The sequence below is a fragment of the Pongo pygmaeus genome, chromosome 22 (assembly GCF_028885625.2).
Source record: "Pongo pygmaeus isolate AG05252 chromosome 22, NHGRI_mPonPyg2-v2.0_pri, whole genome shotgun sequence".
Lineage (NCBI taxonomy): Eukaryota > Metazoa > Chordata > Mammalia > Primates > Hominidae > Pongo > Pongo pygmaeus.
Window position 1 is genome coordinate 55,920,152 of NC_072395.2, and position 141,467 is coordinate 56,061,618.

The 141,467-nt window shown below is 50.2% G+C and overlaps 2 protein-coding genes across 24 annotated transcripts; one reads left to right on the plus strand and one right to left on the minus strand.

The window, feature by feature from the left end:
- The first annotated feature begins 17,885 nt into the window (after positions 1-17,885).
- Positions 17,886-87,157, plus strand: PKNOX1 (PBX/knotted 1 homeobox 1). 11 transcript variants are annotated; one of them, XM_063659722.1, is made up of 12 exons: positions 31,506-37,404; positions 38,916-39,279; positions 53,840-53,946; positions 57,001-57,128; positions 59,586-59,757; positions 62,583-62,753; positions 67,706-67,805; positions 68,931-69,028; positions 72,073-72,201; positions 75,634-75,710; positions 79,520-79,692; positions 83,413-87,157. In XM_063659722.1, exons 3-12 carry the CDS (start codon positions 53,896-53,898, stop codon positions 83,622-83,624), a joined length of 1,311 nt encoding a protein of 436 aa, XP_063515792.1. In that variant the 5' UTR covers positions 31,506-37,404; positions 38,916-39,279; positions 53,840-53,895; the 3' UTR covers positions 83,625-87,157. The 11 variants fall into 11 exon arrangements, with proteins under 11 accessions (XP_054324509.1, XP_054324511.1, XP_063515795.1 ...); XM_054468534.2 differs by lacking the exons at positions 31,506-37,404; positions 38,916-39,279 and adding an exon at positions 17,886-18,245; XM_054468536.2 differs by lacking the exons at positions 31,506-37,404; positions 38,916-39,279 and adding an exon at positions 17,892-18,245 and having other exon boundaries at positions 67,709-67,805.
- Positions 87,158-106,546: 19,389 nt separating this feature from the next.
- Positions 106,547-130,202, minus strand: CBS (cystathionine beta-synthase). 13 transcript variants are annotated; one of them, XM_063659800.1, is made up of 18 exons: positions 129,120-129,295; positions 126,622-126,698; positions 125,330-125,546; positions 121,863-121,969; positions 119,600-119,734; positions 118,975-119,054; positions 118,746-118,880; positions 118,562-118,631; positions 117,264-117,355; positions 116,310-116,435; positions 115,663-115,747; positions 113,780-113,885; positions 112,540-112,617; positions 112,247-112,381; positions 111,561-111,669; positions 110,652-110,736; positions 109,857-109,898; positions 106,547-107,338 (listed from the first exon to the last, which is right to left on the minus strand). In XM_063659800.1, exons 3-18 carry the CDS (start codon positions 125,536-125,538, stop codon positions 107,235-107,237), a joined length of 1,698 nt encoding a protein of 565 aa, XP_063515870.1. In that variant the 5' UTR covers positions 125,539-125,546; positions 126,622-126,698; positions 129,120-129,295; the 3' UTR covers positions 106,547-107,234. The 13 variants fall into 13 exon arrangements, with proteins under 13 accessions (XP_063515870.1, XP_054324868.1, XP_054324867.1 ...); XM_054468893.2 differs by lacking the exons at positions 109,857-109,898; positions 129,120-129,295 and adding an exon at positions 129,595-130,202; XM_054468892.2 differs by lacking the exon at positions 109,857-109,898.
- Positions 130,203-141,467: the final 11,265 nt, after the last annotated feature.

The following is a 141,467-nucleotide window of genomic DNA, read 5'->3' on the forward strand; positions in this document are numbered from 1 at the left end:
CAGGAGAATGGCTTGAACCGGGGAGGCAGAGGTTGCAGTGAGATGAGGTTGTGCCACTGCACTCCAGCCTGGGTGACAGAGCGAGACTCCATCTCAAAAAAGAAAAAGAAAATTTAAAAATCCTTAAGTGTGACAAGCTTCAAAAACAGAAAAAGGGTAGAAAATTTAAAAAAGGAATCTTTGTATAAATAGAAAAAATGATTTTCGGAGGGCTTTGAAAATTTTTTTTCTAAATCTTATATTGCTTTTAGGATTATCTTTCCTCATTGAAAATCTTTTTTTTAAAAAATATATAACTAGCGAAACTGTCCCCCAGGGTTAACAAGAATTCATACCTGGTTCTGGACAGAAATATAGTTCTAACTGTGAAAGGAAAGTCAATCACAGGACCCCACACTGCCTCAGGCAAACCTGCCTCTCACTTTATTCCTAAGCAAGATTGCTACGAAGATAACAGGAAGCTACCTACCTTCCTCACCATTTCCCCCACAGGGAAATTCCTTGAGGGCCTCAAGATCTTTACCATAAAACAGTTCTTTTGAATTTCACCTGGCAAGGTAAATTGGTAGCTCATCTTCACAGGTATGGGACAAAGGACAGAATTCAGTCAGCCCTCTGCTGACCTGCGACAAATGTATATCTGATTGCTTCCTCTGCCTTATTGTTTATTTATTTATTTATTTTTGGCTTATTTCTGCAAGACAAATGCCCTATTTTTTATGCAAAAATGTAGATTCACTGAGCCAGACTAAGGCATAAGTGACTATTCCTCTACCCGCCTCTCACATGTAAATTGTGTATTCACTGAAAGGCTGTTCAAGGACTCAAAAGAATGCAACCTTTTGACCAGGCACAGTGGCTCCTGTCTGCAATCCCAGCAATTTGGGAAGCCCAGGTGGGTGGATCCCTTCAGGCCAGAAATTCAAGACCAGCCTGGCCAACATGGCGAAACCCTGTCTCTACTAAAAATACAAAATTAGCCGGGTGTGGTGGCGCATGCCTGTAATCCCAGCTACTGGGGAGGCTGAGGCAGGAGAATCCCTTGGACCCAGGAGGCCGAGGTTGCAGTGAGCAAAGATGGCACCATTGCACTCCAGCCCAGGCAACAGAGAGAGACTCCGTCTTAAAAAAAAAAAAAAAAAAAAGAATACAACGTTGTGCCTCGTTTCCTATGACCTGGAAGCCCCCACTTTGAGTTCTGCCTTTCTAGACCAAACCAATGTACATCTTACAGATATTGATTGACGTTTCACATCTGTCTTTTTCTTTTTTGTTTCTTTTCTATTGTTTCTAACCCTCAGTATTCATATCATGTCTCTCTAAAATGTAAACACCAAGCTATGCCCTGATCACGTGGGGCACATATCCTCAGGACCTCGTGAGGCTGTGTCTCAGGCACGTCCTTAAGTCTTGGCAAAATATCCAGCCTGGCCAACATGGTGAAACCCTGTCTCTACTACAAATACAAAAATTAGCCGGGCGTGGTGGTGCACGCCTGTAATCCTACCTAATCAGGAGGCTGAGGCAGGAGAATCGCTTGAGCTCGGGAGAAGGAGGTTGCAGTGAGCTGAGACAGTGCCTCTGCACTCCAGCCTGGGCGACAGAGAGAGATCTGTCTTAAAAAAAACAGAAAAGAAAACCTTGGCAAAATAAACTTTCTAAATTAGTTGAGACCTGCCTCAGATACTTTTGGGTTCTTGTAACTAAGCATTCATCAGGCTGCACTTTAGCCCGCTTCCTAGTAACTGAAAGTCCCGTAGCCGTAGATACTGACCATTTGCACCCCTATTGTTCCCACAGATAGGATCTCTGACGTTAGAATCATAAGGCTTTCGTTTAAGACTTGCTTAAGATGTAGGCCGTGTGTGGTGGCTCATGCCTGTACTCCCAGCACTTTGGGAGAATGAAGCGGGTGGGTCACTTGAGGCCAGGAGTTTGAGACCAGCCTGGCCAATATGGTGAAACCCTGTCTCTCCTAAAAATGCAAGGCCGGGCGTGGTTGCTCACGCCTGTGATCCCAGCACTTTGAGAGGCCGAGGTGGGCAGATCACCTGAGGTCAGGAGTTTGAGACCAGCCTGACCAACATGGAGAAACCCCGTCTCTACTGAAAATAGAAAATGAGCTGGGTGTGGTGGCACGTGCGTGTAATCCTAGCTACTCAGGAGGCTGAGGCAGGAGAATCGATTGAACCTGGGAGGAGGAGGTTGTAGTGAGCCAAGATTGCACCATTGCACTCCAGCCTGGGCAACAAGAGCAAAACTCTGTCTCAAAAAAAAAAGGGGGGGGTTGAGGCTGGGCGCGGTGGCTCACGCCTGTAATCCCAGCACTTTGGGGGGCCAAGGCGGGCGGATCACGAGGTCAGGAGATCGAGACCATCCTGGCTAACACGGTGAAACCCCATCTCTACTAAAATACAAAAAAAAATTAGCCAGGTGTGGTGGCGGGCGCCTGTAGTCCCAGCTACTCGGGAGGCTGAGGCAGGAGAATGGCATGAACCCGGGAGGCGGAGCTTGGAGTGAGCCACTGCACTTCAGCCTGGGAGACAGAGCAACACTCCGTCTCAAAAAAAAAAAAGAATTGCTTAAGATGTTTTCCAGATTCTGAATTCCGGCAGAATGGCTGACACTAGACAGTTTAAAGCCCCTTTGCAGAGTAACCAAGTCAACATGAGAATCCAGGTGTCTGTCTCCAACCTGCGTTTTTCGACCAATCATTGATGCCCACACCTTGGTCCACTTCAAACCTCTTAATATCCCCAGCCCCAGACTCCTGAGGGAAGCAGCTTTGAGGTGTCCTCTCCTCTCCGCATTCCGCAGCATTAGGACGACGCCTCTCTCTCTCTGCTGGAACCCTCCATCAGTGTTTGGACTTGTGCATCAGGCAACTGACCTGTTAAGGTCACACCAGCAAAAGCTGAGCTAATGGTGTTATTTCCATCAAGCTGTTAAGCCTCTAACGATCTTTATCAGGCAAGACTTTGTGGTCCTGTCATACCGAAAGTAGTGCAAGGGTACACCCCTCTGTAGCCGACCAGAATATGCCACTCCAAATGCGCCTCTTGGCATAGGATTATTATTATTATTATTTTTATGAGATGGAGTCTTACTCTGTATGCCCAGGCTGGAGTGCAGTGGCGTGATCTCGGCTCACCGCAATCTCCACCTCCTGGGTTCAAGCGATTCTCCTGTCTCAGCCTCCCGAGTAGCTGGGATTACAGGCATGCACCACCACGCCCAGCTATTTTATATTTTTAGTAGAGACAGGGTTTCTGCATGTTGATCAGGCTGGTCTCGAACTCCTGATCTCAGGTGATCCACCTGCCTCGGCCTCCCAAAGTGCTGGGATTACAGGCGTGAGCCACCATGCCTGGCCTGGCATAGGATTATTTTGAGCTGATTATTTTGACAGCCAGCAGACACAGGAGTCCTGGATACAGTGTATAAATTACCCTTTTGTAAGGGAAATCTACATTTATAAAGGAATCTCCATTGGTCCCAGCATCTTCCTCTTCGTATCAGGAGGAGGAGGATTCTAAATCACAAGAGACATCATCTGCATAACAAACCCTGCCCTTGTTGACTCCACTGTTCTCCTGAGGGTCACTTTCCCATACCCTGCCTCCTCCTTATCTTCTTCTTTTGTTTTAGCAGAAGATGGTATTTAAGCCCAAATTCTTTTTTTTTTCTTTTGAGACATTGTCTTGTCTCTGTCACCAGGCTGGAGTGCAGTGGTGTGATCTTGGCTCATCGCAACCACCACCTCCCAGGTTCAAGCGATTCTCCTGCCTCAGCCTCTCGAGTAGCTGGGATTACAGGCATGTGCCACCACACCCGGTTAATTTTTGTATTTTTAGTAGAAACGGGGTTTCACCATGTTGGCCAGGCTGGTCTCGAACTCCTGACCTCAGGTGATCCGTCCACCTCGGCCTCCTGAAGTGCTGGGATTATAGGCATGAGCCACCGCGCCCAGCCTCAAAATTCTTTTTTTGAGACAGGGTCTCACTTTGTCGCCCAGGCTGGAGTGCAGTGACCCGAACACAGCTCACTGCAGCCTCCCAGGCTCAAGCAGTCCTCCTACCTCAGCCTCCCTAGTAGCTGAGACTACAGGTGTGCACCACCACGCCCCACTAACTTTCTTTTTGTATTTTTTATAGAGACGGAGTTTTGCCATGTTGCCCAGGCTGGTCTGGAACTCCTCAACTCAAGCGATCCACTTGCCTCAGCCTCCCAAAGTATAACCACCCAATGAGTTCACCTTGCCTGCTATCTAGACAGCTGATTTATCAACACGGGGGAACTGAAATAGAGAAAGAGTAATTTACCAGGGCCAGCTATGCGGGAGACCAGAGTTTTATTATTACTCAGATTACTCAAAATTACCCAAGAATTTCGGGATCAGAGATTTTTTTGTTTGTTTGTTTGGGACAGAGTTTCACTCTGTCACCCAGGCTGGAGTGCAATGGTTCGATCTCGGCAACCTCTGCCTCCTGGGTTCAAGCAATTCTCCCGCCTCAGCCTCCTAAGTAGCTGGGATTACAGGCACACCACTACCATGCCTGGCTAATTTTTGTATTTTTGTAGAGACGGAGTTTCGCCATGTTGGCCAGGCTGGTCTTGAATTCCTGATTTCAGGTGATCCACCCACCTCGGCCTCCCAAAGTGCTGGGATTACAGGCATGAGCCACTGTGCCTGGCCTTTTTTTTTTTTTTTTTTTTTGAGACAGAGTGTTGCTCTGTCCCCCAGGCTGGAGTGCAATGGTGTGATCTTGGCTCACTGGAACCTCCACCTCCCAGCTTCAAGTGATTCTCCTGCCTCAGCCTCCCGAGTAGTTGGGATTACAGGCACCCACCAGCATGCCCAGCTAATTTTTGTATTTTTGGTAGAGACAGGGTTTCGCCATATTGGGCAGGCTGATAATTTTTGTATTTTTAGTTGAGACGGGGTTTCACCATGTTGGCCAGGCTAGTCTTGAACTCCTGACCTCAAGTGATCTACATGCCTCGGCCTCCCAAAGTGTTGGGATTACAGGCATGAGCCACCGCACCTGGCTGGAGATCAGAGTTTTTGTTTTGTTTTTTCTTTTTTTGAGACAGAGTCTCGCTCTGTCCCCCAGGCTGGAGTGCAGTGGCACGATCTCAGCTCACTGCAAACTCTGCCTCCTGGGTTCACACCATTCTCCTGCCTCAGTCTCCAGAGTGGCTGGGACTACAGACGCCCACCACCACGCCCGGCTAATTTTTTGTATTTTTAGTAGAGACGGGGTTTCACCATGTTAGCCAGGATGGTCTCGATCTCCTGACCTCGTGATCTGCCCGCCTCAGCCTCCCGAAGTGCTGGGATTACAGGCGTGAGCCACCGTGCCTGGCCCAGAGTTTTTAAGGATAATTTGGTGGGTAGGGAGCCATTGGGTCAGCAATGCTGATTTCTCAGGTCGGAGATGAAATTACAGGAAGTTGAGGCTGTCCTCTTGGGCTGAGTTGGTTCCTGGGAGGGGGTCAGAAGACCCCATGAGCCAGTTTACTGATATGAGTGGTGTCAGCTGATCCATTGAGTGCAGGCTCTGCAAAATATCTCGAGCTCTGATCTGACGTTTGACAGTAGTGATGTTATCCCCAGGAGCGATTTTTGCAGCCTCCAGCTGCAAGACTCCTAAACAATAATTTCTAATCTTGTGGCTAATTTGTTAGTCCTGCAAAGGCAATCTAGTCCACAGGTGGGAAGGGGATGTGTTTAGGGAAAGGGCTCTATTGTCTTGGTTTCAAAGCTAAACCATAAACTAAGTTCCTCCCAGAGTTAGTTCGGCCTCCACCCAGGAACAAACAAGGACAGCTTGGAGGTTAGAAGCAAGATGGACTTAGTTAGGCCAGATGTCTTTCACTGTAACGATTGCCTCACTTATAATTTTTGCAAAGGTGGTTTCAAAAGGGCTGGGATTACGGGTGTGAGCCAACACCCCCAGCAGAAGCCCAAATTCTATGTCACCTCTTTAAATTTACTCATCCCTGAGTTTCTCCATTATCCCTGAGAGATACATGCTAATAAACATCCATCTTTCTCCTGTTAATTTGTCTTTTGTAGCAGGGTCCCCAGTGAGAACCTGGAAGGGGAGAAGAAAATGAGCAATTTTCCTTCCCCGACACAGTTAAAAGAGAAGAGCTCTGGCGGGATGAAGACCTGGGCCTGGAGCGTGTCTTGAACATGCCCAGCGGTTTTCTCCCATGTGAAAGGAGCTGGAGAGATTTCTCCCATCTCTAGAATTCCATGAACACATTCTGTTCCTTAATCTTTCCACTGATCCTGACTGATAATTGCACATACACAAAAGTGCACTTACTTGTAGATGCTAGGATATGTGGAGGTAGGGACAGTATTCCTAGTATATGTAAGAAGGGTATATATATCCAGTATCCTAGTATATATATCCAGTCACACATGCAGGAAGCAAGAGAGGCAGCTGACGCGGCCACCAAGGGAGGGGCCCCGTCCAGACCAAGCCCACAAGCTTCTCTTTCTTTTCTTTTCTTTTCTTTTCTCCTTCCTTCCTTCCTTTCCTTCCCTTCCCTTTCCTTCCTTCCTTCTTTCTTTCTTTTTCTTTCCCTCTTCTCTTCTCTTTGACGGAGTCTTGCTCTGTCGCCCAGGCTGGAGTGCAGTGGTGCCATCTTGGCTCACTGCAAAATCCGCCTCCCAGTTTCAAGCAATTTTCTGCCTCAGCCTCCAGAGTAGCTCGTGCTTGTCACCATGCCCGGCTAATTTTTGTGTAAAAATTGGCCCCACGAGCTTCTTTCTATCCTCAATGAAAATACGTTGTGGCCGGGAGTGGTGGCTCACGCCTGTAATCCCAGCATTTTGGGAGGCTGAGGTGGGCGGATCACCTGAGGTCAGGAGTTCAAGACCAGCCTAGCCAACATGGTGAAACCCCATCTCTACTAAAAATACAAAAATTAGCCGGCTGTGATGGTGCATGCCTGTAATCCTAGCTCTTCAGGATGCTGAGGCAGGAGAATAGCTTGAACCTGGGAGGTGGAGGTTGCAGTGAGCAGAGATGACGACATTGCACTCCACCCTGGGTGACAAGATCAAAACTCCGTCTTAAAAAAAAAAAAAGAAAGAAAGAAAGAAAAGAAAATATGTAGTAGAAACAGCAACTGTGTTGGCTGGACACAGTGGCACATACCTGTAATCCTAGCACTCTGGGAGGCTGAGGCAGGCAGATTGCCTGAGCTCAGGAGTTGGAGACCAGCCTGGGCAACATGGCAAAACCCATCTCTTTTAAAAATAGAAAGGAAAGGGCCGGGCGTGGTGCATCACTCCTGTAGTCCTAGCACTTTGGTAGGCCAAGGCTGGTGGATCACCTGAGGTCAGGAGTTTGAGACCAGCCTAAGCAACATGGTAAAACCCCATCTCTACTAAAAATACCAAAATTATCTGGGTGTGGTGGCATGTGCCTGTAATCCCAGCTACTTAGGAGGCTGAGACAGAAGAATCGCTTGAACCTGGGAGGCAGAGGTTGCAGTGAGCTGAGATCATGCCTCTGCACGCCAACCTGGGTGACAGAGGGATACTCCGTCTCAAAAAAAAAAAAAAAAAGAAAGAAAGAAAGAAAAAAAAAGGAATAGTAACTGTGTTCTCAGATATCTCACGAGATGGTAAACGTTCATTTCAGCACAATTAGGAAAACAGCCAAGAATGAGGTGGCAAGAAGAGAAAGGAATTTTTTCAGCTTGATGCTCCTTTTCGTGCTAACTGTGCACTGCCCGGGCACAGGAGGCAGGGCGCCAGCTCGCCTCCCTTCCCTCCGAGCATTCCTCTGTAGCCTAGAGAGGGGCCCATCCCTCCTGTCCCTCCCTCTAGTCTCCCCTACCCCACTCCTCATCCAAGCTGAGAGGGGGCACATTCCCTCCAGTGAGGGTCCAGGCCCGGGGGGCCTGTGCAGGCAGGAAGGCAACCTGCCCACATAGCACTGCTGTGAGCAGGTAGGAAGCAGGACCGCAGGGATTAGGAGGCACCTTCTCTGTGCCTGATTTAAGCTGCACAGTCCCTCCAGGAAGCGCCAAGGGTGAGAGGTCATTGGGACCATGGGCCTTCCAGGATTGTCCTACTGTGGCCTTGGTGTCCACAGTGGGAAAGCAGGCAACGGTGCCATGTGTGGGTAAATGTCACTAAAGCATATGCCATGGTGAGGGTCCAGAGACAGGAATGCATCCTGCATTAGTCAGGGTTCTCCAGAGAAACAGAACCGATAGGATGGAGATAGATGTACATAGACAGACAGTGAGAGAGGGAGAGATTTATTTTAAGAATTGAGACTGGCAAGTCTGAAATTTGCAGGGCAGTCTGGAAATTCTAGCAAGAGATGATGATGCGGTGCAGCGTGAGTCCCAATTCAAAGGCAGTGTGGGGGCAGAATTCCTTCCTTCTTAGGGAACCTCAGTCTTTTCTCTGAAGGCCTTAAATGGATGCATGAGGCCCACGCACATTATGGAGGGTAACCTGCTTCACTCAAATCTACTTAGTAAAATGTTAATCCCATCTAAAAACATCTTCACAGACACATCTAGGGTGCTCTGTGACCACTGAGCCAGGCACCATAGCCTAGCCACATTGACACATAAAGTTAACCAGCCCAGGTCCCAAAGCTCAGGAAGTATCATCTTGTCCCAGGGCAGATAACCCCACGTCCAGTGCCACCCGCACACCCCATGGTATTGGAGTTCCTGCTCATCGAGCTTCCTCACCTGTCTGAGCACACCTGGCTCAGGTGCAGCCGTTGTCCATCAGAGACCCGGAGCCTTCTCTTGCTCTCTCCATCTGGGCTCCCCAAGGCTTTGGTCTCTTCCATTGCTGACTTGCCCTGTTGAGCTGCGGCTCATCATATTTCTCTATTGTTGCCGTAGTTTTTGTGTGTGGAATTTTTTTGTTTTTATTTTTGTAGAGACGGGTCTTACTATGTTGTCCAGGCTGGTCCCAAACTCCTGGCCTCAAGCAGTCTTCCTGCCTTGGCCTCCCGAAGTGCTAGGACTACAAGTGTGAGCCATGGAGCCCAGCCAGTTAATCATGTTTCAACTGTTCATTGACTTCATTGAGAAATTACATATTTGGGCTGGGCACAGTGGCTCATGCCTGTAATCCCTACATTTTGGGAGGCCAAGATAGGAGGATCCCCTGAACCCAGGAGTTGAAGACCAACCTGGGCAACATGGTGATATCCTGTCTCTACAAAAAAATACAAAAATTAGCTGGGCATGGTGGCACACATCTGTAGTCCCAGCTACTCTTGAGGCTAAGGTGGGAGGATCACGTGAGTGCGGGGAGGATGAGGCTGCAGTGAGCAGAGATCCTGCTACTGCACTGCAGTCTGGGCAACAAAGTGAGACCCTGTCTCAAAAAAGAAAAAAAAAATCTAATTTCAATTAAAATACAATTAAAAAGAAGGCCAGGCTCGATGGCTCATGCCTGTAATCCCAGCACTTTGGGAAGCTGAGGCAGGTGGATCATTTGAGGTCAGGAGTTCAAGACCAGCCTGGCCAACATGGTGAAACCCCATCTCTACAAAAAATGCAAAAATTAGTCCATTGGTAGTGGCATATGCCTGTAATCCCAGGTACTCGGGAGGCTGAGGCAGGAGAATCATTTGAGCCTGGGAGGCAGAGGTTGCAGTGAGCTGAGATCATGCCACTGCACTCCATTCTGGGTGACAGAGTGAGACCCTGTTTCAAAAAAAAAGAAAATTATAGCTTTGAAGAATTGGCTTTTTTTTTTTTTTTCCTGAGACAGAGTCTCGCTCTGTCGCCCAGGCTGGAGTGCAGTGGCGTGATCTCGGCTCACTGCAAGCTCTGCCTCCCGGGTTCACGCCATTCTTCTGCCTCAGCCTCCCGAGTAGCTGGGACTACAGGCGCCCGCCACCACGCCCGGCTAATTTTTTTTCTTTTTTTTGTATTTTTAGTAGAGACGGGTTTCACCGTGTTAGCCAGGATGGTTTTGATCTCCTGACCTTGTGATCCGCCTGTCTCGGCCTCCCAAAGTGCTGGGATTACAGGCGTGAGCCACCGCACCCCGCTCGGCTTTTTTTTTTTTTTTGAGACAGGGTCTCAGCTTTTTAGTCTGTCACCCAGGCAGGAGTGCAGTGGTGTGATCTGCGCTCACTACAACCTGTGCCCCCCAGGGCTCAAGCAATCCTCCCATCTCAGCCTCCCAAGTGGCTGGGACCACAGGTATACACCACCACACCCAGCTTTTTTTTTAATTTTGTTTTGTTTTGTTTTGAGACAGAGTGTCTCTCTGTCACCCAGGCTGGAGTGCAGTGGTGAGATCTCGGCTCACTGCAACCTCCGCCTCCTGGGTTCAAGTAATTTTCCTGCCTTGGCCTCCCCAGTAGCTGGAGCTGGGAATACAGGTATGTGCTACCATACCTGGCTAATTTTTTTTTTTTTTTTTTTTTTCTGAGACGGAGTCTTGCTTTGTTGCCCAGGCTGGAATGCAATGGCATGATCTCAGCTCACTGCAACCTCCACCTCCCAGGTTCAAGTGATTCTCCTGCCTCAGTCTCCCGAGTAGCTGGGACTACAGGTGTGTGCCAACACTCCTGGCTAATTTTTGTTTTTGTTTTTGTTTTTCTTGAGACAGAGTCTCACTCTGTTGCCCAGGCTAGAGTGCAGTGGCGTGATCTCGGCTCACTGCAACCTCCGTCTCCCAGGTTCAAGCAATTCTCCTGCCTCAGCCTCCTGAGTAGCTGGGATTATAGGCATATGCCACCACACCCAGCTAATTTTTGTATTTTTATAAACATGGGGCTTCACTCCTGACCTCATGATCTGTCTGCCTCAGCCTCCCAAAGTGTGGGAATTACAGGCGTGAGCCACCGTGCCTGGCCAATTTTTGTATTTTTAGTAGAGATGGGGTTTCACCATGTTGGCCAGGCTGGTCTCGAACTTCTGACCTCAGGTGATCCACCCGCCTCAGCCTCCCAAAGTGCTGGGATTACAGGAGTGAGCCACTGTGCCCGGCCCTAGAATTGGCTTTTATCAGTTAATAAACTTGAATGATTTGGAGACTAATTAGAGTGCACACTAATACAATATTTGAACAGTTCCAGCTGGGTGCAATGGCTTATGCCTATAATCCCAGCACTTTGGGAGGCCGAGGTGGGCGGATCACCTAAGGTCAGGAGTTCGAGATCAGCCTGACCAACATGGAGAAATTCCGTCTCTACTAAAAATACAAAATTACCCGAGTGTGGTGGCACATGCTTGTAATCCCAGCTACTCGGGAGGCTGAGGCAGGAGAATCGCTTGAACCCAGGAGGCGGAGGTTGTGGTGAGCTAAGATCGCGCCATTGCACTCCAGCCTGGACAACAAGAGGGAAACTCTGTTTCAAAAAAGAAAAAAAAATTGAACAGTTCCTGGCATGAGATGTATGAGATATTGGAGCAGTGTGTGAGAATGAACTCCATGCAAAATCAAAAGCAGGTGAGGGCCAGGCACGGTGGCCCAGGCCTGTAATCCCCGCACTTTGGGAGGCCGAGGCGAGTGGATCACCTGAGGTCAGTCAGGAGTTCAAGACCAGCCTGGCTAACATGGCAAAACCCTGTCTCTACTAAAAATGCAAAAATTAGCTGGGTGTGGTGGTGGGCACCTGTAATCCCAGCTACTCGGGAGGCTGAGTCAGGAGAATTGCTTGAACCCAGGAGGCGGAGGCTACAGCGAGCCGAAATCAGTGCCTTAGTTTTCAGTGCTTCTCGTTCATTTTTCTCAGTGAAGCCTCTCAGATCCTAACCATCCTTTAAGAACAACTCAAGTTCCTCCAATGTCATTTTCAAATACTCCCCCATGTACCATAGCTCTGGTGTGTGCTGTGCCCCATCTGGTTTACTGCTATCTTTATTTCCTGTGCCCCACAAGTGAGTGCTGGGATTACAGGCGTGTGCCACCACGCCTGGCTAATTTTTTGTATTTTTAGTAGAGATGGGGTTTCACCATCTTGGCCAGGCTGGTCTTGAACTCCTGACCTCATGATCCACCTGCCTCCGCCTCCCAAAGTGCTGGGATTACAGGCGTGAGCCACCGCGCCCGGCCTACTGCAACCTGTTTTATTAGCAAGGTCTTTATGACCTCTATTGTATCTTGTCCTGACCTCTTATATCATCCTATGACTTTGAATGCCTTAACTGTCTGGGAATGCAGCCCAGTAGGTTTCAGCCTCATTTCACCCAGCTCCTATTCAAGATGGAGTTGCTCTTCTTCATACGCCTCACATATTTTTCCTTTTTTTTTTTTTTTTTTGAGACAGGGTCTTACTCTGTTGCCCAGGCTTCAGTGCAGTGGCATGCTCTCAGCCTACTGCAGCCTCGAACTCCTGGGTTCAAGCGATCCTCCCACTTCAGCCTTCCAAGTAGCTGGGACTACTGGTGTGCACTATCACACATGCTAGTTAAAAATTTTTTTTCTTCTTTTGTAGAGACCGGGGTGGGGGTGTGTAGAGGGTAGTGGGGGATCTCACTATATTGCCCACACCGGTCTCAAACTCCTGGCCTCAAGCCTCCCGAAGTGCTGGGATTGCAGGAATGAGCCACCGCACCCAGTCTGGTCATGTCTTTCTTTTTCTTTTTTTGAGACAGAGTCTCGCTCTATACCCCAGGCTGGAGTGCAGTGGCATGATCTCGGCTGACGGCAATCTCCGTCTCCTGGATTCAAGCAATTCTCATGCCTCTGTGATACCCTACCTTGTTTTAACCTGAGTGACCCTCTCCTAGGAGACAGAGAGCTGGACAGACTCCACTTCAGTTTCTTCACTGGCAGCCCCATTTCACCTCCCTCCCTTAAGGCATAGCTAGTGTAAACGGACTCAAAGCACGTCCGGGAATGCACCTACTGATAAGATATTGAGGCAAGCCGCACTAGCAGCTCCTGGGGACAAGCGCGGTGGATGGCACCCAAAACCCCTGCATTTATCTCTTTGTGATAGTTTAAGCCCCCGCACCTGGAACTGTTTATTTTTTTAACTGCATTTGTAACCAATTAATTTTTTAACTTTTTGCCAGTTCTGCTTCTGTAAAAATTATTTCAGCTAGTTCTGAACTAGCTCCTTCCTCGGGGCCGAGAGAATTTTGAGCATTAGCTGCGTCTTGGTTGCTGGCTAATAAAGGACGCTTTAATTTGTCTCAAAGTGTGGCATTTCTCTATAACTCGCTTGGTCACAACACCTCAGCCTCCCAAGTAGCTGGGATTATAGGCGCCTGCCACCATACCCAGCTAATTTTTGTATTTTTTTTTTTTGAGACAGAGTTTTGCTCTTGTTGCCCAGAATAGAATGCAGTGGCCCAATCTCTGCTCACTGCAACCTCCGCCTTCCGATTTCAAGTGATTCTCCTGCCTCAGCCTACCAAGTAGCTGGGATTACAGGCACCTGCCACCACGCCCAGCTAATTTTTTTGTATTTTTAGTAGAGACGAGGTTTTACCATGTTGGTCAGGCTGGTCTCGAACTGCTGACCTCGTGATCCACCCGCCTCGGCCTTCCAAAGTGCTGGGATTACAGGCGTGAGCAATTTTTGTATTTTTAGTAGAGTCGGGGTTTCACCATGTTGCCGGGGCTGGTCTTGAACTCCTGATCTCAGATGATTTGCCTGCCTTGGCCTCCCAACATGCTGGGATTACAGGTGTGAGCCACTGCGCCCAGCCTAGTCATGTATTTCTATAAACAATTATATGTGCCTTTTTACTTCATGTATCTATTTTCCCAAGAAAAATATTAATAAATCTGGCCGGGTGTGGTGGCTCATGCCTGTAATCCCAGCACTTTGGGAGGTCAAGGCGGGCGGGTCACCTGAGGTCAGGAGTTTGAGACCAGCCTGGCAAGCAAGGTGAAATCCCGCCTCTACTAAAAATACAAAAATTAGCTGGGCATGGTGGCAGGCACCTGTAATCTGAGCTACTTGGGAGGCTGAGGTAGAAGAACCGCTTGAACCCAGGAGGCAGAGGCTGCAGTGAGCCAAGATCATGCCAGTGCACTTCAGCCTGGGTGATAGAGCAAGACTCCATCTCAAAAAAAAAAATTAACAAATATTATAGGAAACATGTTGTAAAGAAAATAGACAGAATGGCTGCTTATTTGAATTAAAATGTACCTGTTTTTTTTTTTTTCTTTTTTTTTGAGACGGAGTCTTGCTCTTTCGCCCAGGCTGGAGTGCAGTGGCGCAATCTCTGCTTACTGCAAGCTCTGCCTCCTGGGTTCATGCCATTCTCCTGCCTCAGCCTCCCGAGTAGCTGGGACTACAGGCGTCTGCCACCACGTCCGGCTAATTTTTTATATTTTTAGTAGAGAGGGGGTTTCACCCTCTTAGCCAGGATGGTCTCGATCTCCTGACCTCGTGATCCGCCCGCCTCGGCCTCCCAAAGTGCTGGAATTGCAGGCGTCAGCCACCGAGCCCAGTTTGTTTTTTTTTCTTTAGAAACCACTTTGGTGCTCAACACCGGGAGAAGGCCCCCTGTGGCCACACAGGTGTGGTTGGAGGCAAAGGTGGATTCACAGGGAAGCAAATGAGTCTTCGCCCCCTGTAAAGCCCCATACCTACCTCACTTTGAATTATTTTCCTAAGGACTCCTCACAGTATGCAAGTTTCAGGGCCCAGCAAACTTGGCCCATCCCTCTAGGAGAAGACCACTGATGGTGCATCTGTCAGGGGCACTTGAACCAAAGCGACTCCATCTTGAATAGGGACTGGTTAAAGTAAGACTGAGACCTACTGGGCTGCACTTCCAGGAGGTGAAGGCATTCTTAGTCACAGGGAGAGATAGGAGGTCGGCACAAGACACAGGTCACAAAGACCTTGCTGATAAAACAGGTAAAGAGGCCGGCCAAATCCCACCAAAACCAAGATGAGGATGAAAGTGACTGCTGGTCGTCCTCACTGCTCATTATATGCTAATTATAACACATTAGCATGCTAAAAGACACTCCCACCAGTGCCAGGACAGTTTACAAATGCCACGGCAATGGCAGGAAGTTACCCTATATGGTCTAAAAAGGGGAGGAACCCTCAGTTCCCACCCCTGTTCAGGAAACCTCATGAATAACCCACCCTGTGTTTAGCATATAATCAAGCGCTAACAATATATGTATAAGCTGCTGGGGGAGGAAGGCAGGGCAGGAAAGAAAAACAAGCAAACAAACAAACAAGTATAAGCAACTGAGCAGCCACACCGCTGGTGGGCCTATGGAGTAGCCGTTCTTTTATTCCTTTGCTTTCTTAGTAAACTTGCTTTCACTTTATGGACTTGCCCTGAGTTCTTTCTTGCTCAAGATCCAAGAACCCCCTCTTGGGGTCTGGATCAGGACCCCCTTTCTGGCAGCACATCCCAGCCTTTCCCCTTTTTCTGAAGACAGACTTCAGAAATGAAGAAAAAGAAGGGTGGCTGCTCACGGTGGGTGAAAGGGCAAAGCAGCTGGCAGAGAAGGAACCTAGCTGATGACCCCAGAGCCTTCTGGGCCCAGAGTGGGATGGCAGGGCCTGGGCTTCTGTCTGCCCTGGACTTGCTGCAGCTGCTTCCTGGGCTCTGGGTGACCATGCACTCAGGTCCTCCTGTGGAACTCCTGCTGTCTTACAGGCCAGATGCAAATAAATGAAAGCTTCAGACCGGGGGCAGGTCTAGGTGTGGCCAGTGAGCCCCGGGCTGCTTCCTGGGGCCTGAACAGCATGTCACAGGGCCCCTGCCCTGCTGAGAAGGGCCCAGGCTGGGGGTAAGGTTCTGCTGTCGCTGCCTTGAAATTCTTCACTGTAATTTCTGAGCCAGGGACTTTGTCTTACTGGAATGGGGTCTCAATCCAGATCCCAAGAGAGGGTTCTTGGAGTTTACACAAGAAAGAATTCAGGGAGAATCCACAGAGTAAAGTGAAAGTGAGTTTATTAGAGAAGTAAATAAACCAAAGAATGGCTACTCCATAGGCAGAGCAGCCCCAAGAGCTGCTGGTTGGCTATTTTTATGGTCCTTTTTTTTTTTTCCCCCTAGAATCCGTTCCTGAATTATTTTGGTTATTTCTTGATCATGTGCTAAACAAGGGGTGGATTATTCATGAGTTTTCTGGGAAAGTGGTGGGGAATTCCCAGAACTTAGGATTCCTCTTCCATTTATTTATTTATCTATTGGAGATGGAGTCTTGCTCTGTCACCCAGGCTGGAGTGCAATGGGGTGATTTCGGCTCACTGCAACCTCTGCTTCCCAGGTTCAAGAGGTTCTCCTGCCTCAGCCTCCCAAGTAGCTGGGACTACAGGCGTATGCCACCACACCTGCCTAATTTTTTGGTATTTTTAGCAGAGATGGTGTTTCACTATATCGGCCATGCTGGTCTCCACTCCTGACCTCAAGTGATCCGCCCACCTTGGCCTCCCCAAAGTGCTGGGATTACTGGCGTGAGCCACTGCGCCCGACCCCTTTTAGACAATGTAGGGTATCTTCCAAACGTTGCCATGGCATTTGAAAACTGCCATGGCGCTGGCGGGAGTGTGTTTTACCAAGCTAATATATTATAATTAGTGTATAATCAGCAGTGAGGAAGCCCACAGGTCACTTTCCCCGCCATCTTGGTTTTGGTGGGATTTGGCCGGCTTCTTTACTGCATCATGTTTTATCAGCAGGATCCTTGTGACCTGTGTCTTGTTCCGACCTCCTATCTCATCCTATTACTAAGAATGCCTTAACCTCCTGGGGGTGCCGCCCAGCAGGTCTCAGCTTCAGTTTACCCAGCCCCTATGGAGTCTCTCTGTTCCAACACCTCTTGACACTTGCGTCTGCATCTTGCAGTAGGCTCTGCAGATATGCTCAGTCTTGAATACTGAGCTTTTTTTGTCCCCTTGAACTTCCCTCCTTCGGCAAGTATCTCAGGGCCTCCCTCTTGTCCACCCTGCGACTCACCATCTTTCTGAAAGAGGCAGCTCTGCAGCTGCACAGCACTTGGCCAAGACCTCCTGGCGGTGTGGACCTCTGAAGACACAGGAGGGATGTCCTCCGAGCTGTTCATGCCTAGACTTACCCCAGGCTCCCTCCAGCAATCAGCTCCAGTCCCGGGCCTGCCTGCCTTCCGGGAGGAGTGGGGGCCCACAGAGCTGCCCTTCCCCCGCTGTGTATGGACTCAAGGCACTGATGGCACTCGGTGGGCCACTGCGTAAACGGATGTTTCTGCAGTATTGAAGTCCAGTCAGGCAAACCGTGTGCTTTCCTACGCACTGGGGAATGTGTCGCCCTTTCCTTACATCTTGGAGACCAAAGCCACCATCTGCACTTGTGGGTACATTGTGGCAGTGGTCGGTTAGGGTGGTCTTTCAAAGCACAGTCTGAAATGCAGACACTTGTGGGCGTCCCCTAAGGCAGGTGCCCTTTACCTGGAGGCCGCATTGGTCGCCTAGACCCGCAAGGCTCACCTGGGCCGAAGGTGTGGTCAAGCGAGGCCAAGTAGCCCAGAGGCCACCCCGAAGCACCTGTGGACATCATGAGTCCTTGCTGGGGTCCTCACACCGAGGGAAGACAGCGCCCAGGGTAAAGCCTCAGGTGCTAAGCACTCGCGCTGCAGCAGGGGGGGGAGGCACGTGAGCATCCACTGTGCCGCCCAGGCCCGTGCCCACCCGGGCTCCGGAACCTGGGGAGGAAGGCTGCGAGGCTCCCGCGGGCTTACATTCAAACCGGGCACACACAGAATGGGGGCCTTCGGCTACGGGACGCCCGGCGGTGGGGTTACGGATGGTACAGCTCTCCCTCCCTGCGTGCTCGAGGCAGATGGTTTCGCCCGGCTCCACACACCTCTTCTGGGCGGCAACCGAGGGCGCGCAGGGGGCGAGACATGCGCTGAGGCCACGCCCCTACTGCATAGTCATAAGGCGGGAGGCTCTGCCTTCGGGGCGGGGCAGACAGCTCCTCGCGCTCGGGCGCGGCCGTTTGGGGGCACGGCCTAGCTCCTAGAGCGGGCGGGGCTGGAGGCGGGGCCGGCCACCGCCCGGTTCCCGCCCTCGCTCTCCTCCCACAGCGATTAGGCCCCGCCCCGCGCCCGCCGCCGCGCAGGGAGGGGCGGGGCCCGTCTCCGGCAGGCCCCGCCCCCTCTCTGAATATTGATGCGGCGCGCGTCGGCGTCGCCCTCCTCCCATTGAGCGAGGCTGTGTCGCGTGGCCCAGCGTCGGCGTGACGGTTGGACGCGGGCGCGGCACTGCGGGTCCCGATTGCTGCAGCCGCTTGTCAGTGTGATGAAGATTGGCACCCAGGTAAGCTGTCACTCAACCGCTCCGCCGCCGCCGCCGCCGCTCTCGCCGCCGCCGTCCCTATCAATCACACCGACCCGCGGCCGCCGCCCGCCGCCGCCGCTGCCGCCCGGGTCTGGAGGGCCGGCGCTGCCCCGGAGGGCCCGCATTTGACCCGCCGCCCGGGGCAGGGGGCGGGGAGGGGGCGCGGGTGGGGGAGGGGAGCGGGCACCCTCGGGGGAGGGGGCGCCTTCCGCCCAACCGGCGCGGGGGCGCGCCCAGTTGGTTTCTCAGTGTGGGTTGAGGGACGCGGAAATTTCTGGAAGGCGCCGCCGCCGCCGCGCTGGGCCCGATCGAAGCGCGCGCTCCTAACCGTCCCTTTCGGAGTGCGGCGCGCGCCCCGGCGCGGGGCGGGGGCGGGGGCGCGCGGAGCCTGGCGCGGGCGGGGCGGCGGGCGTGAGGGCCGGGGGCGCGCGGCGGGGCGGGGTCGGGGCGGGCGGCGCGCGTGGGGCCGGTCGGGTCCGCGGCCTCGCGGGGTTCTCAGGGCCGGCGGGGCTGCTCGGAAGGTGCGGGGCGCGCGGCGGCGCAGGCGGGAAGATGGCGGCCGCGACCCCGGCCCCGGCCTCGGCCGTGGCGAGCGCGTGGGTCGGGGTCCTGGGGGCGGTGGGCGCGATGGGGCTCGTGGCCCTCAGCCGGGCGCCGGCGCGGGAGCAGCCCGGGGCTGCTCACTGACTGCAGTGTTTGGGGCCGGGTGCTGGGGAAGCGGTTCCGGCGTCCCGGGAATTGGTGGGAAGAGCCGCTTGTGTCACACGGGTCGTGGAAATGGATGACAGGAAGTGCCGGGCAGGGTCTGGGCGCCCTGTGGGTTTGCACCTTCCTTGTGAGGGAAATCGTGTCACTTAACGAAGAATGAAGAAACGCAGAGTCTGCTTTATGTCATCCTCGTGGCTCTCGAAATGCCTTATTTGGACAGTGGCTCTGCGACCGGACCAGTTAGGGCCTCCGTTCCGATGGCCGATTCCTGACGGGAGGCCCGAGGGTCCGGGAATGGCGGCCTCCTGAGGTCGGGCCCGGGGCAGGCCAGGCTGAGCGCGACGGCGGGGCTGCAGCCCTGGGGGGTGTTCCACCTGTGTGAGGGGTTCTCTTCCAACTCTACAAGAGTTTGCTTTTCAAAACAGTAGATGGTTTTTCCTTAGGAAGTGGTTCCTCTTCAGGATGAAAGAAACCCCCAGCTTTAGTTAGGTCTACTTTCATGATTTTTCCTGGCATACTGAAAAATAGGCTTTCTCTAAACATAAAGAAGAATCGAGGTGAAATGTGAACCTCTTTGCCAGTATAGTTATTGGTGATGCTCTTGCATTTAGTCATAATTTGGAAGATGGCAGGCTGACTGAAATGAGCCTTTCATCACTCTGCTTAATTTAGAGTGATTTGTGAATCCTTTCCTTGTACACAGGCGTACCTCAGATAATTCGAGTTCTAATCCAGACCACCGCAGTAAAATAAGTATTGCAGTAAAGCAAGTGACACAACAGTTTTAGGTTTTTCAGTGCATATAAAAGTTGTAATTACAGTATACTACTTAAAGTGTGCAGTAGCAAGCGTATCTATAAAAATGTGCTTACCTTAATTTAAAAATATTTTAGTGCTAAAAATACTAATGATCATTTGAGCGTTTAGTGAGTCCTGTTCGTTTTGTACTTGGACAATCTTGCCTCAGTGTGGATGGCTGCTGACTGATCAGGGTGGTGGTGGCTGTGTCAGTTACTTAAAATAAGGCAACAGTGAAATTTGCTGATTGATGGACTCCTTTAATGAAAGACTTCTTTGTAGCATGTGATGCTGTTTTCATAGCATTTTAACCACAGTGGAAATTCTTTCAAAGTTGGAGGCTATTCTCAAACTCTATCACTGCTATCCACTAAGTTGATGTGATATTCCAAATGTTTTGTTGTCATTTCCACAATGCACAGCGTCTTCACTAGGAATAGATTCCATTTCAAGAAACCACTTTCTTTGCTCATCCGTAAGAAGCAACTCTTCATTGTTTCCACCACATCTGCAGTTCCTTCCTCCACTGAAGTCTTGAACTCCTCCAAGTCATCACCAGGGTTAGAATCAACTTCTTCCAAACTCCTGTTAGTGTTGGTATTTGACTTCCTTCCATGAATCATGAATGGCATCTAGAATGGCAGATTCTTTCCAGAAGGTTTTCAGTTTACTTTGCCCAGATTCATCCGAGGAATCACTACCACAGCTATAGCCTTACAAAATGTATTTCTTAAATAATTAAGACTTGAAAGTCAAGATTACTCCTTGGATCCATAGCTGCAGAATGGATGTGGTGTTAGCAGACATGAAGACAGCATTCATCTCCTTGTGTACATCTCCATCAGAGCCCTTGGGTGACTAGGTGCATTGTCAGTGAGCAGTAATATTTTGAAAGAAATCTTTTTCTGAGCAGTAGATCTCAACAATGGGCTTAAAATATTCAGTAATGTGTTATTCCATTTCCAGAGCACAGGCAAGAGTAGATGTAACATAATTCTTCAGGACCCTAGGATTTTCAGAATGGTCAAAGACCATTGGCTTCAGCTTAAAGTCACCAGTGACATTTGCCCCTAACAAGAGAGCCAGGTTGCCCTTTGAAGCTAAGCACTGAGTTCTCTCTAGGTATGAAAGTCCTAGATGTCATCTCCTTCCAAAGGAAGTCTGTTTTGTCTATATTGAAAATCTGCTTTTTCGTCTCGCTGCCTTCATCAATGGTCTTAGCTAGACCTGGATAACCTGTTGTTGCATTTGTGTTAGTTAGCACTTGCTACTTTACCTTGTACTTCCGTGTTATGGGGACAGCTTCTTTCCTTAAACCTCATGAACCAGCCTCTGCTGCTTCCAACTTTTTTTTTTTTTTTTTGAGATGGATTTTCACTCTTGTTGCCCAAGCTGGAGTGCAATGGCGTGATCTTGGCTCACTGCAACCTCCACCTCCCGGGTTCAGCAATTCTCCTGCCTCAGCCTCCGTAGTAGCTGGGAGTACAGGCAGCTGCCACCACATCCAGCTAATTTTTTGTATTTTTAGTAGAGACGGGCTCTACTAAATGTTAGCTAGGCTGGGACTTCTGACCTCAGGTGATCCACCTGCCTCAGTCTCCCAAAGTGCTGGGATTACAGGGGTGAGCCGCCATGCCTGGCCCCCAACTTTTCTTCTGCATCTTCCTCATCTCTCTCAGCCTTCATAGGATTGAAGAAAACTTGGGCCTGGTTCTCGATTAGGCTTCAGTTTAAGGGAATGTTGTGGCTGGTTTGATCTAATCAGACCACTCATACTTTCCCCATATCACCAATAAGGCTGTTTAACCTTCTTTCCCTCCCTCTCTTTCTTTTTTTGAGACTATTGCCCAGGTTGTAGTACAGTGATATGATCATGGCTCACTGCAACCTCTGCCTCCTGGGTGCAAGCAATTCTTCTGCCTCAGCCTCTCAAGTAGCTGGGATAACAGGTGTGCAGCATGTGTGCAGCTAATTTTTGTATTATTAGTAGAGGTAGGGTTTCACCATGTTGGCCAGGCTGGTCTCGAACTCCTGACCTCAAGTGATCCGCCCGCCTTGGCCTCCCAAAGTGTTGGGATTACAGGTGTGAGCCAACGGACCTGGCCATTTTCTTATTCATGTGTTCACTGGAGTAGCACTTTTAATTGCCTTTAAGTTTTCCTTTGTTCTGAGAGGCGATTTAAAATTTCAAAAATTTGTATATATATTTTTTTAATTTCAAAAATTGAAAAGAAACTTACTTTGCATTTACAACTTGGCTAAATTTTTTTCTTTTCTTTTTTTTTTTTTTTCTTTTTGAGATGGAGTCGCTCTGTTGCCCAGGCTAGAGTGCAGTGGCGCGATCTTGGCTCACTGCAACCTCTGCCTCCCGGGTTCAAGTGATTCTCCTGCCTCAGCCTACCAAGTAGTTGGGACTATAGACGTGAGTCACCATGCCTGGCTAATTTTTGTATTTTTAGTAGAGACAGGGTTTCGCTGTATTGGCCAGGCTGGTCTTGAACTCCTGACATCAAATGATCCACTCGCCTTGGCCTCACAGAGTACTGGGATTACAGGCATGAGCCACCGCACCCAGCCCTTTTTTGTTTTTTTTAAAGAGATGAAGTCTCCCTATGTTGTCCAGGCAGGTCTCGAACTCCTGGCCTCAAGTGGTCCTCCTGCCTCAGGCATGATCCACTGTTCCTGGCCTTGGCTGTGTTTTTGAGAGATAGGGTCTCATTCTGTTGCTCAGGTTGGGATGCAGCGGTGAGATCATAGCTCACTGCACTCTTGACCACTTGGGCTAAAGTGGTTCTCCCACCTCAGCCCCCTGAGTAACTGGGACTACAGGGATGTGCCACCATGCCCAGCTAATTTTGAAAAATTTTTGTAGAAGTGAGGTCTCATTATGTTGCCTAGGCTATCTCTTAAGTTCCTTTCCAGAATGGTGAATCCTTTCAAGCAGCCTTCCTGCCTTGTCTTTCCAAAGTGTTGGGATTACCCGTATGAATCACTGTTCCTGACCTGGCTAACTTTTTGATTCAAGAGTCCTAGCTTTTGGCCCGTCTTGTTTTTGGCATTTTTTTTTTTTTTTTTAGTTGGAGTTTTGCTCTTGTTGCCCAGGTTGGAGTGCAATGGCATGATCTTAACTCACCGTAACCTCCGCCTCCCGGGTTCAAGCAATTCTCCTGCCTCAGCCTCCTGAGTAGCTGGGATTACAGGCATGTGCCACCATGCCAGGCTAATTTTTTTGTATTTTTAATAGAGATGGGATTTCTCCATGTTGGTCAGGCTGGTCTCGAACTCTGGACCTCAGGTGATCCACCCGCCTCGGCCTCCCAAAGTGCTGGGATTACAGGTGTGAGCCCCTGCGTCCAGTGACATGACTTTCTAACCAAGCTGGGTTTTGATTTTAAGTGGGAGGTGGTGTTTCTGTTCCTTTCACCTGAACACTTAGAGGCCATTGAAAGCTTATTAATTGGCCTAATTTCAATATTGTGGTGTCTCACAGAATATGGGGGCCCACGGAGAGGGAGAGAGATGGGCAGAACAGCTGGTCAGTAGAGCAGTCAGAACACATAGCATTTATCCATTAAGTTCTCTGTCTAATGTGGGTTTGTGACACGCCAATAAAATTACAGTGTGAACGTCAAAGATCACTGATCACAGATCCCCGTAACAGACATAATAATGACAAAGTTTGAAATAGTGAAGAATTACCAAAATGTAACACAGAGACAAAGTGAGCTCCTGTTTTTGGAAAATTGGCACCAATAGGCTTGCTTTCTCCATACAGGGTTGCCACAAATCTTCAACTTGTGAAAAACATAATATCTGCTGAGTGCGATAAAGCAAAACACAATAAAATGTAAAATGAGGTGCTTATAGCCGGGCGCGGTGGCTCACGCCTGTAATCCCAGCACTTTGTGAGGCCGAGGCGGGTGGATCACGAGGTCAGGAGATCGAGAACATCTTGGCTAACCTGTGAAACCCCGTCTTTACTAAATATACAAAAAATTAGCCGGGCATAGTGGCGGACGCCTGTGTTCCTAGCCACTTGGGAGGCTGAGGCAGGAGAATGGCATGAACCCAGGGGGTGGAGCTTGCAGTGAGCCGAGATCGCGCCACCGCACTCCAGCCTGGGCGACACAGCGAGACTCCGTCTCAGAAAAAAAGAAAAAAGAAAAATGAGGTGCTTATAGTCTATTGAATCTAAAATGCAGCAGTGTGTTATACCACTACAGATGCTCCCAGGGCCTCCTGGCACGCTGCTTTCTTACCCCATCAGTGAAGGATGCTTTTCACTTCAGACATTTAAAAGTGTGCCTTAGAACTGATGAAACATGGTCAGTGAAGTATGACTTGTTTCAAAGATTAACCTTCTGCGCTTATGATCTAAGTGTCAGCAGGTTCTGTGGTAATGATACTGGGTACAATGCATTTTGTTGGGATTCCTGTATTCTAGTTTATATGTAGTTAACGTTTCTCTGGCAGTAACTTTAGAAAAGTACTACTTGTGAGGCCAGGTGTGGTGGCTCACACCTGTAATCCTAGCACTTTGGGAGGCCGAGGTGGGTGGATTGCCTGAGGTCAGGAGTTTGAGACCAGCCTGGCCAAGATGGGGCAACCCCTGTCTCTACTAAAAATACAAAATTAGCTGGGTGTGGTGGCAGGAGCCTGTATTCCGAGCTACTCGGGAGGCTGAAGCAGGAGGTGGAGGTTGCAGTGAGCTGAGATTGCGCCAGTGCACTTCAGGCTGGGCGACAGAGCAAGACTCCATGTCCGAAAATAGAGAAAAAAAAATGCTACTTGTAAATAGCAGAAATAGAAAGGTGCTACTTATGAGAAGTAACATCCTATTTGCGGCTTACACTTTTGTTGCAAATTGTTAAAACTGTCTGAAACTGTTTAGAAGGACAGCCTGAAACTGCTAAAGTGATGCAAAGCATAGACTCTGGTGGGGGAGGGGGCGTCTTAAATTTTCATGTCTGCTTGGCCTCTGGGGGCCTCTTAACAACATTTTAAAGGAAATAAATAGATTAAGAAGAGAACAAATTATTTTGAAATACAGTTATCAAAATACTATATTGAACCAAATTGGTGATAGTCCCATTTATTAGCTTAGTAACCGGATTGAGCTGTGGTTCTGGTAATTCATTTGGGAGTAGTGATGAGATTTCTGTGACACTCTAATGCTTTGGAAAATACCTGTCGCTGTTCCTGCTAAAACTCCAGGGCTTATTGTCTGCCTTTATAATTGAAGGAGTGCTACATTTCAGCTAGAAGTTTTTGCCTTTTATCATTCGTGTTCACAAATACCAAGTTGATTTGCTCTCAGCCTATCCATTTGTAGGAATATATGTGTGTCCTTTCTTTACTTCCTCAAGTGATTATATTGATAACAAAAGAGACAAGGAAATAAAAACAGCACAGATAGGGGAATGCAAAGCCTAACTGTGCGCCCTTGGAGGTGAGGGTGAAGAAAGTGGCTGCAGGCCCTGGGAAGTGCCAGCTTGCATCCGTGTGCAGCACTGAGTGGATAGCTGATGGTTCTGTCTTGTGTACACTGTTCAGGAGGACATGTAGAGTGGACATATCACATAGAAAAAGGTCAGTCTGGAAACTGTTAGGAGAAGCACTCAAGGGCTGAGAGGCATGGTCCTTGGTGGAAAGAGGCAGCAGGCCTGGTGCTGGTGATGCCCTGCTCATGAGAGTGTGCAAAGTCTGGAGCCTGGCCTGTTCCTGCCCTTGGCAGATGGTAGCTCCTTGTTTTGGATTGTTAGCCCCTGCAAGTTTAGTTACTGTTTCTGAAGATTCACATAGAAGGCAGTGTGGTAATTCAGTCAATGTGTTGTCTGGCATGTGGTATAAAACTCCTGTTTAAAGCTCTGGTTCTAAGGCCATGCCTCAGGGACTTCAGAAGGGGACAGAGCAGCTTATTTTATTTTCTTACTTATTTTATTTAATTTTAATTTTATTTTATTTTGAGATAGGGTTTCACTTTTTCACTGCTGGAGTGCAGTGGCGCGATCTCGGCCCACTGTAGCCGGGAGCTTCTGGGCTCAAGTAATCTTCCTGCCACAGCCCCCAAAGTAGCTAGGATTACAGGCACGTGCCATCACGCCCAGCTAATTGTACTGTTTACTGTCTGTGATTGACGCTGGAATGATTGGCTGTTTTAGTCGGGTTCTCAGGGTGGCAGGGAGCAGGCTGACTTCAATTTGGGTGGGTGGTGGGATAGGTGGTTCAGGATCATGCAGGGATAAAGAAAACAGGAGTCTATGGGATCCTTGGGACCACTGTATTGTTGCTGGGCCTCTGGGCAAATGGAACCATGGTTTGCGCTCTGGCAGGATCCAGTTCTGCACCAGGGCTCTTGGCCTTCGGCTTCAATTAGGTGGTTGCCCTCCACTGTCTGTTCCGTCTGCACACTCCTCTCACAGCGGGGGCTCACCCAGCCTTACCTGCCCTGTACTCTCCCTTTCTCAGCACCCACCTCAGAGAGAGTGCCTGAGCTCTTTCCCCTCACACTACCTCCCAGGCGCTGACCTTTGGGCTGGGGGCTGGCCTTGGGTGTTGCGGGGCTGCCTGGCCCAGGGAGTGGTGCTTGGGGAGGAATGAGCTTCTGACACCTGCACAAGGAAGGCCCCGTTTGAGCAGGGCCTGCCAGTGGGGTTGGGTCACTCAAAGGGGCTGTGGATTGGTAGGTACTATGATTGCAGTTTCCAGAACATAATGCCTGAGTGAGAGCATGTGTTTACATGTTCTCTCAGACATTTTATGAAGGTTTGTACATTTTTTTGCATTAAAAATGTTAGGAATTTAACTTGACAAGAAAAAGGAGCATAAGGCCGGGTGCAGTGGCTCACGCCTATAATCCCAACACTTTGGGAGGCCACGGTGGGTTGATCACCTGAGGTCGGGAGTTCGAGTCCAGCCTGAACAACATGGAGAAACCCTGTCTCTACTAAAAATACAAAAAATTAGCCGGGTGTGGTGGTGCATGCCTGTAATCCCAGCTACTCGGGAGGCTGAGGCAGGAGAATCACTTGAACTCAGGAGGTGGAGGTTACGGTGAGCTGAGATCGTGCCATTGAACTCCAGCCTGGGCAACAAGAGTGAAACTCCATCTCAAAAAAAAAAAAAAAAAAAAAAAGAAGTTTAATAAACATTAAATTGCTAAACTTTACATTTTTCTAAATTTAGTTACGTATTTGAGCATACTTTTTTTTCCCCCTACAAAACAGGGGCTTGCTCTGTTGCCCAGGCTGGAGTGCAGTGGTGCAGTCTTGGCTCCCTGCAACCTCTGCCTCCCGGGTTCAAGCAATTCTCCTGCCTCAGCCTACCAAGTAGCTGGGATTACAGGTGCCCACCACCATGCCTGGCTAATTTTTGTATTTTTAGTAGAGATGGAGTTTTACCATGTTGGCCAGGCTGGTCTCGAACTCCTGACCTCAGATGATCTGCCCGCCATTGCCTTTCAAAGTTCCAGGATTACAGGCGAGAACCACTGTGGCTGGCCTTTTTTTCCAGTTTTTTGTTATGGTAAAATACACGTAACAAAATTTACCATCTTAACCATTTTCAGTGTGCAGTTCAGTGGTGGTAAGTTCATTCATACTGTTGTACAGCCATCACCACCATCTGTCTCCAGAACACTTCATCTTGTAAAACTGAAACTCTATACCCTTTAAACACTGCCTCCCCATTTCCCCTCCCTGAAGCCCCTGGCAACCACCATCCTACTTCCTGTCTCTGAATTTCACTACTATAGGGACTTCATATAAGTGGAATTATGTAGTATTTGTCTTTTTGTGACCAGCTTAGCTCATTTACCATAATGTCCTTAAGGTTCATCCATGTTGTAGCGTGTGCCAGAATTTCCTTCCTTTTTAAGGCTGAATAATACTCCATTGTATGGATATACTGAATTTGGTTTATCTATCCATCCCTCAACAGACACTTGAGTTCCTTCTACCTTTTGACTATTTTGAATAATAAAACTGTGAACCTGAGTGTGTAAATACTTCTCTGAGATCCTACTTTCAATTTTTTTGGATATAGATCTAGAAGTGGGATTGCTGGATCATACTGGAATTCTGTTTTTAATTTTTTAGGGAACCTCCATCCGATTTTTCACGACAGCTGTACTGTTTTATATTCCTTTTAATTTAACTTATTTTTTATTTTTCCGAGGACCCAATAAGGAGGGAGTATCAGTTTACATTCCTACCAACAGTACAAAGGTTCCAGTTTCTCCGTATCTTCGCCAACACTTAATTTTCTTATGTGTTGTTGCTTTTTTTAATAGCAGCCATCCTAATGGATATGAGGTGGTATCTTACTGTCATTTTGATTTGCATTTCCGTAATAATTAGTGATGTTGAGCATCTTTTCACATGTTCATCGGCCATTTACATGTCTTTGGAGAAATATCTCTTCAAGTCCTTTGCCCATTTTTGAATTGGGTTTCTTACATGCATGCATGCGTGTGTGTGTGTGTGTGTGTGTGTGTGTGTGTATGTTTTAAAGAGACAGGGTCTCACGATGTTGTCCAGGCTGGTCTCCAACTCCTGGGCTCAAGTAATCCAGTAATACTCCTGCCTCAGCCTCCCAAGGAGCTGGGACTTAAATACATGTGCCCCTGTGCGTGGCTATGTTCATACATTTTTACATATTTATTAAGCTATATTGTGTTATGCTTTTAGTTGGCATTTTAGTGATTTTTAAAACATTTATATAATCCACACATTTCTCGTTTTAAAAATTTAAGGTCTCATACACTTTTGTGAGTCCAGTTTTTTTTTTGAGACAGAGTTTCGCTCTTGTTGCTCAGGCTGGGGTATGATGGCACGATCTTGGCTCACCACAACCTCCACCTCCCGGGTTCAAGCAATTCTCCTGCCTCAGCCTCCCGAGTAGCTGGGATTACAGGCATGTGCCACCCCGCCTGGCTAATTTTGTATTTTTAGTAGAGACAGGGTCTCTCCATGTTGGTCAGGCTGGTCTCGAACTCCCGACCTTAGGTGATCTGTCTGCCTTGGCCTCCCAAAGTGCTGGGATTATAGGCGTGAGCCACCATGCCCGGCCAGTTCCAGTTTTTTGTATTATTTTACGGCCATGTTCTATGTTGTGGAGCCTTTTGAGTATTTAGGTTTTGATGCTTTCTGTGTTTTGCCATCCGAAAGCTGGAGTCCCTCTGACCCCCACCAAGCTTAGTGCTGACAGGGAGAGTAGAGGGGGTGGCTGCTGTGCAGGGAGGGAGTGCAGGTGCCATTTCCACAGTGCCGTGTGCCCAGTGCAGGCAGTGCCTGAGAGAGAGGCTGTCCGTGGGAAAGGGGTCCTTGCCTCCAAGGGTTAGGGTTCCTCATTTTCTTTCTTTCTTTTTTTTTTTTTTTGGAGATGGAGTCTCACTTGCTCTGTCGCCCAGGCTGGAGTGCAATGGCACAATCTCGGCTCACTGCAACCTCTGTCTCCCGGGTTTGAGCAATTCTCCTGCCTCAGCCTCCCGAGTAGCTGGGACTACAGGCGTTCACCACCATGCCTGGCTAATTTTTGTACTTGTAGTAGAGACAGGTTTCACCATGTTGGTCAGGCTGATCTCGAACTCCTCACCTCAGGTGATCCACCCGCCTCGGCCTCTCAAAAAGTGCTGAGATTACAGGTGTGAGCCACTGTGCCTGGCCCCTTATTTTCTTTTCTTTTCTTTTTTTTTTTTTTTTTTTTTGGGTTTTTTTGTTTGTTTGTTTTGAGACGGAGTCTCACTCTGTCATCCAGGTTGGAGTACAGGGGAGTGACCTTGGCTCACTGCAGTCTCCACCTCCTGGGTTCAAGTGATTCTCTGACCTCAGCCTCCTGAGTAGCTGGGATTACAGGTGCAAGGCACCACACCTGGCTCATTTTTGTATTTTTAGTAGAAATGGGGTTTTGCCATGTTGGCCAGGCTGGTCTTGAACTCCTGACCTCAAATAAGTTGCCTGCCTTGACCTCCCACAATGCTGGGGATTACAGGAGTGAGCCACCACGTCTGGCCAGGATCTTAAAACTTTGATGCGAATTTAAATTTACCAGCTGTAACAGACCATCCAGCTCAGAGTCTGTTAAAACAAATTGCAGGTCGGGCGTGGTGGCTCACGCCTGTAATCCTAGCACTTTGGGAGGCTGAGGTGGGTGGATGACTTGAGACCAGGAGTTTGGGATCAGCGTGGTCAACATGGCAAAACCCCATCTCTCCTAAAAATACAAAAAAATTAGCTGGTCATGGTGGCGGGTGCCTATAATTCCAGCTACTCAGGAGACTTAGGCAGGAGAATTGCTTGAACCTGGGAGGTAGAGATTGCAGTGAGCTGAAATCGTGCCATTGCAGTCCAGCCTGGGCAACAGAGCGAGGCTCTGTCTCAGGAAAACAAAACAAAAAAAAAATTAAAAAAAAAAATTGCAAAACCATTAAAATGTAAAATACCTTTGATACTAGAATTTTGTTTTGTCTTTAGGGGACATATGTGGGCCTTTGGGTTAGAAATACTTTCTGATACAGATTTTAACAGGATTTACGATCTATGATTTTATTTGAATATTACACTTCAAATGATACCTCGCCAAACCTTGTTTGAAAAATAAAGTGATGGCTGGGCGCAGTGGCTCATGCCTATAATTCCAGCACTTTGGGAGGCCAAGGCGGGTGGATCATGAAGTCAGGAGTTAAAGACCGTCTTGGCTAAGATGGTGAAACTCCATCTCTACTAGAAATACAAAAATTAGCCAGGCATGGTGGCAGGTGCCCATAATCGCAGCTACTGGGGAGGCTGAGATAGGAGAATCCCTTGAACCTGGGGGATGAAGAGTGCAGTGAGCCGAGATCATTCCATTGCACTCCAGCCTGGGTGACAGAGTGAGACTCAGTCTCAAAAAAAAAGAGTGATTTCTTGACAAATGTTTTCCTCAGAATGAGTCATTTATTGACTGACATCTCTTTGGAATAGGAGCTGTGGAAGCCAGGGTAGAAGACAGATGGACAACTGGCTTGTGGTTTCTGAACCACAGGTGCCCTAAAACTTCTCACACACAAAATGAAAGCTCACTCAACTGTCATGATGTATAGTTAGTGTCCTAAAAGGTGTCCTGGAGAAGGTATTTGGGGAGAACTGGTAACAAACACAACACCTAGAGATGCGGTCTCTGGATCTGACTGTTGTGTTGTCTTCAGTTGTTTTCTGGCTTTATAAATGCCTCAGTGTTACTGTTTGCTAGAACTGGAATTACCCTAGAATTTCCAGTGGAATTGTGGCTGCTCCTTCGTCAACACTGCTCTGGGTAGCAGCTAGGAGGTGGCACTGTGGGAGATGGTCCTCTGCTAGGTGTGGCACCTGGTGAGGGGGATGGGGCTGTGTGGACTCCTCCAGCAAGGCAGCGTCTAGTATATTACATTACAGTACACAGGATAGTGTCACCAAACTGAGTTAGAGAGCACATTTTAGGTGGATTTAAAGAAGTATACTCAGGCCAGGTGCGGTGGCTCACACCTGCAATCCCAGCACTTTGGGAGGCCAAAGTGGGCAGATCACCTGAGGCCAGGAGTTCAAGACCAGCCTGACCAACATGGAGAAACTCTGTCTGTACTAAAAATACAAAACTAGCTGGGCGTGGTGGCGTATGCCTGTAATCCCAGCTACTCGGGAGGCTGAGGCAGGAGAATCGCTTGAACCTGGGAGGCGGAGGTTGCAGTGAGCTGAGATCGTGCCATTACACTCCAGCCTGGGCAACAAGAGCTAAACTCTCTCTCAAAAAAGAAAAGTATACTCTGATTTTCTGACTCCTCTGGGTACTAGAAAGAGGAAAAGAAAGTCTAGTAAGTTTTTTAAAAAGTATCACATCTCTTTGAACAGCTATAATTTTGGTCAGGGATTGGCTAACCACAGGCCTATGGGCCAGATCCCACTGACCTTTTTTTGTATGGCCCTAGGGCTGAGAATGACTACTTTTTTTTTTTTTTTTTTTTTTGAGATGGAGTCCCGCTCTTTCACCTGGGCTGGAGTGCAGTGGCACGATCTCAGCTCACTGCAAGCTCTGCCTCCCGGGTTCACGCCATTCTCCTGCCTCAGCCTACAGAGTAGCTGGGACTACAGGTGCCCACCACCACGCCTGGCTAATTTTTTGTATTTTTAGTAGAGACAGGGTTTCACCGTGTTAGCCAGGATGGTCTCAATCTGACCTCGTGATCCACCCGCCTCGGCCTCCCAAAGTGCTGGGATTACAGGCGTGAGCCACCACACCCAGCCTCTACATTTGTAAAGAGCTGTAAAGAAAGCATATGTAATACAGACAGTATGTGACCCACAAACCTGAAATATTTACCCTCTGGCCCTTTACAGAAAATGTTTGCTGGTCACACCTCCCACATCTTCAGTTTTTCTTTGTTTGTTTGTTTTTTGTTTTTTTTTTTTTTTGAGATGGAGTCTCACTCTGACACCCAGGCTGGAGTGCAATGGCCTAGTCTCAGCTCACTGCAACCTCTGCCTCCTGGGTTCAAGCAATTCTCCCTCCTCAGCCTCTTGAGTAGCTGAAACTACAGGCGCATGCCACCACACCCAGCTAATTTTTGTATTTTTAGTAGAGATGGGGGTTCACTATGTTGGCCAGGCTGGTCTCAAACTCCTGACCTCGTGATCCGCCTGCCTCGGCCTCCCAAAGTGCTGGGATTACAGGAGTGAGCCACCATGCCTGGCCAGCCCTCAGTTCTTACTTGGACCAAATCAAAGTTGGTCTGGATCTAAATGGAATCAAATAGCAGAACTGTTGAGAGATATGAAAAACACATGGGGATTTGGTGAGCTGCTCTCCTTCAGCTGACTCATGCTTTGCTGTGATTGCTATACGGTGTTGTCTATGTAAAAGTCGACCCTAAAGAAATAGCTCTTAAATCACATTAGAATTATAAAGGAATATATGTGAGTAGTTCTAACAGCTGAAGTCTAGAACTCTGCTTCAGTGACTAGTTCTCATTGAGCGCTGGGACACGCTTTGCTGAGAGTCACTGTGGAGGGTCAGATTCTTTCCGGTGGCTCCCATGCTTCACCGAGAGCAGTTGTGCTGCTGACCCCTGAGGCCACTGGGACAGCAGGGCAGGCTCCTTGGTCAGGGCTGGCCCAGGAGCAGAGTGGGTTGATGAGAGGGAGCCTGGTACCTGGGACACTGGTCAGGGTCTACAGGCTGGGGACCCTGCGGGCTGGGTGAGAACCCCTCACTGGTCTTTGGCTTCTCTGGCTGGGGACCCTGCGGGCTGGATGAGGACCCCCCTCATTGGTCTTGGGCTTCTCAGGACTTCTTTCTTTGTAGAATCTTCCTCATCCCTTCCTTTTTCTGTTTGATGTCTCTTTCCTCATTTCTTCTGTAAAATAAATTTTAAAAGGGACTGAATAATTTCCAACTCTTTTTTTTTTTTTTTTTTTTTGATAAAGGGTCTCACTATGTTGCTGGTTTTGAACTCCTGGACTCAAGGAATATTCCCACCTTGAGCTTCCAAAGTGCTGGGCTTACAGATGTAAGCCACTGGGCCCGGTCTACCCCGACCTGTTTTTTTCAGTTTTTTTCAGCTTTTGTGACAGTTTTCTTATGGACCTTTTGACTGGTCAGGATAACATTGCCTGGGGATGTATTTTACTTGATTGCTTAAATTATGTTTCTGTTTCAATTTTTTTTTTTTTTTTTTTTGAGTCAGTCTCGCTCTGTCAACCTGGCTGGAGTGCAGTGATGTGATCTCGATTCACTGCAACCTCCACCTCCAGGGTTCAAGCGATTCTCTCAAGTCTCAGCCTCCTGAGTAGCTGGGATTACAGGCGCGTGCCACCACGCCTGGCTAATTTTTGCATTTTTAGTAGAGATAGGGTTTCACCACGTTGGCCAGGCTGGTCTCGAACTCCTGACCTCAAGTAATTTGCCTGCCTCAGCCTCCCAAAATGCTAGGATTACAGTCGTGAGCCACCGCCCCCAGCCAAAAAGCAGATTTAAAATGTTAGACAAGCTGAACTCAAGGTGGAAGCATCAGATAGAGGAATATTAACATATCATTTACAGGTATAGTTAATAATCATGGGCAGGCATGGTGGCTAACACCTGTAATCCTAGCACTTTGGAAGGCTGAGGAGGGCAGATTGCTTGAGCTCAGGAGTTTGAGGCTAACCTGGGCAACATAGCAAAAAACGCTGTCTCTACAAAAAATACAAAAATAAGCCGGGTGTGGTGGTGCATGCCTGTGGTTCCAGCTACTCTGGGGCTGAGGTGGGAGGATTGCTTGAGTGAGGGAGGTCGAGGCTGCAGTGAGCCACATGGTGCCACTGCACTCCAGCCTGGGCGACAGAGCCAGACCCTGTCTCAAAAAAAAAAAGAAAAAAAATAAGCGGACACAGTGTGCCTGTAATCCCAGCTACTCGGGAGGCTGAGGCAGGAGAATTGCTTGAAATCGGAAGGTGGTGGTTGCAGTGAACCGAGATCACGCCACTGCACTCCAGCCCCGGTGACAGAGCAAGACTCCGTCATAAATAAATAAATAAAAGTAATAAATAAATGATTAAGTAAGTAAGTAACGATCCATTGTGGTTTTGTGGAAACATCCATGTTCACAGCTGGGGTCTGGTCAGTCTGCATAGTGGAGCACACTGCTAGGACGCATCCTTAGCAAGTGAAAAAAGTGAGGCTCAGAACTGTAGAGTATAGCCTTTTATCTAAGGAAGGCAGATGAAGACTGGCTTATGATAAAGGTGCTAACCCCCAGACTAGTAAAAATGGGGTTCCCTGTGGAGTAGGGAAGGGGCAGTGTTATAAGTTGGATTTCTGGCCGTATCTGCTATAGTATTGATCGTGGAACTCTAGGGGAGGAAAGATGTTTTCCTTCTACCCATCTTAGGTTCATTGGCTGGGGCTCCTGGAACAGAAGACAGATTTACAAAAGAGAAAGGCACACAAATTTATGTAATATAAGTTTTACATGACATGGGAGCCTTTATGAGGAAATGACCCAAGGAAATGGTTAAACCTGAGTGGTTTTGTGTTAGGTTTGATGAGCAATGAAAAGCTATGGAGAACTATGATAGGAGGAGTGTGAGCTAAACGCAGTGAACTGGGGGAAACTTAGCAAGGTCTGTTCAGATTTCTCTCTGTATCCTTCTTTGGAGGTCAGCATGTTTCCTTCCCCCATAGATAGGGAGGGCACTTCTCACATGAGGGTCTTACCACCTGCTTCGGGGGAGGGTCAGAAAGTCCTTCCTAGGTTTCGTGACCTGCCTTAGGAGAGAAGGGTCAGGGAAGGTCAGAGAGACGTTCCTGCACAAGCTGCTTCTCAAATTCTTTCAGCTTCAAATATTCAGTGTGCCCAGGTGCCACGTTTTGGGGTAGCATGTCCTGAACCTTGTCAAAACTATATGAATGTTTTAATATAGTTTTAAAATAAAATGAAGTCAAAAGTTGGGGGGAAGTAGTCTTTAAAAATTGAAAGCAGCCAGGCACTGTGACTCACACCTGTAATCCCAGCATTTCGGGAGGCCACTGTGACTCACACCTGTAATCCCAGCATTTCGGGAGGCCACTGTGACTCACACCTGTAATCCCAGCATTTCGGGAGGCCAAGGTGGGAGGATCGCTTGAAGCCAAGAGTTCGATACCAGCCTGTGAAACAGCCAGACCCCGTCTCTACAAAAAAAGAAAAAAAAAAAAACCTGAAAGCAAAATGAATAAAAATAACCAAACCAGAAATTGAGTTGGTGGCTTAACTATACAGAGAGGAATTATTTCAAGTGACTTCAAAACAAATTGTATTGGCCAGGCGTGGTGGCTCACGCCTGTAGTCCCAGCACTTTGGGAGATCGAGGCAGTCGGATCACGAGGTCAGGAGATTGAGACCATCCTGGCTAACACGGTGAAATCCCATCTCTACTAAAAATACAAAAAAAATTAGCCGGGCATGGTGGCGGGTGCCTGTAGTTCCAAATACTCGGGAGGCTGCGGCAGGAGAATGGCGTGAACCCCAGAGGTGGAGGCGGAGCTTGCAGTGAGCCGAGATCATGCCACTGCACTCCAGCATGGGTGACAGAGCGAGACTCCATCTCAAAAAAAAAAAAAAAAAAACCAAAGAAACAAATTGTATTGTACATCCTAGCAGGGTAAATCCTAAAGACAAAATAACTAAAAAGACACCCTGGGCAGTTTTTAGTACGTGAATTGTTGGTAATAACATTTTAACTTATTTATTTATTTATGTACTTACTGACTTACACTTACTTTTTGAGGTGGGATCTCGCTCTATCAGCCAAGCTGGATTGTGCCACTGCACTCAGCTTCCAAACCTTCGCTATTGCTGGGAGATGCACTACTACAAATAAGCCACAGGACATCGCTTTCTTCAGACCCTGCAGAGCATGTTACACTCGTGTGGCTTTGGAAGCTGCATTCTGGTCACAGCTGAGCGTCTTTCGTGGTGCTTGCCTCATGAGCCACCTGCTTCATCAGCTCACTCTGTGTTTCCCATTTTGAATAATGCTGTAATTCATAGGTTGAATTGATGTAATTCACTGTTGCAGGCACCAGAGTTGTACAGATTGTTGACAGGTGTCCTGTCCTTGTGAGTTCGACCTTATCTTAGAAGCACAATTATTTTATCGTCAGAGGTCAGGTTGCGTAGAAGAAATAGCAGGGCTTTGGAGCTGGACAGATTGAAGTTACCCAACCTCTGGTACATCTGTCCCCTCAACAGCGAAAGAAGGACAATTAACCTATCTGCGTTTTCTAGAGTAGTCTGGTCACGACTAGTGTGAACCCCCCAGTCACACTGTTAGTGGCAAAAAACCATTTTATTATGTGGACAAATTCTGTGGACCCGGAATATGGAGAGGAAGTGGCCGTCTCTCCTCCAGGATGTCTGAGTCATCAGCTGGGACGACTCAGCGGCTGGGGGTGACGTAATGACTGAGGAATGGCATCTTCTGGAGGCGCTTTCTGAAATTTGTCAGCTGGAACATGAGCTGGGGATACCGACCAGAGCACACATGTGCAGACTCCATAGGACCTGGGCTTCCTCACAGATTAGAGGAGGTCTTCACAGCACTGGGGGCTTCCTCACCGCATTGGGGGGTTTCCTCACAGCACTGGGGGGTTCCCTCACAGCACTGGGGGGTTCCCTCATAGCACTGGGGGGTTCCTCACAGCACTGGGGTGCTCCCTTACAGCACTGGGGGGGTTCTCTTCACAGCACTGGGGGGTTCCTTTATATCGTTGGGGAGGGCTCTCAAGCATTGAGGGGTTTCCTTTGTATCACTGGGGGGCTCCCTCACAGCAATGGGGGCTTCCTTACAGTATCGGGGGCTCCCTAATAGCATTGGGGGGCTTCCTCACAGCACTGGGGGGCTTCCTCACAGCACTGGGGGGCTTCCTCAGCATTGGGGGTCTCCTTTATATCATTAGGGGGCTTTCTCATAGCAGTGTTGGAGGGGGCATTCCTCACAGCAGGGGGCTTCCTGGTAGTCGGACTTCTCACATGGGTGCTCAGGGCTCCAGAAGGGAGTGTCGCTATGAGCAAGATGGAAGCCTCCTCGCCTTTTCTGACCCCGCTCTGGAGTCACCATCATTTCCGCTGCATTCTCTTGTTCTCAAGTGAGTCACTCAGGTCAGTCTAGATCGCAGAGGAAGGGACAAAGACCTTGTGTCTGGATGGGAGAAATGCCAGAGAGTTGGGGGAAGCACTGGCCTTGGCATGTGGTAGACATGGCTCTGTCTGTCCTCACTGCCCCTTTCTTCCCCTCACGAAGCCCCATTCTTCTCCTGACACTCAAAACGCTGACTGAACGAATGTCCGTCTCGCCTCCGCGGGGCCTACATCAACAGGACTCGCAGGCCGAGCTTCCAGGCGCCTTGAGTGGCTGGGCCGGGCCTCCACGCGGCCCTGCTGCGGGGTTAGGTGGGAGCGAGACTGGCCCCACTCCTGTTGACTGTTCCACCAGCACCTTCAGTTTGTGGAAGTGGTTGTGTTCAAAGAGATTTTTGTAAAAACATCACAATTCTAAAACTTTATGCATTTTTGGCATTTAAAAAGCCCTAGCAAGTCTACTGCCTTATTTCTCCTGCTCCCTTGGCCTGTGGGTCTGTTCCTGTATGTTTACCCACTTTTTTTTTTTTTTTTTTTTTTTTTTTTTGCTGTTACTGTGGCTTTGTAGTATATTTTAAAATTTGGTATTCCCTAACTCTTTTTTTTTTTTTTTTTGAGACAGAGTCTCATTCTGTTGCCCAGGCTGGAGTGCAGTGGTGCAATCTGGGCTCACTGCAGCCTCCGCTTCTGGGGTTCAAGTGATTCTCCTGGCTCAGCCTCCAGAGTAGCTGGGATTACAGGCATGCGCCACCATGCCCGGCTAATTTTTGTATTTTTAGTAGACACGAGGTTTCACCATGTTGGCCAGGCTGGTCTCAGACTCCCAACCTCAGGTGATCCACCGGACTCAGCCTCTCAAAGTGCTGGGATTACAGGCGTGAGCCACTGCACTCAGCCTTTTTTTTTTTTTTTTTTAAGGCAAGGCAGGGTCTCCCTTTGTCACCCAGGCTGTAGTACAGTGGTATAATCATGGCCCACTGCAGCCTCGACCTCCCAGACTCAAGTGATCCCCCTGCCTCAGCCTCTCAAGCAGCTGGGACTACAGATATGTGCCACCACACCCAGCTAAATTTTTTGATTTTTAGTAGAGATAGGGTCTCACTGTGTTGCCCAGGCTAGTCTTGAACTCCTGAGCTCAAACGATCCTCCCACCTCAGCCTCCCAAAGTGCTGGGATTACAGGCAGGAGCCACTGCACCCGTCCTCTTAGCTCTTTTAAGGGTAACCTAGCTACTCACAGACCCTTTATTTCTGCATTTACATTTGAGAGCAGTTTTATTTTATTTTATTTTATTTATTTTATTTACTTTTGAGGAAGTTTGACTGAGATTATATCTGCATGATTTATTATTTATTTATTTGAGACAGAGTCTTGCTCTGCTGCCCAGGCTGGAGGGCAGTGGCATGATCTTGGCTCACTGCAACCTCCACCTCCCGGATTCACGCAATTCTCCTGTCTCAGCCTCCTGAGTAGCTGGGATTTACAGGCATGCACCTCCACGCCTGGCTAATTTTTTTTGTATTTTTAAGTAGAAATGGGATTTCACCATGTTGGCCAGGCTGGTTTCGAACTCCAGACCACGCCCGCCTCAGCCTTCCAAAGTGTTAGGATTACAGGTGTGAACCACTGAGCCCGACCATATCTGCATGATTTATAGATAATAACATTTACTGAGAAAACCAGTGAAATCTCTGTAAACTGTTAGAACCACAGGAGGATCCAGAACAGTTGCCAGATAGAAGTTCAGTCTACACAAACCAGTGATACTTCTACTGGCAACCCACCATAAAGTGTAACTGCTTTTGAGACAGTGATCAGAAAACCCATAAAGTGTTTAGGAATTAATCTAAGAAGACCGTCCAGAAAGAAGACCATCAGACTTAATCATGGATGAAGGTACGGGTCTGATAAATGAAGAAGATCTCGTGCTCATGGAGGGGGATGATCTGTTGTTATAATGATATCTCTTTTCCCCAGATGAGTCCATAAATACATTTAAAAAGTGTTATAAAGTTGATCAAGCATGGCGGCTCATGCCTGTAATCCCAGCACTTTAGGAAGCTGAGGCAGGAGGAGCGCTTGAGCCCAGGAGTTTGAGGCCAGCCTGGGCAGCATAGTGAGACACCGTCTCTGTAAAAAATACAAAAATTAGCTGGGCTTGGTGACACACGCCTGTAGTCCTAGCTACTAAGGAGGCTGAGGTGGGAGGATCGCCTGAGCCTGGGAAGTTGTGGCTACAGTGAGCCATGAATGTACCACTGCATTCCAGCATGGGTGACAGAGTGAGACCCTGTCTCAGAATAAAATAAATAGTTTCTTGACAGCAGAGACATTGTTTTGTTTGCTGCTCTATCCTCAGCACTTAGAACAGCCAGGCATAAGGAAGACATTCAGTAAATATGTGTGGAATGAGTGAGGGGCTCGGTGAAGTGTGTGTAGAGTTGTATGCCCTGCCTTCTCACTGGACAGTGACCTCAAACTCTTTCCCACTCTGCCTCGTGTGTTGTGATCGCACGATGGATGAGTGCAGCTGACTTCCCTGTTCCTTGTCGATGGATGGGTAGATTTGTTTCCAATTTTTGTTATTGTGAATAAAAACAAACCTTTAGCATCTAGATTTTCTTGCTAAAAGTTTTTAATGCCCTTTAAAATGAGGCTTTGACACAGAAAAGATTATTTAAGATTATTTTAAAATCAACATTTATTAATGTAGAGAGTTACAGGCTTGGTTTTCCTCTATTTTATATAGAAGTTGCTAATTTTATTCTCTTTATAAAGTTTAGAAAATTTATTTTGAGGCAGAGTCTTGCTCCGTCACCCATGCTGGCGTGCAGTGGCCTGATCTCAGCTTACTGCAACTTCCGCCTCTCTGGCTCAAGCCTTCCTCCCTCCTCAGCCCCCCAAGTAGCTGGGACTATAGGCACAACACCACACCCGGCTAATTTTTGTATTTTAATAGCAATGGGGTCTCACCATGTTGGCCAGGCTGGTCTCAAACTCCTGGCCTCAAGTGATCTGCCTGCCTCAGCCTCCCAAAGTGCTGGGATTACATGTGTGAGCCACCATACCCAGCCAAATTTAGTAAGTTTTAACTTTCACCTTTAAGACAGCCTTTGAACAACTTAAATTATCAGGCCGTATATATATATATGGTCTGATTTTATATATATATATATATATTTTTTTTTTTTTTTTTTGAGACGGAGTCTTGCTCTGTCACCCAGGCTGGAGTGCAGTGACACAGTCTCAGCTCACTGCAGCCTCCGCCTCGCCTCCCAGGTTGAAGCAGTTCTCCTGCCTCAGCCTCCTGAGTAGCTGGGATTACAGACACCCACCACCATGCCCTGCTAATTTTTGTTTTTTTTTTTTAGTAGAGATGGATGGGGTTTCACCATGTTGGCCAGGCTGGTCTCTAACTCCTGACCTTGTGATCTGCCCACCTCGGCCTCCCAAAGTGCCGGGATTACAGGCGTGAGCCACTGCACCCAGCCAATTTTTGTATTTTTAGTAGAGACGGGGTTTCACCATGTTGGCCAGGCTGGTCTCTAACTCCTGACCTCAAGTGATCCACCTGCTTCGGCCTCCCAAAGTGCTGGGATTACAGGCATGAGCCACCATGCCCAGCCCAAATATAAAATTTTTAATGATACTTCCATTTACAAGTTAAATACCCTTATACATTATAAGCACTGTATATATCCGACCGTACAAGTAAAACCTTCTTAAGTAAATCTGATGATTTAAAATTATTGGCCAGGAGCAGTGGCTTACGCCTGTAATCCCAGCACTTTGGGAGGCCAAGGCGGGCGGATCACTTTAGGTTAGGAGTTCGAGATCAGCCTGGCCAATATGGCGAAACCCCGGCTCTACTAAAAACATAAAAATTAGGCCAGGCCTGGTGGCTTACACCTGTAATCCCAGCACTTTGGGAGGCCAAGGCAGGCAGATCACGAGGTCAGGAGTTCAAGACCATCCTGGCCAGCATGGTGAAACCCCATCTCTACTAAAAATACAAAAATTAGCTGGGCGTGGTGGCAGACGCCTATAATCCCAGCTACTCGGGAAGCTGAGGCAGGAGAATTGCTTGAACCCAGGAGGTAGAGGTTGCGGTGAGTTGAGATCATGCCATTGCACTCCAGCGTGGGGAACAGAGTGAGACTCTGTCTCAAAAAAACAAACAAAAAACACCCACAAAAATTAGCCGGGCGAGGTGGTGGGTGCCAGTAATCCCAGCTACTCGGGAGATTGAGGCAGGAGAATCACTTGAACCCGGGAAGCGGAGGTTGCAGTGAGCTGAGATCATGCTACTGTACTCCAGTCTGGGCGACAGAGTGAGATTCTGTCTCAAAACAAAAAAAACAAAACAAATTATTTACATAGTGCATCTCAAGTTCTCAGACTTTGCTCTCAGACCTGGGGTCACTACCTGGTTCTTGTCACTGCTGTGTTCCCAGTGCTAAGAAGTTTGCAATCTGCAAACTCGAATACATGAGGGAGTATTCACCATCTTAGTAAATTTCTCTCTGGTACTTTTTAACTAAAAAAGAAATGTCTATAATCAGTAACTTAATTACACATAAATTGGAATCAAGGTCAGAATCTAAGATTAATTGGCCATTTTCTTAAATACTACCAACACCTTTAAATGCCAAAGGCATAGATTATTTTGAAGCTAAAGACGAAAATATTAAAACCTAAGCCATTCATAGGGGCTAAAGACACTAAGGCAATAATGAAATTGTCTCCGATGAGTAGGGCTTCCCTTCCAGGGCCTCCCCCAGCCCCTCTACTGTACCTGCTTTCTCATTCTCCCTGGACTGCATGGCCGCTGGCTTCCCTTCCCACTCATTCCTCTGATCTGAGCAAAGGAAAACACCACCACCTGGTGGGATTCAGCCAGTCTGTTAATATCAGCTTCCTTTCTGAAAAACTTTCCCTATTCCTACAGAATGCTTAAAAATATTAAGATGCCAGCCTGTTAAGTTCTGTCTATTTTTCATGTTTTTGTCGGCCTTTAAAGTCACAACACTAAAGCTTATATTCTTAGAGTGGTTTTGAGACGAGCGTAAGTTTTTTTTATGGCTGAGGTACATATGGTCAGACTGCTCTCCAAACCTGTTACGCCACGTGGTCAGACTGCTCTCCAAACCTGTTACACCACCTTGTGACCCATAGCGCTGACTCCTGCGGAGTTCCAGATTTGACTTCATCTTTGCTAGCAAAGAGCATTACTTTTGTTTTAAATTTAATAATTGCTACATGGAAAAGGATATATTATTTTAATTTTTTAATTTCTTCAATTACTAGCAAGTTCTATTTCTGTAAGTGAAGGTTGGACAGTTGTGTCTTCCTCATTTTAGTCTGGACAGAGCTCTTAAGGTGACAAGGAACTTTAATAAATGGTGTGTCTTCTTTTATTGGGTGAAACTGTAGAAATGAAGTAAACAAACTATAGAAATAAAGTCAACAAACTGTAGAAATAAAATAACTGTGTCTGATGCTTAAACACTGTGGTATTATAGTACATTGGATTGGTAATTCTTTGGGAATTTAGAACCTCGTGTTATGTTAAGAAGTTAAGACACTGTTGTTTGAGTTTGAAGATCAAAGAAACTTATTTTTTTGTGTGGAAGCGGGGAAAGAAATAGAGATCAATTGATTGTCTCTAAATCTCAGGTCAGCCTTTGGTTTTTATATAATGCCGAGAAAAGCAGTTTTTGATCAAGATGAACCTGCTGAGCCCTCATCCTTCAGTTAGATGCTTTTAGTTCTTTCCCCATTAATGATAGATTTCACTTAGTCAGATGCTGTCCTGGGCCTGCCTGTATCTGAGTTGGTTGACAGAGGTCCTGCCCTCAGCACAAGATTGTCACCCGAAGCCTCAGAAGTTGTGCTGGGATGAACCTTGTAAATTCTACTGGAAACCATTTGCCTGATTGCAGGAACCAGTTGGTTTTACTACCAAAATGTGGTTTATCCTTTTGCTGGAGAGTGGAATTTAGCAAGGAGCTCCACAAATTATAGTAATGAATTTACAAATGGCTCTTCCACATGAATAGCGCCTTCTTGAGCGGGCAGAGCCATCTACGGCAGCTCCTCTCCGGCCTCTTTGGTGTCTGGTAGGAGGGCCGGCCACCTGTTTTTACCAACATATGTTAGTCCTAAAGAGTTGCCTTTTTCTCTTTTAATTCCTTGCATAGAATTTCCCTGATCTGTTGTAGGGAAAACACATTTTCAAAGCTTTTGAAGCAAATGTGAAGGTTTTTCTTTAGAGTGATTATACCAATATATATCAGATAAAGAAGTTTTAATTTTTTAATTTTATTTATTTTTTTGAGACAGAGTCTTGCTCTGTTGCCTAGGCTGTGCAGTGGTGTCATCTCGGCTCACTGCAGCCCCCGCCTCCTGGGTTCAAGCTACCCTCCTGCCTTAGCCTTCTGAGTAGCTGGGATTACAGGTGCCTGCCACCACACCCAGCTACTTTTTTTTGTATTTTTAGTAGATACGGGGTTTCACCATGTTGGCCAGACTGGTCTTGACCTCCTGGCCTCAAGTGATCCACCCATATTGGCTTCCCAAAATGCTAGGATTACAGGCAAGTGCCATTGTACCTGACTGTTTTAACCAGTTTTGTTAGAGAGAAGGACTACCAATCTATACATTTTGAAATTCTGACTTTTCCCTCATATTATGAACATTTTGAAAGACAATCTGAGAGTAGAATCTTGATTATCTGCCATCTAGATTCAACAGTTGTTATTTATGTTTATATTTTTGTTGACCCATTTGAAAGTAACTTTTGGATATCATGGTCATACAACTAACTATTGTAGCACGTACTTCTCAAAATAATGATATTTATGCTGTGAGCTTATAGCTTTATCACACCATCAAAATAACACTCAGTCTCTAATAGTATATAATACTATATATTCACATCTTAAATTTCCTTAAGTTGTCTTTTACAGTGTTTGTTTTTGAAACCAAGATCACATACCACATTTGGTTGTTGTTTCTTTTCTTTTCTTTTTCTTTTTTCTTTTTTTTTTTTTTTTTTTTTTGAGATGGAGTCTTGCTGTGTCGCCCAGGCTGGAGTGCAGTGGCGCGATCTTGACTCACTGCAGCCTCCACCTCCCGGGTTCAAGCGATTCTTCTGCCTCAGCCTCCCCAGTAGCTGGGATTACAGGTTCCTGCCACCACACCCGGCTGATTTTTATATTTTTAGTAGAGACAGGGTTTTACTATGTTGGCCAGGCTGGTCTCGAACTCCTGACCTCAGGTAATCCACCTGCCTCAGCCTCCCAAAGTGCTGAGATTACAGGTGTGAACCACCACACCTGGCCGTTTACTTTTATTTTTGCCAGTTTCTTTATAGAGTGTCTCTCAGTTTGGGTTCCTGGATGTGTCCTGAGGATTGGACTCACAGCTTGCATTTTAGGAAGGACCGCACAGAAGCCAGTACAGTGTATCCTTTTTATTGCATCATTGTTTTCCCTTTGTAATTAATAAGTGTCTTGAGCCTGGTGCTGTGGCACATGCCTATAATTCCAGCACTTTGGGAGGCGGAGGTAGGAGGATGACTTGAGCCCAAGAGTTCAAGACCAGCCTGGGCAACAGAGTGAGATCCCTGTCTACAAAAAAATGCAAAAATTAGCCAGGTATGGTGGCATGTGCCTGTAGTTCTAGCTACTCAAGAGACTGAAGTGTGAGGATTGCTTTAACCTGGGAGGTTGAGGCTGCAGTGAGCCAGAGTCTTGCCACTGCATTCCAGCCTGGGAATAGAGCAAGAACCCATCTCAAAAAAATAAAAAATGAAATGTATCTTGTGGCAGGTACTTTGAGATTATGTACATTTCCTGTCTGAAACGGCTTACTGTGGTGGTTGCCGAATGGTGATGTTTGAAAGCTGTCGTCATCCTCTACACATTAGATAACTTTTGTATTTTAGAGCTTTTCCTTCTCCCCATCTATTCATTTATGTATTTATATTTTTAAAGAAAAACTTATTCTGACCCTTATTAAAGATGGCAAGGCACTTAGTGCTTTGGGAGGCAAGGCAGGACGATAGCTTGAGGCCAGGAGCTTGAGACCAGCCTGGGCAACATAGTGAAACCTCATGTCTACAGAAAATTTTAAAAATTAGCCAAGTGCGGTGGTGGTGTGAGCCTGTAGTCCTAGCTCCGTGGGAGGCTGAGGCAGGAGGATCACTTGAGTCCAGGGGTTCGAGGCTGCAGTCAGTGCACCATGATTGCACCACTGTACTCCAGCCTAGGTGACAGAGCAAGACCTTGTCTCAGAAAAGCAAGACAAAGGGCAGGCTGTTCAGGATGATCATGGTAGGTATAGGGACTGCTGCAATGGGATTGTGCAGTGGGGGAAACCTAGGAGCAGGAATGGGGGCCGTGGATGGAAAATTACTAAGAGGAAACATCAGGGTGAAGGGGGTTCTGGCTGAACTGACCTAACAGGATTCTTGTGGAAGGCAGGCCAGGGAAGGCCGCTAGCATCACTCCTCTGGACCATAAACACTCGGGGAGTCGCGATCTCTCCTGAGCAGTGCACTGGTGCCAGCTTTCCAGATGTGTGTGTAAGTCCATCATCCTTTAACCAAGTTTGCTTAGAAAGCCTAGATGGTGAGACTTAAAAATGGAGTCTCACCATGGACAATTCTCATAAAGAATTGTCTCCCAAAAAAGTGGCTGACTGTGTTGTGGCTGTATTGTTATAGACCTTCTCAGATGTGTTTGCTGCAAGTTTTGTTTAGTTGGAACTCTTTGGAAGCTAGCACAACTACATAGAAACCCATATTTCTATGGTTTCTATGGGTCATAGCCACCATGCTCAGCTAATTTTTTAAAAAATTTTTTGTAGAGATGGGGTCTCGTTCTGTTGCCCAGGCTGGTCTTGAACTCCTGGGCTCAAGTGATCCTCCCACCTCGGCCTCCCAAAGTACTGGGATTACAGGTGTGAGCCTCTGTACTCAGCTAATTTAGCTAGTTTTTGTATTTGATTTTTTTTTTTTTTTTTTTTTTTGATATAGAGTCTCTGTCATCCCAGCTGGAGTGTAGTGGCACGATCTTGGCTCACTGCAACCTTTGCCTCCCAGGTTCAAGCGATTTTCTTGCCTCAGCCTCCCAAGTAGCTGGGACTACAGGCATGTGCCACCATGCCCAGCTAATTTTTGTATTTTTAGTAGAGATGGGGTTTCGCCCTTTTGGTCAGGCTGGTCTCGAATTCCTGACCTCAGGTGATCCTCCCACCTCAGCCTCCCAAAGAGCTGGAATTACAGGCATGAGCCATAACGCCTGGCCCCATATGCTGTTTATTTCATTTTTCCCAAGCAAACTAGGACTTAGAGATGGTTTCACAAAGCCCTGCTGACTCATTTTCAACACCTCTCCACAGGACTAGTGCTATGCGTCAGCAGACGCTGCCTCTGTGGGGATGGAGGTTGACTCAGACACAGAGCATGGCCTTGGGAGCCTTACGTTCCAGCAACCACTTGACTAACATCATAAAAATAAAAATTGTAAAATATTTTGTCAACTGTGCATCAGCCAAACAAAAAAAAATTAAAATTGCCTAAAGTGGAACAAGGAAATATGGGACGAAGTCAAGCAAATTATGTGTCCAAAAATGTTTAATGTCAGTGATTAGCTTCAGGAAGCATTTGTATTTAGTGCCTGTTGACATCAGAGACAGCGCTAGTAGTTGGGGATGCAGCAAGACGGGCCCCTGGCCCTTAAGGAACTTGTAGTCCAAATAAACAACTGAAATACTGTGGGGCTGAGCAGAGGGTGCTGTGTGAGGGCCCAGCAGGGACAAACTTAACCCCAGTGTGGGTGAGATTCATCAGGAAGGCTCTCTGGAGAAGGTGATGTGGGCGATGCATGTTCCCCACCTAGCCATGCCGAGAGGGAAGTGTGTCTGGGCAGAACTATCAGGCTGGGGAGGACCCAGGGGCGGGAGAGAACCTGGCATGTTGGGGAAGCTAAATGTGGTGATTGGTTTGTTTATACAACTTGGAGTGTGGAAGGGGGTCAGTGAGGGGATGCTGATGCCTGAGGGTGAGGGTTGGGCAGAGGCAATTTTAAGCATGTGAGTCACATGATCAGATTTCCACTTTAGAAAGCTTGGAGAATGGGTCTACTCAGGTAGCTCACACCTTGTGTTGTCCATTTTCACATTGCTGATAAAGATGTACCCAAGACTGGGCATTTTACAAAAGAAAGAGGTTTAATTGGACTTACAGTTCCACATAGCTGGGGAAGCCTCACAATCATGGTGAAAGGCAAGGAAGAGCAAGTCATGTCTTACATGGATTGCAGCAGGCAAAGAGAGGAGCATGTGTGTAGGGGAACTCCTCTTTTTAAAACCATCAGATCTTGTGGGACTTATTCACTATCATGAGAACAGCACAGAAAAGACTTGCCCCCGTGATTCAACTACCTCCCACCAGCTCCCTTCCATAGTGTGGGAATTCAAGATGAGATTTGGGTGGGGACACAGCCAACCATATCATTGTGCCCCTGCCCCCTCCCAAATCTCACAATCACATTTCAAAACCAATCATGCCTTCCCAACAGTCCCCCAAAGTCTTAACTCATTTCAGCATTAACTCAAAAGTCCACAGTCTAAAGTCTTATCTGAGACAAGGCAAGTCCCTTTTATGTATGAGCCTGTAAAATCAAAAGCAGGTTAGTTACTTCCTAAATACAGTGGGGGTACAGGCATTGGATAAATACAGCCATTTCAAATAGGAGAAATTGGCCAAAACAAAGAGGCTACAGGCTCCCATGCAAGTCTGAAATCCAGCAGGGCAGTCAAATCTTAAAGCTCCAAAATGATTTCCTTTGACTGCATGTCTCACATCTAGGTCATGCTGATGGAAGAGGTGGGTTCCCATGGTCCTGGGCATCTCCACCCCTGTGGCTTTGCAGGATACAGCCTCCCTCCCAGCTGCTTTCATGGGCTGGCATTTAGTGTCTGCAGCTTTTCCAGGTGCATGGTGCAAGCTGTCAGTAGATCTACCATTCTGGGGTCTGGAGGACAGTGGCCCTCTTCTCACAGTTCCACTAGGCAATGCCCCAATAGGGACTCTGTGTGAGGCCTCTAGTGCCACATTTCCCTTCCATACTGTCCTAGCAGGGGTTGTCCATGAGAGCCCCGCCCTTGCAGCCAGCATCTGCCTGGACATCCAGGCATTTCTGTGTATTTTCTGAAATCTAAACGCAGGTTCCCAAACCTCAATTCTTGACTTCTGTGCACTCGCAGGCCCAATGCCACGTGGAAGCTGCCAAGGCTTGAGGTACCCTCTGAAGCCAAGGCCCGAGTCTACATTGGCCCCCCTTTCAGCCATGGCTGGAGCAGCTGGGATAAAGGGCACCAAGTCCCTAGGCTGCACACAGCACAAGGACCCTGAGCCTGGCCCATAAAACCAGTTTTTCCTTCTAGGCCTCTGGGCCTGTGATGGGAGGGGCTGCCATGAGGACTTCTGACATGCCCTGGAGACATTTTCCCCATTGTCTTGGGGATTAACATTAGGCTCCTCATTACTTATGCAAATTTCTGCAGCCCCCTTGAATTCTCCTCAGAAATGGGATTTTCTTTTCTTTTTCTTTTTCTTTTTTTTTTTTTTCTTTTGAAACAGAGTCTCACTCTGTTGCCCAGGCTGGAGTGTAGTGGCGCAATCTTGGTTCACTGCAACCTCTGCCTCCCGGGTTCAAACAATTCTCCTGCCTCAGCCTCCTGAGTAGCTGGGATTACAGGCGTGCACCACCACGCCCGGCTAATTTTTGTAATTTTAGTAGAGATGGGGTTTCTCCATGTTGGTCAGGCTGGTCTCAAACTCCTGACCTCATGATCCTCCTGCCTCAGACTCCCAAAGTGCTGGGATTACAGGCATGAGCCGCTGCTCCCAGCTGGGATTTTCTTTTCTATCACATTGTCAGGCTGCAAGTTTTCCAAACTTTCATTCTCTGCTTACTTTATAAAACCAAATGCTTTCAACAGCACCCAAGTCACCTCTTGAATGCTTTGCTACTTAGAAATTTCTTCCACCAGATACCCTAAATCATCTCTCAAGCTCAGAGTCCCACAGGTCTCTAGGGCAGGGGCAAAATGCTGCCAGTCTCTTTGCTAAAACATAACAAGTCACCTTTGCTCCAGTTCCCAACAAGTTCCTCATCTCCGAGACCTCCTCAGCCTGGACTTTACTGTTCATATAATTATCACCATTTTTGTCAAAGCCATTCAACAAGTCTCTAGGAAGTTCCAAACTTTCCCACATTTTCCTGTCTTCTTGTGAGCCCTCCAAACTGTTGCACCCTCTGCCTCTTACCCAGTTCCAAAGTCACTTCTACATTTTTGGGTATCTTTTCAGCAACACCTCACTCGTGGTACCAATTTACAGTGTTAGTCCATTTTCATGCTGCTGATAAAGACATACCCAAGACTGGGCAGTTTTCAAAAGAAGGAGGTTTAATGGAGTTACAGTTCCACATGGCTGGGGAAGCCTCACAATCATGGCGGAAGGCAAGGAAAAGCAAATTATGTCTTACATGGATGGCAGCAGGCAAAGAGAGGAGCGCATGTACAGGAGAATTCCTCTTTTTAAAACCATCAGATCTCATGTGAGACTTATTCACTATCACGAGAACAACATGGGAAAGACTTGCCCCCATGATTCAATTACCTCCCACTGGGTCCCTCCCACAATATGTGGGAATTCAAGATGAGATTTGGGTGGGGACACAGCTAAACCATATCATGACTGTAATCCAGCACTTTGGGAGGCTGAGGCAGGAGAATTGCTTGAGCCCAGGAATTCAAGACCAGCCTGAGCAACATTGTGAGACTTCATCTCTCACAAAATAGAAAAAGTTAGCCAGCATGGTGGTGTGGGCCTGTAGTTCTGCTATTTAGGGGGCTGTGGTGGGAGCATCTCTTGAGTTCAGGAAGTCAGGGCCACAGTGAGCTATGATTGCACCACTGCAGTCCAGCCTAGGTGACAGAACAAGAACCTGTCTCTAAAAAAGGGAGAAAAAAAGAAAGCTTGGAGAATGGACTGGAAGAAGGAAGACTAGCGGCTCATACAACCAGGTAGGAGCCTACCACCATCACGGTGTGAGGTGATGGCACTAAACTGGAGCCACTGCACTGGGGTGCAGGGGAGCAGATGGAAGGGAAATTGGAGAGAAAGCGGAGATTTGGAGGAGAGCCAGGTTATGGTCAAGGCAGAGACCTGTTAGGAGAGATTCAGTGACAAGTTTGCAGATGTGTAGGGTCTCTGTAGAACAGTGGTCTTGGGGAAGAGTTCGTGAAGTGTTTTCCTCATATTTTAATTGCATGTATTCCATTTCATGGGTCGCCGTTATCTGTTATACCAGGCTTCTGTTGAAAGTGGTTTCCAGCCTTTTCTGTTACCAGTGGCTCCCATGCCATGTTGCAAGGGTGTACCTGTGTTGATAGGATTGTCCCGGGCTGTGAGATTGCTCAGTCACAGCCTTCTCCTTGCAGGCTCTCCCGCTCATCGGCAGCACCCTCAGCCCCGCTCTTCCTTGGCAGTCAGCCTCCTCTTCCTTGGCACTCAGCTGTCCTTGCTGTGGCTGGCGCTCCCACATCCTTGGTCCTCCTTCTCCACGTGGCTTTGGGGGCACCACCTGGTTCTTTTGTTGTCCCATGGCAGTTCTTCATCCTGTGCTGTGTCCTCCTGTCTCCCTGAGCTCCAGACTGTCTTCTGGCACAGGCTGTTCTCTCTCTTCCTGGATGGTCTCATAAAGTCTTAAGGCTTTAAACACATTAAATATCTAAAAATAAAGTTGGCCAGGCTCAGTGGCTCATGCCTGTAATCCCAGCACTTTGGGAGGCTGAGGCAGGTGGATCACGATGTCAGGAGATCGAGACCATCCTGGCTAACACGGTGAAACCCCATCTCTACTAAAAATACAAAAAATTAGCCGGACGTAGTGGCGGGCGCTTGTAGTCCCAGCTACTCGGGAGGCTGAGGCAGGAGAATGGCGTGAACTTGGGAGGCAGAGCTTGCAGTGATCTGAGATCACGCCACTGCACTCCAGCCTGGGTGACAGAGCAAGACTCCGTCTCTAAATAAATAAATAAATAAATAAATAAATAAATAAATAAAAATAAAGTTTTAGCCACCCACCCTGGCAGATTTATTTTTAGTATTGTAGGGACAGGGTCTTGCTGTGTTGCCCAGGCTGGTCTTGAACTCCTGAACTCAAGTGGTCCTTCCACATCAGCTCTCAAAGTGCTGGGATTACAGGCGTGAACCGCCATGTCCAGTTAGACATAACTTTTTGGAGGACACAGTTACCCTCTACATGTACTAACTATACTTTGATGGTGGCCAAATCTGTGTTTCTAGGCCAGACTCTCTTGCTCAGAGTTTTAATGTGGGTGTCTGAGAAGCATCTCAAACTTAAAATGTCCCCAACATGCCCTCCCCTCCCAGGCCACAGAAGCTGCTCCCATTGACTGTGGCCCCACTCTTGTACCCATTGACTGTGCCCCTCCCTTGTAGCCATAACTTTGCCCCCTCCCTTTTACCGCATTGACTGTGCCTCCTGTGCCCTTTGATTGCACCCCCTTAATGGCTCCAGGATGATGCTGTTGAGGGTGAGTCCCAGCTCAGCCTCTGGCCATCGTGGTGGGTGAGGCCACGTTGCTCAGGCTTCTCAGGTGTAACTGACATCACAGCAGTGCCTCCCCCGGATGTTGTGAGGGTAGATTGCACTAAGATGGCTCAATGTGCTCAGGAGGCGACCTGGCTGCTGTCACGGCTGCTGCTGTTCGCACTGGAGTCCTTGTTCCTTTTTCTTTCATTTGTTTGTTTTTGGAGATGGAGGCTCACTCTGTCACCCAGGCTGGAGTGCAGTGGCACGATCTTAGCTCACTGCAACCTCTGCTTCCTGGGTTCAAGCGATTCTACTGCCTCAGCCTCCCGAGTAGCTGGGACTATAGGCGCATGCCACCATGCCCGGCTAATTTTTGTATTTTTAGTAGAGACAGGGTTTCACTGTGTTGGCCAGGCTGGTCTCAAACTCCTGACCTTGTGATCCACCCGCCTCAGCCTCCCAAAGTGTTGGGATTACAGGCGTGAGCCACTGCCCGGCTCCTTGTTCCTTTGAACTGTCTCGCTCGGGACAGGATGGTAGTCCTTCCACATCCTGCAAGGCTTGGACAGGATTTCTTCCCATTTAACACTGTCTCCTAAAGTGCTGCTTTCCTTGGGGAACTTTGCTGTTCTTGCTAGCGCAGAACAAGTGGCACAACCGCCCTTGACCTCCACATGACCTTCTCAGGGCAGCCCAGACTCTAAATGTCTGTGACCTGCACCAGCAGTGGCGAGGCCGTGCCGGCCGTGGTCCAGCCCAGCTGCTCTCCCCTACTCCGCAGTGCTTTTCCATACCCACGCTGCAGGTGCTGGTCACGTTCCTGCTCCATCCTTCCAGCGCAGAAGTGGCATTTTGTGGCTTTCTGTTGTCATGAAGCAAGTGCGCCACCACTTATGTGTGTGTGTTTATGAGCATGCCCATCTCAGTCTCCCTGAGCGCCTCTTTTCCACCCCTGTCTCAGGCCTCTGTGTTAGCTGTTCCCTCTCTTTGAAACACCAAACTCCCTGATCTCAGCGTGTCTCTCCAGTCTCGGCGTAACAGCATCTTCCCAGCGAGGCCTGCTCCGACCACACAGCCCAGGAAAGCAGCCCAGGCCCCCTCTCACTTCACCCTGTGCCCATTCTTGACCCTGTGTATTGTGTCTCCCCCTTGCCTGGTTTGTGTCAGGAAGGCAGAGGCCCTGCCTGTCCTGCTCATTGCCGCACCCCAGGCCCAGCATGCTGCCTGGCATGGGCAGGCATTGACTTGATATTAGCTGGGCAATGAATGACAGTGACTGAAAATGTAATAGCAAGTCAGGGCCTAGCACAGGAAAATAAGTGATTGCTATGTAAGTGAAGAGTTGCTAAGTAGGATTTGGGTCATAACATACTGTTAAGGATAATTTTTTTGTTCTCTACATGTGAAAATATGTATTTTAAAAAATTAGATGTTATGGGCCGGGCACGGTGGCTCATGCCTGTAATCCCAGCACTTTGGGAGGCCGAGGCGGGCGGATCTCCTGAGGTCGGGAGTTCGAGACCAGCCTGACCAACATGGAGAAACCCCGTCTCCACTAAAAATACAAAATTATCCGGGCATGGTGGCACATGACTGTAATCCCAGCTACTAGGGAGGCTGAGGCAGGAGAATCGCTTGAACCTGGGAGGCGGAGGTTGATGTGAGCCGAGATTGCGCCATTGCACTCCAGCCTGGGCAATAAGAGTGAAACTCGGTCTCAAAAAAAAAAAAAAAAAAAAAAAAAATGGATGTTATGGAATGAGGGAGACAAAAAATGCTCTACGACTATTAACTGATGCTTTTCTGGTTTTCTTCTCCAGACACCATTTGCTTTTCACTCAAGATGATTTGATGTCTTATAAAACTCTGGTGAACCATGATGGCTACACAGACATTAAGTATAGACAGCTATCAAGATGGGCAACAGGTGAGCTTGAACTTGATTCTGCATTCTAATTACAAATCAACCTGGTACTCAAGCATGGACATTGCTTTGTATACTTGCAATTCAATTGCCATGAGGTTGCATGCTAAATGTTAGTGTATTATGCATTTATTGTACATTCGTGTTCAGAAAAAAAAGTCATAGAATAATACTATTTCCTTAACTGATACCAAGATTGCCAGGAATCTTGACTTCCCTAAGTCATATGCCAGTTTCTTGGGAATTTACCTTTTTAATGTCAGTGTTAATTAGCACTGTTACTTTGAAAGAAAACCCGGTTGATTTTCATGATGACAGATTCCCATGTTGACTGGTGGCTCTTCTGAGTGTCTAACTGGATCAGCTTTTGAATGGGAATCTTGTAGCCTCGTCTCCCCAGTTGAAGGCATGAGAGGGGCTGTCCCAGTAATGAATTTGCAGGGCCCCAGTGCTTCATCTTTGTACCTTGCTCATGCTTGGATGGTTGTGCCATACACGGGCAGCTCTCCATTGCCCTCCCACCATAGATGAGACTTTGTTCTCCTGGAAGCTGTGGTGTTTTGTGCTTTTGAGTATCTGAGTGTTTTGTGTTCTGTGACCTGAATGAATTGAGGAGCAGGTGGATCGAGGCTTGGCTGAGGCCCTTGCGGTCTTTCTTGGCCTGCGATCTTGTTAAACACTGTGTTCTGAACTCCCTGGCATTTGGCTCATCATCCCACTGACTCTGGAGCCAGTGAAGGGATTTGGCCCTGCCCTTTACTTTGCCCAGCAGGCAGGGGCAGTGCAGTGCCCCCCCTCGGCTCTCCTCCCCACCTCGAGGACTTCGGTGGCAAGGATCAGGCTCCGGATAACTCACTGGAGCCATACTAGTGAGGTCTGAGGAGGGGTTAGGAGCTGAGGCGCTGGGTCCCTCTTTCCCTGGTGGTTAGTTTTACCAACCAGTCCTTGTTCAGTTCCTGTGGCAGAGATTTTTGTTGTTGGTGGTGGTGGTGGTAGTGTTTTTTTTTTGCTTTGTATAGCAATTAAAGGAGGGAAATTCTGTGATGTAGTCAGCCTGCTTCCTTAGCCTAGAAGTCCTTAGTCCTTTGGTATTTCCAATTGACTTTTTTTTTTTCTAAAATGCAAATCTAATAATGTCCCGCCTGAGCTCTCCAGTGGCTCCCTGTGGATTCCTGTGGGTTTCATGCAAAGACTGAGCTGCCCTGTGGCCCGAATCGCCTGGCCCCTCTGGACCCCAGGCTGCCCCCAGCATCTCTGCCTGGTATATCTTGGGCACCTCTCTGCCTGCCCTGGAGCACCGGTCCTCACTGCTCCCATCACTCTTCTCCCTCCTGCCTGCCAGGTCTTTGCTCCGACCCCACTGCTGCCTGCTGTGCACCAAGGCACGGTGACCACCTCCAACACAGCCTGGTTGCTACCAGCCACCTCCTCCCAGGCAGCTGTGCCAGGTGCAGATGACACCTGGAGCACTGCCCTTTTCATACCCGAGTGTTTCCCAGGGCCTGGGAAGTGTTTAATCAGCATTATTTTAAATAAACATTGAAATATATCTACAGCGTAGACCTATCATAATTATTTTGCCGTTTTTCCAAGGTTGAACATTTAGGTTTCTCTCTTTTCGCAGTCATTTTTTTTTTTTTTTCAAATACTGAAATGACTCTTTTAAGGCTTCTTATTTATTATTATTTATTTATTTACGTATTTATTTATTTTGAGATGGAGTCTTGCTCTGTTGCCCCGGCTGGAGTGCAGTGGTGTGATCTCAGCTCACTGCAACCTCCGTCTCCCAGGTTCAAGCAATTCTCCTGTCTCAGCCTCCTGAGTACCTGGGATTACAGGTGTGTGCCACCACGCCCAGCTAATTTTTTTGTATTTTTTGTAGAGACAGGGTTTCACCATGTTGGCCAGGCTGATCTTGAACCCCTGACCTCAGGTGATCCGCCCACCTTGGCCTCCCAAAGTGCTGGGATCACAGGCTTGAGCCACTGTGCCTGACCTTTTTAAGGCTTTTTATACATGCTGACAGATCGCCTTACACAAATACTGTGTGCACTTAGGCTATTGCTTTTATTTTTTTTTTAAGAGAAACAAAAACAGTTTTCCTAATATGTGGTACCATTTAAAGGCAGCAGAATAGAAGTCGTCTTATTCCAAAAACAAGACGTTGGAGGGAAGAGAGCACAGGGCTGCAGGATGTGAGAGGCGTCCTGTGGGGGTGGGCGTTCATGGCTGGCCCCCAGCCTGTCTGGACAGTGGGGATGGCCCCACTCCCATGAGGTCTCCCTGCTCCCGCTGCCCCAAGCTGCTTCCTCAAGGGGCAGAAGCATGGCCAAATCCACTGCAGGAGAAATGGCCCGTCCTGGTCCTGAGGAAGCTGAGGTCAGGACAGTCTAATCTGCTGCTCATAGATAACTAGAAGTTTACTTTCACGAAATTTTGTTTTTGTAAACTGATTTTTTTAAACTATTTAAATATTTTTTACCTAAATGACAAAGGCATTGCTTGTTTAAAGCAGTTTAAATGATAGTATCTTTTAAGGCTTTAAGTAAACACAGCTGGCCTTTTCCTTTCTGAATGCAGTGACATTTTTATGGCTATGTATTGCTGAGGTTTGAGGGTAGATATGGGAGAAGTTCAGCCCTGTCCCAAATATGTAGCGTATGGGGTTAGGTTGTGTCTGTGACATGGTAAGAAGACCTTGGACTATTTGTCTGCTTCTCTGACTATAATATTACTACGCGTGAGGAGATATACCAATAGATGAAGCAGTAGATTGCATGTGTGCTGTTCTCTTCATTAGGCCATCGCCAGTGTTATTTTAAAATCATGCGCATTTCACAGACATTGGTTATCTCAGTTCTTAAGCAGTTTGGAAATTTTACCTTTATTTTAAGGCGCATTAAATTCAAAGCTGTTTTGTTGGTAGTATTCTTTACATATGATTGCAGTCATACTGCTATCTGGCAATCCCCCACTCCGACTGCATTCCTGTTGGAGCATGGAATACCTCGTAGTAGTTTGTGTTTGCTAATAAGAATTATCTTCCTCCTTTTACAGATGCAAGTAGTAACAGAGTTAAAGACAGAACAAGATCCAAACTGCTCTGAACCCGATGCAGAAGGAGTGAGCCCTCCCCCTGTGGAGTCTCAGACCCCGATGGATGTGGACAAGCAGGCCATTTATAGGTAGTGCCTGGGGTGCCGGCTGTGGGGGCCTCAGAGGAGTGAGGAGCGTCCACAAGTTTGTTAAAAGGAACGCTAGAACTAGTAGCGAGGCAGAGTTGTGAGGTGCCATTATGATGTGATAACTGCTCGGCTGAAAATTTTCTCAGATTAAGATGTTATTTCTGGCCAGGTGTGGTGGCTCACGCTTGTAATCCCAGCACTTTGGGAGGCTGACGTGGGCGGATCACTTGAGGTTAAGAGTTCGAGACCAGCCTGGCCAACATGGGGAAACTCCATCTCTACTAAAAATACAAAAATTAGCCAGACATGGTGGCACATGTCTGTAATCCCAGCTACTTGGGAGGCTGAGGCAGGAGAATCACTTGAACCGGGGAGGCGGAGGTTGCATTGAGCTGAGATCGCACTATTGCACTCCAGCCTGGGCAACAAGAGCGAAACTCTGTCTCTCTCTCTCACACACACACACACACACACACGCACACACACACACAAAGATGTTATTTCTAATACCTATAAAAGTTTTAGAATATAAATCTATAAATTTTGTGTAACCTTGCGAAAAGAAATATTCAGGCACAGATGATTTTATGGAGAATTCTACCAAACATATAAAGAAGAAAAGAGCAGCAAGTCTGCATAGTCTCTTTCAGGAAGTAGAGGAGGAGGGAAGGCTTCCCAACTCACTTTATAATTTACATCACTCTGACACTAAGACCAAAGACAATACCAAATAAGGAAAATACAGGCCAATATCCTTCATGAACTTAGATGTAAAAATCATCAATAAAATATTAACAAATCAATTCTAGCAATATGTAAAAAGAATAATACGTAGCGACCAAGTCAAGTTTTTCCTGGGAATGTCAGACTGGTTTAGTATTTAAAAGTCAATCAGGCCGGGTGCAGTGGCTCACACCTGTAATCCCAGAACTTTGGAAGGCCGAGGCAGGTGGATCACCTGAGGTCAGGAGTTCAAGACCAAACTGGCCAACATGGCAAAACCCTGTCTCTACCAAAAAATACAAATATTAGCCGGGTGTGGTGGCGCATGCCTGTAGTCCCAGCTACTCTGGAGGCTGAGGTGGGAGAATCACTTGAACCCAGTAGGCGGAGGTTGCAGTGAGCTGAGATCATGCCACTGTATTCCAGTCTGGGTGACAGAGAGTGAGACCCTATCTTAAAAAAAAAAAAAATTTTTTTTAAGTTCAGCATAGAATTATATATAACTCAGCAATTCTACTCCTATGCATATATATATACCTAAGACAAATGACAAAAGTCCACACAAAAACGTGTACTTGAATCTTCATAGCAGCACAGCCTATCATGGCCAAAAGCTGGAAACAGTGCCCATGCCTATCAACTGATGAATGAACAGACACATTATGGCATCTCCATGCAATGCAAGAATATTTAGCAGTAAAAGGAATGAAGTGGCAGGCGCGGTGGCTCATGCCTGTAATCCCAGGACTTTGAGAGGCCAAGTCAGGCAGATCACTTTAGGTCAGGAGTTCGAGACCAGCCTGGCCAAAATGGCGAAATCTTCTCTCTACTAAAACAAAAACTAGGCCAGGTGTGGTGGCTCACGCCTGTAATCCCAGCACTTTGGGAGGCTGAGGCAGGTGGATCATCTGAGGTCAGGAGTTTGAGACCAGCCTGACCAACATGGAGAAACCCCATCTCTACTAAAAATACAAAATTAGCCGAGTCATGGTGGTGCATGCCTGTAGTCCCAGCTACTTGGGAGGCTGAGGCAGGAGAATCGCTTGAACCCGAGAGGCGGAGGTTGTGGTGAACCGAGTTCATGCCATTGCACTCCAGCCTGGGCAACAAGAGCGAAACTCCATCTCAAAAAATAAAAAAAATTAGCTGGGCATCATGGCGGGTGCCTGTAGTCCCAGCTACTTGGGGAGGCTGAGTAGGAGAATCGCTTAAACTCCGGGGGACAGAGGTTGCAGTGACCCGAAATCGTGCCACTGCACTCCAGCCTGGGCGACAGAGTGAGACTCCGTCTCAAAAAAAAAAAAAAAAAAAAAAAAAAGGAATAAAGTACTGATACCTGTTAAAACACTGGTAAGCCTTGGACACATTATGTTGAGGGAAACAATCCAGACACCACGGTCACATGTTAGACGATTCCCATTTAGACAAAATGTCTAGAAGAGGCAAATATATAGAGATAGCAAGTAGGTTCTAATAGGCTGGGGTCTGGGAAAAAATGGAGAATGACTGCTACTGGATACAGGGTTTCTTTGCGGGGATCATGGAAATGTTCCAAAGTTGACGATGGCAATGGCTGTAAAAACCGTTGAATTGCATACTTTAAATGGATGAACTGTGTGGTATGTGAATTTTCACCCAACAGAGGTGTTACGTGAAGTAGTGCAGACGTACATGCGAAGACATTCTCATGGAGATGTGGAATGTAAATGGATTCTTTTTTTCTTTTCTCCTCAGGCATCCACTATTTCCATTATTAGCTTTGTTGTTTGAAAAATGTGAACAATCTACACAGGGCTCTGAAGGCACAACTTCTGCCAGTTTTGATGTAGACATCGAAAATTTTGTAAGAAAGCAAGAGAAGGAAGGGAAACCTTTCTTTTGTGAAGATCCAGAAACTGACAATTTAGTAAGTAAAATAAATTTTATTTTTAGTTTTCAAAATGTGAAATCTGTTCATGAAATTTTAGGCTTCTAAGTAGAACTTTAGACTGCTTGTAGTTCTGCTAAAGGGAGAGACCCATACAACTCTAAAAGAATTAATTTTTATGGTGTGTGTAATGTGGATATCCCCAAGTCTTCCAGCCTTCTCTAGGTATCTTTTATTTATTTAGTTTCTATTTTTAAATTTATTTTATTTTTGTAGACACATCTTACTGTGTTCCCCCAGATGGTCTCAAACTCCTGGCCTCAAGCAGTCTTCCATCCTCAGTCTCTCAAGGCCCAACCTACCCTTTCCTTTAAAAATCAAATAAAATAGGCCAGGCATGGTGGCTCACACCTGTAATCCCGGCACTTGGGGAGGCCGAGGTGGGCGGATCACAAGGTCAGGAGTTTGAGACCAGCCTGGCTAACATGGCAAAATCCCATCTCTACTAAAAATACAAAAAATTAGCCGTGCATGTTGGCACATGCCTGTAGTCCCAGCTACTTAGGAGGCTGAGGCAGGAGAATCACCTGAACCCAGGAGGCAGAGGTTGCAGTGAGCCGAGATTGTGCCACTGCACTCCAGCCTGGGTGACAGAGCGAGACTCTGTCTCAAAAAATAAAAAAATAAAATAAAATAATTTGAGCCTCCATGCCAAATGGACACGGGGATTCAGTTCTCTGCACAGTGTTTGTAAAGGTCCATGGGACTGGGGTGTTCGGGCGGCATGTCTGTGACCTGCGTCTGTCCTTGGTTTATCATGGACATGGACATGGACACAGACTTGAGCTGTATTCTCCAAGACAGCTCTGTCTTTTTTTTTTTTTTTTTGAGACGGAGTCTTGCTCTGTTGCCCAGGCTGGAATGCAGTGGCGTGATCTCAGCTCACCGCAAGCTCCGTCTCCCAGGTTCAAGCCGTTCTCCTGCCTCAGCCTCCTGAGTAGCTGGGACTACAGGCGCCCGCCACCACGCCCGGCTAATTTTTTTTGTATTTTTAGTAGAGACGGGGTTTCACCGTGTTAGCCAGGATAGTCTCGATTTCCTGACCTCATGATCTGCCTGCCTCAGCCTCCCAAAGTGCTGGGATTACAGGCGTGAGCCATCACGCCCGGCGACAGCTCTGTCTTGAGGCTGACAGTGATTTGTGATGCTCTCCTCCCAGGGCCAGGGCTCCAAAATCCAGCATTTTCTGTGCTCTCCAGAGGCAATGGAGAACATCTTGGTTCCGTCATCACTGGATTGCTCTGAACGAGCTGCACCTGAGGCACCTGTACAGCGCTGTCAGCTTGGTCTGGGCAGGCCACACTCTCTGGGTCTGCTCTCCTGCCAGAGTGTAACCACGTGTTTACTTCTCGAGCTGGGTACACAAAGATCCGGCATCAGGGAACCTTCACTGGATTCCCTTCGAGCCATCTTGGTCCCATATCAAAACCCTGGTTAGGGCCTTCAACAGAAAAGGTTTTTGGAAAACTCATTTTTCCTGAATAAATTGCTGAGGTCTTAGTTTTTAAGAAAATTCTCATTATATACTCGATGCTTCCCACCAAATAGATTTTGTGGGTGAGTTATCTGAGTTGGATCTGTCTCCTCCTCTCTGAGATGAGACTAACAGTGCATGCTCTTTGGGTGAGGATCCGACTCTCTCTCCACCCCTGAGTCTGTGGTCCGCATCCATCTTCCCATTGGCCCACACCTGGCTTGGCCCAGTGAGTAGAGCACAGGTGTCCTCTGCACCCCACCAGGCTGGCAGGGACCAAGGTTCTCCTGACTGGTGAGGGTTTAGCACAGGGCCTAGCTGAGTTTGACACTCCATCGTTTTTGTTATTAATTGATTCATTTATTCACTGCACAGATACCTACGAATTATTACCACCAGATTTACAGGCGAAGGAGATGGGCTTCGGAGCTACTGATTCATAGGCAGCTGGTGCTTATGATAATGGCTGCGTTATTGATATTAGTTATCTATTGCTGTGGGACAAATTACCTCAAAATGTAGTTACTTAATATAAAACTATACAACTTTGGCCAGGCGTGGTGGCTCACACCTGTAATCCCAGCACTTTGGGAGGCTGAGGCAGGTGGATCACCTGAGGTCAGGAGTTCGTGAACAGCCTGACCAACATGGTGAAACCCCATCTCTACTAAAAATACAAAAATTAGCTGGGCATGGTGGTGCATGCCTGTAATCCCAGCTACTCAGGAGGCTGAGGCAGGAGAATCACTTGAACCCGGGAGGCAGAGGTTGTAGTGAGCTGAGATCGCACCACTGCACTTCAGCCTCCAGCTTGGGCAACAAGAGTGAAACTCTGTCTCAAAAAAACAAAACAAAACAAAACAAAAATGATGTAACTTTTAGAAAAATCGCAAGAGAAAATCTTGAGGATCTAGGACTAGGCAAAGACACCAAAATGGAACTTCATGAAAATGTAGCACTAGCCTAGGGTGAGTGTGGATGTAGAAACAGGAGTAGATGAGGGTGAGTCACTTGTCCTGCCTGCCACAGAGCGAGTCAGTGGAAGGGCTAGGTTTCGGCTCACAGCCCACACACCTAGCACTGGAATGTGCCGAGGTCACCACCATGCGCCTTTGTCTTCCCTGCACACCAGATGCAGCCAAATACCAAAGCCCAGGTCAGTGGCACTGGAACAACACATCAGTTTAGAGGATTTCTGATGTTATTCCACTTTGGTTATTGGCAATAGAGATGGTTCCATCTAATGACTAAGACCTGGTATGTAGGATCATGATAACTTAACAATAATGCTACCTTTTTTCTCTGAAAGTCTTCATTTTCTCTGCTCTAGATGGTAAAAGCAATCCAGGTTTTGCGCATTCATCTTCTTGAGCTGGAAAAGGTTAACGAACTCTGCAAAGATTTCTGCAGTCGATACATTGCTTGTCTAAAAACAAAAATGAACAGTGAAACTCTGCTGAGTGGAGAGCCTGGAAGCCCGTACTCACCGGTGCAGTCCCAGGTACTTACGTTTGGGGGTCTCGCTTTCCCTCTCTGCCACTGTGAACATCTGCATTGAGTCATGAGACCACCAGCTCTTTCAGAGTTCACTGGGTCATCTTAATGACTTGCTACAAGAAGGACCCTCTAGGTCTCTGACCCCAGCCTGGTTTGGGAATGAACTCCCACAGATTATGAAGTGAGTCCTCAATCTGCATACTGGGCCCCTGGTCCCATGTTTATGGAAGGCACAATTCCATTCATTTCTTTCTTTTATTTCTTCTTAAAATATTTTACTTATTCTTTTGAAAAATTGTGTAAAATATACATAATAGAAAATTTACCATCTTAGCTATTTTAAAATGTACAGTTCAATGGTGTTAAGTTTATTCACATTGTTGGGCAACCATCAACACCATCCATCTCCAGAACTTTCTCATCTTCTCAAACTCAAACTCTGACCCCATTAAACACTCATTCCGGATTCCCCCTCCCCTAGCCCCTGGAACCCACCATTCTACTGTCTGTCTCTGTGAATTCGATGACTCCAGGTCTCTCATGTTAAGCGGAATCGTACAGTGTTTATCCTTCTGGGTCCTTTGCTTGTTTCATTGCGCAGAATGCCTGTAAGGTTCATCCATGAGGAAGCACTATTGTGTTTTAGCCATTCTGATGATGTGTAGTGATATTAATATTTCTTTGTGGTTTTAATTTTCATTTCCCTGATGGCTAATAATGTTGAACATTATTATACCCTCTGTGTATTTTCTTTGATAAAATGTCTGCTGCTTATGTCTTTTGCCTTTTTTTTTTTTTGAGACGGAGTCTCGCTCCGTCACCCAGGCTGGAGTGCAGTGGCACGATCTCGGCTCACTGCAAACTCCGTCTTCTGAGTTCACGCCATTCTCCTGCCTCACCCTCCCGAGTAGCTGGGACTACAGGTGCCCGCCACCACGCCCGGCTAATTTTTTGTATTTTTAGTAGAGATGGGGTTTTACCGTGTTAGCCAGGATGGTCTCGATCTCCTGACCTCGTGATCCGCCTGCCTCAGCCTCCCAAAGTGCTGGGATTACAGGCATGAGCTACCGCGCCTGGCCATCTTTTGCCCATTTTTTAATTGGATTTTTTTTTAACTTCTGAGTGTTGAGAGTTCTTTGCTTATTGTAGATACTAGTTCTCTGTGGGATATATGGTTTGCAAGTGTTTTCTCCAAGTCTATAGTAGCTAAGTATTTTTTTCATCCTCTTAACAGGCCTTTTTCAGAGCCAACCTTTTTAATTTTAATAAAGTTAAATTTATTAGGTTTTCCTTTTATGGATCATTCTTTTGGTGTCAAGTCTAATAACTCTTTGCCTAGCCCTAGATCCCAAAGACTTTGTCTTAAGTTTTTTCCTAAAAGTTTTTAAATAGAGACAAGGTCTCACTATGTTGCCCAGGCTGGTCCCAAACTCCTGGGCTCAAGTGTGAACCAGCATGCCTGGCCTCAAAAGTTTTATAGTTTTACATTTTGCATTTAAATCCGTGATCCATTTTGAGTTGATTTTTCTATAGAATAACTTTCAAAACTGAGCACATTGTTTCCTCCCACCCTGTGATTCCTTTTCAGAATTGTTTTCGCTGCTCTGGTTCCTTTGCCTGTCCACATAGATTTTAGACTGCCCTTGTCTAGAGCTACGAAAACATCTGTCCACATAGATTTTAGACTGCCCTTGTCTAGAGCTACGAAAACATCTGTCCACATAGATTTCAGACTGCCCTTGTCTAGAGCTACAAAAACACCTGTCCACATAGATTTCAGACTGCCCTTGTCTAGAGCTACAAAAACACCTGTCCACATAGATTTCAGACTGCCCTTGTCTAGAGCTACAAAAACACCTGTCCACATAGATTTCAGACTGCCCTTGTCTAGAGCTACAAAAACACCTGTCCACATAGATTTCAGACTGCCCTTGTCTAGAGCTACAAAAACACCTGTCCACATAGATTTCAGACTGCCCTTGTCTAGAGCTACGAAAACACCTGTCCACATAGATTTCAGACTGCCCTTGTCTAGAGCTACGAAAACACCTGTCCACATAGATTTCAGACTGCCCTTGTCTAGAGCTACGAAAACACCTGTCCACATAGATTTCAGACTGCCCTTGTCTAGAGCTACGAAAACACCTGTCCACATAGATTTCAGACTGCCCTTGTCTAGAGCTACGAAAACACCTGTCCACATAGATTTCAGACTGCCCTTGTCTAGAGCTACGAAAACACCTGTCCACATAGATTTCAGACTGCCCTTGTCTAGAGCTACGAAAACACCTGTCCACATAGATTTCAGACTGCCCTTGTCTAGAGCTACGAAAACACCTGTCCACATACATTTTAGACTGCCCTTGTCTAGAGCTACGAAAACACCTGTCCACATACATTTTAGACTGCCCTTGTCTAGAGCTACGAAAACACCTGTCCACATACATTTTAGACTGCCCTTGTCTAGAGCTACGAAAACACCTGTCCACATACATTTTAGACTGCCCTTGTCTAGAGCTACGAAAACACCTGTCCACATACATTTTAGACTGCCCTTGTCTAGAGCTACGAAAACACCTGTCCACATAGATTTTAGACTGCCCTTGTCTAGAGCTACGAAAACACCTGTCCACATACATTTTAGGCTGCCCTTGTCTAGAGCTACGAAAACACCTGTCCACATAGATTTTAGACTGCCCTTGTCTAGAGCTACGAAAACACCTGTCCACATAGATTTTAGACTGCCCTTGTCTAGAGCTACGAAAACACCTGTCCACATACATTTTAGACTGCCCTTGTCTAGAGCTACGAAAACATCTGTCCACATAGATTTTAGACTGCCCTTGTCTAGAGCTACGAAAACATCTGTCCACATAGATTTTAGACTGCCCTTGTCTAGAGCTACGAAAACATCTGTCCACATAGATTTTAGACTGCTCTTGTCTAGAGCTACGAAAACATCTCACTTAGCATTTGATAGGAACTGCATTATACCTGTATATCAATCTGGGGAGAATTGACATCTTTACTGTGTTGAGTCTTCCAGTCCACAGGTACGGCATGTCTCTCCATTGATTGACAACTCTGATTTCTTTCATCAGTCCTTTGTAGTTTTTGACACATAAGTTGTGTACATGCGTTTTTAGAATTATACCCAAGCATTTCCTGTCCTGGCCTGTGCCATCTTGAATAAGAGTGGCAAGAACAGACATCCTTGCCTTGTCACCGCCTTAGGGGACACCTTTCAGTCACTCACTGTTGATGATGTTGGTTGCAGGTTTCTTTCTAGATGCTCTTTAGCAAGTTAAGGAGGTTCTCCTATATTGCTTTTTTTCTGAGAGATTTTATTTTGTTCAATTTTGTTAAATGCTTTTCCAGCATTGATTGATATGATTATGTGATTTTTCTTCTTTAGCCTGTTAATAATAGACATTACATGGATTGGTTTTTTGAATATTGAACAAGCCTTCTATTCCTGGAATAAACTCCACTTGGCCATGGCACATAATTCTTTTCATATGTATTCTTGAATTCTATTGGCTAATATTTTGTTCAGCATTTTTGTCTATATTTGTAAGGGATATTGGTGTATAGTTTTCTTTTTCATACTGTCTTTGGTTTTGGTATCAAGATACACAAACTTACATAAAATAGATTGGGAAGTATTCCCTCTGCTTATTTTTTTCTGGAGATTATGTAGACTTGGTGTTAGTTCTTAAATGGTTGAGAAATAGAATTGATCTATTTCACCTAAGATGTTAAATTTAGGAGTTTAGAGTTGGTCTAGTATTCTCTTCATAGCCTTTTGGTGTTAGCAGGGTCTATAGTGATCTCTTCCTGTTTTATTTCTGATATTGATCTTTTGTGTCTCTTTTTTTTTTTTAGTCTTTCTAGAGGTTTATGTAATTTTCAAAGAACAGTATTTTGTTTTATTGATTTTTTTTTGGTTTTTCTGTTTTCAGTTTCATTGATTTCACCTTGATCTTTATTATTTCCTTTCTTCTGCTTTGGGTTCATGATGTTCCTCTTTTTCTAAGATCTTAAGGTGGGAGCTGGGATGACTGATTTGACTAGCTTAACTTTTATTACAACCTAATTAATGTGGCAGGCTTTAAGCATAGCCGCTAAGCTTACACATCCGCTCGATGGTGGCCCACAGAGTCACCGCCTTAGGGTGGTGTCCCCTTATGCTATTTAACTGCTCACATGTGAGGGCACGTGAGTGTGCCAGGCCCGGCACTGGAGGCCCCTCTCCCTTGCCAGCTGCCCACCCAGGCTCACAGTCAGTGGATAAAGTGGCCCATGTGGATCTAACCCCAGATGCGTGGAGTCCTCCGTGGGGCATGGACGAACATTTGCATGGGGCTCGCTGTAGGCCGGGCACAGTTCCAAGCACTGTACAAGCCAGAACACCGGGGAAAGCCAAGATCACACTTAGTCTGTGCCGGGGTCAAGAGCCAAGGTGGGTGCCAGGGGCTGACTCCCCAGCACAGCTTGGAATACCTCAGCCCTGGTCACTTCCAGTGCCTCCCAGGCCTGTGCTGTAATCTCTTGAATGTTCTTATTGGTCACGGAGAGCTTGGTTCATGGAAAACTCAAGAGTCCACCAAGTCAAGTGTAATGAAAAAGATGTGTGATCAGAAAGCAGGGTCTTCCTCGTCATACTCCTGGGCTGTAAGGCACGTGGAATATGGCAGTGAGATGAAGATACTCTTTTGGGAGCCACAGTGCAGGCTGACGTTGCAGGCTGGCTTGTTGTGTTTAATACACAGTTGTACATCTCTTGCTTTCCGTGTGTGCTGCGTGCATTCTGAAGCCACGTCATCTGAGGATGCTCTTTCCCTCAAGCTTCTCTTTCCTTTTTTAATGGTGTCATTATGCTACTTATTTTAAAGTTTTAAACATGGGTTTTCCATTTTCTAGTAATTCCTTCAACATGTGTGTTCTGACTTGCAGCAGATTCAAAGTGCCATTACAGGCACCATCAGCCCTCAAGGAATTGTGGTGCCGGCGTCTGCACTACAGCAGGGAAACGTAGCCATGGCGACAGTGGCAGGTACGATGACAGAAAAATGGACACACTCTCCATGAGTTTTTGCAGAAAATGGTCCTGTGTGTTAGAATGACAGTATAAATATAATTTCAAGTTAATGCCATTTTCTAATATAGCAATGTTAGAAGCTAGAGGTCTCTGAATACCTCCTTCTTGTTAATACTCAATAACAGATATTTTATGCAGATTGTGTTTCTTTGTTTCTCTACCAAAAATATATTGGAAAGAAAAAAGGTTTTATGTAGGAGTTGAAAATATACACCAAAAACCAGTTGTCATTTTCAGATAACATAGTTTTTTATTGTACTTTTAATAGCACCATGAAAATCTTAAGTTTTATAATTAATTGATGACAAATAAAAATGCAGTCTTAGCATTGGTATTACTTGTAGAACAAAAACCATTATAGGAAAGGACAGATTCCAGAGTTCCCTGGTGCGTAGAGAACATTGAAAACACAAAGCATCATGGAAATGGGACACAGCGACGAGGGAGGGGTAGAAATTTACACCAAAGACCTCACATAATAGCACAAAGGGAAACCTCAGTGGGGAAAAAAAACCACCGTTGATCCAAAAATATAACTAGAATAAAATAGTTATTATTTGGTACCCTTGGCCAAATCCTTAACGTGCTAATTTTAGGAAAAAGTAGAAAGCAGAGGCTAGCAAAAGGAAGGGAGCCCTCACACCCCAGGTCAGTTAGTGGTGTGTGAGCCGGGCTGTGTGGGCTGCCAGGCACATAATGCCTGCCCACCTGCCCACCAACTGCTGCAGGTGCCCGAGTAGCCCACCCAGGGAGTTTGTTTTGATACTTTATAGTGACAAGTCAACTGGCAAAGGATTGTTGATCTTTTGAAATGATCAAAAAGCTCATCAAACTAGGGATTTTATTCCTTTTGTAAGTATATCAAGAAGAGGGCTAGTCGCAGTGCCTCACATCTGTAATCCCAGCACTTTGGGAGGCCAAAGTGGGAGGATCAGTTGAAGCCAGGAGTTAGAGACCAGCCTGGGCAACAAAGCAATGTCCCTGTCTCTACAAAAAAAAAAAAAAAAAAGAAGAAGAAGAAGAATGGTTTAAATCATTGAGACTTAAAAGCAGCCTCATATTTTTATTCTCCCTTTCGAGGTGGCACAGTGTATCAGCCTGTCACGGTCGTCACTCCCCAAGGCCAAGTGGTCACACAGACATTGTCGCCTGGGACAATTAGGATCCAGAACTCCCAGGTGCGTGCGCCATTTTATGGAAGGCTTTGGGGGCGAGTGCTGCCTACATAGGGGCACAGGTAGAACAAGCATGAGCCCTTCCCTCTGCCTGAAGAGCTTTGTCTTGTGTAGCAATTTCTGGTTTCTCTGAATGTCAGTGTTTTGTTTCTTTGTACTCTTATCTCTCGCATTGTAGAGAATTTGCAAAGTTCAGAAAATTCTGAAAGAACAGGAAAAAAGTCACTCATAACCACCGCCCCCCCACCCAACACACACACACAGTTATCCAGTGCTAACACTGGATCATGTGCGCGTCCACCAGGGGCAGAGGTCTTGTAGGCACACACTCCCCAGGGTCCCCACAAAGGGCACAGCAGAACTGCCAGGCAAGCTTTTCAGACCAGTGAGCCTGGCCCACACCCCCATCATGACAATGTTGTCGGGCCAGGGCTTTCAGGCCTCTCTGTCGCCCAGGCTGGAGTGCAGTGGCGCTATCTCTGCGGCTACCGAGCCTTGCCCGTCTTTGGTGTGTGTTATCAGTTCTTACTTTAAGAACATTGATTCTGGGCCGGGCACGGTGACGTCTGTAATCCCAGTACTTTGGGAGGCCAAGGCGGGCAGATCACGAGGTCAGGAGTTCAAGACTAGCCTGGCCAATATGGTGAAACCCTGTCCCTAAAAATACAAAAATTAGCTGAGTGCAGTGGTGCATGCCTGTAATCCCAGCTACTCGGGAGGCTGAGGCTGGAGAATCTCTTGAACCCGGGAAGCAGAGGTTGCAGTGAGCCGAGATCGTGCCACTGCACTCCAGCCTGGGCGACAGAGTGAGACTCCATCTCAAAAAAAAAAAAAAAAAAAAAAAAACATTGATTCTGGCCAGGTGCAGTGGCTCTCGCCTGTAATCCCAGCACTTTGGGAGGCCGAGATGGGTGGATCTCTTGACGTTAGGAGTTTGAGACCAGCCTGTCCAACATAGTGAAACCCTGTCTCTACTAAAAATGCAAAAATTAGCTGGACGTCGGGTGCATGTCTGTAATCCCAGCTGCTCGGGAGGCCGAGGCAGGAGAATCGCTTGACCTCGGAGGCGGAGGTTGCAGTGAGCCAAGATCGTGCCACAGCACTCCAGCCTGGGCAACAAGAGCGAAACTCCATCTCAAAATAAAATAAACCAAAAAAAAACCACATTTTTTTGAGACTTTGCAAACCTAAAAATGAGTTTATTTTGATCTCATATTTGATATGCAGTCTGTTTACTTGTAGAATTCCGGGTTGAAAATCCTCTACCCAACGTCGAGAAAGCATTACTTTTGTGTTTTGTTTTTCTGAGACAAAGTCTCGCTCGGTTGCCCAGGCTGGAGTATAGTGGTATGATCTCAGCTCACTGCAACCTCCACCTCCCAAGTTCAAGTGATTCTCCTGCCTCAGCCTCCCAAGTAGCTGGGATTACAGGTGTGTGCCACTATGCCTGGCTAATTTTTGTGTTTTTAGTAGAAATGGGTTTCACCACGTTGGCCAGTCTGGTCTCAAAATCCTGGGCTCAAGCAGTCCGCCTGCCTCAGCCTCCCAAAGTGCTGGGATTACAGGCGTGAGCTACCGCACCCGGCTCTCAAGAAGGTTGGTGTTCTTTTTTCCAATCTTTTGTGTTTTTCTCATCTTTTAGAAGCTTCTCCTTTTTTGCAGGTGCTCTGATTTTTTTTTTTTTTTTTTTTTTTTAAGAGACAGGGTCTCGCTCTGTTACCCAGGCTGGAGTATAGTGGCACAAACACAGCTCACTGAAGCATTGACCTCCCAGGCTCAAGCAATCTTCCCACCTCCGCCTTCTGAGCAGTGGGACTACAGGCATGTGCCACCTTGCCCAGTTAATTTTTAAATGTTTTTGTAAAGACGGGGTCTCACTGTGTTGCCCATGCTGGTCTTGAACTCCTGGGCTCAAATAGTCCTCCTGCCTTGGCCTCCCAAAGTGCTGGGATTACAGGTGTGAGCCACTGTGCCTGGACTAAAGTTAGGTTTATATGTGAGCTCTTAGAACAGGCTGACCTATCCATGCTGCGGACCCTACGGAGCGATTTTGCTTCCTTCCTTCCTTCCCTGGTCTGTGCAGTGCGCAGTGGCAGCATCGTCTCAGTAGGCACCTGGGGAGGGAGATGCTGTGTGAGGGAGGCCGTGCCAGGGCCTGGAGCACGGCCTTGTAACGAGCAGATCTTCTCTCGTGTTTTGTGAGAAGGAATTTAACAAAGAAATGCCATTCACATCTTTTTCTTTTAAAATCAGGTTGGCAGAGTAGCCTACCCTTTCCTGGGTGACAGAAGGGAAGGTCCGTATCTCTAGTGCCTGTGGAGGCGTCGGGAACAAGGAGTCAGCCTGTGCCCTCCCGTTCTGTAGCCTCTCTTTCTGTGTCTGTTTCTGTTTCTTTCCCCTCTGCTCCCCTGGCGTGTCCTGCTCTTGAGAGTTGGATTTTCTGGTGTCCCTGTTCATTCTCATTGGTTCTTGACATCCCTTTTCGGCTGGGAGGTCACATGTTCTCACTGACCTCGCTGCAGGAGGCACAGGTGGGAACAGGTGGTAAGTCAGAGGACCATAGCATTCCTGCCTGCAGAGGATGGGCTCTGAGCCTCCCTGCCTGAGAGGCCTCTGCAGAGCCAAGTCACTAGTGCAAAGACTTATCATGTGCCAGCCTGGGCAACAGGGCGAGACCCTGCCTCTACAAAAAGTAGAAGAAATTAGCTGGGTGTGGTGATGCGTGGCTGTGGTCCCAGCTACCCAGGAGGCTGAGCTGGAAGAATCACTTGAGCCCAGGAGTTCAAGGCTGCAGTGAGCCGTGACGGCACCACTGCACTCCAGCCTGAGTGACAGAACAAGATCCTGTCTCAAAAAAAAGAAAAGCCCGGTAATGTGGAGGGAGCCATGTCCTGAAACATCAGTCCACACAGGGTTCCTGTGCATGGGCCTCGACTACAAGTCATTTCCCTGTCCGATCCTTGGCTGTTTTCTCCACCTGCAGTTGTAAGTACTTGGATATGTGAGAATTTCCTATGCTTTCTAATGTTATTTTTCAACTTTAAAAGCTTCAGTTACAGTTAAACCAAGATCTCAGCATCTTGCATCAAGATGATGGTTCATCTAAGAACAAGAGGGGCGTCCTGCCAAAGCATGCCACGAACGTGATGCGGTCCTGGCTCTTCCAGCACATCGGGGTAAGGACGGCTGGGCCGGCCCTTGCCTTGCAGCCCTCTGCGACGCTTGCTCTCTGGCTTATGTGTCATGGAAAAGGGTTACTTTTCTGGGCTCAGAAAATCAAAGGCCTGACTTTCAGGACTTCGTGGCATGTCCATAATGTGGGGAGCGTGGGGCACTGCTGCAGGGAACTTGAAGGGCAATGAGGGCCTCCGTGAAGGAGCACCCGGGCGCATGTGAGCTGTACACGGTGTGTCCGAGACAGCCCACCACGAAGGGTGATGGGGTCAGGTGAGCCAGAAAAGTGGGCAGAGAATGGTTGTTCTTGGGCAGCAGCTGGGGAAGTTGCTGTGTTGCTGTGTGTTGGATTGACAAGGAAGCTGAGATGGGTTAGAGACATCGCAGGGCTGGGTGCACCCACAGGCGGGCCACTGGGTGGGCGCCTTTCGCTGGAAGCGAGTCTGTCCCACAGGGAACGCCGGTTTGCCCAGCGCATGTGCACCCGGCTTCCTCCCCCGGGCCATGACCGCGTCTTCTCCCTGTCCCCAGGACATCTTAGGAAGTGCAGTGGTGGGCCTGCTTGCTGAGTTGATGGGGGAGACCTGCTCTGCACGCTGTGTGGCACCCTTGCTGCCAGCCTGCTAATCCAGGGCAGGAGAGAGCAGGCAGGGCTCTCCTGGGACAAGCACAGGGAGGCCGAGGCGGGAAGGCAGACGCCAGTTTGGCTTGGCCCTAAGTTTGCCCTTCTGCTCCGCTGTCGCCACTGATTGTTGTGGGGCTGTGGCCATATCCGCCTGTTTCCCAGCCTCCTCCTCCTCGGCTTTCTGCGCCGCATCTGCCCTGCCCTCCCGCTGTCTCCTCTCCAGGGTGCCTCCACTGGGGCTGAGGCCTGTTTGTCCTCAGCACTCTGTCCTTGCCCTCCCCTGACTGTGGGCCCCTGAGCCCGTGGCCATCTCGCCGTTTCGTGGCCCACTTTCCTCTGGCTGCCTCGGGCTCCTCGGTTGAGGTTAGGGTCCACGGGAGTGACTGGCCCCAGGGCTTGAAACTGGTGGGTAGTGTTGCTGAGTGGTCCTGGGAGGAGAAGGGCCCTCTCTGGGCAGGAGCCTGGGCTGCGCCTCTTCTGCTTGCCTGCCTTGGCCTCTTGGTCTCTACCGAGCCGCTTCCATGGGTGTAAAAGGTAGCAAGCCGCACATGTCAGGAGAAAGACGTGCTACCTGTGAGCAGCGGGGCTGCTCCGAGAAATTGGTCCAAAGAGATCAGTCACAAGAAAACAGAAAGATTTGTGTGTAAGAATGTTAGTGTTGTTCAGTATAATAATGGAAAGCAGGTCGGCATGTAGATGGGGACGTACAGGTTTGATGGAGTATCATACGGATAGTTAACGTGAGGAATGAGGGCTGTAAGCGGTCGGGAGGTTTAGTGAAGGATAGGAAGTCAAAAGGCAGCATGTCGGTATATTTACACACATTGCGATTATTACAGCCAATCAGTATATGTATAACATAATGATAGAACAACACCAAGTGGTGGGATTGGGTGAGTACTCTCCTTTCAGGTTTCCTTTAATGTTTTAATAATTTCTCAAACAACAAACCCTGCTCATCATGTCCAGTGAAGATGCCGCTTTTTTTCCTGTGGGGCGTCCTCAGTCCCTCCTCACCCTCGTTTCTTGGCAGCGCCGACCCCCTGTAGTTTCCCGCATACTCTGGGGCAGCATCTCTGGCCGTTTGGTGTTTTCTGCTCGTGTGCTCGTGTTTCCTGCCCTGTTTCTATTTTATGAGCTTTTTAAAGAGGGAGAACAGTATTTCTGTTTCCATGACCTTGAGCTCAGAGCCACACACTCATTGATGGAGTCAAGTTGAGTCACACTGCCAGTTAGTTTGAGGAAACAAACCCATCACTGCTGAGGTACATCCGAGGCTGCTCCGTCCCCGTGTGATGGGCAGGGGTGTTTCCACGCCACACTCAGTGTTCCTTTCACATCAAAGCCAAAGTAAACTCCCACTGCTGACTTCGCTGGTGCCGTTCATTCTCTTGGGTCCTTGTTGATCCCAAATCAGGGACTTTAATGCATTCAGGTTTTAGAGTAAATGTCGTGTTGGTTTCCACATATAGACAGTCATCAATCTTGGAGAAATTATTTACCATAGCTAGAAATCATTTTCGGTTGGTACTTCTGTGAGTTTTGCTATTTAGTTCTGGTTGGATTTTTTTTTTTTTTTTTTTTTTTTCCTGCACTCCCAGGCTGGAGTGCAGTGGCATGATCTCGGCTCACTGCAACCTCCGCTTCCTGGGTTCAAGCAATTCTTCTGCCTCAGCCTCCCGAATAGCTGGGACTACAGGTGCGTGTCACCATGCCCGGCTAATTTTTTGTATTTTTAGTAGAGAAGGTTTCACCGTGTTAGCCAGGATGGTCTTGATCTCCTGACCTTGTGATCTGGCCACCTTGGCCTCCCAAAGTACTGGGATTACAGGCGTGAGCCACTGCACCTGGTCGGATTTTTTTTTTTTCCCCAGATGGCCAGGCTGGTCTCGAACTCCTGACCTCAAGAGATCCACCTGCCTCGGCCTCCCAAAGTGCTGAGATTACAGGCGTGAGGCACTGCACCTGGCCCTCTGGTTAGATTTTTTGTATGTGAAATGTTTCAATCATACATAAAAGAAGAATAGCATAGCGGGCACTCCTGTCACCAGCCCTGGGTTCAGTTCCTTACTGACAGCACAGGTGAATCCAGCAGAGATCTCATCCCAGGAAAGCCATCGATGGCATCAGCTCATCCCAGTGTCAGTTGATTCTTGTGGTACCCATGATGGAAACTCGTTCCCCAGCCTGCCTGGCCATTTCCTACTCCACCTGTTTCACCAGCTATGGGATGGGGGCAGTTTGTAAACACTTCATGCCTCAGTCTCCTCTTCTGTAAAATAAAGACAGTGACAGTGACCGTCTCAGCAGCTGCTTCTGAGGAATCAGTGAATTATTATAGAATGGACCAAGGTAATTGAAATGTGCTGTGTGTTGCTTGTGGCAGAGGCTCCCGGGCCAGAACGCATCCATCCATCCTCTTTACATGGATGTAGTTTATTGTTCATAAGTTAAAGTTCAATAAAGTTGATACAGAATCTATAGATTGTATCAAGCCTGGCGTAGACTCACCGCTGGACTGCATAGCTGCTCCTCGTGATGTCGCTGCTGTTATCGTCACCGCTGAACCGTTAGCCGTGGGGGGTGGTCCGCCTTGGCCTATGCGCTAACCAGCCACTGCGGCACTAGGACATTCCTGGAGCTAGGAGAAACACTTTGTTCTGTGAGACTACAGTTAGGTTTTTGGCTAGAAGCACTGTTAATGTTACCATTATTTTCTGATGATTATGTAATGCTCACATTTTGCCTAAATCGTCTTGATTTCCTTTGTAAACTCGAAGGCCATGGTAACCCTCCTTTTTATTTTCAGCATCCCTACCCAACAGAGGATGAGAAAAAACAGATTGCTGCTCAGACAAATTTGACACTACTCCAAGTCAACAACTGGTAAGGTGCCCTGCTTCCTGAAATCATGCTGTCAGCACGGTAGAGCGCTTGGAAACCCTGGCACCAATACATGGTGAAATCTTGCTGAAAATAGGAGATCTCTCTTTTTCTTTTTTCCCAATTGAGACAGGGTCTTGCTGTGTTGCCCAGGCTGGTCTCGAACTCCTGGCCTCAAGTGATCCTCCCACCTCAGCTTCTCAAAGTGCTGGGATCATGGGTGTGAGTCACTGCGCCCGACTAAAAATATGAATTCTTTTAATGGGCAATGGGAGCAGGAGACTTAGGAATAAACCAGGTTCAACCTAAGTTTTCATATCAGTACTTCATTATGGACTGCATCCTGCCTGCCTCTTTAGAACTGTTTCTCTAGGGTGCTACTGTCCCCAAGCCCCACATTCATACAAAACTGTGATGGGTTGTTAGTGGATGAACCTCTGGATGGTGGGAGGCCAAGAGTGAGAGAGGCCCTGCCCCATGAGGGGACCCTCTGCCACTCTTTCTTGTGGGGGTCCTGCTCGACAGAAGAGTCTGGGAGCCATTCCTAGGAGAGAAACACCCAGGAGGACATTTCATAAAACGTCCTCTTCTAGTCCTGCTGTCAAACATTGCTGTGGACACTTAGACTCTGGCCAGATGTGTTTTCTTCAGTAAGGGCTTGTGCATGTTCCTAGGTGGCACTGAAGTGGGGAGTGGTCTTCCATTTTGGTTATTAGTCACTTGTCACATTTTTTAAATTTACTTATTATTCAGATGTAGGAAACAATTTCAGCTTAATAAAATTGGCATGCATAAAAGAAGAAAGCACAAATTCTTCCAGTTGTAAACATTATTATCTTTATCTTAACTGTGCTAAAATATGAACTTGTTGAAGTTCCAGCAAGAAAGTCTTCGTCTTTGTGCAGTCGTGTGTGCGGGAGGTATGCTTCGGGGTTGCACGAGTACTTCCATGATCCTGCATTCTTGCCATTCTTTTAGATTTGGGTAGTCACAACAGAATATACTATTTGCGTTATTTCCTGTTAAATCTTTTAAATAGAATATTAACAAAAATTTAAAGATTCTGAGCATGTTGTTGCTGCAGTGGTTGTTATATACTGCTCATGTGCTTGTTTTCCTAGAGTCTATGTGTAAACCACATACTTTGGTTGGGGCACACCTGTGGTCAGTGGGCTGAAGGGGGAAGGATGCTTCTCTGGATGTGCTGGTGCCCCGTCACTGCTCAGCACCCTCCTGCTTTTCTTCATTCATGATTTCCTGGTGTTCCCTGACTTGCTACTATGTTGCATAACGAATTGTCTTATCTAGGTTTAGTATCAACTTTTAATTTTTAGTAATAATAACAGTTTAATAATATAACTTAAAAATTCCAAATTTCTGAAATCTTTAATATTTGTAGCTACTTTTACTTTTTGTGACTTTCTTTTCTTTTGTATTTACAAACATTACATCTTGGAGTGAGATATACACACCCATCATTAGTTCATGCCTCTGCTGGTAGCAGCTTTGAATAAGAAGGATTTAAAAACACATTACAGGCCGGGCGTGGTGGCTCACACCTGTAATCCCAGCGCTTTGGGAGGCTGAGGTGGGCAAATCACGAGGTCAGGAGTTCGAGACCAGCCTGACCAACATGGTGAAACCCTGTCTCTGCTAAAAATAGAAAAATTAGCCGCGTGTGGTGGTGCACACCTGTAATCCCAGCTACTCAGGAGGCTAAGGCAGGAGAATGGCTTGAACTTGGGAGGCAGAGGTTGCAGTAAGCCAAGATCTCACCATTGCACTCCAGCCTGGGCGACGGGGTGAGACTCGGTCTCAAAAAAAAAAAAAAAAAGAGAAAACAACCAACACATTACAATAGCAGTGGGGCCTTCCCTCCCAGGTCTTGTTGGGGTTGTGGGTGGCCATGGAGCTTGTGCTGCAGGGATCACCACGTTCCTCTAAATGAAGCATGGCGGGATCCGATCTGCTTCATTATTATTAGACCGTGTGCTAATATAATTGTAGATATTTTTAAATCTTGGACTTTTAAAATTAAGCAACCTTAGAGCTGATCCAGTTCTAGTTTTGTTGTTTTGCAGAGGGGGGCATTAAAAAAAGAGAGAAGTTGTCACAGTGACAAACCAGAGTAGAATCTGAGTCTAAAAGTAATGCTTTTGTTTCCCTGATATCGTGAACATGGCTACTCAGCTATCCAGATAGAGAAGTCTAGCTTTTAGAGAAGCTTTTAGAGAAGTCTAGACTTCTAGAGAAGTCTAGAGCAATGTGTGACTCTAGCAAGAGGTCAACTACTTTATCATTCATGTTACTGAAAAAAGAAGACAGAAACGAGGCCTTAAGCATGGTTGGTATTGCTGCTTCTGCATTAGGTTAGGGGTAATGCGTGAATCTGGACGGGTTCTGGTTTGATAGGTGCTTTCATGGGACAAATGTTGTTTTTCCTTCTGTTTCTTTCCATTGCAGCTCTTTTTGAAGCAAAGTGGCCCAGTCGGTGGCGTAGGGTGGTGGGAGCAGCAGAACGCATGTCTGGGTTGCTATCTTTGTCCTCCAGTCACTGCAGGAGGAAAAGCCGGCCTGGGGATTTGAGTCTTCTTGCACTTTCTCACATTTAAAGGCAACAGCTCAGAGCATAAGAATGGGAACTGAAGACAGCAGCCTTTAATCTTAATGTATTTTGAGATTGCTATCATACTCATTTGATAGGAAACAATGTCCAGCCTGCCTTGCCAACCTGTGACTGTTGGGCCGGGTGCAGTGGCTCACATCTGTAATCCCAGCACTTTGGGAGACCAAGGCAGGCAGATCACAAGGTGAAGAGATCGAGACCATCCTGACCAACATGGTGTAACCCCCTGTTTACTAAAAATACAAAAATTAGCTGGGCGAGATGGCGGGCACCTGTAGTCCCAGCTACTCAGGAGGCTGAGGCAGGAGAATCACTTGAACCCGTGAGGCGGAGATTGCAGTGAGCTAAGATCGTGCCACTGCACTCCAGCCTGTGTGACAGGGCGAGACTCCATCTCGAAAATACAAAAACAATGTCCAGCCTGCCTTGTCAACCTGTGATTGTTGCTGGTCTCGTTCTCTGTGGGGTCTTATCACAGGCGTGAGTTCCTAGTTTGACAAGAGTCGCTAACGTCTGTCGGGGATTTCATCACTGCTGGTGCCTATGTGCTGTGCTAGCCACATGTCTAGGACCACTGGATGACTTACGCCTTCAGTCATCTAAGAAACAGCTCATCATTGGGAATGGTTTTTGAAAAGATGCAGCTCTTGCCTTCGATCGTGCTTTGTGGTGAAACAAGAGGAGGTGGCAGTCCCATTCTCTGATGGCTCAGACACGTTGCCGTCCAGAGGCTCGGCCACGTTGGTGATCTGGTGACGTCCAGACGAGTGCAGACTGCCCGATCGTCTCAGGCATGATGGCACTACAGAAAGTCTTGCTTTTTTAACATTTTTCTTCCTTAGGGAAAATAGTGGCAGAGTCACAAATTCAACAGCATCATCTATGTTGTTATGAGTATCTAGTTCACCAACATGCACTAAAGGAGTTGAGGCAAAAAAAAAAAAAAAGTGCCATGGACGACTTGGTCCTTATCTGCATGATTTTTACAACAGGCTCTGTGTTTCTGGGCATTTAGAGAATTTAGAATAGCTGTTGAGTCCTCTTAAGTAGTTATTACAGTGGAGAACTTGAGTCGTTCTTTGTAGCGTGGTTCATAGAGCAGCGTGTTTGTTAGAAGGATTTGTTGATCCTGTATAGGGTCTTTACGAAGACTGTTTTCATGGAAGCTTCTCTTTGTCGACTCCAGGTTCATCAATGCCAGAAGACGAATTCTTCAGCCAATGTTGGATTCAAGTTGTTCAGAGACCCCCAAAACAAAGAAAAAAACTGCTCAGAACCGGCCAGTTCAGAGGTTTTGGCCTGACTCTATTGCATCAGGAGTCGCACAGCCACCGCCGAGCGAGCTCACCATGTCGGAAGGTACAGGTGGACAGCCGAGGCCAGACATGGTGGACCATGGGGTGGGGATTATGAACAAGAGGCCTGGATCAGGCCTGTTAGCTGTGAGCCTCAGGTAATGTGGTGAGCAAAAGTACGTGGTTCTCTTTCTTTGCAACTAAAACATGAGGAAGCTGCATTGTGGGTGCATGGGAGCTCTCAGTAAGAGTTAGGAGCACCAGTGGTAGAGAATGTAAAACACATGCTAGAGATAGGAAATCATTAATTCTGTCTCGAAGATACAGTCACGGACCGTGGATCTTCTCCTTTGCTTCTGTGTTTGCTCTCCTTTTCCCTCCGACTCCGGGTGTGGAGGAGGGACTTACCCCCTTCTCACCATGTGGCTTCTTTCTCTTCATCCTCCACACCCTTCTCTTGTTTTGGCTTATTCCCTGTGGCTCTGCCCTCCATGCCCTGACACAGGCAGCCATTCGGATGTGTTTTATAGGCATCTTTCTGTTTGCATGAGGTCTTCATATTTTGGATGGTTTTGTGTGCATGTGTTTTTGTTTTTTTTTGTTTGTTTGCTTTTTTTTTTTTTTTTTTTTTTTGAGACGGAGTCTCACTCTGTCGCCCAGGCTGGAGTGCAACGGCGCGATCTTGGCTCACTGAAACCTCTGCCTACCAGGTTCCCGCCATTCTCCTGCCTCAGCCTCCCGAGTAGCTGGGACTACAGGTGCCTGCCACCACACCCGGCTAATTTTTTTTATTTTAGTAGAGACGAGGTTTCACCATGTTGGCCAGGATGGTCTTGATCTCCTGACCTCATGATCCGCCCGCCTTGGCCTCCCAAAGTGCTGAGATTACAGGGGTGAGGCACCCTGCCTGGCCTGTGTGCATGTGTTTTTAAGTGTATGTAAATGGTGGTATTTCCTCTTTCTCTTTTCTGGCAGCGATAGACCCTTATTCAGTTAGGAAAGTTTGGGGCGGTTCTTTCTTCAACCATATTTGCTGACCTTCCTCCTGCAGCCCTTTTCAGGGACTTCAGTGCCTGTGTATTCGGTGGTGAAAAGTTTCACGCAGTTCCTGATGTTCTTTCCAGTTTGTTAGATTCTCTGTGTTTCATTTTGGGTGATTTCTGTGACTCTCCTTCCGCCGCACTAATCTTTTCTTCTGTACTGCTTCATCTTATGCTTATCCCATCCAGTGTGGTTTTCATCTTAGACATTGTAGTTTTCATCTCTCCAGAAGTTCTGTTTGAGTCTTTCTGTCTTTCATGAGTCTACTTAAGTTTTGAACACACAGAATACAGTTGCTGCCACTGTTTTGATGTCCTTCTCTGCAGATTCTAACATCTGTCGGCTCTGGGTCAGTTTCAGCTGATTGATTTTCCTCCTCATGATGGGTTTCCCTGCCTCTTTTCATGCCTGGTCATCTCACTGGATGCCAGGCATTGGGAATTTGGCCTTTTGAGGTGCTGGATGTTTTCGTATTCCTGTAAGTCTTCTTGAGCTTGGCTCTGGACTGCAGTTAGGTCACTTGGGAGCAGTGTGATCCTTGTGGGTGGTCCCCAGCAGTGCTCAGGCTAGCACGGATTATCCCAGCTGAGGCCAGACCTTCCTGAGTTCTCCATCCAGTGCCTGCAGACAATGAGTTTTCCAGGCTACCTGTGTGAGCGCTGGGCTCTGTTCTCTGTAGTCTTTTCAGATGGTTCTTCCCCCAGCCTCAAGTCAGTTGCTTGAAGCAGGTGCTGATGGGTTCTCCACTGAATGCGCAGGTGACTTTCCGTGGGGGGTGCTGGCCCTCAGGTTAGGATGGGTTGTGAATCACACTGATTTTGTCTCCATTTAGCCTTTCTTGAGTTGTGTTACGTGCATTTAAACCAGAGTGTCCTCAAGTACTGCTGTGGCTGCATCCTTTAGGTTTGGATGTGTAGTGATTTCTTTAAAGAATGTATAGCTAGAAAGTTATTCTCTTTCTTTCTCCCTCTTTCTCTGTCTCCCTCTGTCAGAAAAGGCAATACCTATCTATTGAGGAAAGACATTCGAGCAAGAATATTCAGCGAAAAGTAAATCTCTCTTCCATCTGGCTTCTGCTTCTCCAGAGACAATCATTGTTACCAGTTTCCTGTACAAGCTCCAGTACATACATAATATGATATTGTACGCACAGACATGAATGAATGAATGTGTATCTCTTTAAATTTTTTTTTTTTTTTTTTTTTTTTTTTGACAGAGTCTCGCTCTGTCGCCAGGCTGGAGTACAGTGGCACAATCTCAGCTCACTGCAACCTCCGCCTCCTGGGTTCAAGTGATTCTCCTGCCTCAGCCTCCCGAGTAGCTGGGACTATAGGCACATGCCACTACACCCAGCTAATTTTTGTATTTTTAGTAGAGATGGGGTTTTACCATATTGGAAAGGCTGGTCTCGAACTCCTGACCTCGTTATCCACCCACCTCGGCCTCCCAAAGTGCTGGGATTACAGGTGTGAGCCACCATGCCCGGGCCTCTTTTAAAATTTTACCCAGATGTTAGCATATCACATAACACTGTCTCTACTTTCTTTCATTACTTATTAATACACCTTGCAGAGTTTTACAAATTAGTAAATGTTGGTCCACTGTATTGTTTAGTAGCATCATAGCATTCCATTGTTCAATGTTTTGTTTTATTTTATTTTTTTGAGACAGGGTCTTGCTCTGTCACCCAGGTTGGAGTGCAGTAGAGCAAGCTTGGTTCACTGCAGCCTGGACCTCCTGGCCTCAAGTGATCCTCCCACCTCAGCCTCCTGAATAGCTAGGACTACAGGCATGCACCACCATGCCCATCTAATTTTTAAATTTTTTGTAGAGACGAGGTCTCCCTGTGTTGTGCAGGCTGGCTGGTCTGGAACTCCTGGGTTCAAAGGATCCTCCCTCCTTGGCCTCCCAAAGTGCTGGGATTAGAGTTGTGAGCCACTGTGCCTGTCCTCTCCATTGTTGAGTGTTTTTGATTTGGGCCTTGCTCATGGATATTTGGGCCATTTCCATCTTCTGCTATTAGGTTTTACAACAGGCACTGGCATGTGACAAGATTTTCTTTTCTTTCACACAAATCTTCCTTCCTCTTTCTGTATTCTCCTTTTCACTTTGTTTCTCTGCTATATTCTTCTTGTGTGTCTTTCTTCTGTGTTTTTGGATTTTTTGTTATTACGGTACCTTTTGCTTCACGAATCTGTGTTCTGTTTCTCCTGGTCTCCACTGAAGTTGTTCTTAGGCCAAGGGTGGTCTGAGGCTGATTTCAGAAACAGTTTCTTTTTTCTTTTCTTTTTTTTTTTTTGAGATGGAGTCTCACTCTGTCGCCCAGGCTGGAGTGCAATGGCGCAGTCTCTGCTCACTGCAAGCTCCACCTCCCGGGTTCATGCCATTCTCCTGCCTCAGCCTCCCGAGTAGCTGGGAGTAGCTACAGGCGCCCACCACCACGCCTGGCTAATTTTTTCTATTTTTAGTAGAGATGGGGTTTCACCGTGTTCGCCAGGATGGTCTTGATCTCCTGACCTCGTTATCCTCCCGCCTCAGCCTCCCAAAGTGCTGGGATTACAGGCATGAGCCACCGCGCCCGGCCCAGAAACAGTTTCTTAAATGCCTGTTGAACATTGCCTAAACATATATAGGTGTTTTTTTTTAACTTTAGGTCAAACAAGCAAACAGCACCCAATTGAGTAATAAAGTGTTTTTCTGCGAGTACTAATTTAAATAATGACACACCTTCATCCTGCTGCAGGAGCTGTTGTCACCATCACCACGCCCGTGAACATGAACGTGGACAGCCTTCAGTCTCTGTCCTCGGACGGGGCCACCCTGGCGGTGCAGCAGGTCATGATGGCAGGGCAGAGCGAGGATGAATCTGTGGACAGCACAGAGGAGGACGCAGGTGCCCTGGCCCCCGCCCACATCAGCGGGCTGGTCTTGGAGAACAGTGACTCCCTGCAGTAGGGGCAGGAGCAGACGCACCTGACTTTTTAGAGTTTGCACAGCAAACATTTTACACAGTTTTATTTCTAATATGTTTTATATGTAGATATAGAAGAGTGCACTTTTGTATTTCATAGTAAGCTTAAAGCGCGTCTTTGCCGGTGCAGCGACTTCTTTCAAGTGTGTGTGTGTGTGTGTGTGTGTGTGTGTGTGTGCATGTGCACACATGTGTGTGCGTGTGTGGATTTTTAAAGAAATTCTTTAAAGGTTTAACGCTAGATTGTGAGGAATGACACACCACTCCCTCCCCACCTTGAATCCCTAATTAGATTAAGGAATAGCGCTGCCATTTTCTAAACCGTGATGCGGTTTTCACTTAGTTCTGTGGTTCCAGCAGATCTCAGTGGGCTGGTTTATTTGTGTGGCCCATGGATTTGAAAGAAGCTGCTGCACCCGAAACTGCCAGTGTGCGGTGACAACGGCACACGCCTAGACTGAGTGTGGTTTCATCGTGAGTGGATGGACGGCAAGCTTAGCAAGCCTAAGTCCCCTCATGTTCAGTGAGCCTGTTTCATTTGCTATATAGAAAAAGAAACTCCTATTTTTACCTTGCTGGAATTATTGGATAAAAAAGCTATTTTTATAAATTCGTTATGAATTGGATGATGACTATATTGAGGATAAAATTTCTAGAGAAGAAACAATACATGCTTGCTATTAATATTTCAATTTGGAATGTTCTGAATTGACCAAATTTAATGAACCTGCCCAAAGTTAGCTACCGTTCCATGGTTCTTTGCTCTCCCAGGGTAGTGATGAACATTTACTACTATAAAAGAAACAGCTATTTAATGAAATTTTGATATCTGCAAATTTTTGTTGATATGTAATGCTCAGATTGCATTTTACACTTGATCTAAACATATATCGAAAGGTATCTGCTAAATAGGACTTCGGGTAAGTGAGGTGAAATGGTAGCCAGTGATCCTTTAGGAGCTCTCACCGTACATACTCCAGTCTAATTTAAATCTGACCACAGTTGCATGGTTGCTTTACCATGTTAGCTGTGTATTGTTTTAGAAGTTTTAACTTCAAAATATGTCATGCACAGAATGTTTATTATAAACTAATATAAAATGTGCTCTACCCCATCGGCTCAGAGCTAGGGCAAACAGCAGATATTCAGACTTTATTACTTAACTAGCAGACATCCCTGGAGTCCCAGCGGTGAGTTGGTTTGGCGAGGGCGCCTCGGCAGCCCCCACGGGTTGGCTCCTACGTTTGCGTTTGTGGCTGGTCTCCTGGTGTCAGCGTTCTCTTGTACGTTGTTGCTTTCGACTTTTCAGAGCCCTCCTGCTCACTTGACCACATGAGATTTGGAATAACTGTAGGACTTCTGTTTCCTGGTAACAAGATGAACCGAGAGAGTGGGCTGGGTTCTGTTTTCTTTGGTTTTGATTTGTTTTCATTTGTTTACTTAGGAGTGGTGCTTTTTCTCAGAAAACAGGCCACGGTGTTTCATACAGAATGTCTTCATATCATCTGAAATGGTATGGCTGAAGTTCATTTGTTTACAGGGTCGGGAACGTCTTCAATTCTTGAGATTCAACAGTAATGATTGGCTGTAAGCCAAGGGACATTTTAAGCTAGTGAAGAGTTTTTTCTGGAATTGATTTTTCCCAAAAGAATATATTAATTGAGGTTAAGAAGTCAGTGGGAAACACACAGAAATTTATTTTAAAATCTTTCAGGAGCTTTAACTGAAAGACTTGGTTATCAAGTCTTTTGGGGAGAGAATGACATTTTTTTTTTGAGACAGAGTTTTGCTCTTGTTGCCCAGGCTGGAGGGCAATGGTGCGATCTCAGTTCACTGCAACCTCCACCTCTTATGTTCAAGCAATTCTCCTTCCTTAGCCTCCTGAGTAGCTGGGATTACAGGCATGTGCCACCACGCCTAGCTAATTTTGTATTTTTAGTAGAGACGGGTTTCTCCATGTTAGTCAGGCTGGTCTCGAACTCCTGACGTCAGGTGATCCGCCTGCCTCAGCCTCCAAAGTGCTGGGATTACAGGCGTGAGCCACTGCGCCCGGCCGAGAATGACATCTTAAAGCCACCATTGCGTTCCTCATTTGTGAACTGTTTTCTCATATTTTAAGTCAAGTCTACAAGATCATTTTTAACTTAAGTTCCAACTTTGTTGGACTTCTTAAAATAAGCACCCATGAAAGCCAGCCACCCCTTCCTCCTTCCCTCACCACCCTCTGTCTCTTCATCCCTCACCACCCTCTGTCTGTTCATCCCTCACCACCCTCCATCTCTTCGGCTGCCTGCTCTTTAGTGTAGATTAGTGGAAGCCATTCACAGAATGTAGACTCATGTATAGGTCACTGTTTCTTTCCCCCACTAGAAATCACATTGACTAAGCAGTGGATTGAATTTAAGAGTGCTGCCCCTGACCAGAGTGCGTACCTCTAGTTCCAGCTACTCGGGAGTCTGAGGCAGAGGATGGCATGTGCCAGGAGTTTGAGGCTGCAGTGCACTATGCTTGCACCTGTGAATAGCCACTGCACTCCATCTTGGGCAACACAGTGAGACCCCCATCTATAAAAAGAGAGCACTGCCTGAACCTTGGTGGCACTGGGAAGCTCTGGCCTGAGAGTTAAACATCCATGCTGAATGGTACAGTGTGCATTCTCTCCAGCTGAAAACTTTCTTCAACTTTCCTTAATTCTTACTAAATTCAGGAGGAATAAGATAAAGATCACTTAGAGAAAGGGTGCTTATGGACATAACCTGAGTTTCTTTTAACCTCTCTCCAATGGGTGCTTTTAACTAGTTTCTACATGGCAAGCCGTTTCAGTTTGTAAAATCACTGCCCAGCATGTTTGAGGTCAGTTGGCACCTTAAAACACCTGTTCTCCAGCCCTTGGACAGTGGAGAGAATCTGTAAAAGTGTGACCCCTCTAAGATTTCATTTTAAATGATCAGATTCGGTCCCAGTTTTATTCTTGTTGAGTTTTTCCCTACGAAGGCTCCCTTTGAATGTGTCTTGAGACCCAAATTTAGCATGTTGCTATTATTCCTGCCCTGCACCTGTGGAGCAGGAGTGGCAGGGCGGCTGTGCTGGGTTCCAGCTTGCTCCTGCCGAGGGACTAGCTTGGCCTTTGCGCTTTGATTCCAGATAGTAAGATGAGTGGAAGTGTTTATCCAGTATGCAAAAGAAACTCTCACAGCTAAGGGCTCCGGGAGTTGTGTCTGTGTGACCTGAGAATGATCCGTCTCCTGCCTGTGTGAGGTAGCAATGGGCACTTTTCATTGAGACAAACTCCAGGGTGCCCAGCGGGGGTTCTGCCCCTTGCGAAGGCCCATTCCTGGCACTTAGAGACAGAAAGAACTCAGCAATCTTTCGTTCTAGTTATATTCGGTCTTTGAAACTGACAATCTTTGAAATGTGAATACTGTAACAATATGTTTTCTTGGATTGTTGTCTTTAAAAAGGATTTTTGTGAAGCAATTGATTTATCAAAGCAAAAAAATTAAAAATAGAAACTTGCTTTATGGATGTTTTATTTTATAAAGCTCATGTCACCAAAAGCTGCTTTTCCATTTTATGTAAAACATTGAGAATGTTTTCATGTTTTCTGGTGACATGTAGGGTCTGTAGTCACCCCTGCCTATTGAGAAACTAGGACCACACTGCATCAGACTAGTCAGGTCCATTTACATGTCCAAGAATCTTTTCTTAAATTCCTTACTTTGTTCATTCATCGGCTGTTCAGGCAGAAAATGGAAACAGGTAGCTTTTATGTTTTTTATTATAGTTTTCCATAAATCTAATTATTCTGATAGTTACAAGAAGATAATGATTCATCAGTAAGGTAACATAATATAGTAAGGTAACATAACCCTTTTATAGTTCATATTATAAATTTTCATGACAAGAAAGTTCCTGAAGATTTAAAGATACATTAAAACAATTTCAGAGGGTTTTAAATCTTTGTTGTCCAGAGTGTTATAACTCCCAACAACTGTTCATGCTTAGAGGCTAAAGTCAGCAGACTTAGTATTTTAAAAACCACATCCAAAATTGTGAGTCTTATTGGTGATTAGTAGTGACAGCTGACTGCATTGTTTCAAGAAATGTTTTTCATTGGTTTACAGAAAACTGAGGCACTGTGTTGTGTCTCCAGCTCCCTTAGTTCAGAGGTGAGAGTACGGGCATGAACTTTATTAATGTGGGGCCTCAGGCAGCCCCAACCTCTCTAGGCTTCCAGGGCTTCATTTGTGAAAAGGAAGAACTGGCTTATAAGGTTTATTCTAGCCTTACAATGATGTTTATGACTAATAAGATTCTATCTCTCCATCTAAAGACTGATGAGGAAGTGAGTAATGTCTAGCAAATCCAGAAAATAAGAAATATTTGGATTAAATATTTAGTGTTTCACACTTTTTGAATTATATGAATGTCATAAGTAATGTCTACTGTTTTTAGCTTTCATGCCATTCTATTATATATACTCTCAGAAGAAATTATTAGTACAAGGCCGGGCTTGGTGGCTCACGCCTGTAATCCCAGCACTTTGTGAGGCCAGGGTGGGCGGATCACCTGAGGTCAGGAGTTTGAGATCAGTCTGGCGAACATGGTGAAACCCCATCTCTACTACAAACACAAAAATTAGCCAGGCATGGTGGCAGGCACCTGTAATCCCAGCTACTCAGGAAGCTGAGGCAGGAGAATCTCTTGAATCCGGGAGGCAGAGGTTGCAGTGAGCTGAGATTGTCCCACTGCACTCCAGCCTGGGGCATAGAGCGAGACTCTGTCTCAAAAAAAAAAAAAAAAAAAAAAATTCTTAGTACAAATTATTTTTGCCCTTGTACAGTGAGATATTTTTACCTTCACTAAGACCTAGGATAGTTGTTTAACTATCATTGTTTATAAAATCTGCGAGACTAGTGACTATATAGCATCTAAGCACATGTGACTGAAAGCAGTGAATGCTGGTCCCGGGGTGGCATCTGGGCCTGGGACCAGCTTTACCCAATCCCACGTCTTCACCACGCAGCCCAGGTCGGTTCTGGCACCTGCAGGCTCCTCTCTGCCAGGCCCCCTCAGGTCTAGCTTTTGTAGTCTATAAAGGACTAGTTAGTGTTGCTTACTTGAATAATTTGTAAGTATTCTGTATAAAAATCATATTTAGAAGGTGTTATCTTATACAGATGTTTCCATTCTTTATCTCCCACAGCAACCCACACTCTCACGGCTTCTGCTGCGGGAAGCGCTCCTTCCTGGGATTGCCTGGCACAGTGCAGCTGAGAACTTCTCCACCTTCGCTGGCTGCTCTCCTCTAGCTCCACGGTCTCTACAACCCAGTCTACACTAACACACGAGACAATGTAAACTGTTAAGGGCTTCACAACTTATTTCTGACATGGATTGTTGTGTTAAGATAATATGAAAGAAAACTCAGTGAATATAAAGTAAAATATTTTAAAATATAACTGATTTTTCTACAGGCCATTTTCTAAAAATGTCTAAGCAACTAAGGACTTCAACCCTGTAAAAAGCAAGAATGGTTTTAATATAAATCAGGAATTCTAGGCCAGGCGTGGTGGCTCACACCTTTAGTCCCAGCACTTTGGGAGGCTGAGGCAGGCAGATCACCTGATGTCAGGAGTTTGAGACCAGCCTGGCCGTCACGGAGAAACCTGGTCTCTACTAAAAATAAAAAAATTAGTCGGGCATGGTGGTGGGTGCCTGAAATCCCAGCTACTCGGGAAGCTCAGGCAGGAGAATCACTTGAACCCAGGAGGCGGAGATTGTAGTGAGCTGAGACCACGCCACTTCACTCCAGTCTGGGCAACAGAGCAAGGCTCTGTCCCAAAAAAAAATAATAATAAATAAATAAATAAGGAATTCTTTTATTCCAGCATCTTTCAAAAGAAACATTTTAGGCCGGGCGCAGTGGCTCACGCCTGTAATCCCAGCACTTTGGGAAGCCGAGGCCAATAGATCACAAGGTCAGGAGTTCCAGACCAGCCTGGCCAGTATGGTGAAACCCCATCTCTACTAAAAATATAAAAAATTAGCTGGGCATGGTGGTGCATGCCTGTAGTCCCGGCTACTCGGGAGGCTGAGGCAGGAGAATTCCATGAACCCGGGAGACAGAGGTTGTGGTGAGCCGAGTTCGCGCCACTGCATTCCAGCCTGGGTGACAAGCGAGACTCCGTCTCAAAAAAAAGAAAGAAAAAAGAAAAGAAACATTTTAATGATGGCTTTAGTTGCTTAGACATTTTTAGAAAATGGCCTGTAGAAAAATCAGTTATATTTTAAAATATTTTACTTTATATTCACTGAGTTTTCTTTCATATTATCTTAACACAGCAATCCATGTCAGAAATAAGTTGTGAAGCCCTTAACAGTTTACATTGTCTCGTGTGTTAGTGTAGACTGGGTTGTAGAGACCGTGGAGCTAGAGGAGAGCAGCCAGCGAAGGTGGAGAAGTTCTCAGCTGCACTGTGCCAGGCAATCCCAGGAAGGAGCGCTTCCCGCAGCAGAAGCCGTGAGAGTGTGGGTTGCTGTGGGAGGGGAGATGGCAGGAGGACATGGGGCTGGGCAGCCGGGAGGGACTGGTGGCCTGGGAGACAGCAGTGAAAAGGAGAGGGGAGAGCAGAGGCAGGCGCCATGGGTTCTGGGCATGGCCGTGAGCCACTGGAAGATGATATGGGAGCTTATCTTTGTTCCCTTGGGGAAGAAGGCTTTATTTTGAGACCTCAAAGGCATAAATCCTAAGGCAAAATATGGGTGATTTGGCCAGATCAAAATTCGGCTTTTCCCTGCATTGGAGGACACAGAGGACCATTAACAGGTGGTGACTGAGAGGAGCACTTTCCTCGTTCCTTCTTTTTAATGGATAAAGCCGGCAAGGAGCCAGTGTTTAGGGGGATTCCTGCAACTCAGCAAGTAACCAGCCAGAAGTCTCTAGAACCATGACAGTGGATATTAATAGTTCATTGAAAGGAGACCAGATGACCAAGCAGCACGTGAAGACTGCACGGCCTCGCCACGCCCAGGGATTGTGAGCTGGAGCCCAGGCGCGTGCCGCCCCATCTGCCGGCTGCAATGAGGAAGCTGGGATTGGGGATCTACAGAAACGGGAACTTGTGTGGTGCTGGCGAGAATATCATGGGGCCAGTCATTTTGGAATGAACCTGACAGGACAGTCACGTGTCACTTAACAATGGGCTGTGCTCTGAGAAATGCCTCTGTAGGGGACTCCATCACCGTAGGAACATCACAGTGCATTCACACAGCTCACTGTACACCCAGCCTGTGCGGCTTACCCCATTGCTCCCAGCCATGGGCCTGTGCGGCACGTGACCCTGCTGAGTACCCTGGGCAATCGTAACATGATGTAAGGATTTGTGTGTATAAACAGCTAAATTGGCCGGGTACTGTGGCTCACGCGTGTAATCCCAGCACTCTGGGATGCTGGGGCAGGCAGGTCACTTACGCTGAGGAGCTCGAGAGCGGCCTGGGCAATAGAGTAAGCCTTTGTCTCTACAAAAAAATGTAAAAATTAGCCAAGCATGGTGGCTCACGCCTGTAGTCCCAGCTACTCAGAGGCTGAGGTGGGAAGACGTCTTGGACTCAGGAGGGAAAGGTTTCAGTGAGCTGTGATTACACCACTGCATGCCAGCCTGGGCGACAGAGCCAGACCCTGTCTGAAAAAAAAAAAAAAAAAAAATGCTAAACAAAGGTACAGTAAAAATACAGTCTAAAGTGTTAAAAATCGCACCGGGCACTTACCAGGAGCTGCTTGGGTGCATCAGGGAGTGAGTCTGAGTGAGCGTGGAAGCCTAGGATGTTACCGTATGTACTTACGTGCGCGGGCAGCACGTCAGGCTTGCTGACACTGGTACCGCCACAAACACGGGAGATACACTGTGCCACATGTTATGAGGACAGGGACTTCTCAGCTCCCATTGTAACCTCACGGGACCTCCTTGGTCTGCTCAGTCCGTTGTTGGCTGAAACATCGTGGGCGGCACAGACCTGTGCAGAGATGCTCACTGCAGCCTCGCCTGTGGTGACAGGGGTTACAGAAGCAGCATGGACACCCCCGTGGAGGGGAACGGAGTGAGCTGCTGGGCATGTTGTGGGGGTGTGGCTGTGCGACAGTTGGCACGGGACATTCTTGAGTCTGCTTCTGTCAATAGCTTTATTTTGTGGCAGTGCATTGGCTGTTGTTTCTCTCATAGTTTATTGAATGCCAGGGTTTCTTTGTAGAACAGTGGAGACCAACATAAATAGTCCTCATGCCCAGAAACAGGCACTCTCCTTCGGACAGGCCCTGGGTGGGTGTGGTCACCAGGTGAGTGGGCTGTGAGCTTGGGGCTGCCTTCATCCCTGCAGGCACCACAGGCTTCTGATTCTTCCAGCAGTGGCCATAGCCAGCCTGTGCATGGTGTGGGTGCCAGAGTGGCCCTGCCCCTCCTTAGGTGCCAGCAGGCCTTGGATGCTGCGCTGTGCCTGGTGTCTGCTGCTGCCCTCCCTGGCAGAGGGGTACTGCTGCTTGCTTCCGGCTCCTTGGCGTGCCCCTGGCCCAGCCTCCATCGCAGGTGGGTCCTGTACCCTTGGGTTGCAGGGCTCTTGCCCACTCCTGCCTCTGCTGCCAAACTCTGCCTTATCTCTGGACAGTGGCTTGGGCGGGAGAGTGTCTGAACCAGGGCAGGCCTTGAGTTGAAAATGTTTTCTGCTTCTCCCCGGTGGCTCTTTACCTGGTAGAAGGAGGGAAGGGCTGCAGGTTCCCTTTCCTGCCCTCTGGCAGCTGCCAAACTCAGGGAGGGGGGGCGGGGAGGCCTTTGCCGTGCACTCCGGAGTGCACACGGAGCTCTGTGCGTGGTCTGAGAGTTCAACAGAAATGGGAATGACGAAGGGGAACAGTGGGGTTGGAAATGGTTTTTACTTAGAGTTGAAGGCATTGCCTTTTACCTTGAGCAACGTAAAGGCGTTCTGATTCCTGATTCTCTGTATGGAAGGATTCTCTCGGGCAGTGTCCAGGGTCTTATGGCAGGAATGACATCTCCAGTCCCCTGTCCCCCTCTGGAATTTTGCCTATCCAGGGGATCCCCCTCTCTTGACCCTGGGGAGGTTTATGTGGCCTGCTGGGGCGGTAATTGCCATGTGATTGACGGGTTGAGGGGGCTCATGCTTGGCTCGGGTGCCATGTTGGAAGGAAGCCCAGGCCGCGGGGACAGGCTGTGCAGGTGTCCTGTCTGCCAGCCCGTGTTGACCACCAGCTACACACAAGTGAGCCTACAGGCACCTCGAGCCACCCCAACTGATGAGCAGAGCAGAGCCCAGCCGCCCCTGTGAGCCCCGCTCCAGATACAGATGTGTGAGCAAAATAAATGTTGCCACTGTCTGAAGTCACTTTTCTGGGGGTTGTTGTTAAACAGGCTTAGTGCCTGAGGCGGGACTCTGTGGCCGGTTCTCTGTCGTGTCACGTTGGGCCTTGGCATGGGCCGTGCCCATTGTGTGCTGGGCCATGTCAGCCCTGCACCAGCCTTCCTGGGGCCTGCCATGGACCCATGCTGCCCGCCGGCGATGCTGGTTCTGGATCCAGTCACTGAGCCGGGGGTGTTAGACCCATAAAGAAGCAAAGTTTAGGGGGAGCTTGGAAGGGAGTGGGCTGCCCCGGGCCTCTTCACCCAACGCCAGTGCCACCTTGGTATGAGCCAACAGAGAGGGCTGTGCCCCAGGTGTGGGGTTGTGGGCAGGAGCTGCCCACTCAGGCTCTCTGAGGTCTTTGAGTCGTTCTCTCCCAGTTCAGACTTCCCTCCAACAGCTTCCCAAAGCTTTGATGGAGCTGTCCTGAGTCACGTGCACAGCCTTGCTAGCTGCAGCCTAAAGAGACACTGAGCACACGGTTCACATTTCTAAAATGATGCTTTAATCAAATATGTTAAGGTAACTTTTTTTTTTTTTTTTTTTTTTAAACGAGTCTTGCTCTGTCACCCAGGCTGAAGTACAGTGGCACGATATCGGCTCACTGCAACCTCTGCCTCCTGGGTTCAAGCAGTTCTCCTGCCTCAGCCTCCCAAGTAGCTGGGATTTACAGGCGTGTGCCACCACACCCAGCTAAGTTTTATATTTTTAGTAGAGACGGGGGTTTCACCATATTGGCCAGGCTGGTCTTGAACCCCTGACCTCAGGTGATCCACCCGCCTAGGCCTCCCAAATTGCTGGGATTACAGGTGTGAGCCACCGCTCCCAGCCAAACTAAATCTTAAGAGAACACTTTTTAAATGTTATTTCAGTGCCAGTACTTGCTTCATTTAAGCACTCATTAGTTAAAAAGAATGCCAGCCTCCATCTGAGCCCCACCAAGGCCTCACTGTCCCTCCTGGCAGGAGAAGCCAGCAGATATGCCCTTGAGCTGAGGGCTGTCAAGGATGTGGTGGTCCAAGGCATCCCTGGACTCACTGCCTGACAGGCAAGGACAGCCTCTGCAGAGGAAGAGGCTGAACACTGGACAGGGGTGCCTGCCACTCCACAGGGCCTGTCCAGTGCCTCTCCTGGTGGGTGAGTAGCAGGCTCGCTGCCTACACTGGGCCCACCACCACCAGGGCTGTGCTGCAGATTGCAAAAGGCCCAGCGGCGCCCGAGCCACTCCTTGTCTGGTGAGGAAGATGCCCAGACACAGGGCAGCTCTCAGCACGGGAAAGGAAAAGCCTGACCTTTGGGCCACATCACAGACACTTGGTTGATTTAATAAGACTGAATCGTGGCCGGGCATAGTGGCTCACACCTGTAATCCCAACACTTTGGGAGACCAAGGCAGGTGGATCACTTGACCTCAGGAGTTTAAGACCAGCCTGGCCAACATGGCGGAACTATCTCTACCAAAAATACAAAAGTTAGCTGGCATGGTGGTGCACGCCTGTAGTCCCAGATACTTGGGAGGCTGAGATGGTAGGATCACTGGAGCCCAGGAGGTGGAGGTTGCAGTGACCCAAGATCGTGCTACTGCACTCCAGCCTGGGCGACAGCTCCAGACCTTATCTCACAAAAATCCTACAAAAATCCTGAATTGTAAAGCACACTAATAGACTAGTTCTGCATGAAAGTACTAAAAGAAAGGATTATAAACCCAGTGTTCCTCAGATGCAGTCTTTAGGACTTAAACAATGGCCTGTAATGAACTGCATCTGTGTCCCTGTGAGTGCGCCTGCCAAGCCTTTGAAGCCATGTGTTGTCTTAGGCGGGTTGCATGTCTTCTTGCACTGCTGTTTTTGCTAGACATTTGCTCACAATCCTTTTTTACATTTTTAAACAAATAGCACAAATATGAACTTGGGCTTGGACCAAGACAGTAGTTCTGAGCTTAGTGAAATTCACAGCACTAGGGTGAAGTCACTGGGCACGGCAGTCTCTTGCTGACAGCCTGTGCTTTTATTTGACATCATCCTTCACCTGGCTTCTGCTGTCACTCTCTTGCGTGTAGGTTTTGTAAGCATTGGCACTTTCAATGATCCCTTCTGGAAACCAGCCCCCGCCTGAGCTTTCAGGAATGTATCTGTTTCCACCACCTTTCAGCGATTCTTCCTGCTCCCTTTGCCAAGGTCTGTTTCTCCAGGATTGGAGGGGGTCGTGTGAATCAGCCCAGATGCTTTCAGCAGCGAACAAGAGGCCCCAGCACCCGGCTTCCGCCCCAGGAGGGTGTTGGTTCTTTGGCATCTCTGTGGCCATGGGATGCCACCATAGCAGCCAGGGCCACACCAGGGGATGCTGTTGCTCCCAGCCCTCTCAGCAGAGCCCCGGGACCCACCCTGTGTGGACTGCTGAGGTCACATGCCCACCTAGACTAGTGACTGGCCAGGGAATGGCATGTACCCATTGGCTTCTGTCAACTGAGGTCAATCCCTAGTCCCTGCTCCCACCTTCCCGTCGTCATGGCTGTGGGAAGAGACAAGGAGACCTGAACTGTTGGGAATGAAGAAGGGGATGGATGCTGAGTAGATCGACATCCATGACCCTGGGTTTCCTCCTTCCCCCACCTCGAGGGCTTTGGCAAGATTAGACAAGTGTGTAAGGAGAAGGAGCGGGCCTGGCTCCCTTGAAGCTGAGCAGTCAGGGCCTGAATGATTTGAATGGGATCCAAGTAAACCTCATGGCCCCACATGGTGGAGTCTCTGCATGGAATCCAGCCAGGACTCATGACCCTGCTGCCTCACAGGCCTGGCACAGCAGTGCCTGCTAGTTCCTTGCCTCTGGTGGGTAGGGGACTGATTGGTCCTGCTGATGGCAGCAGCGGGCCATCTTTGGAGCAAAGTTGGAGCTAAGTTCAGGTGCTGTCACAGCCTGACTGGGTGTGCACACGCTTGGGGCAATGCTGACATGCCAGCCCCTTGCCACCTCGGCCCCCTCTGGACTTTGGGCGCTGATAAGCATAGGAGGAAAGCCAAGTGGGGGCTGAGGGCAGTTTGCTGCTGGCCTGCAGGCACCCTTGACACCTACAGCCCGGGCACCATGAATGGCAGCAGGAGGCAGACAGGTTCCTGGGTGGAAGGGGGCAGGTTCTTGGTGAGGCCCCACCTTCAGGCCAGGAAGGGCTTGAAGGCTGGGGGCCAGGCGGCCAGTCCTGTGGACTGGAGTGGGAACTTATAGGGCCTTTTTCGGGCCTGACCATGGCTGCCCTTGGACCAATTGGCACAACATGCACTTCCTCCCCTTTGAGGCCCATAAAAGCCCCAGGCTCAGCCAGAGCTGGGCAAATGTTAGGATGACCACCTGCAGACAGGAGCAACCCACTCTAGGGCCCCCTCTTTGCTGAGAGCTGCAGAGATGATGGAGAGATGACAGGGAGATGATGGGATGACCAGCTGCAGAGAGGAGCTACCCACTCTACTGATAGCTGAACACTTGTTGGGATGACTTGCCTAACCCTTTCTGCTAGGAGCTGAACAGAGGTTGGGACACCCTGGCTGCAGAAAGGAGCTGCCCCCCTGTGGGTTTCCTCAGAACTGCTCTATCACTCAATAAAGCTCCTCTTCATCTGGGTCACTCTCCACTTGTCTGCATACCTCATTCTTCTTGGACAAGAACTCAGGACCTGCCAAATGGCGAGGCTAAAAGAGCTGTAGCATAAACAGGGCTGAGATGTACCCTTTGCTTGCCACATTACAGGTGAAGTGAAGGAGAGAAGAGCTGCGGCCCTTTGGGGAACCCGGACCTGGGAGCTCCCCAAGCCAGGGCTGTGATTCCCTCTTTGGGGCCCTGTGGTTCCTGGTGTCTCTAAACTTTTGAGCACCACCATGTTCCCCAGTGCCAGCTGTGGAAGCTGCTTGCAGTGTGCTTGGTCTGGCCGAAGCCTCACAGGGAGCCGGCACCTATAGCTGCTTGCCCTGCTGAAGCAGCTGGCATGTCTGACTGTGCGCAGTGGCTAGACCCCATGCACGGTCACAAACGCCTCGCCATTCCATGCCTGACTTGCCCTTGGCAGGCATGGGACCCAGGCCTGTAGTGTGAGCCGAGTGCAGCCTGCCAGCCCAAGTGGGTGAAATGAGCCCAGTAGGCCTGAGCAAAGGCGCCCCAGCCACAGAAGTTTTGGCCAGAAAAACGACAGCCCAAAGATCTCATAACACAACGGCATTTTCTCTCCCAGTTTGCAGTGCTTCCGTGTCTCTCGGTGCTGCGGTGTCTGCTTGCAGCTCAGCGTCTGTTCGAGCCCATCTGTTCACACACTCCTGTCATCCTCCTGTGTCTGTGAAGTCTTAAACCTTTAGTTAAGTCAATACATGTTCGGTGAGATGCAATTCTCTATTTTATTCACTAAATTAAGACTAGCTGACATGTCTTTGTTGTTATTCCACATTACATAAATTCTACGTATTTCTAAACTTAAAAAAATAATGTAGCTGGGTACGGTGGCTCACGCCTGTAATCCCAGCACTTTGGGAGGCTGAGGCAGGCGGTCACAAGGTCCAGAGTTCGAGACCAGCCTGGCCAGCATGGTGAAACCCCCATCTTTTTTAAAAATACAAAAATTAGCCAGGCATGGTGGTGTACGCCTGTAGTTCCAGCTACTCGGGAGGCTGAGGCAGGAGAATTGCTTGAACCCGGGAGGTGGAGGTTGCAGTGAGCTGAGATCATGCCTCCAGTCTGGGTGACAGAGCAAGACTCCATCTCAAAATAATAATAATAATAATAATGTTAAATAAATAAAAATAAAAAAAATAATGTAGGGAACCTTTAAAAATCCTGAGGAGATAGCCCACACACCACTCCTGGCCCATCTTGACCATTGATGCTGGCCTTATGAGGGCCAGGTGTGTGCTCCTGGGCGTGGGCCCAGGGAGCCTGCGATTTTGACCCTAATGGGGACCGATCTGCACAGCTGAGCCAGCCTCTCTGCAGTCACCGTCCCATCCATGGCAAGCCCCCCATACTTTCTTCTCATGGTTGGTGAAGGGTTTGGTAACGCAGCTATGAGCAACTCCTGCTGGCCTGTAAAGCTCGTCTGTCCTCAGTGTTGTGGCCTCTGCTGTGAGAACATCCGTCAGGAGACAGTGAAGACCTCCACAACTGTGGGCTCAGTGGGTCAAGAGCATTAGCGCCCCGAACCAGGGGCTGACTCAGACCCTACGTCATGGGCATGTGTCCCCAGCTAGGAAGTCCTGAGCCAGCCAGGGTGCTCCTGCAGGAGACAGCACCAGCTGAACCACAGCTTGGCCTCTGGGGAGGACTCACAGGCCACGAGGTGGTGGTGCTTGTGGCTGCTGTGAGTGCCTGCCCCAGAGAGGGGCTGTGTCTGTGTGCTCACCAGCAGCTCCAGAGCCTGCCGGGCTCAGCAAACAGACGTTATGGTGCCCCTGATGGGGGAGCAGCCCCATGCACAGGTGTGCACCTACTGACTGTGCAGAATTGTGACTCTCAGGACACTTCCGTAACAATGACCATTTTGACTGCATTGAGAATGACTAGCCTTGGCCACTTCCCCTGCATTTTGTGTGGAGCCCAGGGCCTGGCTCACTCCCATTGTGACGGTGCGTGAGACCCTTGCAGACAGCCAGGGGAGGTGGCAGCCTGAGATTGCTGCAGCAGGGACAGTTGTCATTTAACGTCACTCTTGAAGATCATTTTTGAGAATTTGCGTGTTTGGGGTTTTTAGTATGGCCTCAAATAGATTGAATTGTCATTGCTATAGCTCTGGAGCTGAGAAGTTGTTCGTGCCACCCCACACTGGGGTGGATGGGGCCCGTGCTCTGCCCTCCCTGAGGCTCACTCACTGTGCCCTGTCCTGGCTTCTCTCCTGCCTCCCTGATCGGCAGGCTCCTAGGGGCTCCCCGAATATCATCCCCTGGAGCCGCAGAGACCCCCACAGCTCCCTGCTTGGCGCTCCTCTGCATCCCGCACAAGCTCCCCCTTCTCCAGTTCCTGACACGCACCCCTGCCCTCTGCAGGTGCCGTGTACGGGCCCTGCCAGCCTCCGAGGCCCACAAGGGCTTCTGGTTCAGGAAGGCTCTGTGGTTACCTCAACTCCAAACCCTCTCCACCCCCACCCCCAAGCAGCATGCTGGCACCCTAGCCCCAGGCATCCTGAGAACACCAAGTGCCATTTCCTGGAAGAGGAAATGTTGTTTCTGCCAAGAAGTTTCCACGCCTCTGGCCTATGATTGACTGACTTGCTTTTGATACCCGTTCAGGAGAGGTCATGCCTGTCTCCTTCTTCTACCTGCTGGCCTGCCCTGGCTCACTTGGCTGGATAGTGGGAAACAGGAACTTTTCCACCGGCCCTAAGCAAAGCCTACTCTCCAGAGACTGGCAGAAAACCAAGTGCCTGAGGATAGCTGGGTGCGGGGAAAGCCGGAGGCTCCTCTGGAGCCCTGTAGCGGGAGTGCCTTCCCAGTCACTCTGGGAAGCCCTGTCCTCTCCTCCCACCTGTCTCCCTGCCAGTGTCTTCCCCCAGCAGACCTGCAGGAACAACACCGTCATGGGGGCCCGAGTGTCGGGGACCTCCCAGGCCAGCACTACAGCCCAGCACAGATGCCACCAACCTGCGGAGAAAAGCCCTTGTTGGTGTCCACAGCAGCTCTGTCTCCATCCTTTAGGTGGCTTGTTGCCAGGGCATAATTCAAGCCATTGCTGAGATGCCCAGAGACCAAGAACATGAAGCTGGCCAGGCTCGGTCATTAGGAAAGCCCTGGGCATCAAGACCTGTCCCCTCACAGCCGCTACAGCTGGCTGGCTGGATCCTTCAGGGTGGGGCTGCAGTCATCGTCTCATGAGCCACAGCCGAGAGGTGTCATAAGCAGCTGCAGAGGTTTGTGGAGGACATATGAACAGCCACCCATCTGGAGTCAGGGCTGCTGTGGACAGGTGTGCAGGTTGTGAACTGTACAACTCCATGCCTCCATCCCTCAGAGTCTACACCTGGATGGGCACCTGCGGCACCTCGTGTGGACTTCTTAGCTCTCCTCTGTTTTCAGTGTTCCTGGCTGGGCAGGACGAGCAGATCCTGCACAAAGAGCAGCCCTCACCCCCAACTACATTCTGATCTGCTTGACCCCCCGCCATCCTCAGCAGGCCCCTGGACCCCCGTCCTCACCCTCCACACCTCCCCAGCCCTCCCACCTGCACCTGGACTGCACCAGCCACACTCCTGGCTCAGGCCCTTGCCCACCTGTGCCTTCAGCCAGGCATGCTTTCCCCAGGGCCCGCCAGGCAGCCCTGAGCCTCTGCCCAGCCTCTGCTCAGATACCATGTCTTCAGTGAGAGCTGCCCCCACCTACGCATTGTGGTAAAATGTACCATCTTAACCATTTTTAAATGCATAGTTGAGTAGGGTTAAGTATGTTCACGTTGTGTAACCATCGCCACCATCCATCTCCAGAACTTTTTCACTTTCCCGAACTGAAACTGTTCTCAGTCAACAATGATTCCTCATCCCATTCCTCAGCCCCTGGCAACCACTGTTCTCGTTGCCTCTCTCAGTTCAGCTGTTCTAGATTCTTTACATAAGTGGGGTCCCTCATGCAGGATTCGTGGGGTCATGTAGGGTTCGTGGGGTCATGCATGGTTTGTGCTGTTGTAGCACGTGGCATGGTTTCATTCCGTTTTAAGCTGAATCATTGTCTGTTGCCCGGATAGTCCACATTTTGCTTCTCCATTCATCTCCATGAGGTAGATCTTATCTCCATTTTGTAGACATGGAAATTGGGACTTATTGCCTAAGAACCCTCAACTGATAAGTGGCAGAGTTTGGATTCAAACCCAGATCAAACTGGGTCCAGGGTCGTGGCTTTTTTCCAGACTCGTCCAGCAAGTGCCAAGGCTGGGAGGTGCTCGTCAACAGGCACTCTATGTTGGCCAGGCTGGTCTCGAACTCCTGACTCAGGTAATCCACCTGCCTCGGCCTCCCAAAGTGCTGGGATTACAGGCGTGAGCCACCGCACCTGGCCTAACAGGCACTCTGTGCCCGGTGTGTGTGTGTTGGGGGTGGGGAGTGCTATGGGCTAGATTGTGTCCCCTCAAAACTTACATGTTGCAGACCTAACCCCCACTACCTCAGAATATAACCTTATTTGGAGATAGGGTCTTTAAAGAGGTGATTAAAGCTAAATGAGGCCATTAGACCCTAACCCAGTGACTGGTGTCCTTACACAAAGGGTAATGTGGACACAGATGCGGAGAGAGAATGCCCTGCTAGGATGAAAGCGGAGAACAAGGGGGTGCTTCTCCAAGCTAAGGACCACCAAGCAGGGCCAGCAACCCGCAGAAGCTGGAGAGGCCTGGGACGGAGGTTCCCTCAGCCCCAGAAGGAGCTGTGGCATTAAACAGTTCAAACTTGCTGGGTGCAGTGGCTCACGCCTGTAATCCCAGCACTTTGGGAGGCCAAGGCAGGAGGATCACTTGAGCCCAGGAGTTAGAGACCAGCCTAGGCAACATGTAAAACCCTGTGTCTACAAAAATTAGCCGGGTGTGGTGTTGTACACCTGTGGTTCCAGTGATTCAAGAAACTGAGGCAGGAGGATCAGTCGAGCCCAGATCAAGGGCACAGTGAGCCATGTCCACACCACTGCAAAGTGCAAGACCCTGTCTCGTAAAAAAGAAACACTATAAGCTATGCACTACCTTGTATGGAAAACGTTGCAACCCTGTCAGACTTCTCTGTCTCTGCCTCTATGTAAGCGAGACCTTCCCTTCCCACTCTGGAGCGCTGCCCCATTCTTTTCGAGTCTGTTTCCCGAGTGATGGTTCCCAAGTTTTAAGCTTGAATAAACCCTGGACTTCATTGTGTTTTATGAATCTCATCATTCAGGGTTGATGGAACCATCCCTGCCGACACCTTGACCCTGGATTTCTGGCCTCCAAGTCTGTGAGACAGTCAGTTGTTGAAGCGCCCAGTGTGGGGCACTTTGTTACAGCAGCCCTGGCGGACTCACACTGGGCCACACGAGGAAAACCGAAGCTGAAGCTCGAGGGCATTTAGGGCCCACCTGGATGATCCAGGAGTGTCTCTGCAACTCAGGAGCCTCAGCTTCACACCTCCTGGACTCTTTTTCCAAAGAGGGCCCATTCACAGGTTTCAGAGATTAGGGCCTGGTAGCTTTGAAGGACCACCATTCAGCTCACCAGAGTTCTACTGTTTTAGAGGGGAAGGGTAGACAGGGTCTCCCTCTGCCCCCCAGGCTGGAGTGGTGCTCATCTATAAACTTACTTGCATCCGTATTTCCAGAAACTTGCTTATGCTCCTTCCCTCTCTCCCTCCTTTTCTTCCTTCCTTGCTTTTTTTTTTTTTTTTTTTTTTTTTTGAGACAGGGTCTGGCTCTGTCACCTAGGCGGGAGCAGAGTGATGCAATCTCGGCTCACTGTAGCCTCCACCTCCTAAGCTTACACAGTTTTCCCATCTCAGCCTCGCAAGTAGTTAGGACGACAGGTGCACACTGCCACGCCTGGCTAATTTTCGTATTTTTAGTAGATACGGTGTTTCCTCATGTTGCCCACGCTGGTCTTGAACTCCTGAGCTCAAACAATCCACCCACCTTGGCCTCCCAAAATGCTGGGATTATAGGTGTGAGCCACTGCGCCCAGCTGCTTTTTTCTTTTTGTAAGTATAGATGTTATCTATCAACATCCTTCTGTGGAAAAATGAAGATTCTTCCTCTCCCATGCTCCTCTCCACTAGTAGGAAATATAATTCCATTCTCGGATTCCTTCAAGACAGTTTTATAATTGAGAATAGATTAATATCCAGTGTTTACACGATTATGATGAAGCAATGATTATTCCTAGCCTAATCATGTTATGTAATTACATTTCTTACAGAGCTCCAATATTTTTCCCCCCCCCCTTTTTTTTTTTGAGACAGAGTCTCGCTCTGTTGCCCAGGCTGGAGTGCAGTGGCATGATGTCGGCTCACTGCAAGCTCCGCCTCCCGGGTTCACGCCATTCTCCTGCCTCAGCCTCCTGAGTAGCTGGGACTACAGGTGCCCGCTACCACGCCCGGCTATTTTTTTGTATTTTTAGTAGAGACGAGGTTTCACTGTGTTGGCCAAGATGGTCTCGATCCCTTGACCTCGTGATCCACCCGCCTCAGCCTCCCAAAGTGCTGGGATTACAGGCATGAGCCACCGCGCCCAGCATTTTCCCCTTTTTTTTGAGACAAGGTCTTGCTCTGTCACCCAGGCTGGAGTGTGGTGGTATAATCACAGCTCACCGCAGCCTCAATCTCCCTGGTTCCATCAGTCCTCCTGCCTCAGCCTCCCAAGTAGCTGGGACCACAGGCACCCACCACCATGCCCAGCTATTTTGATTTTAATAGAGATGAGGTCCCGAACTCATGGACTCAAGTATGTGTGTTGAGTCGAGTCCTCTCAAAGTGTGTCTGCTTCGGCTTCCCAGAGTGCTGGGATTACAGGCATGAACCACCGTGCCTGGCCTCTTTGTTTTCTAGGTTCTGATGCAACTCCCAACTCTCCACCAGGCATGCAGATCTCTTGATAGGCTCACAGCACTCTGGCGACCTCCTGATTTCCTTATCTCCCTTGAAGCATCACTCCTGTCTTTTTTTTTTTTTTTTTTTTTGAGACAGGGTCTCCCTGAGTCATCCAGGCTAGAATGCAGTAGTGCAATCATGACTCACTGCAGCCTCCAACTCCTGGGCCCAAGAGATCCTAATGCCTCAGCCTCCTGAGGAGCTGTTTTCCTTTCTTTTTTCTTATAGAGACAGGGTCTCCCTGTGTTGCCCAGGCTGGTCTCTAACTCCTGGCCTCAAGCAATCTTCTCGCCTAGGCCTCCTCTGTCCTACTGCTGCTGGACTCACGGTGGCCCTGGGACCTCCTGTGACACCATTTCCTCTCCTGTTTTTACTCCCTCCTTTTGGTGGCGTGTGTTCCTGGGCAGAAAGGCTGCCCTGCATGATGGAAGTGTGTCTCCTGCCTCCAGTGCTAAGTGAGAGGGTGCTGGCCTCAGGGCTTCCAGCCTGCATTCCTTCCTCTTCCGGATTTGGTCAGGTTTCATCTCCTGGTTTCCCTGTGTGCTGGAGGCTGAAGCTGATTCCTTTCTCATCCCAGGCCTCCCTGTGTGAGCTGGGCTTTTCATCCTTTTTTGGGAGTGTTTTAGAGTTCTCATATCTTGAGTGACCTCACATTTCACAGTGATGTTCACCGTGTAGATCTTTAGCCATCCATTTTGCTGGGCACTGGGTGGGCCTCTCGGTCTGCAAAGTCATGTCTTTGAATTCTGGGGCAGTTTTGTAAATTATTTCATTACTGAGATCCTTCCTTGTTTTCTTTTTGGAACTCTTACTTGCCACATGCTGGGATCCAATAAGCTCAAAGAATTCCACACACAAAAACATAAGGACAAATACATCAGGACACATCATAATTTCCAAAACAGTATTGTAAAAGAACAAAGCTGTAGGACCCATACTTTCAATTTCAAAACCTACTACAGAACTACAGTAATCAAAACAGTGTGGTACCACCATAAGGCCAGACACACAGATCAATGGAATAGCACTGAGTTTAGAAATGAGCCCATACATCTGTGAGCAAGGGTGCCAGGCCATTCCATTGGCGGGGGAGCATCATCTCTTCAACAAAAGACGCTGAGACAGACAGACATCCACAAACTCCCACGTTAAACCATCTATAAAAATTGACTCAAAATCGATCAATGAGCTAAATCTGTACAGCTCTTAGAAGAAGACATAGGGGTACATTTCCATGAACCTTGGATTTGCCAATGGATATGACACCCAAAGCATGAGCAACAGGAAAAAAAATAATTTTGACTCCATCAAAACTAAAAACTGCTGTGCATCAAAGAACATTACGAAAGTAAACAGACCGGGACCAGTGGCTTATGCCTGTAATCCCAGCACTTTGGGAGTCCGAGGTGGGCAGATCACTTGAGGTCAGGAATTCAAGACCAGCCTGGCCAACATGGTGAAACCCTGCCTCTACTAAAAATATTAAAAATTAGACCAGGCGCAGTGGCTCACACCTGTAATCCCAGCACTTTGGGAGGCCGAGGCAGGTGGATCACAAGGTCAGGAGTTTGAGACCAGCCTGACCAACATCGTGAAACCCCGTCTCTGCTAAAAATACAAAAATTAGCCAGGCGTGGTGGTGCATGCCTGTAATCCCAGCTCCTGGGGAGGCTGAGGCAGGAGAACTGCTTGAACCTGAGAGGCGGAGGTTGCAGTGAGCTGAGATCGCGCTACTGCATTCCAGCCTGGGTGACAGAGCAAGACTCTGTCTCAAAAAAGTAAAAAATAAGAAATACAAAAAATTAGCTGGGCGTGGTGTTGGGAACTTGTAATCCCAGCTACTTGGGAAGCTGAGGCAGGAGAATAGCTTGAACCCAGGAGGTGAAGGTTGCAGTGAGCCAAGATCACACCATTGCACTCCACCCTGGGCAACAGAGCAAGACTCCATCTCGAAAAAAAAAAAAAAAAAAGTAAAAAGATAATCTACAGAATGGGAGAAAATACTTGCAAGTCTTATGATAAGGGCTTAGTATCCTGAACATATAAAGAGCTCCTACAACTCAACAAAAAGACAACCCAATTTAAAAACAGGAGATGGACTTCTCCCAAAATATAACCAACAGGCACATGAAAAGATGGTCACTCAACATCACTAATGATTAGAGAAAGGCAAATCAAAACCATAATGAGACACCTCTTCATACACACTAGCATGGCTATAATAATTTAAAACAAGAAAATAACAAGTGTTGATAAGGACCTGGAGAAACTGGAACCCTCGTGCACTGTTGGTGAGAATGGAAATCGGTGCGACCACTATGGAACACAGCTTGATGGTTCCTCAAAAAATAAACATGGAGGCTGGGCACGGTGGCTCACGCCTGTCATCCCAGCACTTCGGGAGGCTGAGGCAGGCGGATCACCTGAGGTCAGGAGTTCGAGACCAGCCTGGCCAACATGGTGAAACCCCGTCTCTACAAAAATACAAAAATTAGCCAGGCACAGTGGCGCACACTTGTAATCCCAGCTACTCAGGAGGCTGAGGCAGGAGAATTGCTTGAACCCAGGAGGGGAGGTTGCAGTGAGCCGAGATTGTGCCATTGTACTCCAGCCTGGCAACAGAGCAAGACTCCATCTCAAAAAAAAAAAAAAAAAAAATTAAACATGGAGTTACCACATTAACCAGCAATGCCACTCCTGGGTACACACCCAAGAAAAGTGAAAAGAGGTGTCCAGACATACTCGACCATGAAGGTGACAGCAGATTACTCACAAGGGCTGAAAAGCAGAAACCAGGTGTCCATCACCGATAAATGAGGAACCAAAATGTGGTCTATCCACACAGTGGCTTGTTATTCGGCCACAAAAAGAAACCAAGTACACGTGCTCTGACATGCGTGAAAATACCATGCAAAGTGAAATAAGTTAGACACGAGGCCACAATTGTGTGATTCCATTTATATGAAATGTCCAGAACAGGGAAAACCTATTTTAGACAACAGAGACACAAAGTCGATTAGCAGTTGTCAGGGAAGGAGGAAGACGGGAGGGGAAATGATTGCTTCATAGGGTGATGACAGAATGTTCCGGAATGTGACAGAGGCGATGCCTACACAACTTTCTGGATGTACTAAATGCCGCTGATTGTTCACTTTAAAGTGATTGGTTTGCAGGTTATTTGAATTTCATCTCAATTAAAAAACCCAAACACTCAAACTGCTCCCGCCAGCTCAGCCCCGAGCAGACGGCGCTGCCCGTGGAGGATGCTGAGCCACCCAGGCTTCTCCCCGCCCCCTTCCTGGACTCGTCTCTCTTTTGCCTTTGATCCACTCTGCCCAGTCATTGCCTGTGTTCATCCTACCTGGCCGACTTCTCTCTCAATATTTCCTTGGTGAAACATCCTAAGAGGAAGTTACATTAGAGAAGATCACATATTTCATCTCATAGGCCGTAAACAGGGCCATTTAGGAAGCCATGGGTTAATGAGGGGAGACGGATGCTCCGCGCCGTCTGCAGGGATAACGGGTGCCAGGCCAGGCAGTTGCCAATCACGTGTGTGTTTAGGGCTCAGGAAAGCGAAGAAGTGGGCGAGGGTGGCGGGCCCGCTCCGCACCGCTCAGCGCTCCGGACTTCACTTCCGGTCCCGCTCCTGGGCGGCCACGAAGTTCAGCAAATCAATGGCGGTGACCACCCCGAACACCATCTGCCGCTGACTGGACTTCCCGGTGCTGTGGTCTGAGGGGAGAACGAGGCAGCGGGTTTGCAGGCGCCGTGGGAGGCTGGGCGGGCTGCCGCGGGGCAGGAGGCTCCTGAGGGCCTGGGGCACCATGAGGGCCCAGCGGCCAAGGCTGTGTTCCTTTTTTTTTTTTTCTGAGACAGGGCCTCACTCTGTCCCCCAGGCTGGAGTGCAGTGGTGCAGTCTTGGCTCACTGCAACCTCCACCTCCTGGGTTCAAGTGATTCTCGTGCCTCAGACTCCCGAGTAGCTGGGACTTCAGGTGCACATCACCACACCCAGCTAATTTTTGTATTTTTAGTAGAGATGGGGTTTTGCCACGTTGGCCAGGCTGGCGTCGAACTCCTGACCTCAAGTGATTCGCTTGCCTCGGCTCCCAAAGTGCTGGGATTACAGGTGTGAGCCACTGTGCCTCGCCAAGCCAGTGTTCTTCTGATATGAGCCCCATGAGCCCCAAGGCCAGGCTCCACCCACCGCACGAGCCCCACGGGCCCCAGACCAGGCTCCACCCACCGCACGAGCCCCACGGGCCCCAGACCAGGCTCCACCCACCGCACGAGCCCCACGGGCCCCAGACCAGGCTCCACCCACCGCACGAGCCCCACGGGCCCCAGACCAGGCTCCACCCACCACATGAGCCCCACGGGCCCCAGACCAGGCTCCACCCACCACATGAGCCCCACGGGCCCCAGGCCAGGCTCCACCCACCACATGAGCCCCACGGGCCCCAGGCCAGGCTCCACCCACCGCACGAGCCCCACACCAGGCTCCACCCACCACATGAGCCCCACGGGCCCCAGACCAGGCTCCACCCACCGCACGAGCCCCACGGGCCCCAGACCAGGCTGCACCCACCACATGAGCCCCACGGGCCCCAGGCCAGGCTCCACCCACCGCACGAGCCCCACGCCAGGCTCCACCCACCGCACGAGCCCCACGGGCTCCAGGCCAGGCTCCACCCACCGCAGGTCAGGACGCACCTTTCCCTGGCCCACCGGCTGAGCTGAGGCGCTCATGACTTCAGAGCCGGTGTGGGCATGAAATTCAAACCCGCTTACAGGGCACAGTGGCTCACTGGCTCACACCTGTGATCCCAGCACTGTGGGAGGACAAGGTGGGAGGATCATTTAAGCCTGGAAGTCTGGGACCAGCCTGGGCAAGATATTGAGACCCCGTCTCTGCAGAATATTTTTAAAAATAAATTAGTCGAGCATGGTGGCACATGCTTGTGGTTCCACATACTTGGGAGACTGAGGCAGAAGGATGAGTTGAGCACAGGAGGTCGAGGCTGCAGCGAGCTATGATGGCACCACTGCACTCCAGTCGGCAACAGAGCAAGAGCCTGTCTCTAAAAACAGACAAAAACCCCTCGCCACCACGGGCAGCACACAGCTTCCATCTCTGGCCTGATTCGGTCTTCACCCCTACTTGCTTTCTCCTGGCAAGCGTGGACTCGGTGTTAATGCTGGCCCAGGCTCCCATGCCACATACCCAGACAGGGCTGTTGTGATGGTTAATTTTAATACAGATTAACGGGGCCGTGGGAGCCCAGGCGTTGGTCACACATCGTTCTGCGCATGTGTGAGGGGATTCTGGATTAGCACAAGAGTCAAGAGGCAGATAACGTGTGCTACTGTGGAGGGCCTCACCCAAGCAGTTGAAGGCCCGCATAGAACCAAAGGTGGAATTTCCTGCCTTGGGGCTTGAACTGCTGGCTCTCCAGTCTCCTGCCTGCCGCCTCACCCTGCAGATCTCAGGGTTTGTCAGCCTCCGTGATCTCATGATCCAGTTCCTTAACACAGATCTCGTTCCCCCTCTCTCCCCACTCCCCACATATCCTCTTGGTCCTGTGTCTCCACGGGACCCTACACCAGCTGTCATGACGCACAGAGGGGTGAGCAGGGTGGGGGTGAGGAACATTGAGGCAGAGCCCTCGGAGCCCGTCCCCCCTCCGCCACGGCTGTCACTCCTCTCTTTGTTGGCAGAGGTCCCTTGGGGTGGCCCACTTAGAGCCCCAGGAAAACATAGGGAACCCAGATGAGATCAGCTCCTTGCGTTTCAGGGAAACCGAGGCACAGCAACTGTTGGAGAAGGGAGCCCTGGGAGCCCTGAGTGCTGCAGGCTTCTGCGGCCCTGGCAGCCCGGCCCTGAGGCAGTGAACCAGGGCTGGCCAGGGGACTTTTCGACAAGGGCCAGTTGGTGGTATTTTAGGTCTTGGGGGCCGTGCCGTCTCTGTTATGAGCATGCAGCCCCGAAGTGCTCGAAAGCAGCCACAGAAAGTGGTGACAAGCATGGACATGCTCCAGGAAGACTTGATTTGGGGACCCTGACATTGGAATTTGCACCTTTTTTTTTTTTTTTTCTGAGATGTTCAAACACAAGTAAATATGAGATTAAGAGGGGGAACCCTCCTACCCAAGCTCGGGGGTGGGTCCAGGACCCTGAAAGGCCTCCATTTGCCGTGGGGAGGCTGTGACTCTGAGCCTGAGAGCCATTCTGAGGGGTGGGTGATACCTACCTGCAGGCCCCCCCACCACGCCTGCCCAGGCCTGGTCCTGCGCTGCAGAGCCAAGGACAGGAGATGGGGTTAGACTCGGGGCCGTCACGGACCAGCCTCAGCCGCGGAGCGCTCACCCACGGCACACAGGCCTGGCAGGTGGGCAGGCTCCGGGCTCCAGGGCCCCTCCCAACTCTTCCCTGTGGGCCCCAGGCCCAGGGCTGCCATCTATGACCCAAAACCTGCGAGCGACTGTCCTGGCCTGTGGGGATGTGGTGGGGACGCCCAGGGATGTGCTCAAGAGTTGCAAAACCTCATGAGCTCGCTGGGAGCGGGGCTCTGAGGACAGCCCATCAGTGGCTCCTCTGAGACCCACATGGGGCTTCCATTCAGAGCAGCCCTCCGAAGGCCAGGAGGCTGTTGGGGCAAAGGCTGCCTCTCCAGAGCTGTGGGACATGGCCAGGGTCAGGACTTGAAACCCTTCTAGATGTTTCTGGGCTTGTCCCTGAGAATCCCCAAGACTGCTGGCCTCCCCGGAGGCAAGGGGCCTGGACTGCTGAGCCTCTGCATGCTGGACCAAGGGCCTTACCGAGTGTGGCCTGATGAGGGGTCCCTGAAGGAATCACAGGTGCAGCCCACCAGCCCGGGGCGTGTGGGAGGCCCGGGCATAAAGACTGGGTGTCACTGAAGGTCGGCACCACCCACTCCCCTAACACCCCGCAGGGGATGGGGGCCCAGCTGCTGCCCATGGCAGAGGCCAGGCTTGGTGGCCTGACCCCAGTGAGAACCCCACGCACAGAGCAGGGCCCCACTCACACTGGATCTGCTCGTGCACCACCAGGGCGAAGTGGTCCATCTCCAGGATGTGCGAGAGCCTGCCCAGCGTGTCCGTGAGGCGGATCTGCAAGGGAAGTGCGGTCAGTGGCAGGGGGGACACGGCCCCACAAGCTTTCTGTGGAGTGAGAGGAGGCGCAATGGTGGGTCCTGCAAGGCCTACCCGGGAGGCAGTGGCAGCCAAACATGAGAAATGCATGGATTCGGGTGACGTCTCGGGTGTGTGTGTGATATGGGAAAGAAGTCAAATTCGCTCCTAGGTTTGGGCAGAACCCTCAGCCTTTCCAGTGTCAAGAGCCACACCTGCATGTCCCAGGGGATCCGTGTGGAAGGTCACACAAACTTTCCTGGGCCACCCTCAGGGCAGCAGAGGGTGGGTGTCTCAGGACAACCATGGAGTCTGACCAGCCCAGCAAGGAGCCACCGTGGGCTTCTCCCGGAATGTTCTAGCTCTTGTTGGATAACCAAGTGCGTGCACAGGCAAATGAGGCTGGGCATGAGAAAGACCCCGGCAGACGCCTCATGGTGCCGGGGACGGCCTCTGAGTGCGAATGACCTCCTTAAGTCCCCAAAACACGGCTGGTGTGGATGAGCCTGCACTGATGAAAGCCTCCTCTCCGGCTGCTGCACTTGTAAAGTGGGTGCTTCTCAGCTTCATAGTTTGAGGGATGCAGCCAGCTTCGGCCTAAGTGGTGCTGAGGGTCGAGGAACCAGCACCCCCACACGGGAAGCGCCATGTCCTGCCTTCGAGGCCGGGGGGACTCGGACACCCTCTGGGGTCCCAAAGTGCCTGCGCACCTGTTTGAACTGCCTGTGGGTGACTGCGCACCTGTTTGAGCTGCCTGTAGGTGACTGAGCACCTGTTTGAGCTGCCTGTAGGTGACTGGGTACCTGTTTGAACTGCTTGTAGATGACTTTGCCAACTTGGTCTGATGGCTGCACCTTCCCGGCAAGCAGGGACGACAGCATGTTCCCAAGCGTCACCATTCCCAGGATTACCCTGTGGGACGGGGGCAGGCAGGGGTCAGCGCTCATACCTCACCCCTCCGAGGACGGTGGGGCACACCCTCAGCTGCCCCGGGGAGGAGCGCTCTCTGGCCACACATGGAAGTCCTCTGCCACGAGCCTACACACGGCAGGAACCAGGCTGGGCCCTGACGGGGAGAAAGAAACCAAGAGTCCTTGGACCTGTTCAGCCAGGGTCGAGGGTGACCAGCCGTCAGGTTTCCGCAACGTGGGGCTCTCAGTGGCCATTGGGCATGTGTGCCAAGGCTTTCTGCTGTCAGACATGTCCTCGGGGCATCTCTCTCCTGACCCTCAGGTGGGCCCAGGACAGCCTGAACACAAAGGGTGGGTGGGCTGAGGTCTGAGGGACTGGAGTGAGCATGGCACCCTTGCCCCAGGCTTCTCAGGGACCAGCAAGGGGCCAACGCCCTGAACGTCTGCATGGGGCAGCCCAGGCAGGCCTATGAGCCCAGCTGTGGGGTCTGCACGGCTGCCCTGTCCAGTGACACTGATGGGGTGCAGCTGGACAGGCAGAGCCCAGGACTGAGCTCTGGGCAGGGGCTGAGACTGACCCCGCCTCGTCCACCACGGGCGCCTGGTCGAAGCCCTTCTCCCGGAGGATCTCGATGGTGTGCTCACAGGTGACGGTCGGGAGCACGGTCAGTGGGGCTGACAGGCTCAGCTCCTGAACTCGGAGGTGCCACCACCTGAGGGAAGAGGGCAGGTCGGGGGGATCAGGATAAGGACAAACGCTCTCACACACCCGCCAGCAGCACCTCAGCAGGAGGCCACAGGGACCACTCTCCTGCCTGTCACACTGGGCAGGGCCAGCACAGGCAGCGGGTCTCTGGCCGAGCGGTCTTACCAGGGCTTCTTCTCCGTGAGGTCCTCCTCCTTCAGAAAGCCCTTCTGCAGCATCCACCTGTCGCTCAGGAACTTGGTCCTGCGGGATGGGGGAGTCACCGAGGCCCCGCAGGGCCCCACCAGGCCTCCGCCCCTGCTGAGGGGCACGCACTGCCTGCCCAGCCCCTCTCCTGGACCTCACTGGTGCAGCAGAGACCCCCAAGTGCTGGCTGGAGGCCCCAGGGGGAAGCCTGGGGGCTGGACTTCCGCCCCCCATGGCCAACAAGCGTGTGTGAGCATGCACACAGCCATCACTCAGGCACTCAGATAAACATGTCCTCTCATGCTCGCTCTTTGCGCCTCGCACACTCACATACACGCACAGGTACACATGGCAGGCTGGCCAAGTATGTGGGGAGATGGTGTTCTTGCACTGACGGGGGTGGGCAGGAGCCCTGCACAGGACAACTTGACCTTGGGCACCAGATGTGAATCACCCCACACTGGGGAACCCAAATGGGGGCACCCACCAGCCAGGCCTGGCCCTCCAAGGGCAGCTGAGCTCTCGGGAGCTGTGTAGCCCCTGCAGCTTGCAGGCCATGGAGGAAACCCTGCAGGTGCAGGGGGCAGGGCATGGGGGTCTCTAGACACCCGCCCTGGTACCGCCTCCGGAGACCAGGTGCAGAGCAGCGCCAGTCTCAGCCTGGCTGCCCGGTGACCAGCGAGGTCTGTGGCATTACTAACCGAGGGGCCACTGGGCAAAATAGTCATAGCAAGTCCTAGGGGGCCACCTGAGCAGCAGGGCTCTTGCCACCCGGGCAGCACTCGGTTCCAATCTGGAGTTTGGGGGAAGCAGCAGAGGAAGTCAGGGTGGATAGGAGGTGGCACAGGGCCCAGCCCAAGAGGACGTCAGTCCATGTGGCCAGGGCTACCCCTTGGAGCTCATGGACCCCAGAGCAGTGAGGGGGGCAGACACCAGAGAGGGAGGGACAGGAGGAACAGAGAGGGAGACACCGTCTTTCATGCCCCTCCCGTCAGGGCTGTCACTGCGAGTGTGCATTGATTTTCACAGCATTAAGAGGCTGGGAAGCCCCACAGCGTGAGGGCACGCGGGCAGGAGAATGGAGGCGGTGCTCGCAGGGCCCGGCTGGCCTCCTCCCCTCCCAGCTCTGGCTGCCGGCTCTCAGATGAGGCGTGCGAGGCATCCAGAAGGGTGGCAGGACGGAGAGGAGCAGGGACCTGGGAGGGAAGCCGTGTCTTACATGTAGTTCCGCACTGAGTCAGGCAGAATGACCACGCAGCGCTGGCCCTCCTGCAGCTCCTGCGCGGCCTTCACAGCCACCGCCACCGTGCTGCCGGCACTGCCACCTGCAGAGAGGGCCACGAGTCGGACGCGCCAGGGTGAGCGTGCGTGGATGCACGCGTGTGCATGAATTGTGCACGTGCACGCATGGGAGCACGTCAGACATGCTCTGAAGGATCCGTCAAGAGGGGTTGCCTCGGGGAGAGGGGCTGGGAGGACCCCACTTCTCCGTGAGCATCGGCTTCTTCCTTGTGCACCATGGAGTTTTCGTGTCCACTCAGGGCTTCATAATGAGCTGGGGTGGGCATTGGTGCCAGGGAAATGCCTGCGGTGGGGCTGCGGCCCCTGGCAAATCTCCCGGCCCTGAGCCGAGAGCCAGCGATGCTACGAGGACGGAGCCCCCAGCACCACGCCTGCAGGCTGCCTGACTGCACACTGCGCTCTGCTTTATAAACAAAAGACTAAGGCTCACAGTGACACCAGCTGTTCCTAGGAGCCCTGAAGTCAGAGTCAGAGGCGTCTTCTCTGGGCTTAGTTTGAGGGTGCACACAGCAGTCGGGAAGGTCTAAGTCTGCACCAGGACCCCCACAGGAAGAGAGGCACCCTCCTCTGTAACGGGGCCCATGGACCTGCTTTCCAGCCCCAAAGGCAGGGGCTTGTTTCTCCACCAACACGGGGAACAGGGAGACTGAGATAGGAAGGGCCCAATGATTATGGGCACCAAGTCACCTTTCATGACAGATTCATCTGGAAAATGCTTTTCTTTGCTTTTTTTTTTTTTTTTTTGAGAATGAGTTTTCGCTCTTATCACCCAGGCTGGAGTGCAATGGCATGATCTCAGCTCACTGCAACCTCCACCTCCCAGGTTCAAGCAATTCTCCTGTCTCAGCTTCCCAAGTAGCTGGGATTACAGGCATGCAACACCACACCCGGCTACTTTTTTTTTTTTTGTATTTTTAGTAGAGACGGGGTTTCGCCATGTTGGCCAGGCTGGTCTTGAACTCCTGACCTCAGGTGATCCACCCGCCTCGACCTCCCAAAGTGCTGGGATTACAGGCGTGAGCCACCGCACCTGGCCAGAAATGGTTTTTCAATCAAGACTTTCTTCCAATCTCTAGTTTGGGGCTCAGCTATCGGGGGACTTGGCCATGCTGAGGGCTGGTTTCCTTCCACTTTCCCTGTCACCACCCCCAAAGTGACATGACACACGGAATGCACATGTTTTGAAACCTCATATGTCCCTGCCTGGGTTTTAGAAGCTGGTGTGTGCTCTCCGAGTCCCCAGAGGTCTCGATCAACTGTGGTCCCTGCAGGGCCTGTGTGGCTGGCTAGTCAGTGGCATTGCCAGCGGCCACCTGGTCTGTCCACTCCCAAGCAGGTGAGCAGAGGGGTACGGGGTGGGAGGAGGGTGAGTGGGGTTGATCCTGGACAGCCTCAGGCTCCAGTTCCCCTCCCCAGCTGCTCCAGGGTGCTCGCAGCACCCAGTCCTGGCCATGGGCCCCGTCAATGCAGAGCCACCGCCCCAGGGGCCCTGGTGGACTTGCTTAGAAACAATAAGTGCCATGAGAGCTTCAGCCTTGTTCTAGAAACACATTCTGGACGGCAGCTCGAAGCCCCGCCCCATGGCCTCCTGCTCTCACCCGAGCAGGTGACCACACTGGGCAGGTGAGGACCCAGGCAGGCAGACAACACCTGAGGCTCGTGGCCGCCGCAGTGACACTCCTCAGAACTGCTGTCTTACACGTGCAGGTCGGTGGCTGACAGAGGGTGCGCCTCCAGCCATCCCCGGTGCCCCCAGCCATCTCTGCCTTCCCCGTACCCCCGTGCTCACCACCCACTCACCACACAGCAGCCCCTCTTGCGCGATCAGCATGCGGGCAAAGGTGAACGCCTCCTCGTCGTTGCTCTTGAACCACTTGTCCACCACCTGAGCAGGACCCCACCACAGCCCGTCAGCATGGGAGCCACTCCCACGTGACCAAGGGGGTGAACAGCCTCGTGGTGGACCCCATGTCTAGGCGGCAGGACCCCAGAGGTCACGCCCCAGCCTCTCCCCCTGGGATCGGCACGTCTGCAGACTTTCCAGTTCCAACACGTTTTGCAGACAGCAAAACTGCCTGCAACTGAGCATCCGTGTGACCCACCTCTGCCCTTCGGTCTCTGCTCTCCCTCAGGCCAAAGTCACCTTTTTGGCTCTTAACAGAGTTTTCTGGGGCCTTAATTTTCCCACGTTTTCCCTGCTCCCTGCTCCCTGCCTGTGCCACCCGGGCTACCTCCCTTGGTGAGGTCAGGCCACATGTGCGGACATCGTCCCCCAGTCTACTTTGTCTCGATCTTCGAGACCAGCTTCTCACCACGCGTGCGGGGATTGCCCTTCTGTTCCCTTCAGTGGAGAAGCCGGCTGGGGCCCAGGGTCAGCCAGGCTCCCCAGTGTGAGGGTGAGTTACAGGCTGCACCGGCACTGGGGCCGGGCTCTGGACTCGACTTACCGTCCTGTCCAGCACCGTGGGGATGAAGTCGTAGCCGATCCCTTCCACCTCATAGGTTGTCTGCTCTGTCTGGTTCAGCTCCTCTGGCTCCGCGAGGATGGACCCTTCGGGATCCACCCCGATGATCTGCAGAGCGCGCAGCTTCAGGGCTCAAGGCCAGCAAAAGCCCTGCCTGGACATGCCTCGCTATTCTATGATTGGAGTGGCCAATACCGCCGTTAACAAGTGCCTGCTAACGATCTGCCCGTGGGTGGTGGCCTGTTCCCAGCCTCAGAGGCAGGATGAGAAACCCAAGAACCCAGGCTCCAACTATTAAAGTGATAATGACCTCATCTGGACTAAATGTACAGTGCAGGGCGCTCAGAAGTGAAGGCAGGTGCCTGGGAGGAACTGACCTCCCCGGGGTGCTTCTCGGAGCGGGGCCCCCAGGACAGCCCAGACAGACCACCCTGCAGCAGAGCAGCAGAGCCTTTGGGGACAAAGGGCATTGCTGGGCAGTGACGACTTTTTCAAGGGCAAGCAACAGGGAGAGAACGCTCTTGTCTCATCAGCGGGACCTTTCTAGGCGCCCCCCCTCCTCAGACCTGCTCTTAACCCCGAGTCCAGGAACCCTCCCCCAACTCCCGCAAACCCCAGTTGAGGGGCAGACTCAGGACCAGAGGACTTAGAGCTCCTGGCTGATCCTCAGAGGCCCCCAGATGGAACTCCGACCCCCCACTCAGCGCAGGAAGCCTCTCCAAGACACTGGCTGGTGAGCGAGCACCCCGCCCCAGCTCCTTTGGGTCACGAGCTGCTGGTCCCTTATCTGTCAAGCACTGTCTTCCCAAACACCTCCCAGGCAGCGCGGAAATACTGCGGGAGACAGCATGCTGAGCAGATCGTGAGGAATGAGATTCAGCTCAGAAGCCAGGGCCACTCTGCATTGCCCCTCCCTGGCCCGGCCACACCACTCACCCTGCATCCAGGACACTTCTCCTTCAGCTTCCTGGCAATGCCCGTGATGGTGCCGCCTGTGCCTACTGAAGCCACCAGCATGTCCAGCTTCCCTGGTGGATGGATAACATTCTTGGGTCCCCGCCTGGCCAGCCCACCACTCATAGTAATAATCATTGAAAACACACTTAGCCCAAACCACGGCGGGTGACCAAAAAGTTCAAAAGAAAAACTTCTTCTCCAGTTGGAGCAGCCCTCGTTGCTGCCCTTGGTCCGTGAAAGCCTCAGAAACAGGCAGCCTGGGGCACCCCAGCCCAGTCTTTGCTCAATGACACTCGGCCCCTAAAACCGCCATTTGGCTGGATGCAGAGACAGGACCCTGTCCGGGGGGTGCAGGCGCTGAGGGCGGGCAGAGGGAGGCTGTGAATTAACCACCTCCGTGGGCTGTTGGATGTTTGCGTGGTGTGAGTGAGTTAACTGAATTTACACAGGAAATGGAATCAGTCTTTTAGGCTTCAGCGCAAACTCGCTGGGCGCTTACACTGCTGGCCGCCAGCGCGGGCATCTGGCGGATAAGTCACAGCAGGGAAAGACTCAGCCAGGCGGAGCAGCTTGGGCACCCATGCTGAGACAGGACTGTTTTTGCCAAATAAGAGAGTTCTCACACATAAAGCCCAAACAAGCAAATGCCTGGACCTTACAGCCCGGCTCCTGGGCACGGACTGAGGGTGTACTCCAGCCCATGCCAACACCGGATTCCCAATAGGAAGCCAGGGTGCCAACCTCCTGGCAACTTGTCTCTAAAGGGATCTCTTGGGAAAACCTCAGTACCAACCCCCACAGGCCTTCGCACCGAGTCCCTGGAAAAGGGCCCAAGGAGCCGGCCTCATGCTTGTAACAGAGAGTGAGCTCATCGCAGATGTCACCAGCCCTGTTCTGCAGATGAATCTGATGCCGAGTCAGGGCATGATCCCAAATGAAGTCCAAGCTGTGAGCCCAGCACCAGCCTGGGCCCTGAACAGACTCGCTCCCTGCATTCTCTGCAGGAGGAGCCCCTGCAGACACGCAGAGATTGCTGGGTAAACAAATATAGCCCTGCCCTGTGTTTGCTGTGACAGGTAAGCCACAGGCAGAGGCCAAGAGGGCACAAGGGAGGGAGGAAACTGTTGTAGAGAAATGCTCTAGAAAGCATTTCACAGAGGGAACATTTGAGCTGGGTTCTGAAGGGTGAATAGGAGTTCACCAAGGAGAGGGCAAGAGATTTGTACACTCCCAGGCAGCCAGGGATAAATGCAATCAAGATGGACAGAGGGACGCACCCTCACACTGCTGCAGGATCTCATCAGCGGTGGTGTCGTAGTGAGCCAGGGGGTTGCTGGCGTTGCGGTACTGCATAGAAAGAGAACAGAACCCGTGAGCTGGCCCCCGACACCTCAGTCACCCCCACATCCCTGACCGAGACCCTCCTAGGGAACGCCTGTCTCCAGGCCCCAGGCGCCTCACCTGGTCTAGGATGTGAGAATTGGGGATTTCGTTCTTCAGCCGCCAGGCCACCCCCACGTGTGACTCCGGGGAGTCGAACCTGGCATTGGTGGGCGTCCTCACAATCTCAGCCCCCAGTGCTCTCAGCACGTCCACCTGCAGGAGGGAAAGCGGTGGCCTGCACCTTCCGCCTGGCCCAGGCACCCTCATCCCCTGCCCTATGACCCCGCCCCTGGCCACAGCCACCCACCTTCTCGGAGCTCATCTTCTCTGGCATCACGATGATGCAGCGATAGCCCCTCACAGCCGCAGCCAGGGCCAGCCCAATCCCTGAGGGAACACAGAGGGTGAGAGGGACCCAGTGACCCCAAGCCCTGCCCCGCCCCTGCCTGGGACACAGGGGCACACCCCGATGCCGGTTCCCCTAGGGCCCAGGGAAGAGGGTTCTGTGGGATTCCAAAACTGCCCAACATAGCTGCTTCTGCCTTCAAGTGCAGAGGGAGAGAGACTGCCAGAGGCGGAAATAAAAGGTACACGTCAAGGAGGGGGAGGCAGTGGTGCAGGACAGGAGATCTGGTTCCTCTGGGCCCGGCCGGGTACACAGGCACAGGAACAGCAGACTCCGGGTGCTCGTCTTGTGTGCCAGGCACTTCCAGGTGCCATTGCCCCGACAGCATCGGCACTGGCCCCGAATGCTGGTCAAAGGAAGCTAGGTTGGGACACAGGCCGGCAGCGGGCACAAGATGCCAGGGAGCAAGCGGCCAGGCGGGCCAGCACATGCAGCTGCAGCTCAGCCATCCCCCCTGGGTCCTGGCAGGCTCGGCATGGGTAGGGGACAGCCAGCCCCGGCCACCCCGGCTGGGCCCGACACCCACCGGTGTTCCCGGATGTCGGCTCGATAATCGTGTCCCCGGGCTTCAGCGTCCCGTCGCGCTCAGCATCCTCAATCATCCGCAGGCTGATGCGGTCCTTCACGCTCCCGCCCGCGTTGAAGAACTCACACTTGGCCACTGAGAGGCAGAGATGAATCACAGAGGGGACCCCCTGACCACCCCCCATTGATTCCTGCTCACCCCCCCATTACCTGATACACCCCAGGATGGGGGACGGGCTTGGGGGTCTGTGGGTTCTGAAAAATTACCACCTCTCCACTCACCTCCCCTACACCTGCACCTGGGCACTAGCCTATCAGAGCTTCTCCCGCTGCAGCCCATCCTACCGGTCCTGCAGGGCGCAGAGCAACTCTGTGGGAACCCGAGAGGCATAAGCAGCCCTCACTGGGGGGCGCTGCAGAAAACCCCGTCCCCCCACCCACGAGCTGGGATTGTGGCGGGCAGGCGCCTGGATTTGGGTCCCCTACACCCCTATGCCCAGCCATACCCGGCGGCCCCTGCCAAAGCAGCTTGATGTCCTGAAGCCACGGCGCTGGCTTCCCCATCGGATGGGGGCTCGCATACTCTCCCTACAGCCTCCCATCGTCCCCCTTCCCCTGTGGGGCGTCACCTGCCCGGGGAAGGGCTCCCTGCACGGTCCCCGCACAAGACCAAGGCCTTCACTTGTGCGTCGTTCCTTACTGCAGGTCCGCTCTCCCTCTCCAGCTCTTAAAAATATTTAGTTTTTATGAGAGAGAGACTGGGCTGCATGAAATGTGATTTGAGGGACCGGGGACCAGCCTGCAGCACCTCAAAATTTCTGAAAGCCACCACCAGACAGGTGTTGCCCCTAGAACTAGGACGAGGCACTGTGTGTGGTGGGGAGGGCTCCCCGGGTCTGGCCCTCCACAGGCCTGCATTCCGGGACCCCTCTGGGTCCCATACTGTGAAGCCCTCAGTGAGATCATTCTCACTAGCGCCTGGGGGCCAGCTCCGAAGCAGAAATCAGAGCTGGTGGCCTCGGGCAAGCCACGTGACCAACCTGACCCTCGGTGTGTCTGTCTGTAAAACGGGCATTCCAAAACCTACTTCAAGGGCAACTGCCAAGTTTAGACATCATCCCATACGGAGCACAGTGAGCCAGCCACACTTGCTGCGTACGAGTTAAGGGTCCCTATTGTCTGACAAATGAGCACAGAGCCGGCCCTGCTGCCTTGGGGGTCTCTGTGAAGGGGGCTGCTCTGATGCAGCTCCGAGATTTCCTTCCCTAGACGGGGGCAGAGGAGGGCCAGGCTCCCATGAGGCCCCTGCTGTGAATCGGCGATCGGTTCCCAATGCACCGACCCCTGACTTCCTTCCCCCAGCGCCTGCCCCAGCTCTCACATGTGCCCCGGCCGTGACATTATAGCACCTCGGGATGAAAAAGTCCCAAGCCATGTTACTGGTTCCCTCTCCTTCCCACTCGAACTGCACCCCTCCATCTGGCCCTGTCGCGGGGTTCTCCACGGCACCCTTCCTGCCGCCCTCCGAATTCACATGGCCTTGGTCATCTGAAATACGAAATTCCGTCCCCGCCTTGTCCCCAACGCCTCTGCGCCCACAGCTTTCTCCGTGACGATGCTGAGGTCTACCAGGGCCCTGCGCTCTTGGTGAAGAGCGACCCTTAGGAATTCCCTCCACCCTCTTGAGCCTGGAAACTGCGTCCTGCAAAGAAATGCCCTTCCCCGGAGGCCTCAGACCACACCTCAGGTGACCCCCTGTACACCCAGGACGAGGCCAGCCACAGACCCTCCAGATTCCCGTTTTCTGCCTCATAAATGATGAGCTGAACTGTCTGTCCCCACGAAGCTGGCAAGACAGAGGTAACCGCTCCCTGGACAGCGGGTGGCTCACAGCACGTGCTAGGACCCGTCCACTGCTCCTTAGGAGGCATGACGCTAACCCTCCCCACCTGCTGGCTTCTGCCTTTGACCCTCACCCAGACCTTCACACCCTCGCTGCTGCCACTCCGGCCTCAGTTCAAAGGTCACCTGTTCATTCCCTGATCCATCTGCTGGGGAGCCACTTCGGTCACCCTCTGACACAATGCCCTGTTGTGTGTTTTTCCCAAACTTAAGCTGATATGTTCTTGGCCACTCATTAACCAGCGTGTTTTCTGATCCCAGGGCCTTGCCTAAGGGACCCATCCCAGGACCTCCCAGGCCCACAGAGCTCACGGAGCCCAGTGTAGATGGAGGAAGCCCCTCTCCAAAGCCAGGGCACTCACGGAGCTCACACTTCAGGCCGAACTTCTTCCCAATCTTGTTGATTCTGACCATAGGGGTGTCCCCGATTTTCTTCAGAATATCTGGCAAGATTTTTGGAGATTTTGCCCTGAAACAGAGGAGTCCACAATTATTCAGGAAAAAACAAAACAAAACAAAACAAAATAGTACCAGCCCTGGTAGACGTTGTCTTACACAAATCAACACTTGAAGAATTGGCAAAAAAAAAAAGAACTGGCTTTATCTGGGTGGTGGTTACACAAATCTGTACACAGATACACCTAACACACACCCCACACACACGCCTGAAACACACATACGAACACATGCTTAGACATACAAATCTATAAAAAGCAAATCATGCCTGTGGTTTATTTGCACCAATGCCAGCTTCCCAGGTTTGAAAATGAACATACAGTCGTGGCACATGTTGTTAGTGGGAAGCTGGGAGAAGGGTAAAAAGGATCTATTATTTTTGCTACTTATTGTGAGTAGTAAATTATTTCCAAATAAAGAAGTTAAAATAAGCAAATACTGACTCCAAAACAAAGGTTTAGGTCCACCTTTTCAGAAAGGCTTTACTGGAGAATGACATTTCCTTTCATCTCTCAGCATGTGACCATAGGAAGCAAAAAAGTGAAGTGCTGACCTCAGGGCAGAGACTCCTTAGACCAGGGACAATGGCTGCAAAGTGCAGGCGGGATGTCTAGCCCTGCACAGAAAATGTCAGGCATGTGGCAGACACAGAGCCCTGGCAGAGGCGCTGTCGGCCAGGCTCGTGATGCTCTGCCCTGCAGCATCTGGCTGTGCAAACTCTCAAACCCTGGTCCAGGTGGTTTCCTAAATGGCCTTCATGCCCCTGCCATCCTCCCCCAGGGAGATGCCAATGACGCCCCCTATCTATCTGCAGCAAGCTCACCACGTGCTCATCTGGGAACACGCATGGCTTACAGCGGTCTCCAGACCCGCAACCCCTCCCTGGCCCTTGCAGCTCCGATGACACCCCGTGGCTAACCCTGAGCCCCCTCTTCAGCACAGGCACCTGCTAAACAGCCAGGGTCCTTGGGTCCTGCCCCCCAGGAGGCGACACTTAGACCTGGGGTGAACCCAGCTCCCAGAGGTCCTGTGCCATGGAGGGAGTGCCACATTTGCAGGGAGAGCTGCCCTGAAGGCCAAAACAGGCGCCAACAAGAGCAGCTGGAGTCCAACTGCGCCCTTCCCAGGGAGCAGAAGGCAGTCCTGCCAGGTACCCAAACTGTACAGGGGCCAGGAAGGCTCCCTCGGAAGCAGTTCTCAGCGGAAGGGAACCAGGCTTGGCAGGTGTAGAGAGCCAGGGCCAGGTGGAAAGCCAAGCCCCCGGGTGACAGCGCCGGGGATTAGTTCATAAACTCAGTTCGGGCATCCGGCCAGCCAGGCGGGAAGAGGCCCGCCTCCCTGCAACAGGTGTGCTGACTCAGCACTGGGCCTCGGTGGCTGTGAAGATACCTGAGAAGTTTGCAGAGGTGGTCAGGGCCAGGCCCAGAGCACTTAGCAAGATAAAGGATCTGATTTGCAGGGATAGCCCTGGAGCCCCTTATCTCAAGGACTCCCACTTCCACAGCCCAAGAGGCTCCTGGGAGGACGCGCCACACTGTCCTAGAATGAACCTCCAACTCCTGACCCACCTCTGCAGCACCTCCCCGCAACGCCACTATTCTCAGGGGCCCTCTGACTGGAGACAAGCAGCATTGGCTCTGCATCTCAGGATGGGGGTGTCTTCGGAGGATGAATGAGGCCAGTATGTGAGGTGCAGGTGCAACGCCATTTACAACCTGGAGGGCATCGTCTCCACCTCATGCCCTAGAGTTAGGAGCTCACGGAGCCCTCAGGAATCCGGCCTGTCTTCCCTGCCCACTCCACCCCCCAGCAGCCACTCCCGACGTCACCGGGCCTCTCACCCACTGCTCTCTCAGGTTTGTCTTGGCAGCAAGAGCCCATCCTCCTGGCTGCCCAGCCATCTGCTTGGCCTCCTGAGCTCCCAGCACTGAGTATGTTCAACACTCAGACCTTCTGGGTTTGTCCACTGTCACTTCTTTCTATTGCTGCACTGAGAGTACACCCAGCCACCCCCACCCATTCTGAACTGTAAATCAACAACCATAAATGCTGGTAGTGGTGTACACAAAATAGGAATCATAATCCCAGCACTTTGGGAGGCTGAGGTGAGTGGATCACCTGAGGTCAGGAGTTCAAGACCAGCCTGGACAACATGGTGAAACCCCATCTCTACTAAAAATACAAAAATCCGCTGGGCGTGCTGACACATGCCTGTAATCCCAGCTACTAGGGAGGTTGAGGTAGGAGAATCACTTCCTAGGAGGCAGAAGTTGCAATGAGCTGAGATCACGCCACTGTACTCCAGCCTGGGCGACAGCGAGACTCTGTCTCAAAAAAAAAGAAGGAATCAAACATCTAAGAAGCACAGTCTTTGATCTATTTGTTCTCCTCCAAGGAGGTTACACTAAGGAAATAAAGATAATCCTAAGGCTTAGTGAGCTTGATTTCAGTTTCATGCTGGGGTAGGGATTTTTGTTGATTTGTCTTTTCCACTGATAGATCTTCTGCACCTTGAGCAGGGCATGAAATGCACAAGGCGCTAAGGAAAGACTCATTGGCTAAATGAATGTGTAGAATCTTCTATTGCAGTTATGTAAAATGAGGTAACTGCAAACATCTACCCCGTAGAGGGCTTACAAAATGATGGCTTCTTCACCGAACAGTCTGTGCCACCAGAAAAACAGCCCTCGTGGAAAAATATGTAATGCCTACGGGAAATCTTCATGACCTAGAGTTAAAGGAAAAGTGCAGGCTGGGCCGGATGGTGGCTCACACCTGTAATCCCAACACTTGTGGGAGGCCAAGGCGGGCGGATCACTTGAACCTAGGAGTTCAAGACCAGCCTGGGTGAAACCCCGTCTCCTAAAAATACAAAAATTAGCTGGGTGTGATGGTGGGCACCCATAGTCCCAGCTACTTGGGAGGCTGAGGTGGGAGGATCCCTTAATCGGGGGAGATTGAGGCTGCAGTAAGCCATGATTGCACCACTGCACTCCAGCTTGTGTCTCAAACAAATAAAATAAATAAAAGAGTGCAGGCAGGATCCTGGTCACTCACCTCCAGTGAATGCACATGTGCAGCCACAGACCGGGCAAGGCATGTGACCTGGGCACATTTATTTATTTATTCCGGAACTACTTGCTGAGCATCCACTGTCTTGCCAGGCACTGGCCTAGGCGCTGGGCTGCAGCATAAGGAGGCCTTGGCCTCTCAGAGCCTCACCTACACAGCGTGCCCCCACCCCCAGCTCCTCAATCCAGAGTGACTACAGGGGGTTACACCTCATGTCCTCCTGGCTGTGTGGTGTCCAGGTAACAAACTCCTGCCCTCCAGGTTATGGATCAGCCCTCTTGTGATCAAAAGCAGGACTTACGGGGCAGTGTGGTGATGCGGGGACTCGGAGGCAGGCCGGCCCAGCTGCCAGGTGCACCTGCTCGGAGCATCGGGCCGGATCCACAGGGGCTCCTTGGCTTCCTTATCCTCTGGGGGCCCCTTCTCCAGGCTCCCCTTCGCTGAGTGTGGCCCTGAGCGGTGGGGGCAGCCTGCGGGCCCCACTTCCGCCTGGGGGGTCTCAGAAGGCATGCTGGGACCTGGCAAAGCAAGGAGAGAGGCGTCGGTTCAGGCTCGGATGCTGTGGGGTTCCAGCGAACCCTGCTGACCTGGCCCCCTCTGGGAGGGGTGCTCTGCTCCCTTAGAGAAGCCGAGGAAGAACTGCACAAAAACACAGGCACCAGCCCTGTGGGCAGCCACTTGGCCATTTCTCTCCTATAGGCATATGCCAAAAAAAATGGAAGCAGACAGTTGCTTGGGCCGAGTGCGGTGGCTCACGCCTCTCATCCCAGCACTTCGGGAGGCTGAGGCAGGAGGACCACTTGAGTCCAGGAGGTCAAGACCAGCCTGGGCTCCAGTCCCGTCTCTATTTAAAAAATAAAACAACAACAACAACAACAAAACAGATGCTTGCACACCCGTGCTCACTGCTGCACTATTCACAAGTCAAAAGGTGGAGGCAGCCCACGTATCCGCAGACGGATGGACGCACACAGTAGGCTCATACACATGCTAGAATATTACTCAGCCATAAGGCAAACGAATTCTGGCACACGCTACAACACGGATGAACCTCACGACGTTATGCCAAGTGAAATAAGCCAGACACAAAAGGACAAATACTGTGTGATTCCACTTCCACGGCGAGGCACCTGGGACTCTCGAATGCCCCTCTATGTCTGGCAAATTCATAGAGATAGAAAGTAGAACAGAGGCTGCCAGGGGCTGAGGTGAGTGGGGAAGGGAGGGTGATTGTTTAATGGGTGCAGAGGTTGTGTTGGGGATGATGAAAATGTTCTGGGTGGAGATAGTGACGGTGGTTGCATCACACTTAATAATGGTTACAGTGATAAGTGTTATGTATATTTTACCCAGGATTAAAAAAACACACAAGCACCTTGAAATAGATGAGACAAAAAAAAAAAAAAAAGGAAGAAAGAAAAAAGAAAGCCAGGCGAGGTCCCATCTGCTGCCCTTTCTCTGTGGGGACAAGGAACCCACAACCACCTCCCACCTCGCCTTCTTCAGAGGGCCCAGGACTGGACTCAGCCCCGCATCACCCTCCTTTGATTCTCCACATTCAACAGGAAGACTAAGTCCACAGCCGTCACTCACCGGACAGATGGTGCTGACAGTTCAGCACTGTTCAAACTCTGTAAGGAGACAGCGACAACGGAATCTGTCGTGGGATCCTGGAATAGAAAAGGGGAGTGAGGAGAAAACTCTGCAAATCTGACTCAAGCGCGGACTTTGGTTGATGTCAACAATGGTTATGTGATCGTAGAATTGGCTCATTAATTGTAACAAATAGGTCTGGCACGGTGGCTCACGCCTGTAGTCCCAGCACTTTGGGAGGCCGAGGCGGGCGGATCATGAGGTCAAGAGATCGAGACCATCCTGGCCAACATGGTGAAACCCCGTTTCTACTAAAACTACAAAAATTAGCCAAGCATGGTGGCGCGCACCTGTAGTCCCAACTACTTGGGAAGCTGAGGCAGGAGAATCGCTTGAACCCGGGAGGCGGAGGTCAGTGAGCCGAGATCGCCACTGCACTCCAGCCTGGCAACAGAGCGAGACTCCGTCTCAAAAAATAAAAATAAAAATAAAATAAAATAAATAAAGTAACAAATATACGACATCAGTTTAAGATCTTAATAACAGGGGAAACTCTAACTATTTTCTCAATTTTTCTGTAAATCTAAAACTGCTCTTTTTTAAATTTTCGAGACGGAGTCTCGCTCTTGTTGCCCAGGCTGGAGAGCAGTGGTGTGATCTCAGCTCACTGCAACCTCCACCTCCCGGGTTCAAGCAGTTCTCCTGTCTCAGCCTCCTGAGTAGCTGGGATTACAGACGCCGGCCACCACACCCGGCTAATTTTTGTATTTTTAGTAGAGACGAAGTTTCACCATGTTGGCCAGGCTGGTCTCGAACTCCTGACCTCAGGTGATTCGCCTGCCTGGCCTCTCAAAGTACTGGGATTATAGGAGTGAGCCACCCCGCCCGGCCTAAAACTGCTATTTTTTAAAAAGCCTATTAAAAAAGAAAAAGTTGCGGAAGCCGGCTGCCTTTGGAAGCCCTAGGAGTATGCTGCTCAGGTGGTCTCTGCGCACAGGCCCTACCCAGGCCTCAGCTTGGCCTCCTGGACTTCCCAGCCTCCCCTCCACATTTGCAATTCACCAGGCCGGTGGCCAAAGCGGCTTCAAACGACCCTGGAGGGTGGTGCTTTCAAGGTCTTGGGACCACGGACTCGTCTGAAAATCCGAAGGCTTTGGATCTTCTCTTCCCCAGAAAAATGCACCCGCTTTCAGAGGTTCGTGTCCCACGCTTTTCTTTCTATCCCAACCTTGTAAGAAGCCGCCGCCGTGAGCGGAGCAGCACCTTCCTCCGCGGGTCGCGGGAGTCACCTGCGGGAAGGGACTCTCCGTCTGGCACAGGCCCTGTCTGGCCTGGGGCGCGCACGCTCCGCCGCCGAATCTTCCAGAAAGCCGTGGACCCGAGGCCCCGGCAGACGCAGGCGGCCCAGCGCCTTGCTTTTAGCCCCTCGCCTCGCCCTGGAGCCCTCTCCTGCAAGGTAAGGGACCGCCGGGAACGCAGATCGCAAGCCGTCGGGGCTCTGTAGAACTCAGAGGCGCTCGGCAGAAAGCTCGCCAGGCGACCCAGACCCGAACCCGCGGGCTCCCCAAGAGGACAGCGCCGGGCGGCCGGATGCACGTGCGTCCCGGGAAGGCGGGTTCAGCTGGCATCGCCCGGCCGGTTCCGTTCGGTCCTTAAACCACAAGACCCCCTTGGGGTCACGACGTTCCCGGGGCACCCCTGCATGCGCGCGCCAGCACTCCCGGAGGGGCCTGGGGAGGGCCACGCGCACGGAGAACGGGAAACTCCTCTAGGTTTCCCGGTGGGAGATCCAGACCCTACTGAGACCCGGAAACCGCCGGCCACTCCGCCTCCGGAAGCGACACTTTGGGACAAAGCTGGGGACAAGTAAGCCCAGAAGATCCTCGGGAAGCCGAGAGTTTCGCGCTCCGCTCTCCCACCACCCCCTCCGCCTCCCGCTTGCATCCTCCAGCTCAGCTGCCGTCTCGCCTGGGGCTCAGGAAAGTGAGGTCCCAGGAAAGCCTCCATCCCCCGAACGCAACCTGGGCAGAGCCCCGCGTCCCTCCCCCAGCGGGCACCCACCCCGCGTGCCGCCCGCGCAACGACAGCGTTTACCGCCACCCCACACGGTCCGCCGAAAAGGGCGATTTGCAAACAGCCATTTCCCATCCACAATGCAGCGAAAACTCAATGCTGGGCACCGAAACGTGCATCTCCCCTGGATTCCCACCCCATGTCCCCGCTCCACGCTCCGGGACTCGCCGCCAGTGGGGTCCACTCCGCCGGCGCGGGGGCTGGGGTGGGAGCCCGGGGCCACGTGCACGGCCAGCCCCCATCTTCTGGGCGGTCAAGACCGCAGGCGTGGGCGCCGGTGGGGCGGGGGTCTTGGGAGACCCTGTCTCGCCGCCTTTCGGTGCAGATGATGCAACTCTGGGCGGAGACGCGGAGAGGGAAACCCGGACCCAATTGAGATCCTCTGTCCAGAGAGGGGAGCGAGTCTCGGTGGGGCCGGATCTCACCTGGACTGATACATGGAAAAGAGGGGCGAGCGGCTGCCCCGACTGCGGCGAGGCGGAGACGGCGACCCCGGGGTGGCGGCCTCGCGGGGACCCACGGCGAGGGGAGCAGGCGGGCGGTGATTGGCGGAGAGGCGGGGGCGGAGGCCGGCGCCCGCCAATGTCTCGTGGCAGAGCACCCGCCCCGCCCAGCCCCTCCTCCACCCCACCCAGCCCGGGCCCCTCCTCCCCACCCCTTCCCCTCCCCCCCACCCCTTCCCCACCCCGCCGCAGCCTGGGACCCGCGGGCCTGCCGGACCCCCGCCCTCCCCGGGACCCTGGCATGCCCCCACCCCAGTCCGCCCGCCCCATTCCCACGCCCTGTTGATTCAACCGCAGACCCGGGTCGCCGCCCCCTCCCCCGCCTTCCTCTTCGCCTGCCCCCGCCCGCCCCGGGTTCCACCCACCCCCACCCGCGGACCCCGGTGGTGTCCTCTACCTGGTGTTCCGATGCTGTTTTACTTGGTTAACTTCTTGCCCTTCGGGAATTTAAGGAACCTTTACTGATGAGCTTGAAACCTGCGTCCTGGTGGGTGGGGGGCGCTGCGTGTCCTCGAGGACCGACCCCGAGGGCGTGTGTCGCGGGCCCGGGACGGGGGCGCCGCGTCGGGGCGGGACTCGATGGCCGCGCTCTGTGGCCGCCGGACGCCGTGCGCAGCGCCCCGCGTGACCGCGCCCAGAGCCGGGTCCGAACCCCGAGCCGAGGCGCAGAACAGTCGCCTTGCGCGGCTCCGGTGCGGCCCACGGCCAGGGGCTGCCGGGCGCTCGCGGGGACGGGGCCGACGCCGCGCAGGGTGGTAGCAGGGGCGCCCCGCGGGGCTCCTTCGCCAGGTCCCGGAGGCCGCGGGCGGGGCCGTTTCCCAAACATCGTGCTCTGGACTTTCAGAGGCTGAACCTGATCCCCCCGCCCTATGGCTAAATGGGGGATCCCAGGCCCCCGAGTCTCCCCCGGGACCTGCAGCGAAGGACACGGACGGTGCCCATCAGCTCTGGGCAGAGGAACGTGCTGCGCCTCCGCAGCGTCCCCGGCTCAGGTCAGAGCGACGCTCCGCAGCCTCCTCCGGCCCGCGCGGCTCCGCCGTGGTCTCTGCCACGTGGGGCTCACAGTGGGGGAGGGAGTGAGAAGTGAATTAGAATTAAATGTCCACTGGCAGGAACTGACACGAAGAACAATAAAGCCGGCGACGTGGGGAGGGGACAGGGATGGAGTTACATCATGAAGGCTCTGGAAGGTGGCATTGGAGGCCGAGATCGTGCCACTGTCCTCCAGCCTGTGCGACTGAGCGAGACTGTCTCAAAAAAAAAAAAAAAAAAAATTCTGTCCAGCCTTTATAAGAAGAAAGACATGGACACAGACACGCGGAGAGAAAAAGGCCATGTGGAGATGGCGGGAGAGATATGTGCTGCCACCAGAGGAGAAATGGCAGGGATGGCTGGCGGCCTCCACAGGGCTGGGAAAGGTGGGGTGGCCTCCCCCAGAGCCTTCAGCCAGCCTGCTGGAGAGAAAGATGATAAACGGTGTTGTTTTTGTTGTTGTTGTTTGAGACAGAGTCTCAGTCACACAGGCTGGAGTGCAATGGCAAGATCTTGGCTCACTGCAGCCTCAGCCTCCCGGGTTCAAGCGATTCTCCTGCCTCAGCCACCCGAGTAGCTGGGATTACAGGCACGCGCCACCATGCCAGGCTAATTTTTGTATTTTTAGTAGAGATGGGGTTTCATCATGTTGATCAAGCTGGTCTCGAACTCCTAACATCAGGTGATCCATCCGCCTCGGCCTCCCAAAAGTACTAGGATTACAGGAGTGAGCCACCGCGCCCAGCCCAATGTGTGTTGTTTTAAACCACACAAGTTTGCAGTAATTTGTTACACAGCCCAAATACTTTTTAATTTTTTTTAAATTTTAACGTAATTTTAGATTAGAAAAGTGGCAAGAACCATACAGAATATCATATTCCCTCATCCAGATTTTCCAAATGTTAATTTTTTTTGCTTCTATTATCAGAAACTCATTGTTATTTCAAATGTTAAGCTTTTACTACATTTGCTTCCTCTGTCTCTCCACACACACACACACACACACACACACAGACACACACACACACGTGCGCAGGTGTGGTGTATGAATCTGTCAGTCTCTCTCTCTGGTTTCTCTAACTTGTTATTTTGTTTTGTTTCTTTTTGAGACAGAATCTTGCTCTGTCACCCACGCTGGAGTGCAGTAGTGTGATCTCGGCTCACTGCAACCTCCCCCTCCTGGATTCAAGCGATTCTTCTGCCTCAGCCTCCCGAGTAGCTGGGATTACAGGTGCCTGCCACCACACCTGGCTATTTTTTGTATTTTTTTTTTAAGTAGAGATGGGGTGTCACCATGTTGGACAGGCTGGTCTCGAACTCGTGACCTCAGGTGATCCACCTGCCTCAGCCTCCCAAAGTGCTGGGATTACAGGGGTAAGCCACTGCAGCCAGCCCACTCTCTAGTTCTAACACTTAACTGATGATTTTGTCTGAATTGGTTTTTATTGAAATGGTTGCTGAGCTGTGGCTCACGCCTGTAATCCCAGCACTTTGGGAGGCTGAGGTGGGCGCATCATGAGGTCAAGAGATTGAGACCATCCTGGCCAACATGGTGAAACCTTGTCTCTACTAAAAACACAAAAATTAGTTGGGTATGGTGGTGCGTGCCTGTAATCCCAGCTACTCGGGAGACTGAGGCAGGAGAATCACTTGAACCAGGGACTTGGAGGTTGCAGTGAGCTGAGATTGTGTCACTGCACTCCAGCCTGGCGACAAAGCAAGACTCCATGTCAAAAAATAAATAAATAAATAAAATAAAATAAAATGGTTGCTGAATAGTGGTTTTTCTAAGCCCATCACTCCTCCATGTACCATTTGGCATTCCATTATCAGAGTTTTCCTTCTCCCTCATTTATTTATTCACTTAGTTATATCAATGTGAGCCATAGGTCCTATTTTAAAATGAAAAAGCTACACCTGACCACTGAAAGTGCACGAATGGCCAAGTGGGGTGGCTCACGCCTGTCATCCCAGCACTTTGGGAGGCCAAGGCGGGAGGATCACCTGAGGTCAGGAGTTTGAGATCAGCCTGGTCAACGTGGCAAAACCCCATCTCTCGTCTCTACTAAAAATACAAAAATTGGCCAGCGCAATGGCTCACGCGTGTAATCCCAGCACTTTGGGAGGCCAAGGCGGGTGGATCGCCTGAGGTCAGGAGTTCGAGACCAGCCTGGCCAACATGGTGAAACCCCGTCTCTACTAAAAATACAAAACAAAAAAGAAAGAAAGAAAGAAAAAATATAGCTGGGTGTGGTGGCAGGCACCTGTAATCCCAGCTACTCGGGAGGCTGAAGCAGGAGAATCGCCTGAGCTTGGGAGATGGAGGTTGCAGTGAGCTGAGATCGCGCCACTGCACTCCAGCCTGGGCAACAAGAGCGAAACTCCATCTCAAAAAAAAAAAAAAAGAGAGAAAAGAAAAACACATCTCTCCGGCCCTCATCATTTTCTAGCCTCTGCCTCATTTCTGTGTCTGCCTACATGAGAGGAGGCACTGCAGGAGCAGAGCCCCCGGGAGGGCCTGGCCGGCCACATTGTAATGGGAAGCTCAGAGCCAGAGACTCGGGAATGCTGGTGTCCTGTGGACAAGGTGGAAGAGCTTCCTTCTAATCACCTGTTTCCTCGAAGGAATGGGCCTGACAGCTGGTCAGCAGCAAGTGGACAGAGAGGCCGAGCTGATGGAGGGTTTTGTTGTTGTTACTTTTGTTCAGAGTATAACACGTATGCAGAAAGTGCACACGTCACGAGTGGACAGAGGATAAACTGCTGCCCCACTGGGGTGCGAGCAGAGGGGAGAGGCCTGGGCCTGCACCATCCCCTGGTGGCCGGAAGCCTGGGCCCTCAGAACTGGAGGAGGTTGGAGGAGGAGGAGGAGGAAGAGCAAGGGAAGGAGGAGGAAGAGGAAGGGAAGGAGGAGGAAGAGGAAGGGAAGGAGGAGGAAGAGGAAGGGAAGGAGGAGGAAGAGGAAGGGAAGGAGGAGGAAGGGAAGGAGGAGGAAGGGGAAGGGAAGGAGGAGGAAGGGGAAGGGAAGGAGGAGGAAGGGGAAGGGAAGGAGGAGGAAGGGAAGGAGGAGGAAGGGGAAGGGAAGGAGGAGGAAGGGGAAGGGAAGGAGGAGGAAGGGGAAGGGAAGGAGGAGGAAGGGGAAGGGAAGGAGGAGGAAGGGAAGGAGGAGAAAGGGGAAGGGAAGGAGGAGGAAGAGGAAGGGAAGGAGGAGGAAGAGGAAGGGAAGGAGGAGGAAGGGAAGGAGGAGGAAGGGAAGGAGGAGGAAGGGGAAGGGAAGGAGGAGGAAGGGAAGGAGGAGGAAGGGGAAGGGAAGGAGGAGGAAGGGAAGGGAAGGAAGAGGAAGGGAAGGACGAGGAAGGGGAAGGGAAGGAGGAGGAAGGGGAAGGGAAGGAGGAGGAAGGGAAGGAGGAGGAAGGGAAGGAGGAGGAAGGGGAAGGGAAGGAGGAGGAAGAGGAAGGGAAGGAGGAGGAAGGGGAAGGGAAGGAGGAGGAAGGGGAAGGGAAGGAGGAGGAAGGGGAAGGGAAGGAGGAGGAAGGGGAAGGGAAGGAGGAGGAGGAGGAAGGGAAGGAGGAGGAAGGGGAAGGGAAGGAGGAGGAAGGGAAGGAGGAGGAAGGGGAAGGGAAGGAGGAGGAGGAGGAAGGGAAGGAGGAGGAAGGGGAAGGGAAGGAGGAGGAAGGGGAAGGGAAGGAGGAGGAAGGGGAAGGGAAGGAGGAGGAAGGGGAAGGGAAGGAGGAGGAAGGGAAGGAGGAGGAAGGGGAAGGGAAGGAGGAGAGGTGGGCAGCACTGAGGGCCCCTGCAAATTTCCATTCACTAATTTCCCAGTCCCCTGGCCACACGGCTGTGCTTTTCTCTGGCTGTGGTGAGTGGCCCGCGTAGCAGAGCAGGGGAAGAGCGCTGGAGACGGTCGTGTGTGTTTACGAGATCCTCTCTCCCTGCCCAAGTCACGGCAGTGGCGGAAACTTACCCACCCTTTGGATTTGGGCTGAGCCGTGGTTTGCTTCACCCCTTGGGACACACAGCAGAAGGGAGTGTGCCTGTTTGCAGCTGAGACCTCAGGGACAGCGGCCCTGACCTCAACCTGCAGCCCGGGGCCCAGCCCCGCAGAGCACGGCAGGGCAAGAACAAAATGCCCTTTGCTGGGAGCCACTGGGACTGGGGCTGTTTGCAGGCTGGGTTACGTGTGAGAGCGAAGTTTTGTCTGAGTGTGTTGGTGGGAGACGGCACAGAAGGGAGGCTGAGCTGCGTTTGTTTGCAGGGATCTGCGCTGGGTGGGGTGGGAAGGATGGGCAGCAGGCGGCAGGGACAGGGAAAAGCTGGTGGGTCCATGGACAGGCGGCATCACCGGAGAGAAAGAACTGCTGACGGAGAGTTCTAGAATAAGGAGCTGGAGCATCCGAGGGGCTGAAGGGGCTGCCGCCATGGCAACAATGCCCTTTGGGTATTAGAGGAGGGGAGGATTTGGGTAGAACGGTGGCCAAGATCGTTCCGAGGGGAGGGTTCCTGAGCCCAGGCGTCCAGGAGGAGGTTGGATCTCTTATTTCTTTCAGTGGTGTTTTGGGATTTGGGGTATGTAAGTCTCATACTTCTTTGGTTACATTTATTCCTTTTGACTTGAGGAGCGAGTCTGCTGGCCCAGGAATGCAGGCCGTCCGTGTCTCAGGTCGGCTGCACGTCTTCCAGCAACGCTGTGTCATTTTCCGAGAGTATCGTGTGCACTCGCTCACTTTTACGCCATCTCTCCACTCTGCATTTGGGCAAGCAGAGTTCCTGCTCCCCATTCTGCGTGTCTGCCCCACCCCCACACCCCCACATCCCACCTTCAGTTACTAATACTGTATCTTTTTTCTTTTCTTTTTTTTGAGACGGAGTCTCACCCTATCACCCAGGCCAGAGTGCTGTGGTGTGATACTGGCTCACTGCAACCTCCGCCTCCCGGGTTCAAGCGATTCTCCTGCCTCAGCCTCCCGAGTAGTTGGGATTACAGGCATGCGCCACCACGTCCAGCTAATTTTGTATTTTTTAGTAGAGGCAGGGTTTCTCCATGTTGGTCAGGCTGGTCTCGAATTCCCAACCTCAGGTGATCCGCCCGCCTCAGCCTCCCAAAGTGCTGGGATTATAGGCGTGAGCCATCGCACCCAGCCTGTATCTTTCATTTTTCTAGAGACAGGGTCTCGCTCTGTCTCCCAGGCTGGAGTGCAGTGGTGCATTCATGGCGCCCTGCAGTCTCGACCTCCTGGGCTCAAGTGATTCTCCTGCTTCAGCCTCCCAAGTAGCTGGGAGCACAGGTGTGAGCCACCCGGCTATGGTTACTAATGCTATTGCTACCGACAACGGCAACAACTGACTGCCATGCACTGATTGCGGATGTGCCAGGCCCTGCTCTGGGAGCTTCACCTGTGTTACCTGACAGGCTCTTCCTAAAGCTGAAGGAGGGGCACCACCTGGCCATCCCTTTACAGAAGAGAAAGACGAGTGTGCAGGAACAGGGAGCAGAGCCGGGTGAGACCAGGCGGCAGGACTCCTGGGCCCACTCTTACCCATGGGACTTTGTGGTCCTCCCACGACAACAATCAGCCCCAGTTTGAACCACGTGAAATTGCTGAAATGTGACCTTTTGACCCACAAAAAAATGGCAATTTCCTATGATTCAACTTTTTTTTTTTTTTTTTTTGAGACGGAGTCTCACTCTGTCGCCCAGGCTGGAGTGCAGTGGTGCAATCTTGCTCACTGCAACCTCCGTCTCCCGGGTTCAAGCTATTCTCCTGCCTCAGCCTCCCAAGTAGCTGGGATTACAGGTGCGTTCCACTGTGCCTGGCTAATTTTTGTATTTTTAGTAGAGATGGGGTTTTGTCATGTTGGCCAGGCTGGTCTTTTTTTTTTTTTTTTTTTTTTGGAGACGGAGTCTTGCTTTGTTACCCAGGCTGGAGTGCAGGGGCGTGATCTCGGCTCACTACAAGCTCCGCCTCTTGGGTTCACGCCATTCTCCTGCCTCAGCCTCCCGAGTAGCTGGGACTACAGGCACCCGCCTCCACACCCGGCTAAATTTTTGTATTTTTAGTAGAGACGGGGTTTCACCATGTTAGCCAGGATGGTCTTTATCTCCTGCCCTCGTGATCCACCCGCCTCGGCCTCCCAAAGTGCTGGGATTACAGGCATGAGCTACCGCGCCCGGCCTACCAGGCTGGTCTTGAACTCCTGACCTCAGGTGATCCACCCACCTCAGCCTCCCAAAGTGCTAGGATTATAGGTGTGAGCCATCGCACCCGGCTGATTCAACTTACTTTTATTTTTTTTGAGACGGAATCTTGCTCTGTCATCCAGGCTGGAGTGCAGTGGTGCAATCTCAGCTCACTGCAACCTTCATCTCCCAGGTTCAAGCGATTCTCCTGCCTCAGCCTCCCTGGGGATTACAGGCACCCACCACACCTGGCTAATTGTTGTGTTTTTAGTAGAGACAGGGTTTTGCCATGTTGGCCAGGCTGGTGACAAACTCCTGACCTCAGGTGATCTGCCCACCTCAGCCTCCCAAAGTGCTGGGATTACAGGCGTGAGCCACCGTGCCCCTGGCTGATTCAACTCATTTTTAAAAAAAGACCCGGGATTTGAGGAGGTGCCTGCATATTTGGAGGTGGGCGTTTTCCAAATCGAGTTTGGCTGCGCGGGGTGGAGTGTAGGCTCCAAGGATGCCCCGCTGTGTGAACAGGCCAGCTGCTCCTGGAATGCTGCTGAGAGGGAGGTGCCCTGTTGAGGGGGAATCCCAGGGGGGTGAGGGGCTGGCTTCCTCGCTGAGAGCCACACCATGCCATCTAACGGGTCAGCATGCAGCTAGAACCCCTGGCAAGATGGCTGAGGCTGGGTTGGTGGGCCCAGGCCCGGCTCTCTCCTGAAAGCTCCACAGACCTGCAGACTCGGTTTCCAGGCCTGTCCTGCTGCCCCTGGAGCACGGGCATGGGAAGACAGCCATCTGGGCAGTCTTGGGACTGTTTGGTTGAGAAGGTTCTGTCACACACGACGTGCTAGAAAGAAAAGACCCTGGACTTCAATTTCTTTGGCGTTAGCGAGGAGAAGGCGGTTTCAGCTTCAGACCACGTTTTCTCTTAGGAGCCTGGCGGTGGGAGGGGAGCCCGGCCATGGGAGGGGATCGTATTTTCCAGACTCTGTAGCTTCAGGCCCCCATGGATCTCAGCTGATCTCTTACAAAGCGCTTGGGAGCTCACGTGACGGGGAGGCGGCGCGGCGAGTCAGCCTTGGCTGCCGGGTGACGCTTGAGTTAACCTGATTATTGCACGGATCTCACTTGTTCAAAACCTTCCTGGGGAAGAAGCCAGCTGTCCGTGGAACCAGGAGGAGCCTGAGGGGTGGCAGTGGGCACTAAGGAAGTGGCCTCGGGGTGCGGGAGGACAGCCTTGGCATGGTTGATGCCTTGCCCAGCCCACTCTGGGTGAGGGAACACGGGAACAGTGTCATGTTTCCATGAGGGGCCACTCCTGGCTTCTCTCCTCGCCGCCCCCATCCTTCCCTGGAGAGGAGTGTGACCTGTCTGACCGTGTCATGCCGAGGCTCCGGCACTGACTTGTGCAGATGCCTGGACTGCAGGGCGCTGATCTGTTCAAATGGCGCGAGGCCTGGGGACTCACTTCCTCCCTGCCCCCAGGCAGGCACAGGGCCAGCGACCCTGCATGCTGTGTGGGCCCAAGCTGACCCGCAGGTGGGCAGTCCCGGGTCAGACCATGGACAGGGATGGCCTTACCAGTTCTTTGGGCCTTAAAATCTAGATTCATGTTCTCCAATCTGCTTTATCAGAAATAAAGTTGATAAGGCAAAAAAAGTCTACTCAGGTGAAAACCCTCAGAGGCATCCTTGAATTCTCTCTCACAGCCCACACTGGATGCAACAGCAAATCCCACAGGCTCTTTTTTTCTTTTTTGAGTCAGGTCTTGCTCCGTTGCCCAGGCTGGAGTGCAGTGGTGCAGTCCTCAACCTCCTGGGCTCAAGTGACCCTCCCACCTCAGGCTCCCTAGTAGCTAGGACCACAGGCACATGCTACTGTACCTGGCTGGTTTTTAAATACTTTTTGTAGAGACAGGGTTTCACCATGTTGCCCAGGTTGCTCTTGAACTCCTGGGCTGATCCACTTCCCTTGGCCTCCCAAAGTGCTGGGACTGCAGGCATCAGCCACCGTGCCCGGCCCCTGTAGACTCCTGTTCATTCGAAATATACCTAAGGCACAAGGACGTGCAAAAGACCCATGAGCAGAAGGGAATCCAAGAACAAACCCATCTGCACATGATGACGGGACTACCACAGAGGGCGCCGTGTTCTGCAGGGAAAGGTAGAGGTTGTTTTTACAATAAATGCTGCTGGAGCAATTGGATATCCATGTAGGAAAGCGCTGATTTCACACCGACATGGAACATGGCTGCATGTGTGGCTCACGCCTGTAATCCCAGCACTCTGGGAGGCCAAGGCCGGTGGATCACTTGAAGCCAGGAGTTTGAGACCAGCCTGGCAACATGTAAAACCCTGTTTCTATTAAAAAAAAAATTAGACTGGCATGGTGGCTTGCACCTGTATTCTCAGCTACATGGGAGGCTGAGGTGGGAGAATCCCTCGAGCCCAGGAGTTTGAGGCTATAGTGAGCTATAATTATGCTACTACACTCCAGCCTGGGTGACAAAGTGAGACCCTGTCTCAACAACAACAACAAGAACAAATGGAAGATAAATCCTAGAGGTAAATGTGAAAGTGAATATATTAAAGCTTATGACGGGCTGGGCATGGTGGCTTTCACCTGTAATCCCAGCACTTCGGGAGGCCAACGTGGGAGGATGGCTTGAGCCCAGGAGTTTGAGACAAGCCTGGGCAATATGGTGAAACCCTGTTTCTACAAAAAAAATAAAAATAAAAAAATAAAAATAAAAAAATTAGCCAGTCGTGGTGGTGCACACCTGTAGTTTCAGCTACTTGGAAGGCTGAGGTGGGCGGATCACTTGAGTCCAGGAGATGGAGATTGCAGTGAGCTGAGATCACACCCACTGCACTCCAGCCTGGGCGACACAGCCAGACCTTGTCTCAAACACAAGCTAACAGGCTGGGCGCGGTGGCTCATGCCTGTAATCCCAGCACTTTGGTGGGCCGAGGCAGACAGATCACTTGAGGTCACGAGTTCAAGCAACTCAGGAGGCTGAGGCAGGAGAATCGCTTGAACTCAGGAGGCAGAGGTTGCAGTGAGCTGAGATCACACCACTGTACTCCAACCTGGGCAACAGAGCGAGACTCCTTCTCAAAAAACAAAACTAAACACACACACACACACACACACACACACACACACACATATACAAACAAGCGGCCAGGCGCCATAGCTCATGCCTGTAATCCCAGCACTTTGGGAGGCCAAGGCGGGTGGATCACCTGAGATCAGGAGTTCGAGACCAGCCTGGCCAATATGGTGAAACTCTGTCTCTACTAAAAATACAAAAATTAGCCGGGCGTGGTGGTATGCGCCTGTAATCCCAGCTACTCAGGAGGCTGAGGCAGGAGAATCGCTTGAATCTAGGAGGCAGAGTTTGCAGTGAGCCAAGATCACACCATTGCACTCCAGCCTGGGCAACAAGAGTGAAACTCCATCTCAAAAACAGAACAAAACAAAACAAAACAAAAAGCAAACAGGCTGGGTATGGGGGCTCACGCCTATAATCCCAGCACTTTGGGAGGCTGAGGCAGGTGGATCACTTGAGGTCAGGAGTTTGAGACCAGCCTGGCCAACATGGTGAAACCCCATCTCTACTAAAAATACAAAAATTACTCGGGCGTGGTGGCAGGCGCCTGTGGTACTTGGGAGGCTGAGGCAGGGGAATTGCCTGAACTCGGGAGGTGGAGGTTGTAGTGAGCTGAGATTGTGCCACTGCACTCCAGCCTGGGCGACAGAGCGAGTCTTCATCTCAAAAAAAACCAACCAACCAAACACACACAATATATATATAAGGCTTACAACAAAGACAGAGAATATCAGCAGGAATTTAGGGAGGCAAGAAATATCTTACACGGAACACAAAAAGCACTGTGTACAGATGAAAGATGGATAAATCGACTTAGATGAATTCTAAGAACAGGCTTTCATCAAGACACCGTTTAGAGAGAGAAAAGGCAAACCACAGACTGGGAGAAAATATTTGCAATGCACATCAACAAAAGATTCATCTCTACCGTATACAAAAAACATCTAGAAATAAATAAGAAAATGACAAACTACTCGATTTTTTTATTTTTATTTTTTTTGAGACAGAGTTTCACTTTCGTCACCTAGGCTGGAGTGCAATAGGTGTGATCTCAGCTCACTGCAACCTCTGCCTCCCAGGTTCAAGTGATTCTCCTGTTTCAGGCTCCTGAGTAGCTGGGATTACAGGCGCCCGACACCAGGCCCGGTTAATTTTTGTATTTTTAGTAGAGACGGGGTTTCACCACGTTGGTCAGGCTGGTCTTGAACTCCTGACCTCAGGTGATCCACCCACCTCGGCCTCCCAAAGTGCTGGGATTACAGGCATGAGCCACTGTGCCCAGCCTCAATATTTTAAAATAGGCAAAAGACTTAGACCGGGCTTCACAGAGAGACATTCAAATGGTAACAGCAGGAAAATGTGCCGGCCTCATTGGTCATCAGTAATATGAAAATTAAAACCAGTCACCCATCACTGCACCCCACCAGAACAGCTTACAAACCAAGCTGAGAGGACCACCCCAAGCCCATCACGGTCCAAGCCGCCCTCTGCTCTTGCCTGGCCAGTCCTGTCTGCTTGGTTCTCCTCCGCACTCCTGCCCGGCATGCAGTCTGTCCCGCACACTGCAGTAAGAAACTGCTTTAAGCATATGAATTAGAGCTCTTCATGCTCCTGTTCAAACCCTTCCCACGACTCAGCTTAGGGATTCCAGGGACAAGCCACGTGTGGTCACTCAGACCTGTACTCCCAGCACTTTGGGAGGCCAAGGCGGGAGGATGGCTTCAGCCCAGGAGTTTGAAGCCAGCTTGGGCAACATGATGAGACCCTGTTTCTAGGGAAAAAAAAGATTCCAGGTCCTTCCCATGGCCGATGAGGCTCTGTGAGCGCTCTCCCTGACGTCCTCCCCAAGCTCTTCCTGATCCCTTCCCAGCACACGTCTTCAACACCTGGGGAAGGATGCCCAGGGTCCCTCCCTCTGGGGCCCCCCAGTACTCAGTCCTGAGTGACTGACTGTGGG

Excerpts from the sequence above, each read along its gene's own strand:
- CBS (XM_054468891.2), bottom strand. The coding sequence starts at position 125,538 with ATGCCTTCTGAGACCCCCCAGGCGGAAGTGGGGCCCGCAGGCTGCCCC. Across the intron at positions 118,632-118,745 it reads ATTCTCACATCCTAGACCAG|TACCGCAACGCCAGCAACCC; the intron begins GTGAGGCGCCTG and ends CTTTCTATGCAG. Across the intron at positions 113,886-115,662 it reads GCAAGAGGGGCTGCTGTGTG|GTGGCAGTGCCGGCAGCACG; the intron begins GTGAGTGGGTGG and ends CCCTCTCTGCAG.
- PKNOX1 (XM_054468534.2), top strand. The coding sequence starts at position 53,896 with ATGATGGCTACACAGACATTAAGTATAGACAGCTATCAAGATGGGCAA. Across the intron at positions 62,754-67,705 it reads ACTCACCGGTGCAGTCCCAG|CAGATTCAAAGTGCCATTAC; the intron begins GTACTTACGTTT and ends TCTGACTTGCAG. Across the intron at positions 75,711-79,519 it reads CTACTCCAAGTCAACAACTG|GTTCATCAATGCCAGAAGAC; the intron begins GTAAGGTGCCCT and ends TGTCGACTCCAG.